The sequence below is a fragment of the Marmota monax genome, unplaced genomic scaffold (assembly GCF_021218885.2).
Source record: "Marmota monax isolate L192 unplaced genomic scaffold, Marmota_monax_Labrador192_F-V1.1 WCK01_AAM20220418_F8-fsc00101, whole genome shotgun sequence".
NCBI classification, from domain to species: domain Eukaryota; kingdom Metazoa; phylum Chordata; class Mammalia; order Rodentia; family Sciuridae; genus Marmota; species Marmota monax.
Window position 1 is genome coordinate 1 of NW_026692786.1, and position 127,259 is coordinate 127,259.

General features: G+C 38.1%; 3 protein-coding genes and 2 pseudogenes across 13 annotated transcripts; 1 reads left to right on the top strand and 4 right to left on the bottom strand.

The window, feature by feature from the left end:
- Positions 1–11,242: 11,242 nt before the first annotated feature.
- Znf566 (zinc finger protein 566) lies at positions 11,243–32,971 on the bottom strand. 3 transcript variants are annotated; one of them, XM_046447933.2, is made up of 5 exons: positions 32,614–32,970; positions 24,003–24,065; positions 19,920–20,046; positions 19,606–19,701; positions 11,243–13,790 (listed from the first exon to the last, which is right to left on the bottom strand). In XM_046447933.2, exons 2-5 carry the CDS (start codon positions 24,009–24,011, stop codon positions 12,766–12,768), a joined length of 1,257 nt encoding a protein of 418 aa, XP_046303889.1. In that variant the 5' UTR covers positions 24,012–24,065; positions 32,614–32,970; the 3' UTR covers positions 11,243–12,765. The 3 variants fall into 3 exon arrangements, with proteins under 3 accessions (XP_046303889.1, XP_046303888.1, XP_046303890.1); XM_046447932.2 differs by having other exon boundaries at positions 19,606–19,704; XM_046447934.2 differs by lacking the exon at positions 19,606–19,701 and having other exon boundaries at positions 32,614–32,971.
- On the top strand, positions 28,532–29,368 carry LOC124094926 (chromobox protein homolog 3-like; annotated as a pseudogene).
- Positions 32,972–49,962: 16,991 nt separating the features above from the next.
- Positions 49,963–65,697, bottom strand: Znf260 (zinc finger protein 260). Its single transcript, XM_058580432.1, has 4 exons — positions 65,256–65,697; positions 64,121–64,185; positions 62,426–62,639; positions 49,963–52,788 (listed from the first exon to the last, which is right to left on the bottom strand). The coding sequence occupies exon 4, from the start codon at positions 52,203–52,205 to the stop codon at positions 50,976–50,978; it is 1,230 nt and encodes a 409-aa protein (XP_058436415.1). The 5' UTR covers positions 52,206–52,788; positions 62,426–62,639; positions 64,121–64,185; positions 65,256–65,697; the 3' UTR covers positions 49,963–50,975.
- Positions 65,698–95,196: 29,499 nt separating this feature from the next.
- On the bottom strand, positions 95,197–115,485 carry Znf529 (zinc finger protein 529). Of its 9 annotated transcripts, none has more exons than XR_009227074.1 (8): positions 114,276–115,485; positions 113,840–113,933; positions 112,531–112,657; positions 104,282–105,220; positions 100,352–101,202; positions 99,363–99,488; positions 96,567–96,699; positions 95,197–95,451 (listed from the first exon to the last, which is right to left on the bottom strand). XR_009227074.1 is itself a non-coding variant. In XM_046448040.2 (6 exons), the coding sequence occupies exons 4-6, from the start codon at positions 113,891–113,893 to the stop codon at positions 103,797–103,799; spliced, it is 1,605 nt and encodes a 534-aa protein (XP_046303996.1). In that variant the 5' UTR covers positions 113,894–113,933; positions 114,276–114,330; positions 114,692–114,783; positions 115,117–115,485; the 3' UTR covers positions 103,325–103,796. The 9 variants fall into 9 exon arrangements, 7 of the variants coding, with proteins under 7 accessions (XP_046303999.1, XP_058436453.1, XP_046303996.1 ...); XR_009227075.1 differs by having other exon boundaries at positions 95,199–95,451; positions 100,352–101,050; XM_046448040.2 differs by lacking the exons at positions 95,197–95,451; positions 96,567–96,699; positions 99,363–99,488; positions 100,352–101,202 and having other exon boundaries at positions 103,325–105,220; positions 114,276–114,330; positions 114,692–114,783; positions 115,117–115,485.
- LOC124094916 (L-lactate dehydrogenase B chain-like) lies at positions 96,563–97,929 on the bottom strand (annotated as a pseudogene).
- Positions 115,486–127,259: the final 11,774 nt, after the last annotated feature.

A 127,259-nucleotide genomic window follows, 5' to 3' on the forward strand; every position in this document is an offset into this window, starting at 1 on the left:
AGCCGCGGCGAGTCCAAGGAGGTGGCTTCTTTCTTGGAGCCTACACTTATAGGAGCTTACACCGAGCACGGAGCGGCCGAGTTCCGGCTCCCGGAACTTCCCTGGACCGGGGCTAGGAGCCCGCGGAAACTGTGTCTCGGTCCGGGTCCTGCTGAGGGCAGGTCAGGACTCACCCATTGCTTGGGTTGCCTGGCAAGGGGAACGAAATGCTGCCATTCGCATAGGATACCAACATGGCAGAGATCTGATGTCAGCAGAAAGCGGTGGAGGAGAGATCTTCATCAATACCAGCGGTGACATAAGCAGTTGGTCTTCTGGTAAGGGGGGTGAGGCTCAGTCACCCGAGTCTCCTCAATTTGTCCTCGAGCCGGAGGGAAGGAGCCGGGCCGCCGCCAGCCCCCGGAGCAGGCCCAGCGGCTCGCCAGCGTGGTGACCGCGTGACCCCAATTGGAGAGGGGGCGGAGCGGAGCCGCCACCCACACCCGCCAGGTGGGCAGACCCACGACCCAGTAGTACATGGGCGTGGTAGGAGGGGCAGGGCAGAGCCGCCCTTCGCGCTTGCAAGGTAAACAGACCTGTGACAGCCTGGCGGGTCAGGCCCAGTGGCCTGCCAGTGTGGTACACACGTCACCCCAACTCGAGTAGGGGCAGAGCAGATCCTTATCCCACGCCCGGATCAGGCCCTGCCGGTGTGGTGGTCACGTGACCCCAATTGGAGTGGGGGTGGAGCGGAACCGCCACCCGTGCCCGCAGGGTGAGCAGACCAGTGATCAACCTGCAGATCAGGCCCAGGGGTCCGCAGGCGTGGTAGGAGGGGCAGGGCAGATCCGCCGCCCGCGCCTTCAAGGTAGGCAGACCTACAACAGACCGGCGGATCAGGCCCAGGAGCCTGCCGGCGGGGTACAAACACCACCCTAATTGGAGTAGTGACAGAGCAGAGTCGCCTCCCTTGCCAGGAACAGACCCAGCATCCTGCAGGCGGGGTAGTCACGACACCCCAATTGGAGTAGGGGCAAAGCAGAGCCTCCACTCGTGCCCGAAAGGTGGGCAGATCTGCGACCGACCAGCAGGACAGGCCCAGTGGCCTGCTGGTACGACAGACACGTCACCCCAATTGGAGTAGGGGCAGAACAGAGCCGCCACCAGCTCCCAGAACAGGCCCAGTGACCTGCCGGCGTGGTAGCCACGACACCCCAATTGGAATAAGGAGAGAGCAGAGCCGCCGCCCGCACCTGCAGGAAAGATACGCAAGCAGTATGAAAAGACAAGGAAAGAAAGGACCACAAGCAATGCAGGTCAACGCAACTTTAGAAGAGGTAACAGCTGCAGCAGATGGAATGTCAGATAAAGAATTCAGGATATACATGCTTCAGATGATCTGGAGTATCAAGGAAGACATTAAACAGCAAAATCAGACAATGAAAGATCACTTCGACAACGAATTACGCAAACAAATCCAGGAAGCAAAGGATCAACTATACAGGGAGATAGAGGTTATAAAAAACAAGCAATCAGAAATCCTAGAAATGCAGGAAGCAATAAACCAACTTAAAAACTCAATGGAGAATACTACCAACAGAGTAGAACACTTAGAAGATAGAACATCAGACAATGAAGACAAAGTATTTCAACTGGAAAAGAACATAGACAGCTCAGCAAGACTGTTAAGAAACCATGAGCAGAACATCCAAGAAATATGGGATAACATTAAGAGACCAAACTTAAGAGTCATTGGGATACAGGAAGGTACAGAGCTCCAAACCAAAGGAATGAGCAGTCTATTCCATGAAATAATACAAGAAAACTTCCCAGACTTGAAGAATGAGACAGAATCCCAAATCCTAGAAGCCTACAGGACGCCGAATGTGCAAAATCATAAGAGATCCACACCTAGACACATTATAATGAAGATGCCCAACATACAGAATAAGGAGAGAATTTTAAAAGCTACAAGAGAAAGGAAGCAGATTACATTTAGGGGCAAGCCAATCAGGATAACAGCTGATCTTTCAACACAGACTCTGAAAGCTAGAAGATCCTGGAATAACATATTTCAAACACTGAAAGATAATGGGTTCCAACCAAGAATGGTGTATCCAGCGAAATTAAGCTTCAGGATGGAGAATGAAATTAAAACCTTCCACGATAAACAAAAGTTTAAAGAATTCGCAGCTAGAAAACCATCTCTTCAAAACATCCTAGCCAAAGTATTACAGGAAGAGGAAACGGAAAATAACAATGAAAACCAACAGTGGGAGGTAGGACAGTAAAGGGGGGGGGAAACAATCAAAGAGGAAAACAAACAATGTTTAGTAACAGAAATAAACAAATATGGCTGGAAGAACAACCCATATCTCAATAATAACCCTAAATGTTAATGGCTTAAACTCACCAATTAAGAGACACAGGCTAGTAGAATGGATCACAAAACAAGACCCAACAATATGCTGCCTACAGGAGACGCATTTGATAGGAAAAGACATACATAGGCTGAAGGTGAAAGGTTGGGAAAAATCATATCACTCATATGGACTTCGGAAACAAGCAGGCGTGTCCATACTCATATCAAATAAAATAGATTTCAAGCCAAAGTTAATCAAAAGAGATAAAGAGGGACACTACATACTGCTTAAGGGAACCATACACCAACAAGACATAACAATCATAAATATTTATGCCCCAAACAATGGTGCAGCTATGTTCGTCAAACAAACTCTTCTCAAGTTCAAGAGTCTAATAGACCACCACACCATAATCATGGGAGACTTCAACACACCTCTCTCGCCACTGGACAGATCTTCCAAACAAAAGTTGAATAAGGAAACTATAGAACTCAATAACACTATTAATAACCTAGACCTAATTGACATATATAGAGTATACCACCCAACATCAAGCAGTTACACTTTTTTCTCAGCAGCACATGGATCCTTCTCAAAAATAGATCATATATTATGTCACAGGGCAACTCTTAGACAATATAAAGGAGTAGAGATATTACCATGCATCTTATCTGATCATAATGGAATGAAACTGAAAATCAACGATAAAAGAAGGAAGGAAAAAGCATACATCAATTGGAGAATGAACAATAGGTTACTGAATGATCAATGGGTTATAGAAGACATCAAGGAGGAAATTAAAAAATTCTTAGAGATAAATGAAAACACAGACACAACATATCGGAATCTATGGGACACATTGAAAGCAGTTCTAAGAGGAAAATTCATTGCTTGGAGTTCATTCCTTAAAAAAAGAAAAAACCAACAAATAAATGATCTCATACTTCATCTCAAAATCCTTGAAAAAGAAGAGCAAAACAACAGCAAAAGAAGTAGAAGGCAAGAAATAATTAAAATCAGAGCTGAAATTAATGAAATCGAAACAAAAGAAACAATTGAAAAAATTGACAAAACTAAAAGTTGGTTCTTTGAAAAAATAAACAAAATCGACAGACCCTTAGCGATGCTAGTGAAGAGAAGAAGAGAGAGAACTCAAATTACTAGCATACGGGATGAAAAAGGCAATATCACAACAGACACTTCAGAAATACAGAAGATAATCAAAAACTATTTTGAATCCTTATACTCCAATAAATTAGAAGATAGTGAAGGCATAGATAAATTTCTTAAGTCATATGATCTGCCCAGATTGAGTCAGGAGGATATAGAAAACCTAAACAGACCAATATCAATTGAGGAGATAGAAGAAACCATCAAAAGACTACCAACTAAGAAAAGCCCAGGTCCCGATGGGTATACAGCAGAATTTTACAAAACCTTTAAAGAAGAACTAATACCAATACTTTTCAAGCTACTTCAGGAAATAGAAAAGGAGGGAGAACTTCCAAATTCATTCTATGAGGCCAACATCACCCTGATACCTAAACCAGACAAAGACACTTCAAAGAAAGAAAACTACAGACCAATATCTCTAATGAACCTAGATGCAAAAATCCTCAATAAAATTCTGGCGAATCGGATACAAAAACATATAAAAAAAATTGTACACCATGATCAAGTAGGATTCATCCCTGGGATGCAAGGCTGGTTCAATATACGGAAATCAATAAATGTTATTCACCACATCAATAGACTTAAAAATAAGAACCATATGATCATCTCGATAGATGCGGAAAAAGCATTTGACAAAGTACAGCATCCCTTTATGTTCAAAACTCTAGAAAAACTAGGGATAACAGGAACATACCTCAATATTGTAAAAGCAATCTATGCTAAGCCTCAGGCTAGCATTATTCTGAATGGAGAAAAACTGAAGGCATTCCCTCTAAAATCTGGAACAAGACAGGGATGCCCTCTCTCTCCACTTCTCTTCAACATAGTTCTCGAAACACTGGCCAGAGCAATTAGACAGACGAAAGAAATTAAAGGCATAAAAATAGGAAAAGAAGAAATTAAATTATCACTATTTGCAGATGATATGATTCTATATCTAGCAGACCCAAAAGCTCTACAAAGAAACTATTAGAGCTAATAAATGAATTCAGCAAAGTGGCAGGATTTAAAATCAACACGCATAAATCAAAGGCATTCCTGTATATCAGCGACAAATCCTCTGAAATGGAAATGAGGACAACCACTCCATTCAAAATATCTTCAAAAAAAATAAAATACTTGGGAATCAACCTAACAAAAGAGGTGAAAGACTTATACAATGAAAACTACAGAACCCTAAAGAGAGAAATAGAAGAAGATCTTAGAAGATGGAAAAATATACCCTGTTCATGGATAGGCAGAACTAACATCATCAAAATGGCGATATTACCAAAAGTTCTCTATAGGTTTAATGCAATGCCAATCAAAATCCCAATGGCATTTCTTGTAGAAATAGAGAAAGCAATCATGAAATTCATATGGAAAAATAAAAGACCCAGAATAGCAAAAACAATGCTAAGCAAGAAGTGTGAATCAGGCGGTATAGCGATACCAGACTTCAAACTATACTACAGAGCAATAGTAACAAAAACAGCATGGTACTGGTACCAAAACAGGCGTGTGGACCAATGGTACAGAATAGAGGACACAGAAACCAATCCACAAAACTACAACTATCTTATATTTGATAAAGGGGCTAAAAGCATGCAATGGAGGAAGGATAGCATCTTCAACAAATGGTGCTGGGAAAACTGGAAATCCTTATGCAACAAAATGAAACTGAATCCCTTTCTCTCGCCATGCACAAAAGTGAATTCAAAATGGATCAAGGAACTTGATATCAAATCAGAGACGCGCCGTCTGATAGAAGAAAAAGTTGGCTACGATCTACAGTCGGTGGGGTCGGGCTCCAAATTCCTCAATAGGACACCCATAGCACAAAAGTTAATAACTAGAATCAACAAATGGGACTTACTCAAACTAAGAAGTTTTTTCTCAGCAAAAGAAACAATAAGAGAGGTAAATAGGGAGCCTACATCCTGGGAACAAATCTTTACTCCTCACACTTCAGATAGAGCCCTAATATCCAGAGTATACAAAGAACTCAAAAAATTAGACAATAAGAGAACAAACAACCCAATCAACAAATGGGCCAAGGACCTGAACAGACACTTCACAGAGGAGGACATACAGTCAATCAACAAGTACATGAAAAAATGCTCAACATCTCTAGCTGTCAGAGAAATGCAAATCAAAACCACCCTAAGATACCATCTCACTCCAGTAAGATTGGCAGCCATTAGGAAGTCAAACAACAACAAGTGCTGGCGAGGATGTGGGGAAAAGGGTACACTTGTACATTGCTGGTGGGACTGCAGATTGGTGCAGCCAATTTGGAAAGCAGTATGGAGATTTCTTGGAAAGCTGGGAATGGAGCCACCATTTGACCCAGCTATTCCCCTTCTTGGTCTATTCCCTAAAGACCTAAAAAGAGCATGCTACAGGGACACTGCTACATCGATGTTCATAGCAGCACAGTTCACAATAGCAAGACTGTGGAACCAACCTAGATGCCCTTCAATAGACGAATGGATAAAAAAAATGTGGCATTTATACACAATGGAGTATTACTCTGCATTAAAAAATGACAAAATCATAGAATTTACAGGGAAATGGATGGCATTAGAGCAGATTATGCTAAGTGAAGCTAGCCAATCCCTAAAAAACAAATGCCAAATGTCTTCTTTGATATAAGGAAAGTAACTAAGAACAGAGTAGGGACGAAGAACAGGAGAAGAAGATTAACATTTAACAGGGATGAGAGGTGGGAGGGAAAGGGAGAGAGAAGGTAAATTGCACGGTAATGGAAGGAGACCCTCAGGGTTATACAGTGGAGGGGGTAGAGAGAGAGGAGGGGAGGGGAGGGGAGAGGTGGGGAGGGGGGAGGGTGGATGATGGGAAAGGCAGCGGAGCACAACAGACACTAATATGGCAATTTGTAAATCAATGGATGTGTAACTGATGTGAATCCGCAATCTGTGTATGGGGTGAAGGTGGGAGTTCATAACCCACTAGAATCAAAGTGTGGAATATGATATGTCAAGAAATTTGTAATGTTTTGAACAACCCACAATAAAAAATTAAAAAAAAAAAAAAAAAAAAAAATATTGATGGAACAAAGAAGATAGAAATAGATATGAGGATAAGAGCTATAATACATGACATAGTATTTTAATGTTCAGTAGGAGAAAAAATAATAAAAATTGGTTCTAAGCACAATTCATCTTATTTCTGGATAGAAAAATACTGACATCCTGTATCATACTGTGAACCAAAATCAATTCCAGATAGATTAAAATGTTAAATCTATATGTTTGTATACACACTCACAGAAAATTGCACTTGGCTCCTTTATTCCATGGCTGTCTGAAATTTTCTATAAGCAAAACTTTTGTAAGAAACAGAAAACACTGGAAATAAGACTGGGAGTATAGTTCAGCAGCAGGTCTTGCCTGGCAAGCACAAGGCTGGGTTCAATCTCCAGAAACACACACAGAGAAAAAGAAAACATTGGAAATAGCTTGAGAAACAAAATAGATAAGAATATGAGAAAGTTTATTGTAGCATTACTCTTTGCTATTTTTTGTTTTATTTTTCTTTTTCCAATGCTAGGGACTAAACTCAAGACCTTGTACATCCTAGGCAAGTACTCTTACTACTGAGCCATATTTCCATCCCAGAAGCATTACTTTTAAAAATATAAAGAACAGAAGACAAGCAGAAATAATAATTGGGGAAATGTTTGAAGAGGCAAAGGCATACATATACTGTGGAACATACTGTAATTATTAAAGACTTGAAGAAAAAAATTAAAAAATGTAATTGAATGTAAAAAGGCAAATTTCAGAGAAATATATAAAGTATTGTCCATTCTTTTTTTTTAATTTATTTTTTAGTTGTAAATGGACACAATACCTTTATTTATTTTTTTTATGTGGTGCAGAGGATCAAACCCAGGGCCTAGCACGCACTAGGCGATCGCTCTTCCGCTGAGCCACAATCCCAGCCCCATCCATTCTTTTAAGTATAATGATTTATTTTGTGTATTATCATTTGAGCATAAAGAAATTCATGAAGGGAAAGCTTTAGGCATTATTCAAAGTGAACAGCTATGGAAAGACAATGAGGAATGGACAGGGACAGAGATTGATTTTCATTTAATGGCACTATTTCATTGACCTAGTATAAAAGCACTATTTCTGTAATTTTAGATGAGGACTTAATCCTCCAAATATGCACATAAAACAAAATAGAAATGCCTTTGGCAATTCTCATTGTTTATCAGTTTTCTTTGTGATAACAATGTGTAATAATTCTCCCATTTGCAGGTATTTTTGTTCACTCTACATTTCGCAAACTCATTATAAAATTTTACTTTTTTTTTGGTTCTGGGAATTGAACCCAGTGGTTAAGGGGTACTTATGCACTGAGCCACATCCAAGCCCCCCTTTTTTTTAAATATATTTTGAGACAGTGTCTCTCTAAGTTGCTTAGGGCCTTGTTAAATTGCTGAGGCTGGGTTTGAACTTGTGATCCTCCTGCCTCAGCCTCCCAAGCCTCTAGGATTACAGGTGTGGCAAAATTTTACGTCTTGAGAGCTTGTCTGGAGGTTCTAGCAGGGGAGCACAGCTACTCATATAACCTTGACCGAAGAACAGTCCTCCTCTATCAGGGAAGGTCATCTTCTTTGACCCAGCACACAGCTTTTGGAGGGATGCACATGGAGCAGTGAAGGAGGAAGGGATACCCGCTTAGCCAGCCAGATCAGCTGAATCAACCCTGGTGATCAATGGGGTGACAGATGTCACAGCCAGATCGCCCTCACATCCAAAAATTTTACCTCTTTAAAATTATAAAAATGAAGTAATTCAGTGTCCAAAACCTCTTACTGCCAAGTACACATGAGGCCTGGGATTTAATAGCAAGTACCACAAAAACAAAAACAAATCAAAAATCCTGTTTACACAGAATTTAAGAAAAATTAGAGTGGTAGGGAATGAAAGGATGGACCTCTGGCAACAATATATGGATTTCCCTTCCCCACAATGGTTACCTGTCCGGTAAACCAGACAGCTATTTGCTAAGCATGAAAACTGGGGCACAAGAAAAGCCCATCTCAAAACATTAACTTAATCCTAAATAAAGCCCAACTGTGGGTTAAAAAAAACCCAACCAAAAAATAAAAATTTAAGGAGTTAGGTGGGATGGCACAAGTCTGTAATCCCAGTAACTCAGGAGGCTGAAGCAGGATCCCAAGTTGGAGGCAAGCCCAGGGAATTTAGGGAGACACTGTCTCAAAATAAAATGAAAAGGGGTGGAGATGTAGCTTAGTGGTAGAGCACCCCTGAGTTCAATCTCTGGTATCACAAACATCTTGATTTCTTTTTTTAAATTTTTTTTAGTTGTTGATAGGCCTCTTTTTATTTACTTATTTTATTTATATGTGGTGCTGAGAATCGAACCCAGGGCCTCATACATGCTAGGCAAGTGCTCTACCACTGTGCCGCACCCCAGCCTGACAACTTGATTTCTTAAAGTATTTTTATTAGGCTTCTGTACTACAGTGGCAGAGTTGAGCAGTATCAACAGAAATATTTTTTATGGCCCACAAAAGCTAAAATACTTACCCCCTTTCTTGCCCTTTATGGAAAATGTCTGCTGACCTTTGGTCTAGAACACAATATATAATTCCATTGATGTATTTGATGCAATTGCAAAATTATGACAATCTGGGTTCTCAATAGGTTAACCCTAAAAAGTTTTATTTTCATGTATGTATTTATCTACAGCATAAGAATGATAACTGACATGATGCTTAGAATAAGTAAAAACTGCATATAGGGGAAAATATTAGTAGAACAAGTCCTTACCTTGAAGAAAGAAAAAACCCCTTCATATTTGGATTCAGCTATTTCATCTCTGGAAAAAAATTTCAGCTGGAAACTGTTCACATCTATGAAACTTTAGGGAAATTACCTTGTACTGTACTATTTCTCCCCTGCCCCCAAACCTTTATAGGGCCAAGGAATTTGCCCCATTAAAAGCTCCTATTGTGGGGCTGGGATTGTGGCTCAGTGGTAGAGTGCTCGCCTAGCACGGGCGGGACCCGGGTTCGATCCTCAGAATCACATAAAAATAAAGGCATTGTGTTGTGTCCATCTACACCTAAAAAATAATTTTTTTTTTAAAAGCTCCTACTGTGCCAGGCCAGTGGTACATGGCTGTAATCTCAGCAACTCAGGTGGTTGAGGCAGGATTTCCAGGCCTTGTGTCAAAATAACAAATAAAAAGGGCTGGGGATATGGGTCAGGGGTCAGTGGTTAAGCACTCCTGATACAAATAAAACAAAACAAAAAACAACACTTGTAGAGATGACATATCTTCTTTGGCTTTTTTTTTTTTGGTATTGGGGAATGAACTCAGGGGCGCTTAACCACTGGAGTACATCCCCAGCCCTTTTCTATATTTTATTTAGAGACAGGGTCTCAACTGAGTTGCTTAGCACCTTGCTGTTACTGAGGCTGGCTTTGAACTGGCAATCCTCTTGTCTCAGCCTGCCCAGCTGCTGTGATTACAAGGTGGGTGCCACCTGGCCTGGCCTTTTTTTTTTTTTAATATGAATGATCAATTATAAATCAGGAGCTATCACTTCAAAGATGTAGATATTTGGTCAGGTGCAATGGCACACATCTGTAATCCACACTACTCCAGAGGCTGAGGCAGGAAGATAACAAGTTCAAAGCCAGTCTGGGCAATTTAGCAAGACCCTGACTCAAAAAAAGGACTGGGAGGGCTGGGACATAGCACAGTTGGTAGAGTGTTTGCCTTGCATGCACAAAGCCCTGGGTTCAATCCCCAGCAACACACACACACACACACACACACACACAAAAGGACTGGGGACACAGCTCTGTGGTAGAATATCTGCTCAGGATGTGTGAGGCCCTGGGTTCTATCCCCAGTACTAAAAACAACAAAAACAACGAAACACTACCACCACCAGTAACAAAAACCCCAATGACAAAGTGAATTTCTGGGTTCTCTCTCTGGGCCTCTATTTCCTTAGAACATCACAGTTGACTTGAGCTGGACACTGGACATCTCATGTCCCAAAGAGTTTTGTTTCTAATTTTCTTTATTAAATAGACACTTACCATTGGATCATTTGTTTAGGGTGCGCATATGCTTTATCTGACAGTGAAAAACAGCAGTCTTTTTCATACCTTCCTAATCAACTGCTGGCATCAAGATTTTTAGAATGGCAAAAGGAGACATCTACTGTTAATATAATGGTTCTTTGAACACTTGATAAAGTTGCTGCTTCATTATAACTAGTTAATTGATATCATGCTAATTTATTCTGTTCCTTATGTTTAAATTCATATTTGTATTTTCCTAAAAATAATTTTTTTGGTTTTCAAATGTTTCTGAAAAAACATTGTATTCAGAATAACAAAGTCTGTATGTTTCTCCCATGAAACAATGCTGTTTGTTTTTTTTTTTCTTCATGAGCATCACCAATGTTCTATCTGTAGTTTTTTATACCAGGTATCATATGATGTAGCAAAAAGGAGATTAGTCTAAGTCCTTCCCACATATTATTAACATTTCCCCCAACAACACCCAGGATTATTTCATGTTCAATAGGAAAGAAGTGATCATGGAAAAATTTCTTAACATATTACTCTTACATGGTCTTTAATACACTGCTTAATGGTAAAGTCTTCAGAAAGTTAATATCTTTCAACAAATAATACTGATGACAACAATGAATATAAAAACAATGATTAACATACAGCAAATATGTATTTATTACATGGCAGGCACAATTTTAAGCACCATGTCTCAACTCATTTAATCCTCGCAAAGTATTATGAGGTAGGTATTATAAATATCTCCATTTTATAATTTCCACTGAGAAATACATCTATAAAAACAGGGCTGGGGGGGGGCTGGGGTTGTGTCTCAGTGGTAGAGCACTTGCCTGGCATGTGTGAAGCACTGGGTTCGATCCTCAGCACCACATAAAAATGAATAAATTAAACAAAGGTATTGTGTCCAATCTACAAAAAACAAATAAACAAAACAACAACAACAACAACAACAAAAACAAGGCTGGCATGGTGGCACACATCTGTAGTCACAGCCACTTGGAAAACTGAAGCAAGAGTCACTTGAGTCCAGAGTTTAAGCCCAGTCTGGGCAACAGTGACATCTTGACTCTCAAACAGAAACAGTATCAAGGGCAAGTAACAAACTGATAATGACTATTTTTTGGAAAGGGGAATGAATAGAAGGATGGCAGTCAGTGGATATGTTTTCCTTATTTGTAATGTTTGTAAAATTTTTAATAAGCAAAAATATTCATGACTTATTTCTACATTAAAATAAAACACATAGTACAAATATGCCTAGACAGAATTTCCGAGGGACATGCATTTTTGCATTTATCATGGCAAAATAGATGGAGGAAAGTACAATGTCCATTAGTAGGGATTTAATAAGAGATCATAGTAGCACAAGGAAACATCAGGAAAGTGTTTAAAAATCCCTACTTATTGAGTGGAATGTCTTTTATGAATATTTTTACTAAAAGAAATCCTTAATTTTATAAGAGCTAAAAGGAACAAGCCACTTAGGCATGGTGGTATACACCTATAAATCTCCAACAACTCAGGAGACTAAGGCAGAAGGGTCTCAAGTTCAAAGTCAGCCTCAGCCATTTAGTGACATCCTGTCTCAAAACAAAAATAAAAAGTGGATGGGGATGTAGTTTAGTGGTAGAGTGCCCTGGGTTTAATCCCCAATACCATTTTTTTAAAAAGTCATCTTCAAAAATAAAAAGGTCACTTCTCTCAGTTATTAGAGATATTTTTAAAAATAAAGGCAGTTTACAAAACATGATGTAAAAACATCTTTATAGTCATAAATTTAAGATAGATTAAAATATCAATAATGTAAGAATTATAGAAATAAAGGAAAAAAGAAAATGAAAATCACAGGATTATATAAGTGCATGAATTCTATGATGTATAAGAATATCAGAAAGGTCAAGTGTTTTTTTTTCAATATTTACTAGACTGAATAATCTGAATTCAAATGAAAAATGAATTTTTATTAAAAAACTTCCAAAATATATTCTATATCTCCAGCATGATTTTTCTTCGACTGAATAAGCTATAGTTAATAAATAAAATGTTTCTACATTCTTATGTATGGAGGCGGTTATCAGAAAGATAAATTCTCTGACAGTCAAAAAGTTTTGAGCCATAATCAAAACCTTCCCACACATTTTGTACATTCTGGTTTATCACCAGTACAGATTTTGATGCTGAATAAGTTGTGAACTATAATTAAAGTTCTTTCCACAGTCCTTGTATTCACAGGTTTTCTCACCAGCATGAATTCTATGATGACTAATAAGTTGTGAACTCTGAGAGTAAGCTTTCCCACAAATCTTACATTCATAGGGTTTCTCACCAGTATGAATTCTCTGATGTCGAGTAAGGTCAGATCCAGAACGAAAAGCTTTTTCACATTCTTTACATTCATAGGGTTTCTCACCTGTGTGGATCCTTTGATGTTTAATAAGTTGTGAACTCTGACTAAAGGCATTGCCACATTCCTTACATTCATAAGGTTTCTCTCCGGTGTGAATTCTCTGATGCTGAGTAAAGTTTGAACTACTGCTAAAGGCTTTCCCACATTCTTTACATTCATAAGGCTTCTCTCCAGTGTGAATTCTGTGATGTCGAGTAAAGTTGGAACCACTACTAAAAGCCTTTCCACATTCCTTACATTCATAGGGTTTCTCACCAGTATGAATCCTGTCATGTCGAGTAAGGTCTGAGCCACAAATAAATGTTTTCCCACATTCTTTACATTCAAAGGGCTTCTTGCCAGTGTGAATTTTCTGATGATGAGCAAGTCTTGAGGGATGTCTAAAGGCCTTGCCACACTCCTTACACTCATGGGGTTTCTCAATGGTATGAATTATTTGATGTGTAGTAAATTCAGAGTCATGTCTAACATTTTTTCTATATTCTTTTGTTGCACAGTATTTTTCTTTATTATTAATAAGTTGCTGTAATGTAAAGGATGGGTGTTGACTAAAAGTGGGCACATCTTCATGGGTGATTATCAGTTCACTGAAGTGCCTGTCCTGAGAGCCATGTTGTTTCTCAAACTGGCCATTACAATCCCAATCATCTGTGAGACTAGAGCACTGAAGGTCATGTCTTGTCAATCTTCCCATTATCTCCCACTGGGCTGATTCTATTTCATAAATTTCTTTCTTCAGAAATAACTTCTTGGTCTCACATGTTGATTCCAGGACTGAAAGAAAACACGAAAGCACTCACTCAACATTTTTATTATTTGGGAAGAATGAAACTTCAATTAAAACGAGTGAATTAAACTGAAGTTTAAAAAAAATGGATGAGAAAAGAAGAAAGGAGGGGGGCTAGGGATGTGACTCAGTGGTAGAGTGCTTGCCTTGCATACTGAGGCACTGGGTTCAATTCTCTGCACTGCATATAAATAAATAAATAAAATAAAGGTCTATCAACAATTTTAAAAAAATGAAAAAGAAGACAGTAGGGAGATCACACAGGAATACTGTCAAATATGTGGCACATAGTAGGTAATTAATATTACTGTGGAATAACATTCTCAATTAAATAAGGAAAAGAGCTTGAAATAACATAAAATCATATGGCAATATATCACACTGAAACTTTTTTTTGATAGAGATATTAAATCTGATCATAATAAAATAGAGGACAGATTAGAAACGAATACTTTTTACCACATTCTCAGTAAGACTAAGAGACATGGCATTGATAAAATAAGCAACTTATTAGAAAAAAATGATGTGAGATACCTACAAGTTAGAGTCATGATAGCTAAAATAAAACCTTAAAACAGACAATAAAAACTATTAGCAGAATAGAAATTGTCGGTGTTTGTCCCTTTGCAGAGACATCAATTTGAACAACTAGACATGTCTGAAAATACCCTCACAATTGCTAGGCAATCAAGATGAAAGATTATAATAGCTGGGTAAAGTTTAGAAATAAGAAAAAAGATACACTGAAGAGGGTAGGAAGACGGTGTTATATTACCCATGTCACCTTTTTGCAAAGCCCAGGCAGTGAAACAGGACAGAGATAACATTTCAGGGAAGGAACAAATTGAGTATCTGACTTTACTGCAGATGGTAACAATAGGTCTGTCCCAGTTAATCCCAGCACCAAATTGGCACAAGGCTTTAAGCCCACATCATTGACAGACTAACTCCTGTGGCCCCAGGTTCTAGCTGACTCACATAGGCCCAGACTCCAGGCCAGTCCAAGTGATAGCCAATCTATGCAGACCAATTAAACAGACCAGCACCCTCGTGGACCCAACTTCCAGGCCCACCCCAGCAATAGACCAGTCCTATGACCCCAGGCTCCAAGCTGGCCCACAAAGACTAATAACTCAGGCCCATCCCCATATAATCAGGTTGCAAGCCTGTCCCCACAAGAACTGCCCACATGTACCCAGGCTCCAAAAACACTCCCATGCTATGGGCTCCCAGGCCTACTCATGTGGAAGCCAGCACCAGGTTAATCCAGGACCCAGGGCCCCCATGTGTCCAAGCTCCAAACTAAACCCAATGGACCCAAATGTCAAAACCACCTCACAGAACCAGGAACCAAACCACACAGACATTATGAAAAAACAAGGGAGGAAGTGCCCCAAACAAATCAAGACACTACAACAATGGAATCCATAGATAGCTCAGTAGGTGAAATGTCAGAGAAGGAGTTCAGAATATAAATAACTGAAATGATTTGAGAATTAAAGAATGACTTAAGTGAGCAGATACAGGCAAAAATCAATCACTCCAATGAAGATACAGGTTGCAAGAGATTACTTCAAGAAAGAGATACAGATACTGAAACAAACAAACAAACAGAAACCCTTGAAATGAAAGAAACAATAAGCCAATTAAAAAACTCAATAGATAACATCAACAAGAGACTAGATCACTGGGAAGACAGGACCTCAGACAATGAAGACAAAATATACAATCTTGAAAATAAATTGACCTCACAGTGAAGATGGTAAGAAATCATGAATAGACTATCCAAGAATTATGGGATACCATCAAAAGATCAAATTTAAGATTTATTGGGAGAGAGGAAGGTTCAGAGATTCAAACCAAAGGAATGCACAATCTTGTCAATGAAATAATATCTGAAAATTCTCCAAGCATGAAGAATGAACTGGAAAATCAAATACAAGAGGCCAATAGGATACCCAAAATACAAAACTACAAAAGATTTACACCAAGACACATTATAATAAAAATGCCTAGCACACAAAATAAGGATAGAATTTTAAAGGCCTAAAGAGAGAAAAAATCAGATTACCTATAAGGGAAGACCAATTCGGATCTCAGCAGATTTTTCAACCCAGACTCTCAAAGTTAGGAGATCCTAGAACAACATATACCAAGCTCTAAAAGACAATGGATGCCAACTAAGAATCTTAAATAAACAAAAATGACTGGTAATACAATTCAAGTCTCTTTCAAGCCTTTTTGATAAATTTTTACACAAAAATATCTAAGTTTTCAGACTTTTGTTTATTTTGTAGTTTTTTGTTTTCCATTTCTCTTCACAAAGTCCACAAATATTTTCTTTAAAAGTTTTAGCATTTTATACATTATATTTTAATATACAATTAATCTAGTATGTATATATACATTGCCTGTGATATGAGTATATTTTACTCTCTTATAATTAAAAAAAACATTACTCAAGATTCAAGGATGAAAAAGATCAATCAGGGTAAAAATTGTTTAATAAGGTATTTAAAAAGGTAAGGGTAAGATTGAGGGAAACCAACAAATTTTGTGAAGCACCTTTCCTTCTGTAGACTTGGAGAGGTAGGAGGTGACATAAGAGAGAGCCATTTTGAAAACCTTGTAGGAGAAGGCCACCTAACTGAAGTTATTCCCACCAAAAGCATGAAGAAACCAACTCACAGTCTAACAGAATCTTATAGGGAAGAATAAAGCACCTCGCTTTACTCTTGTATATTCTAAGTTCATATCTTTGGTGTCCCTTTTGGATGGATCTCAACAAAAAATAACACATAACAAGGGGACTCATCATGCAGTCTACAGCATATCTCTCACCAAAAGGTAAAAGATGGAGAAAGGAGCCATTGGTTACATGAGGCTACTGGGTATTTGAAATGTGTCTAGTCTAAATTGAGGTATGGTATGTGTTAAATAGACATAAGATTCCAAAGAATTACTAAGATAAACAAAATGAACATGAAATATCTTACTAACAATTATTTTCTTAGCAAATTATGTTGGTAATCCATTGGGTTAAAGGAAAATATATTAAAATTAATTTCTCTATTTGTTTAAAAAAAAGGAAGTGAAGGAGAACAAGGTAACATATTCTGTATCTTGACTGTAGTACTGTACATCCATATATGTTGTCATTTTTTCATATTTGTGTTGTCAAAATTCATATAACTACAAAACTAAGTAGGGCAAATTGTACCATATATAAATTATATCTCAACAAACATGACAATAAGGGGTTGGGGATGTGGCTCAAGCGGTAACACGCTCGCCTTGGCATGCACGGGGCGCTGGGTTCTATCCTCAGCACCACATAAAAATAAAATAAAGATGTGTGTCCACCAAAAACTGAAAAATAAATATTAAAAACTCTCTCTCTCTCTCTTCTCTATCAAAAAACCAAAAACAACAACAACAAAAAAAACATGACAATAAAAAGAAATGTAGTTCATGAAGTGTTTTAACAGTATTGGGCACATACTAACCACCTGATAAATAATGGCTATAATTATTATTCATTAAAACAACCAGCATCAGGCTGTTTCATAGTGGGGTAGGGAGGGGGAGCATGGGATGAATACACAAACTCTAGATACGGCAGAGGGGTGGGAGGGGAAGAGAGGGGGCATGGGGTTAGAAATGATGGTGGAATGAGAAAGACATCATTATCCAAAGTACATGTATGAAGATATGAATGGTGTGACTATACCTTGTATATAACCAGAGATATGAAAAAATGGGCTCTATATGTGTAATATGAATTGCAATGCATTCCTCTGTCATATATAATAAATCAGAATAAAAAAATAATAAAAAATAAGAAAAGAAATGCCAAGAGTTTTTTTTCCCAAATAGAAACAAAAGGACATTCACAATGTGAAAATACAAAACTCACTATAAACTTACAAGCAGTCATATTTAGAAGACTCCAATAATATACCAGTAGTATATAAATTGCTTTTTTACTCTAGTTAAAAGACAAAAGTATTAAAAATAACTAAGCCAAGTGTAGTGGCATTTACCTGTAGTCCTAACTACTTGAAAGGAGGATCACTTGAACCCAGCCTAGATAACAAAGTAAGACTCTCAAAAATAAAGAAACAAATGCCAAGCATAATGGCGTACACCTGTAATACCAGCAGCTTGGGAGGCTGAAGAGGATCTCAAGTTCAAAGCCAGTCTCAGCAACTTAGTGAGGCCCTAAGCAACTCAGACCCTGTCTTAAAATAAAAAATAAAAAAGGGCTTGGGAAGGCTGGAGTTGTGGCTCAGTGGTAGAGAACTTGCCTAGCATGTGTGAGGCATTGGGTTCGATCCTCAGCACCACATAAAAATAAATAAATTTATTGTGTCCACCTACAGCTAACAATAAAAAAAAAAAAGGCTGGGGATGTGCTCAGTAATTAAGCATCCCTGGGTTCAATGCTTAGTACCACCCCTCCACAAAAAAAGGGGAGCGAGAGAGCATGCATCCAAGAATTATATGAGAAAAATGCATGTAGAAACTATTAAAATATCTACTCCTTATGGCACACTGTCTCCCATGAGTTTGGCTTCTATCCCCAACTGCTCAACCTACAATTCTTTGCCATACCTTTGTATTCTGTAGACTTCTAGACACTGGGGCACTTAAGGGTGCTGTCATTGCCTTTAATATATACTCATGCCCCTAGGTTATCTCATCCAGTATAATGCGGGGTATTTCTATAGTGAAGGCTCTCCAAATTCTCCAAACCTGATTTGACCTCGACTTATGTATTAAATTGCCTATATGACATTTATACTATATCCAATTAGTATCTTGAGCTTAACACATACAAACCTGCCCCTGCTTTTGCAACACATGTTAGTAAAACAGTAAATACTGGTTAAAAGTATGATTGAATCAGTAAAGATTTGGAGCTTCTAGATCCAAAATGAAAAATTAGTTAAAGAAAATAAATATTTGGTTGTGGGAAGCCACTCTGAATGACCCACGCCTTCATCCTGAAGCAAGAGGCTCTGACTGATTACTACATTTCCTGGTGACTTAGGCATTGTACCAGCCTAGGAAATAGAAGGTGTGTCTTCAGGAGCTAAATTCACCTATTCCTTTGTAATACTAACCCTTTGACCTGTTTGGGAATAGAATGTTCCATGGAAACGCCCTTTGTGTGTCCCCTTCTCTTGCTTTGCCTTTGGGTGTGGCCTTCCTAGATGTCAGTCAACCTGCTGACAGCAGATGTCAGGAAGCTAGACTCAACCCCCTGAAACTTGACCCCTTGCCTCATTTGAATGGCTTCTTCTCAATAAAAGGGTTCAGCATGTGCGCTCTCTCTCGCTCTCTCTCTTTCTGTGGACCCTTAAGGTCAGAGGAGCCGTCACAGGATCCAAAGAAAAAGGTGTTTGTCTGTCTTTGTGTGGTTATTTCACGTAGCCCAGTTCACCTGGAGTGACCCTGAGTATTTTAGTCATGAGGAATGTGACATTTGGCAATGTAGGAAAACATGTATTTCAGGAAACAGTGAGTTTTTACAAGACTAAATACAAGAGGATGAGAAGCTGGGAAGAAACTGGATCCAAAATATGGACAGAAAGGAATATCATTAGACAGGGTGGAAGAGAGTACTGGCTAATGAGCAGAAAAGCAGACAAAATGAGTTATGTAAGGGGAAAAGGTAACCTTCTTTGAAAGCTTATGCATTTGCACAGCTGGACTAAAGATTTTGAAGGGAGCTTCTCAGAGAGCATGTCAAAGAAGCTGTCTCTCCAACTGGATCTTTACCTGCTGTGCCTCACTTACCTGGCCATTGGCCTCTTGTCCGCCCTCTGTCAACCAACCAGGGCTCCTTTCCTTGCTCCAAGTAGGAGATCACATTTGGTTTAGAAATGGAATGTCCTGCTTACAAAAGAAGTAATGAGACAAATGTAGAATGAGAATTGTCTCAGATTTCAAGTCTAGTCCCTTCACTGTAAAGAAAGACATGACATTATAGGAAGGATCAAAGAAAGGATGTAGGACTCCAACTGGTCTATGAAAGGTAGGAGAACATTTCATACTGGAGGAAACAAACCTTCAAGGGCAGAATCTGAATTATTATGGACAGATGTCCTTACCCATTGAAACCAGGTTGCTGTAATTCTCCAACATCACATCTCTGTATAAATGTCTCTGATCATCAGTCAGGCATTCCCACTCCTCCTGAGAGAAGTCTATGGATACATCACTGAACATCACTGACTCCTGGAACAACAACCATGTATATGACTTGATTAATAAAAAGAAGTGTTTTGTGTAGGAGAAAAAGATTAAGGTAGCAGAAGTGAAATACAATGAGCATATGAATATCTGGGATGCATATAGAGGACTGTAAAAAATAAGCACAACAGGATCATTGTGCTTCCATGTCATTCTATTTTCTCCAGACAAAACTCTCTGTTTAGTGGGTATTTTTATCATCTGAACAAGGGTGGGAAGGTACAAAAATCCAGCCAAGATGAGTATTGTAATTAATGGAATTGTGTTCACAATGCCTTGCATGATACCTGACATACAATAAATCATGAATACTGTGTGATCTTCATTTTCTTCCCCTTCTCTCAAATAGGTAAGAGTAAAATTTCAGAATAAGGAATAAAGACAGAACATTAAAAGCATCCAGAGGATAGCAGGTCATATAAAAGGCATTAAGAATCAGGGGGTCAATGGAATTTTCAAGAACACTCTAAAAGCAAGAAATAATAAGAACAATTCTTCAATATCCTGGGGGAGAAAATAAATTCTGACCTAGAATTCTAAAACCAAACTATCTACTCTGTTCTGAGTATTTAAAAATGACATTTCTAGAGATACAAGGACTCAAATACAATTTCCTAGGAAAACTACTGGAGGATATATTCCACCAAAATGAGGGAGTCAACCTGAAAAAGATGACATGGGATTCAGGAAACAGGTAAAGAACACTAGACAGAGTGTATGGGGGGCGGGGGGATCCAGGGAAAGTGATAAAAGGAAAGTCTTAGGAAAGCTGTGTCACAGGTCTAGAGAATAACCAGATCAGATGGGAGTAGGAGACAATGGAATAGGGAAGAAGTTTCTATGTTCAAAGGGAACTGATGTGTTCCTGTGTTATTGACTGTGGCATGTGGCAACAATACTGGGAATTCTTAGCTATAACACAAACAACTAAACAAGTAGTAGAAGAAACAATTAACCCCAGGGAAAATGAAAGAGTATATTAAAATAAAGCCATGAGATGGCTTGATAGAGAATAATTTTTTCTTTTTTGGTACCAGAGATTGAACTTAGGGACACTCTACCACTGAGCCACATCCCCAATCCTTTTTATTTTTTATTCTGAGATAGGGTCTTGCTAAATTCCTTAGGGTCTCACTAAGTTGCTAAGGCTGGCTTTGAACTTGTGATCCTCTTGTCTCAGCCTCCAGAGCCACTGGGATTACAGGCATGTGCCACTATGCCCAGTGAGAATGATATTTAAAGCCATGATAACATTACAGGCTTTTTTCCTGACTCTTAACAGAGTCAAGAAAAATGAAAGGTAAAATATGGGAATATGATGTCCCTTTTTATTTTGAAGTGAATCAAGGGATCATTAATATAACAAATTTATCAAAAGACAGCAATTAAACCATATTCAAGAGTTGAAGTTGGGCACAGTGACACATGTCTGTAATCCCAGTGGCTCAGGAGGCTGAGGTAGGAGGATCTCAAGTTCAAAGCCAGTCTCAGCAACTTAGTGAGGCCCTAAGCAACTTGGCAAGACCCTGTCTCTAAATAATATATTAAAAAGGGCTGGGGATGTGGCTCTGTGGGTAAGCGCCCCTGGATTCAATCTCTCATACCAAAGAAACAAATAAACAAACAAAAAGTTAAATGCAGATGGGACAGGACTGGAAGAGTTTTACTTCACTTGAAAACATATGTAAATGGCTTTAAAAATATTTTTAGAAAATTAAATTTGCATATAATTTAAGACTAATTCATCCTGATGCTACTATCATAAGAACTGTTACAATAAATGCTTTTTATAAGTATATTTATTTCTCACTGAATAATATTCTATTGTAAGTATATAAATATTAACTTTTTTTGCCTTCAATTAAAAATTTAGGCCAGAAGTGATCTTTAAAGACCTCCTTGACAATGGCTCGATATTAACCATCCGCTGTCCAATTTTAATTTCTCACTGAATAATATTCTATTGTAAGGATATAAATATTAACTTTTTTTGCCTTCAATTAAAAATTAACCATCCACTGTCCAATTGTTCCTGAGTTATAGAAAAATGATGGTGGATGATCCAGATTAACATAATGGTATTATCAATTTTTCCCTCCAGTACTGGGGACTGACTCAGAGGCGCTAGACCACTGAGCTACATTCTCAGCCCTTTTTATTTTTTATTTTGAAACAGGGTTTGCTAAGTTGCTGAGGCTGGCCTTGAAATTGTGATCCTCTTGTTTCTACCTCCCAAGTAGCTGGGATAACAACCATATGCTACCACGTCCCACTTGATATCGGTATCTCATGGACGCATACTGGAGTATTAGAGCTTTAATCAATCAGCAGTTATTTTCCCAAACCTAAAAATCTCATAAACCAGGGGATCTTGCCATGTACTAAGACTGAAGTTGAACAAAACCATTACAAAAATTCTTACTGGAAAACCAAGGTTTGTGGAGATAATCAGTGCTTCTCTCTATGTGCCCTAGTTACTCACTTCTTTCCCATTCAAGTGTCCAGGCAAATTAGATTAATTCAATATGAGGAACATATTTCTGTACTATCAGGATTTGTGGAAGAAGTTGGAGATAGGAAATGCTGGAGCACTTAGTAAGGGAGCATATAAACATTGTTTTAAAAAGGGGGAAACTGTGCCCGGGCACAGTAGTGCACACCTGTAATCCCAGCAGATTGGGAGGCTGAGGCAGGAGGATCACGAGTTCAAAGCTAGCCTCAGCAAAAGAGAGGCACTAAGCAACTCAGTGAGACCCTGTCTCTAAATTTAAAAATATAAAATTGGGCTGGGGATGTGGCTCAGTGATCGAGTGCCCCTGAGTTTAATCCTATTACCCGCCCCCCCCACTCCCACCCCAGCAAAAGGAGGCAACTATAAAGGGTACTGGATTGTTTAGGAGGAAATGGAGCTCAGGTCCTGAAAGGGGAAACTGATAACCAATGTAAAAAACATTAAACCTGATCTAGGTCAGACTTTTGTTGTTGTTAAAGAGACAGGATTTCACTGTTTCCCAGACTAATCTTGAACTCCTATTCTAAAGTGATCTTCCTGCCTCAGCCTCCCAAGTAGCTGGAACTACGAGCACTTACTACTGCGCCTGGCTTTGGGTCAGACTCTTTTTTTATTTTTTAATATTTATTTTTTAGTTGTAGATGGACACAATATCTTTATTTTATTTTTTGTGGTGCTGAGGATTGAACCCAGAGCCTCGCGTGTGCTAGGCGAGCGCTCTACAGCTGAGCCACAACCCCAACCCAGTCAGACCGTTTTTACAGTAAATAATTTTTCAACTAAAAGAATGATGAGGAGTTGGGGTTTTGCACTTCCCACACAGTGTGAGGCCCTGGGTTCGATCTTCGGCACCACATAAAAATAAATAAATAAAAAATAAAAAATACTGTGTCTATCTACAGCTCAAACTATAAAAAGAATGATTGATAAACCATTTTCTGATGAAAATTCCATTTTAAAATTCTGTTTAAGGGGCTGGGATTGTGGCTCAGAGGGAGAGCGCTCGCCTGGCATGCATGAGGCACTGGGTTCAATCCTTAGCATCATATAAAGTAAAATAAAGACATTGTGTTCACTTATAACTAAAATATAAATATTAAATTTTTTTTTAAAATTCTGATTAAAAGTTCTTTAGAGAAACATGGATGCCTAACAGTTACCTACAACTTAAGAGTATAAAAATTAAACAAGATTATGTAGCCATTTCTTTTTTCTATAACTATTACCAACAATGGAAAAAATTTTAAACTGGCCTACTAAAGACCCTTTCTTTTACAGAAGAGTAAGAACACTTTGGCACTACTTACAATGAGACTGTCTAAAAGGAGTTTTTAAAAAACAATAAAAAGCACCAAGATAAGAAAGCAAATGTTCCTATGTGCTAGAGGTAAAAACGTTTCTATCTGAGCAACAGGAAATAGCATCTCACCTGAGCCATGGCTTTGATATTTGTTGAAAGACCTCTGGGTTCCTCTTTTGGAAAGCGGTAGAGCTGGGAAAGGCAAAAGGAGAGATATGAGATCCCACTTGCCTCAAAGCTCCCAGAATGATAATCTCCCCTCTATTCACCCCACACAAACATTTGAGAGCTATCAATGAGAAGAATGGGCAAATCTCCTGTCACCCCCAACTCCCAAGAGACAGTTCTATTTGGACTCCAACAGGAGGATTTCAGCAAGATAAAGATGGCCTAAAGAATATATGTTTGTGTACATGCAAACATACACATATACAAGGATATAAAATTCTTTTTCTCTAATTGTAGTATATTATACATACTATTATAGACATTGCTATTTTTACTGGTTGGAATTCATATATCTTAAAATGAATCCCAACCAGTACATATTATGATATGTAATTGTCTTCATAATCACATTGCATTTCATTGAATAAACATATCTCAATTTTTCAACTCATCTGTAGTCAATGATCCTTTGGTTATTTCCAGTCTTTCACTATAATAAACAATGCTATAATATATATCCTGTGTGTGTATCATTTTACTTGTATCCTATGTAAATTCTGAATGGTTAATTACTAAAAGTAAGTCAACAGTTTTCAACTGTCATGTGTAACTAATTAAAACAAATTAAAAAACTAATAAAAAATAAATACACATTAAAAAAAAACAGTTTTCAGTAAGCTTGGTTAGTATGATTGGGTCCCAAGTCCTAACAAGAAAAAATAATCCTACATAGTTTAAGAGGATTTGCAGGATAACAGGTTTTTTTTTTTTTTTTTTTTTTTTTTTTTTTAAAGAGAGAGTGAGAGAGATAGAGGTAGAGAGAGAGAGAGAGAATTTTTTAATATTTATTTTTTAGTATTTGGCGGACACAACATCTTTGTTTGTATGTGGTGCTGAGGATCGAACCCGGGCCGCACGCATGCCAGGCAAGCGCGCTACCGCTTGAGCCACATCCCCAGCCCAGGATAACAGGTCTTGATTTAAGATAATTGAAACCCATAGGGCTGGGGATACAGCTTAGTTGGTAGAGTGCTTGCCTTGCATGCACAAAGCCCTGGGTTTAATCCCTAGCACCACACACACACACACACACACACACACACTCACGATAATTGAAACCCAGAAAAGCAAACAAAATAATATTGCTGACCCAAAAGTCCCATATCTTCTGCCAACATCTGTGAAACTGTGTCATACTAACTTGTTAGCTGACATGCAGGGTCAAATTTCAGATACTCTACTGTTCTTGACAGAAACTTGTGATTTTTAAATTGGAATTGAAGGTATGGGTTTGAATTTGTAGGGGTTTTTTTAAGTTTTTTTTTTTTTTTGAGAGAGAGAGAGAATTTTTAAAATATTTTTAGTTTTCGGTGTACACAACATCTTTGTTTGTATGTGGTGCTGAGGATCAAACCCAGGCCACACGCATGCCAGGCCAGCGCGCTACCACTTGAGCCATATCCCCAGCCCGAATCTGTAGTTTTAAAATATATAAACAGCCGGGTGTGGTGGTACATGCCTATAATCCCAGAAGCTCAGGAGGCTGAGGTAGGAGGATCATGGCCAGCCCCAGTAACTTAACTAGGTCTTAAGCAATTTAGCGAGACCTTGCATCAAAAAGAACAACAAAGCCAGGCATGGAAGCACATGCCTGTAATCCCAGAGGCTCAGGAGGCTGAGGCAGAAGGATTACAAGTTCAAAGCCAGCCTCAGCAAAAGCAAGGTGCTAAGCAATTCAGTGAGACCCTGTCTCTAAATAAAATACAAAAAAAGGGCTGGGGATGTGGCTCAGGTGGTTGAGTGCCTCTGAATTCAATCCCTGGTACAACTTCCCTTCCACCCGCCAAAAAAGAAGAATAAAAAGGGATCAGTGGTAAAGTGCTCTAGGTTTAAATCTCTAGAACAAGAACAACAAATACATATATAATGTACAAACATATATATGTAAACACATATATATGTATACCAGATATAAATGCATGTAGCAAAATTTATATATATATCTTTCTGCTGACTGAAATCCAGCAGTGGCACACCAAGTGCCCAGATCTTGGTTTATAAATTCATTCTCCGATAAAAGAAACTAGGGGTCCGTGAAGAAATTGCTGATTTCAGGGCTGGAAGAGGGAAAATACCAGGTAAGTTTTGAATAGTGAATGGTGCTAGAAAGTAAGATGCTCATTTTTAAAAAATGCATTGAAAGGACACAGGATCAAACTTAAGTAACTCCTAATGGCCAAAATGGGCTAAACTCTGGGCAGCAAAATGAATAATGATAATAATGGAATAAAACTCATAGAATAAAATAAAATATATATCTAAGAGTCCATAAATAATTAAATATACATGAGGAAGAGACAGTCCTTCCTTATAGTAAAATTCAGATTAAATGTAGGATTGATAGAAATCACCATTAGTCAAATATCATGGTGTTCTTATAGATAAAATTAATAGGCAAAAACATGATGAGAAATAAGATTTTTGCACAGTCCTGAAGTGTCTGTCTCCCCACAAGATATTACTTAAGACAATGGGAATAGCAGTGATTTTATCAAGTGATCAAAGAAACACTTTTTAAAAAAATTTTTTAAAACACTAATTTTAAAAATTGTGTTGGGCCCAATACCTTTATTTTATTTGTTTATTTTTATGTGGTGCTTAAGATCGAACCCAGTGCTTTACATGTCCTAGGCAAGCGCTCTACCGCTGAGCCACAACCCCAGCCCCAAGAAACACTATTAATACCAAAATATAATATCACATAACTCTGATACAACACATTGAGAAGAACACCACCATTTCAGTGATCTTTTGCCAAAAATGCATAGTCTTAAGTTTAACCATGAGGAAATATGAAGGATGAGCCTAAATTGAAAAAAGCATCCCATTAGAAGGACGAAAACAATTCAATCTGCTGTTGTCTTGAAGATGAAGGGGACCATATCAAGGAAATGGGAACCTTGGTCCTAGAACCTCTAGGACCTAAATTCTTCTAACAACCTGGATGAACTTGAAAACAAACCTTCCCAAGAGCCTCCGAATGAGAGGACAGTCCAACTGATACCTTGATTTTAGTAGGGAGGCTCTGAGTAGAAGACTCAAGTGATGAATGCTGTGCCCACTGACTTTAGACCCATGGTAATTATTTGTAGTAGCAACAGAAAACAATTCCTGTATTATATTTAAAGTCTTTACTGTTTAGGGTGTTTTCATTTTGATTTTTCTGTTATTTATAACTGAAAGAGAAATTATGTATACTCATGTATAGCCTTCCCCTAAAAATTAGAACTTTCTCTTTTTTTTTTTTTTTTTGGTACCAGGGATTGAACTCAGGGGCACTTAACCAGTGAGCCACTTCCCCTGCCCTTTTTATGTTTTATTTTGAGACAAGGCCTTGCTAAGTTGCTTAGGGCCTTGCTAAATTGCGAAAGCTGGTTTGAGCTTGAGATCCTCCTGCCTCAGTCTCTTGTGCTGCTGGGATTACAGGCACAAGTCACCTCAACCAGGTAGAACTTTCTATTCTTACAATCTATTGAATGTTTTGCCTTTTGGATGGAAGACTGCAATTTTCCTTCTATTAACTGAATGGCTGTCAAGAGCTAGACTCTGGGCTAGTCAGTTTATAGATTTCACTCCAATCCTCAGATCATCTTTTATGTCACAGATAAAAAGCAAATGATCAAATATCGGTAGACAAGCCCAGCAAACATCGCCAGTGATAAGCAGAACAAGAAATATTACTTCAAAAAGGAAACAGGTTTATAAGAAAATAGTTTAGTTTTTAACCTGCCTCTAATATGAAAAATGTCCAGGATTTCAGGAGCCAGCTACTGAACAGAAATGTTTTTATCTCAAAGGGTTTTGACTTTCAGGCCACAAGCTGAAGTATGCAATAATTAAAAACAAAAGAAAGAAAGGAAAAAAGTCTACCAAATAACTGGCCAATATTGTTCAAAATCATCTTCATAAGAGATATAAAGGGCAGGCTGAAGCAGGAGAATTACAAGTTTGAGATCAGTATCTGCAACTTAGCAAGACCCTGTCTCAAGATTTAAAAAGGGCTGAGTATGGTCTGAGGTTGTGGCTCAGTGGTAGAGCACTTGCCTAGCATGTGTGAAGCACTGGGTTTGATTCTCAGCACCACATATAAAATAAAATAAGATTCATCAACAACTAAAAATATTATAAAAAATAAAAAGGGCTGAGTATGTAGGGTATGTAGCTCAGTGGTAAAGTGCTCCTGGGTTCATTCCTTAGTATCAAATAAAAAACAAAAACCTACTGGTGACAGAATTCTGAAGAGTGATTGTAAATGAGAAATGACAGAAGAGGCATCACAAGGGACCCATGTGGGATCTTAGCAAAGTTCTTAACATTGATCTAAGAGATTGTTAAGCACCAATGTAAAAAACATTTATGCGGAGGTGCAGAGGTCCAAGACCTGGAGCATTGGTGGTGAAAGATAGCTCTTTAAGTCTGCAATTTAAAAAATGTTCTCCAATAAAACTACATTGCAAAAAATGGGAAAGAAACAAAATGGAAAGAGTAAAACAAATTGACAGGAAGAGACTGAAGAATTTGTAACAGGAAAAGTACTAGATTGATGTATCATAAATGGAAAGAGGGAATTATTTTCTGAAGTGGAAGGGATTTAGAGATGCTGACAATACTTGGGAACCTGAAGAAAATTTAGATTGTCCAGAATTGATGCATTTCTTAATTCTCAAAAAGCTTGTAAAGAGGGGCTGGGGTTTTGGCTCAGTGGTGGAGTGCCTGCCCAGTGCATGCAGGGTCCTGGGTTCAATCTTCAACACCACATATAAATAAACAAAATAAAGGTATTGTATCAAATTACAACTAAAAAATAAATATTAAAAAAGCTTGTAAAGAAAAAATGGTACCAAAAAAGATCTTTTAAAAAAATATTTATTTTTTTAAGATTTTTAGGTGGACACAATGTCTTTATTTTATTTTTATGTGGTGCTGAGAATCGAACCCAGTGACTCACGCATGCTGGACGAGCGTGCTACCCCAGCACCCCCCCAAAAAAATCTTTACCTGACAATGAATCTGATGATAGCAAGCCAAAAAGAAAAGAGAAGCCACTGACAAACCAAGAGGCTTTACCCGAGGTCTTGATCCTGAGCAAATAACTGGTCCCACAGACAGCAGTGGAGAACTGATGTTTCTCATGAAATGGAAAGATTCAGATGAGATAGCCCTGGTGCTGGCAAAAGAGGCAAATATGAAGTGTCCTCAAATTATAATTGCTTTTTTATTAAGAGAGACTAACCTGACATTCTTGTCCAGAAGATGAAGCTCAATAATTGTTTGTATTGTTTTTCATATGTGTAATACATAAAATATGGGTTTTGGTTTTTGCTTTACTAGTATGAAAAAATAACTACATTCTAATGAAAATCAAATTTGATATATTGGTTTTGAAAGTAGTATTGGGGTAGTTGTTGGGTTTTATTTTATTTTTTTTGTTTTGCATCAATAGCACTAGTTACTTTGAACAAAAAACTTTCTTTAGTTGCATCCTTTATCAGGAAAGAACATTTGATATGATGGTATATTTCCTATGTTTTTCTAAAAGTTGGGGAAATTTTCCATAGTCATTACTCAGAACTTGTTTTTAACTCATATGCTTAAGGACCATTTTGGGGTTTTTGTTTTTGTGTGTGTGTGCGTATACACATGCACATGCGTACATAAAATACTTACACAACGGATGGTTTTTATTTTTTAAAACATTCACCAAAACAAAAACCATGGGTGGTAATCCCATGTTCCTGAGATTCCATCATTCTGTGCAAACTAAGAAATAAGTCACTTCAAGTTAAATTGAAATTTTTCCTGAAACCATAACCCTTCAGGTTAAATAAATGATTCTATAGTTAACTGGATAGTTTAAATTGGATAATTAAAAGTAGCCACAAGGTGGGGCTGTGGGGATGGGAAGGATGGTAGACTGAGACAGACATTACTTTTACCCTAAATATGTATGATTACACTTACTGGTGTGACTCTGCAACATGTACAGCCAGAGGATTGAGAAGTTGTGCTCCATTTGTGTACAATGTGTCAAAATGCATTCTACTGTCATCTGTAACTAATTAGAACAAATTTTAAAAATCCAACTGTTATGTATTATTATAATGTGCCAATAAAAAAAGGAAAATAAATAAGCCAGGTGTGATGGCACAAGCCAGGCATGGTGGCATAAGCCAGGCATGGTGGCACTCGCCCGTAATCCTAGCAGCTCCAGAGGCTGAGTCAGGAGGATCTCAAGTTCAAAGCCAACCTTAACAAAGGTGAGGTGCTTAGTAACTCAGTGAGACCCTGTCTTTAAATAAATACAAAAAAATGGGCTGGGGATGTGGCTCAGTGGTTGAGTGCCCCCAAGTTCAATCCCTGGTACCAAAAAAAGAGGAAGAACTAAATTAAACATTAAAAAAAGAAAAGAAAAAGCCACATTAAATCTACATCTATAGTAACATAAATGCAACAGTTTTATTTGCAAAATTCTTGAAAGGAAAAAATACTATTACTCAACAACTTGGGCACCCAGACAAGTAAACTAGACAAATCCTAGTTTGTCTTAATTACCAAGACTTAAGCAGACATTTTAAGAGTTCTTTTAATTAGCCATTCCTTTTTTAAAGTTGAAATCTGTGTAATAAAAGGTCATAATTCATGGAATGTCTTAGATTTGGCTCATGGAAACCTGATCAGATTACTAGAGATGCTGGCAATTTACAACCTGTTCACATAAATGAGTGACAAAATTTTTAATTTAAATTATTGACTTGCATATTTTTTCTCTATCCCAAATCATTCCTTACATGTAGGTAGGTTCAGTCTTTTCAGTATTTGGATTACTGGTTCAACACAAGCCAAGAAAATAACTTTGTAGTAATCAAAATGTTACCCAAATGTATATTATTTAGTTTATTGTAAGTACTACTGAACAATGGTCAATAAATATTCCTTTAAAAAATATATGCAATTTACTATATATCTACTCATAAAAATTTTAAAAATTATTTTTTAAACACAGCTTTAACCGTGTTTTGATGGGAAAACAGAGCAATAAGATGTTTTAAACATTTCTGTGCAAGTGTAAATGTGTGCATTCATTTTGGTATATATTTTGCACCATTTGGTAAAGTGCAACATATCGTTTGATGAAGCAATTCCTCTGGTGAACAAGCATGTGTGACCCTATGTAAAAGAATGTTAGTGGTAGTGTAACAAGGATTTAAACTCTTTACTTTTGCCTGCAAATGTCCAATGGGTGGCTAAAAGTAGGATTAAAGACTTGGCATCTCTGTTTCCATTTCACATCCATCTCCTTTGCTTGTGGTAACCTTGGATCCAGGAACAGGGTCTAATCAATACATATATTGTGATGAATTGAAGTTAGCTCCCCTCCACGTGAAACAGTAACTTTCATATTTTAGATAAGGTTCTGCCTTGTCCTGGGATAATGATGGACCAGACCATATCTGGTCAAGACCACTTGCTCTGTCAACTGTTGAAAGCCTCCAGTTATCTAACTCTCAAACCTTGCCCTTATTTACCTTTTTATAAAACGTCAAAGTCACTGTCAGCCCCTTAAAGACAGGGCAAAGGACACCGGTCCCCTTGTCTTCTCAGTGTAGCTACACTGATTAAAGTTGCTTTCATGATTTTCTCCATTACCTTTTCCTTTTGTTTTTTGGGGTGTGTGGCTAGACCTGAGTTGTTGGATTCCCAGAGTCAAGCTTCTGGCCTAGAGTATGGTAACAGCAGCATTATTTATAAAATAAAAAACTAGAAATAACTCAAATATCCTCCATTATTAGCAGGAATGAATAAGTGCAGTATACTTCAAAAAGAAAAAAGAAAAAAACTGAATGAACTATTGTATCTAATACGAAATATTCTTAAAAACATTTGAACAAATAAATAAATATAATAAAAGACAAAGGATTTCATGATTACATGCGTATTAAGTCCTAAAACTAGAGTATATTGCTTTAAGGTACCATTCAGTTCCAGGAAACCCACTCTCAAAACCACAGGCAACACACACCCAGAATCTCAAAAGGTCCTACAGGCACAACCGCACATTTACCAAGAAGAAGCTCAAAGTTACAACTGCGGTCACACACACGATTCACCTGTACCCTGGACACAGTCAAAATCCCACACTAACCACATGCACACACACAACTACAACCGCACAGTCTGCATCTGTATTCCCACCTGTAATTTGCTGCACGTGCCCACAACGTCACACAATCATACACCACAGAGGAGACAACTCCGAAACGCCCAGCCAGTCAAGAGCGCCCAGGATCCGCACACAATGCCGCGCGCGGTCCTAATGTCTCTCCCACACGCAGCAGGTTCTCCACTCCGTGTGACCATTAGACGGAAATACTCAACAGTCTGTTAAGACCACACGATCCTTCTTCAGAAACTACCACACACATTATAACAGCCACACAATTTCAACCTCAACTCCTCCGCGGCACAAAGACAAGCCTCGGCTCCAGCCCCGCCCTCCTCTGGAGATCCTCACCTCAGGCCTCCCAAGCTTTCGAGGCAGTAAAACACTCCACAGCACTGGATTAACTGCTGGTGAAGCCCCCAGGATCCCGCCAGCGCGTGACTTTAAGGCTGAATTCCCGCGAGAAGGAGGTCATGCCGAGTAGTGCTCTGGGAAACGTAGTTAGAAAGGTAAACAGAGGTGGACAAGGTGGTTCCGTGTTTCAGGATTCCTATCAGCGATTAGCTGCGGCCACCAGAAAGGATTGCACACTTTATTGAAACACACTGCAAAGGCCTGAGTCCTGGATCAGCCTCCAACCCCGGCTCCCAAAGAAGGCCGCTCCAGTGCGTTTGACATGGTTTTACTTTCCGCCCCTTCCTTACTATTGGTAGGAACCGGAGAGCCTCAAGAAGAGGAGGGCAAGTTTGCCTAGGAAGGTAGTTCTCACCGCTGAGCCTTCTGGGAAATGTAGTTCCGAGCAGAGCAGAGGCTGTGGGCGCACCATTCAAAAGTTACCTCAGGCTGGGCGAGTTATCCCAGCGGCTTGGGAGGCGGAGGCAGGAGGATCAAAATTCAGACCTCGCACCAGCAATTTAGCGAGGCGCTAAGCAACTCAGTGAGACCCTGTCTCTAAATAAAATACAAAATAGGGCTGGGGATGTGGCTTACCAGTCGAGTGGTCCTGAGTTCAATCCCCGGTCCCCCCCCCCCCCAAAAAAAAAAGTCATCTCAAGAGATTAGCCTCTGCTTTGCCACTCCCTGGTGACTGATGCCTGGGAAGGCTAGTGGGCCTAGGAGGTACTCGGACACGGATTTCCTGGGGTGCAGTACTGTAATAGTGATCCCTTTTTTTAGGTGCAGGACAGGCTGAACTATGTTGTTTGCAAGGCAGGCTGAAGGAAAGTTAGCTGCAGGATAACCCACGCACTCAAACCCCGCCCCTCTGTCTGGTCCTTTATCACCTGCTCAGGTCTGAACACTTAACCCCACTCAAGGCTGAACACTGGACCCTCACGCGTCTGGTGCAATGGAAACCCACATCTAGCCCCTGCCCCATCTGCCTAAACGCAGACATTACTGTATGATCCAATCACTGTTGCCAATAAGGCAGCTTGCAGACCAAAACCCCATTAGATTTGGGCTACAAAAAACTCCCTCCTGCCGGGCCCTTCTCTATTGCTCTTCTCCCTTTGTCTCTCTCTCTCTTGCTCTTGCTCTCTCTTTCTTCTCTTGCTTTTGCTCTCCCTCTCACTCTCTCCTCTCCTCCTCCTCCTCCTCCTTCTTCTCTCTCTCTCTCTCCTACCCCCCTCTTTCTTCTTTCCCCGCTCTTTCTTTCTCTCTCTTTTGCACTGTTACAATAAAGATCTCTTGGTCGCTCTGAGTGTTGTGGTCACTTTCCTTTCACCTTCACCTTCTGAATATAGTCCTTCTTGCTCTAAGGCTTATTTTTTAAAAGAACTTTTTTTCTCTTTGTCTCTTCTCCCCTCCCTCTCCCTGTTCCTAACAAGATTAGGGAGACTCTTTTTCTTCCCCTGGTTAAGTGCCCTTGAACACACCCACTACAGGAAGGAAATGTCTGCTGAGAATCTGGGAAGTGAATATCTCCCAAATGAACAAGTGAATCCTAACACCATCAGGACTCCCTGGGATCCCCCCTACCAGAGCACACCTGGAATGTAACCCTTAAAGACTTTCTTTAAACGCCCCCTGTTCCTCCTGATGGAGCCAATCATAGCCTTGGGGACAGGAGTCCCCCGTGTTTTCTCCTTCTCCTCCAATAAACCTTCTTTTTTCTTTTTCTCAAAATTGTGTCCTCATTATTAAATTGGCATTAATTGGCATTGGGGACAAGGACTGAGCTTTCAGTTACAGTATCTGTTCTGGGATAAATTTGGGTGGGCATTCTTCTGTGCAGAGGGATCGGAGGGTCTGAGGCTGGGAGACCCAAAGCTGGTCTGGGAGGTTGAAGGGGTGGAGAGCAGGAGCACTCAGTGACTGGGAAGGCTGAAATCATGGATTTGCTTAAACATGCGACAGATTCGGGGACACTATTGCAAAGGGGTCTCTTGTTATTCTGAGCTACTAACCTCTGATGAGGAGGATGAGGGGTCGGTGAGGTGGAGTTTGCAGCAAGCAAGGAGAGTCCATGGGTGTATGACTTAGGTGTTGGGGGTTTGTAGAGAAAAACTGCATTTAGAAATTGTGTGTGTGTGTGTGTGTGTGTGTGTAATCAATACTTTATAATTGTACCTATGACTGGGATTGTATTTTGGGGGTCATCTTTGAGCCTCATCTGTAAAACAATAATAAAGATAGATCATTCTAGAGCATCAGTTTTTCTTGAAGATTTGAAGGGAGAAAGATTGTAACTGAACTTGTAATGACTTAACACTTATGTAAAATTAGAAACATCTATTATGGAATAGAAGATGAAATCGCTCTTGGTTTCTTAAAAAAAGAAACTGATTTCAAAGAACTTTGTGGGAGAGAGTGTGCACACGCGCCCTCTACAGGTGGGTTCTTGCTCTTTAGAGCACAGGCACAGAGTTCAATCTGGGTTGTTTTAGAGTGCTGTAGGATGTTTGGGACCAGGTGTAGGACTAAGGGATCTGATTTGGGAAGTCCTGGATTAAGAAACAACAACCTTCAAGATTGAAGAGTAGTGTTAACTGTTGCAATTAGCAGAGAGGTGAGTTAGGCCATGAAGAGACAACCATGAAAGAATTGCAAAGGGGTCCCTTGTTATTCTGAGCTACTAACCTCTGTTTGAAGGGTGGGAGACAAGAAGGATGAAGTTACTGTCAGGCCAGGTGTATTTTGTTAGGTATGAAAATAAGTAGCTTCTAACTACAAAGATGTTCTCTTGAAATGTTCTGCTCTGGTTCTTTGACTATAATTTTAAATAGAAGGAGAAAATGAGGTAATTGATAGAAATTCATGTGATTATACGAACAAAACCATTGAGAAGTATAAAATGCTTAAGAATAACCTTATCAATATATAAAAAAATTAAATTAGAAAAAAATTAAAACACTACTAAAGGACATGAAGACTTAAATGAAATCTATATCATATTTTTTTAGTTATAAATGGGCACAATATCTTTATTTTGTTGATTTATTTTTATGTGGTGCTAAGGATCAAATCCAGTGCCTCACATATGTGAAGCAAGTGCTCTTTCACTGGGCCACAACCCCAGCCCTCTATATCATATTCTTTTTTTAAAAATATTTATTCTTAAGTTTTAGGCGGACACATATCTTTATTTTACATTTATGTGGTGCTGAGGATCGAACCCAGTGCCTTGTGCATTCTAGGCGAGCGCTCTACCACTGAGCCACAACCCCAGTCCAATATATCATATTCTTGAGTGGAAAACTTACCATCTTAAACATGTCATTTTAAATTAACTTCTGAGTTTAACACAACCCCATTGAAAATAATGTATTTTTAAAGCAAAATTCAGAAATTCAAGGATGATATGTTGTCTTTCATATGTGAAGCTAGAAAGGAAAAAGGGAAAGAAAGCTGGTGGAGGGGTCTCATGAAAATAGAAGGGAGATCAGAAGAGTGGAGGAAAGGGACAAGGCAAAGGGAAGAGGGGAGGTAAAGGGGAAATACTAGGAAATTATATTGGCCAAATTATATTGTTATATTGTGTGCACATATGAATATGTAACAACAAATCTCACCATTATGTATAACTATAATGCACTAATTAAAAAATTGAAAAAGGAAAATAGTGTATTTTTCTAAATAAGAGCTATTCTAAAATTCCAGTTTAAAAACAAAACCAAGAACAGAGTAAATCAAGGGGATAGAAAGTAATGTGAGACAGTTGGGGTTAGTCTCCCCAAGTAACAAAACATACTCTAACCTTTCAAAAGTTAAAATAATATAGGGGGCTGGGTTTATACTCAGTGGTAGAGTGCTTACCTAGCATGTGTGAGGCACTGGGTTCGATTCTTAGCACCACATATAATTAAAATAAAAGTCCATTGACAGCTAAATATATATATATAAAATACATGTATAATATATATAATATGGCACTGTCAACTAACTGAACAGAATGGGTCATCTCAAATCAGTTGGGAAAAGATGACTTTTCAATGAAGGTTCTGAGGTCAATTTATTAATCTTTCTGGGGGAAAATAATGGGCTTTAAAGGTTCAACTCCAAATAGGTCAAAATTTATAACCAAAAGAAAAAAATTATAAGGGGTGAAAGATGGGAAACTGACTTTATGACCATGTAATGGAGAAAACCTAACTTCAAAATGTGAAACCTGGGCTGGGGCTGTAGCTCAGTGGCAGAGCACTTGCCTAGTATGTGTGAGGTATTGAGATTCTCAGCAACATATATAAATAAATTAATTAAATAAAGGTCCATCAACAACAACAAAAAATTTTAAAAAATATAATACCTGAACATAAGAGATTGATCATCCCTTTCATGTGAAAATTTTTTAAAAATTACAAACTGGCTGTAATCCCAGAGACTCAGGAGGCCACGGCAGGAGGATCTGAGTTCAAATTAGCCTTAGCAATGGCGAGGCCCTAAACAACTCCGTGAGACCCTGTCTCTAAATAAAATAAAAAATAGGGCTTGGGATGTGGCTCAGTGGTCAAATACCCCTGAGTTAATCCCCAGTACCCAAAAAAAGAAAACAAATTACAAGCTGGAAAAATAATTGTATTTTATATTATAAACACTCCCTAATATGTAAGAAGCACCAAAATACTGGATATTTTTAAAAGACTAATAATCCAATTAAAAAAGATAAGGAAAAAAATAATTCACAAAACTGGGTCTCTGAGTTGATAACTATGAGAGATATTGGGACCATAACTCTACAGAGAGATAGTTTTTTAGCTACTTAGAATGGCAATAAATAAATACAATCCAAAAAAATTGAAAACTTGTAATGCTAGAGAGACTGCAGACTGGTACAATCTCTTTGAAAGCCTTTTCTCTTTGTGTGTGTCCATTTTCCCTCTAATTTTTTGGGTGGCTTGCTGAGTCTTCTCTGCATTTAATTACTAATTTTTCCCCACTCTCTCATATTCCATTTTGGAGTCAGCATGGGAACCAGAAAGTGCTCAGGATACAACAGAAGCCTGAGTGAGTGAAAAGAGAGTTACGCTGGCATGGTGATACACATCTGTAATTCCATTACTTGGGAGGTTAAAGCAGGAGGATCCCAAGTTCAAGGCCAACCTGGAGAAATTAGTAAGACCCTATCTCAAAATCAAAAGTGCTCATTGGTGGAGTGCCCCCAGGGCTCCATTCCTAGTACCAAAAATAAATAAATAAATAAACAAACAAATAAATAAATAAATAAATAAAATTGATGAAGGACTTGAGTAGACATTCCTCCAAAGATAAATAGATGTCCAATGAGCCAATGAAAAGATGTTCAACATCATGAATCATCAGGGAAGTGCAAATCAAAACCATAATGACATACCACTTCACTCCCAGTAGGTTGGCTATTGTTCAAACAATGAAATAACAAGTTTTGCTGAACATATGGAGAAATTGGAAGCTTGTGCATTGTTGGTGTTAGTTTGGAGGTTTGTCAATATGTATGATTCAGTAATAATCCTTCTGGTTGTATACTCAAAAGAATTAAGAGAGAAAAAAAAGAATTAAGAGCAGGAACTCAAACAGATATCTGCAGTAGAGCATTATTCACAGTCATGCAATGATAAAAACAAACCAGATGATCATCAAGAGATGAATGGAAAAACAAAATGTGATATATTCATACAATGGAATTATTCAGTCTTTAAAGGTCTAAAATTAAAAATGGTTAAAATGCAAAATTTTATGTTAATATATATCTTTTTTAATATTTATTTTTTTAGTTATAGGTGCACACAATATCTTTATTTTATTTTTATGTGGTACTGAGGATCAAACCCGGTGCCTCATGCATGGTAGGCAAGCGCTCTACCACTGGGCCACAACCCCAGCCCTAATATATATAATAATAAAAAATAAATAAATAAAACTATAACCAAAGACAAAAAAAATTGAGTCAGCTGATTTCAGCATTGAGGACTGAAGCTTCCATAGTTTCATCACCTCCCCAGGTGGATCAAACTGTATATGTATAAGCCTTCTACTCAATGGCTCTCCTTTCCCAGGAGAGTTTAACTCTGAGAGTTAACTCTTCTTGAGCTTAACTCTGCTGAGACATGTTTTTTTCTCTGGGGACACAGGAGGAAAATCTGCCATTGCCTCTACAAAAACTGTCTTTTCAGTGTACGTGCCAGATACACATCAAAATAGGTTTAGGACAGAAATCATCTTTAGGAAGAAAAGTTCAAGAATTTTGGAGAATTTCTTGTAATTAGTCTTCTTTCCCCAAATTTTACCCAGTTTTTAAAATATTATCCCAAGTAATCCTCCACATCCACCTCCTGGCTGAGTGCCACTCAAACTCAAGGAAAAGAGATTGCCAGTTCCCTACAAAAGTGGCATTGGGATGAATTGGAGTCTCTGAAATTCTTTTGTAAATTAAGATTATATACAGATGCCAAACTAAAGTCATGGTGGTGGTACTAGTGTCAATCATTTTCCCATCCTTTAGATGTGCAATCTAGTAAATAAATCTGAGATACAAAGAGGCAGTAAGATAGGCATTGATAACCCATCTTATAAACGTTACACATAACACCATGCACCATTTATCAGTCCTAGGAGAGCAGAACACTGCATAAGTTATCATTCCCAAAGGAGAATTCTAAACACTTCTGCCTATTGCACCTTGGTTGCCAAGGGAAACACAATATTTTTCCATCCAAACAGTGATGAAACAATGCTTTAACCTACATAGAGAAAAAAACAAAAGGGTGAGCTTTGATAATATGCCTCAATCCCCCTTGGCCAGGGGTTCCCATTAACCAACACAGGGCAATGGGCTACAAGCATCCTTCTCCTGCCACAAAAGAATGACCCCATTCTGTCCCCTTTCCTTGGCAAACAGATTACAATAGTGGGTTTGGCTATAGTGGGGATTGAACCCACAGCTTTCCACATGCTTCAGCAAAACAAAGGCTTATGTCCTGGGCCTGCAATAGAGAAAAATAATTCCCACTCAAGGCAGTAAACCCAGCATAAGTTCTTCATCTTTTGATTAGGAAACATTCCAGGTCCAAGATCTATCTTATGCAGACAAGTGGGGGATCAAAAGACTTTGGGGTAAAAAAGATGGTGGAACGAGATGGACATAATTACCCTAAGTACATGTATGAAGACAAGAATGATATGACTCTAGATATGAACAACCAGAGATATGAAAAATTGTGCTCTATATGTGTAATATGATTGAAATGCATTCTGCTGTTATATATAATAAATTAGAATAAAAATTTTTAAAAAAGATAGAGAGTAGGATATGTAGAATGACTAATTGCACATCCCAGTTTTCACCTTTTGTCCTTCTATGCCAACTGTTTTGCATTTCACTTTAATTTTCTTTCATAACAAAGTATTACTTTTAATACTTGCAATAAAAAAATCCTAGATGGTTTGGGTTAATTTCCTTTAAAAAAAAAAAACAAAGACTTGGAGCTGGGGATGTGGCTCAAGTGGTGGCGCGCTCACCTAGCATGTGTGAGGCCCTGGGTTCAATTCTCAACACCACGTAAAAATAAAATAAAGATATTGTGTCCACCTAAAAAACTAAAAAAAATAAATATAAAAAAGACTTTACATCTTTCCCCACAGTGTGTTCATATTCTCATATATCACAAGATTGCCTAACATTTATAGGGCTTAGAAAATAGGATTTGCTATGTTTGGGAATTTCCAGAGTCAGCTTAAGTCCAGGAAATCTAGGAATAACAATGGTATTTGGAAATAAGGGGGGATGATATATGTAACTGAAGCAATTAGTTAAGACTTTCTGGAGCTGGGGATGTGGCTCAAGTGGTGGCGCACTTGCCTGGCATGCGCGGAGCGCTGGGTTTGATCCTCAGCACCACATAAAATAAAAAATGAAGATGTTGTGTCCACCGAAGACTGAAAACTGAATATTGGGAAATTCTCTCTCTCTCTCTCTCTCTCTCTCTCTCTCTCTTAAAAAAAAGACTTTCTGACATGAGGCTTCACTCAGAGGTTCTGGAAATTCAGCTTACAAAATCTAGAAGGTCAGGGTGAGAGTGGAGTTCATATCTCCACTGATTTCTTCATCTGAGAGTACCTGCTAAGGACCAAAGTTTTTCTACTTTGAGAACAATTCAGTCCCTATTTTTTTCTATTCTAAATTATGTTCAGCCTCATTATCCAACACAGGGTTTCTGCAATAAGGAATAATAAAATATCCAATATAAAATATACAAAAGTTGAGGGAAGTGCTTCCTTCTACTCAATTTTTCAGGGAGAAATTAAAGTTACCACACTAAAGTTAAAGTCCAAAGTAGTCAACATCCAAAAGAGTTGAATTTGAAAACTTATCCTCTTTCTTCTTTGAAAAACACATTCCAAAATTCCAAATTTCATAAAATAAATAATGATTAAAAAGTCATTGTCTCCACCTTGTTATTCTCAAACAAAAGGGTTCCTGAGGACTGGCTTGAATTTAGATGCTTTTAACAGTTATGCCTGGGCTGCTTCTCATTGAAATTGTTACAGTTCCTTTTACATAGATGTGCAAATATTGTTTTTTAAAGACTCTAAAGAGCTATTTGAGCACATCATATCATCATAATACCTGCAAACTCTTCCCAAATATAGAAAGTATAGCTGGGCACGGTGGCTCACACCTGTAATCCCTGTGATTTAGGAGCCTGAGACAGGAGGATCACAAGTTCAAAGCCAACCTCAGCAACTTAACAAGGCCCTAAGCAACTTAGTGAGATCATGTCCAAAATAAAAAATAAAAAGGGCTGAGATGTGGCTCAGTGGTTAAGACCCCTAGTTCAATTCCTAGTACTCAGCCATGAGACCAGCACGCTAACTTCATACTAGAGGTTCGAAACATAGAAATTAACTAATGAGTTCAAATTAAAGACACATGACTCTCAATTTACCTTTTGTTTGCCCAGCTCAGAGACGGCTTCTCCCAGCTCTTGCCTCTAGCCACCTGATGCGGTAACGAGGTTTACACAAGAGGCCAGCAAGAGAGAGGGAAAAACACCAGGGAGTGAGCTTTTATTGGGGAACAAAAAATTCAGGGGAAAATTCCATCCAATGAAGGTCGAGGGGGGCAGCATTCCAAGGTCAGGGTCAGTGATTGGTTTTCAGGTCAGTGGTCAGTTACACCCCCACACGGACAAGCCCTCGCACCTGGGGAAGGATGGGGAAGGCTCTGACACAGCTTGTCTAAGCGCCTCACACCCAGCCAGGGAGGTAGCTCAAATCACGTGCAAGAACGGCTTCCCACATAGTACCAAAAAAAAAATTTAGAAAATAACACCCCTTGGGCTGGGGATGTAGATTAGTGATAGAGCACTTGTCTGGCATGGGCAAGGCCCCAGGTTTGGTCTCTGGCATTGCAAAAATAAATTATATTTAAAATTAAAAGCACACACACACCACCCTCCAATTGTGGATACAATTAGCTCAGCTGCTGCAATGTGCACAGGGTCAGTAATTTGAATTGCCAAAGTGCAAGTACTCTGTGTTCCCTGGGAGAGAGTATAGATGAAGAAAATATTCACTTTGGTTTTACCAAAGAGCTGGTCAGTCTGTGTCAGGGGTCCATGGCCTGTGAATCTGAGCACAGTTGGAAATCTCATATGCAAGAGGAAATTATGGCATGTTTACCAACTCTGGGGCAAATTCTTCTATTCAGAATTCCTTTCTTTGAATCTGTATTTGAAAAACACTTTTTTTTTTGCAGTAGTGGGGATTGAACCCAGAACTTTGCCCATGCCAGGCAAGTGTTCTACCACTGAGCTACATTCCCAGCTCTCTTCCTAAAGGTTCATTAATGTAACGATGGCTGATCCAGTCACCAGGGTTTTTTTGTTTTTGTTTGTTTGGTTTTTTTTTTTTTTTTTTTTTTTTGGTACCAGGGATTGAACTCAGGGGCACTCAACCACTGACCCACATCCCAGCCCTATTTTGAATTTTATTTAGAGACAGGGTCTCACTGAGTTGCTAAGCACCTTGCCATTGCTGAGGCTGGCTTTGAACTTGTGATCCTCCTGTCTCAGCCTCCGGAGCTGCTGAGATTACAGGCTTTCACCACACCCGGCTCAGTCAACTCCTTTCCTTCCCATTGTACATGTTCAAAGCATCCTCGTTTCTAATTTTCTTTTGAGTTCTGTTTTGGGATCCCTAGAACCACCTTGATGGTGGGGTGAAAATGAAGTCATGGCCTTTTCCACCTCCTGAAACAGCTATTTTCAGTTCTTTGCCATTATAGATGTTGCTGTGGAATTTATTCATTCTGCAACCTCTTACAGTGAGGCAATGGAGGGACTATGTACTGGGTCGGATACTAGTATTTAATACCAAAGTTAGAGAAAGGTTAATACTAAATTTAAAATTGGATTTAGCCCAAGTTTGGATTTTTTATTGGGTTATTAATAATAGGTTTAGAGTGAAGAGAAGCATCTGGATTCAGGATAAGATCACGAGTTTTAAGAGACATGAAATTTAAGGTTAGGTTTATAGATACAGAGTGAGTGCAGTTAAAGTTAGGGTTAAGACCAGGGCTAGGGCCTGGGTGATAGAGTGCTTGTCCTAGCATGTGTGAGGCCTGTGTTCAATCTCTAGCACAGGAAAAAAAATGATTAGCGTTATATTGGGCCTTTATTGAACGATTGACCAAAGGTCAATATAATTAATAGAACAAGAGTTTAGGTAAAGAGCTTGGTTTAGTAAGGAGTAGTTGGCGGACAACTAGGTGTTCAGAAATGTTTGTAGTTAAACTCATAAACTTTCTGCATGAGAAACCAGGATGAATGTCAATTCAAGATGCTTGTTGGGTTTGAGTTTCTCATGCAGGTCAGACTAATTTCTTTATGGTTTTGATATAATATCTATATTTTCTATGATTCCTTAACATACATTTCAAGGAATTTGGCTCATGGCTAAAAACTTGTGAAATTTGTCATGCCTGACCACAGACAAATACAAAGGCTTTCCCCTGGCAGGTGATGAGGAAATGCTGCCTTCCCCGACCAGGCTTGGTGCACAGCCAATGTACCACAATCTCTGGAAGGAGTCACAGTCAAGGTCTCTGGTCCCTGGTGTGGGCCATGCTCTTACACATATTTGCACTTCTAGCCTAGGCACTTTCCTACAGAATCCTCTGTATCAGAGGTCTTGGGTGGTGGCCTTCCTCAGGCATCTCTGCAAATATCTTCTTATGGCAGCAGGAAAAAACAGGTGGAAATGCCAAAGACAGTCTATCACACTCACCTTCCTTTCTCTCCCCACATCCATTCACCTTGAATCCTCAAAACTGCATGCAGTGACACACTCCTGTAATCCCAGGTGCTGGGAGGCTGAGGCTGGAGGGTCAGGAGTATTTTATTTTGAGACAGGGTCTCACTGAGTTGCTTAGTGCTTTGCTTTTGCTGAGGCTGGCTTTGAACTTGTGATCTTCCTGCTTCAGCCTCCTGAGCAGTTGGGAATGTTTTTTTTTTTTATTGTTTTTAGTTATAGATGGATGGACACAATACCTTTATTTTATTTGTTTATTTTTATGTGATGCCAGGGACAGAACCCAGTGCCTCACACATGCTAGACAACCACTCTACCACTGAGCCACAACCCTGGCCCCCAGCTGGGAATTTTTTCCTTTATGTTTTTCACATGCTATTCTCTGGATTTGCTCTCTTTACAATATGCTTTGCCCATATAGAAATATTCTTAGGTAGAGCATGGTGGTGCATAGCTGTAATCCCAATGACACGGGAGACTGAGGCAGGAGGCCAGTCTTGGAAACTTTATGAGAACCTGTCTCAAAATAAAATTAAAAAGGGGTTGGGGATGTAGCTCAGTGGCAGAGTGTCTGTTGATTAAATCTCCAGCACCACAAAAAAGAAAAACAAAAAACCCAGTAGCATCCTTAGATCTTTCATTCTTTAGTATAATAAAACTTTTTCAATTACCATTCAACTCTTAGCTTTTCTAAGCAAATATTAGTTTTTGTCACTACTCAGATCAATTTTGTAGGTTTAGTATATTTAACTTGCTTTTTAAAAAAGTTGTTTTTTAGTTGTAGATGAACACAATACCTTTTATTTATTTACTTTTATGTGGTGCTGAGGATTGAACCCAGTGCCTCACATGTGCTAGGCAAGTGCTCAACCACTGAGCCCCAGCCCTTAATAATTAGTTTTAAAATATACTAAGCACATAGTTTCTACCAGGAAATTAAACATATATACAAACAAAACAAACGTATATTTTTTGGTACTGGGGATCTAATCCAGGGGTGCTTTATGGTAAGCTGCAGAGCTAAGCCACAGAACCATATCCCTTGCCCTTGTCGGGTTTTTTTTTTTTTTTTTTGGTATTAGGGATACCAATCAGGGGTGCTTAACCACTAAGCTATATCCCCAGTCTTTTTATTTTTCATTTTGAGACAGAGTCTTGCTAAATTACTTAAGGCCTCACTAAATTGCAGATAAGGCCTCAAATTTGCAATTTCTTCTTAGCCTCCTAAATCACTGGTATTAAAGGGTGTGTCATCTTTGCCATTGCAACCTTTTTTTTTTTTTTTTTTGTGGTGCTGGGGATTGAACTAAGGGTCTTGCACATGCTAGGCAACTGCTCTACCACTGAGTTGTTTCCAGCCCATGCTTTAATCATTTTTTTCCCCTCCTTTTTGGTACTTGAACAGACAGGTACTGTACCAGTGAGCTATAGCCTCAACCCTTTTTATTTTTAGACAGGCTCTCACTAAATTACTGCTTCAAACTTGTGATCATCTTGCCTCAGCCTCCAATGGGATTACAGGTTTGTGCCACACCATTTTCAAGTATACAGTTTAGTAGCATTTAGTACATTCATGTATTGTGCAAACATCACCTCTATCCATTTTCAAAACTTTTTCATACTATTAATAAAACTTCCATGCTTAGTAAGTAAAAACTTCCCTTTTTCCCCCCATCCTCTGTAACCTCTATTCTACTTCTTGTCCCTATGAATTTGCCTATTCTAGGTCCTTCATATAAGTGGAATCATTTAGTATTTGCCCTTTTGTATCTGAGCTATTGAACAGCATATTGTTTTCAAGGTTTGTCAATGTTGCATCAGAATTTCATTCCCTTATAAAGTCAGAGTAATATATCATTTTATGTATAATCACATTTTGTTTATTTGATATTTATCTGTTGATGAGCATCAGGGTTGTTTCCACCTTTTGGCTATTGTGACTAGGGCTACTATAAACATATATGTATAAATATCTCTGACTCCCCACTTTCAAGACTTTGGCAGTATATACCAAGAAGTTGAATTACTAGATAACATGGTGTTAGCTTCGTCTGTTTTATGTTGCTATAACAAAACATTGGAGGCTAGCTAACTTATCAAAAAAAAAAAAGCTTATTTGAGAGGCTGGGATTGTGGCTTAGTGGTTGAGTATTTGCCTAGCATGCATGAGGCACTGGGGTCGATCATCACCACCACATAAATGTAAAATAAAGGTATTGTGTCCACCTAAAACTAAAAAATAAATATTAAAAAAAGCTTATTTGCTTCATAATTCTGGTGGTTAGATGGCTCAAACAGCATGGTGTTAGTATAGCTAGCAGGGGCCCCTGGCTGCATTACGACAGAGATGTCAAAAGCAAACTGGTCTTCATGCAGAGAAGGCCAAGGTTTAGGTGGTGTCACTTTAAAACAACCCACTCTCACAAGAACTAGTCCACTCATGAGACTTGATCCACTTTCATGATAGCATTCATTCATTCGTGAGAGTGGCAGCCCTATGACCTGATTATATTCCTCTAGGCCCTACCTCCTGAAGGTTCTTCCATCTTAATACTCTTATGTTAAGGACCAAGCTTTCAGCTCATGAACTCTGGGGAATGGGCTGGGGAGTGGACTACAAACCATATCCAACCACAGAACATGGCAATTCTATTTGTAACAGTTTAAGTGCCATCAACTGGTTTCCCCACACCTACACCATTTTACATTCCTACCAGTGATGCACAAGAGCTCCAGTCTCCACATGGTTGCTAACACTTGCTCTGTACTTTTTGATAACTGCCATCCTAGTGGGTACTAAGTGGTTATTGATTCTATGAACGTTTGTTTAAGGTGGCAAGTAAGTGACAAGTCAATCAACAGGAAGTGACTGAGTATATTCCCAGTACATATTATCACAGAAATACCATGTAGCGATTGCTTCTTATTCTATATGACCATCACAAATGCTCCTTTATGCTGGCCGACCATCTAAAGGTAGCCTTCCTAATTTAGTTTTAATTATTTCCTAGTTCTTCTGATGCTAATGCTGAGCAAGGATATGCAATGAATACTTATTTTGAAAGAATGTTCAAGTAAAGCAATGTAAGGAATGGAAGAAAACAGAGAATAGTTTATTCATGTTGATATACATGTATTGTTTGGGCATATTATTTCAGAACTCAATCCTTACCATTTTCAATCTTATCTCAAGACAAACCTTCAAAGATGTTAAAACCAGTGAAGTACTGTAGTAATATTATCACTTTATTATGTTAAATTTAAAAGAAATTAATATATCTGTAATTAGTCTAAGGCTTAATTGCTGTGTACTTTCATTTTTATCACTCTTCAAAAAGACCATTTACAGTTTTCTGGCAAGCTATCATGAAAAGGGATCAAGTAAACAAAAATCCTCGCAAAAATATTGACTTACAAGCTTCCTTTTCAGTACCACTTTTCCCCAAGGAAATAAACGTGGGGACTGACTGTACTGGTAGAACTAAAAACAAAATTACGTGGCAGGTCAAAATTGAAGGTGAAATCCAAGAGTTAACTCAAAAAAATAAAATAAATTGAGTGACATGGTATCTTAAAAATTTAAAAATGCTTTTAAAAAATATTTTTTAGTTGTAGTTGGACACAATACCTTTATTTTATTCATTTATTTTTATGTGGTGCTGAGGATCGAACCCAGGGCCTCTCACATGCAAGGTGAGAGCTCTACTGCTAAGCCACAACCCCAGCCCCCAAAATTTTAAAATTTAAAAAAATGTCTAATTTCTAATGCTAATGTTGGTAATGTGAGGGTATTAAAATTTTTGATGTTTCAGTAAAAACTAATTCCAATTCAGAATATAAACGGAATGGTAGGATATTTAAATGTATGTGACCTAACCTGTTCCAGAAGTAAAGACAATGTACAGATTAATGTGACTTGAGTTAATTCAAATAATTGCATTTGTTGTCACCACAATATTAAAGTTATCTCATATTTGAACATATTAGCATTGAACTGAGAATAAAATCCATTATATAGTCATCCCTCCTTATCTGTTTCACTTTCTGCAGTTCATTACCCATGCTCAACCACTGTTCAAAATATCAAATGAAAAATTCCAGAATTCAGAAGTTGTAGATTGAGCACTGTTCTCAGTAGCATATTACATGTCCTCTCATTCCATTTGTCCACAGATGTAAATCATTGCTTTATTCAGTGTATCCATGTGGTATCCACCCATTAGTCACTTAGTAGCATCTCCAGTTACCAGAATAACTGTTGGGTATCCCAATGTTTGTGTTTAAGTAAACCTTATTTTACTTAATAATGTAAGAGTAGTGATGATGGGAACCTGGGTATGCCAAAGCAAAGCTGTAGGTGAAAGTTCTCAAGTTAGTAGAAAAAAAAAAAAATTATACACTGAGGTTGCTGTGCTCTACAGTAGATCATTGTAATCTCTTATGGCACTTAAATTTAAAAATTAAACTTTTATGTTAGCTATGTAGAGGAAAATCCTAACACGTATAGATGTTAAGCATCATTCAGAGTTTCAGGCATTGACTGGGGGTTTTAGAATGTATCCCCCAGAAATAAGGGAGAATTCTATCATATGTACTTCATGTACAGCTTCTTTACCCTTCCATTTTTTTTTTTTTTTTGTACCAAGAATTGAACCAGAGGCACTTAACCACTGAGCAACATCCCCAGTCCTTTTTGACTTTTTAATTTTGAGACAGGGTCTTACTAAATTGCTTAGGGCCTAAATTGCTGAGCCTGGCCTCAAAATTGTGATCCTCCTGTCTCAGCTTCCTGAGTTCCTGAGATTACAGGCATGCACTACCACACCTGGTACCACCTTCCTGCTTAAGAAAATAGTAGAAACAATAGAATGAATACATACATTACCACAACTCAGAATTAACTAACATTAGTCAGGGGAGGTGGTACACGCCTGAGCAGCTAGGCTGGCTGAGGCAGAATTTTGAGTTCAAAGCCAGGGTCAGCAACTCAGTGAGAGCCTGTCTTTAAATAAAATAAGGCTGGGGATGTGGCTCAGTGGTTGAGAGCCCTGGAGTTCAATCCCCAGTAGCCACCCCAGCAACAAAAAAAAGAACTAACATTTTGTTCCATTTACTTAGAATCTTTCTTTTTAATGGGAAATAGATTATTTTGATACACAACTAAATTGTTCTTTATTATGCTGGTCGCATTTCCTTTCCATTTTCCTTTCTGCTAGAGGCAACCATTTTTGGGGGCTGTTTATATATCCTTCTGATTCGTTTTTAAAGAATTTTTTTTGTAGTTGTAGATGGACAGTATACTTTATTTGTGAAATATATATATATATATAATATATATATATATATATATATATATATATATATATATATATATATTATATATGGTGCTAGGGATTGAACCCAGTGCCTCACACATGGTAGGAAAGTACTTTGCTACGGAGGTACAGCCCCAGCCCCTTATTTATTTCTGGGGCTGGAGATGTGGCTCAAGCGGTAGCGTGTTCGACTGGCATGCGTGCGGCCCGGGTTCGATCCTCAGCACCACATACAAACAAAGATGTTGTGTCCACCGAAAACTGAAAAATAAATATTAAAAAATTCTCTCTTTAAAAAAAATATTTTATTTATTTCTGTGCTCTTGGGGATCTAACCCAGGCTTTTGTACATAATAGGCAAGTACTCTATCACTGACCTCTCTAGCTCCAATTCACTCTTAATAGTTTGTTTATACAAACCTGGGTATGATGGTGACTCATGCCTATAATCCCAGCAGCGGAGAAAGCTTAGCCAGGAGGATTCAAAGTCAGCCTCAGCACTTTAGTGAGGCCCTAAGCAACTTAGCAAGACCATATCTCAAAATACAGAAAAGGGCTGGGGATATGACTCAGTAGTTAAATGCCCCTTGGATCAATTCCTGGTACAGGAAAAAAAAAGTTTCACAAAAAAGCATTTATCTATAACCAACGCTTAAGGTACAGGGGTTGGTTAGTGTTGATTTTATTTAGATTCACAAGGGTATCTCTACAATATATTCATCACTTCAGTTTTCTTCATTCTGTATGATTTTTCATATCTTTCACTGTTAATATACATACAAATTTAATTTGTACTTGACTGCTAGAGAGTATTCTACTCTATGACTATCACATTTTATATATCTATTTCACAAGCAACAGACATCTGTTTCCGATTTCTGGCTACCATTTTTCATGCTGCAATGAACAGACACATTATATTCCCTGTGTACATGTGTTAGTGTTTTGGGTATATGTATATATATTTAAAAGTAGAATTGTTGATTCTTCTGGAATATAATTTAGAAATTCTTTCCTACCCTAAGGTTTTAAAAACACTCTTGTATAAAATTTATATTATTGTTTTGCTTTTTGCATTCCAGCATTCAATAATTTTGGATTTCATAATAAATAAATATTTTAATGAATAATGACAGAGGTCGCTTCTTTTTCCAAATGAAGAAATCAATTACCCTGAGATCATTTTTAAAATAATCCCTAAATTTGGGATGCCACCATTATGAATGACCAATTACCCACAAATTCAGGCTTAATGGATTCAGTACTCTGCCCCAACCTCAATTTTCTACAACTGCATCAACACCAAATACTTTGATGATTAGTTTTACAAAGTACACATATAGCAAAGCACATAACAAAAAAATAATTGTCTCTCAATTTCAAGTCCTTTTCTCTCATATAGTTGTCTTAATGTATCTCATAGGACTCCCAGAAACGTGCTAGTTGGTCTCCATAACTGGATTCTAACTCAACAAGAATGCTCATAAAAGTACAATAATATTTATTGTGGAAGCTTTTTGCCCTGGCTACTTCTTATTAAACATCTTTGTATTTTGAGTTGCTGCAGGATTTCCCACATTTTGTGTCACTTTAATGTAAAATGAGTTTTTTGATATTATTAAGTATAAATTCTGATGGAGTTTTTTCTATATCCAAGGCCTTCATAGAGCTTTAATGAGTATGAATTCTCTGGTGTCTAATGTGATGTGACTTCTGGCTGAAAGATTTCCCACATTCGCTACATTGATAAGGTTTTTCACCAGTATGGATTCGCATGTGTAGAGCAAGAGTTGAGAACTGAGAAAAGGCTTTCCCACATTCATTGCAACCATAGGGTTTCTCACCTGTGTGGCTTCTCATATGTACAGTAAGAGATGAGCTTTGACAGAAGGCTTTCCCACATATTTTACATTCATATGGTTTATCACCTGTATGGATTCTCACATGTACAATAAGTGATGTGATTCGAGAAAAGGCTTTTCCACATTTATTACATTCATAGGGTTTCTCTCCCGTATGAATATTGTGATGTTTAATGAGGTATTGCTTCTGCCTGAAGATTGTTCCACATTCATTACATTTATAGGGTTTCTCTCCAATATGAATTTTCTCATGCTCAGTGAGATTTGATTTGCCACTGAAGGCTTTTCCACATTCCTTACAACTGTATGGTTTCTCTCCGGTATGACTTCTCTGGTGTCTAATGAGGCTTGACTTCTGAATGAAAGCTTTCCCACACCCTTTACATTCATAAGGTTTCTCTCCAGTATGTATTCTCTGATGGATAATGAGGTTTTCCTTCTGGCTAAAGGCTTTCCCACACTCATTACATTTAAAGGGTTTCTTTCCACTATGGATGTTCTGATGTTTAATGAGGTACTGCTTCTGGCTGAAGGCCCTTCCACATTGATTACATTCAAAAGGTTTTTCTCCAGTATGAATTTTCTCATGCTCACTGAGATATGATTTTCCATTAAAAGCTTTGCCACATTCCTTACATGCATATGGTTTGTTTCCTGAATGATTTCTCTGGTGTTTAATGAGGATTGGCATCTTAATAGAAGTTTTCCCACTTTCATAAGATTTCTCTCCAGTATGATGTTTCTGATGAGAAAGGAAGTTTCTCTTTTGGCCAAAGGCTTTTCCACACTTATTACACTTATAGGATTTCTTTCCTGTATGACTTTTCAAATGTAGAGTAAGTGATGAGACCCGAGAGAACACTTTACCACATTCAGTACATTCATGTGATTTTTCTCCAGTATGCATGTTCCTTTGCTCTATCAAGTTTTCTTTCAGGCTAAAGTTTTTTTTACACTCGTAAGGTTTCTGATCAGTATGAATTTCATCATGCTGAAGTAGATCTGAATCAGGCTGAAGACTTTCCAACATTCCTGTCATGCACAGGACAATTCTCCTAGGTTTCCCTTTTTCCTTGTAGCTACTGAAATGCAGTAAGGATGAAAGCTTTTCCACGTTTCACTAAACTTGTGTGATTTCTTTTCAGTATGCTCAGGTATCTAACAAATTTGAGCTAATGATGGGAGATTTTTCTCACACTGATATATCCTGAGATGAGATGATTATAAAAAGGAATGAGATATAGCAATCTCTTTGTATTAATGGTTCTTTCTTTTTTTTTTTTAGTTTTAGGAGGATACCATATTTTTATTTTATTTTTATGTGTTGCTGAGGATTGAACCCAGTGCCTCATGCATGCTAGGCAAGCACTCTACAACTGAGCCACAACCCTAAGTCAATGGTTCTTTCTTATACTGCTTCTTGCATATTTAAGCATAAATTATGTTTCAAATTCTTAAACTGAGTCCCATACACAGAAGTGTAGTCTTGAAGAATCAATGCTGTGCTCCAAGGAAATACTATTTTGTTTCCTCAGTCTATATTTTCACAGAGAACAATGAGACTTCACTCTCAAGTCTTTCACGTTGTATCTTTATTTGTTTATAAACTTCTCAGGTTTATTCTAAAAAAAAAAAAAAAAAAATCATCATGGAAAAACAGTTAACAAGTGCCTGTGCCTGGCATGTAGTAAGCATCTAATAAATTAGCTTATCATTATCAACAACATCACTAACTAGGTAAATTGCTTTTCAAAGTGAAAGCATAGTGAATTTTCCCACAATCATTAATATAATTTTAGAAAAGTGCTTTTAAAATAGACTATTCCAGAGTAGTCATCAGTATAAAAGTTCAAACACATATAACATTCATAGGTATATACATCTTTACTTTTAAATGTAACCCTACACACACCATGAACAGTAAAATAAGAGAAAATGTAAAAACTAGGCTTATAATGAAGGGCAAATAGAAGATTGGAAGAATGTAGGATAAGAGCAAAACATAAAATGAACAGAGAGAATATAAATAAGGCATTTATTTCTACATCTTAATGAAATTCCACTAAAATTAAAAAAAAAAAAGGTGAAGGTAGGCAAATACAAAAACTAAAAGCTTGAGACCCCGAAGTGAACAAAGTATTGGGGAATTCTAGAAGGAAAGGAAATGGAGAACTACAACTCAAGGGGACGAGTAAATGTTTACATATAGAATAGGCTGGATTCCCACAACGTTGGTGGTTGCCAGGTATCTACAGATGAATGGATTCTTTTCTGAAAAAAGGATAATCCAAGGTTGGGGTTATGGCTCAGCAGTAGAGTGTTTGCCTAGCATGCATGAGGCACTGGGTTCGACCCTCAGCAACACATAAAAAATAAATAAAATAGGGGCTGAAGTTGTGGCTCAGCTGTAGAGTGCTTGCCTAGCATGTGTGAGATGACACTGGGTTCGATTCTCAGTACCATATATAAATAAGTAAATAAAATAAAGGTCTATCAACAACTAAAAAAGGGCTGGGGATGTGGCTCAAGCGGTAGCACGCTCACCTGGCATGCGTGAGGCCTGGGTTCGATCCTCAGCACCACATACAAACAAAGATGTTGTGTCCGCCAAAAACTAAAAAATAAATATTAAAAAATTCTCTCTCTCTCCTCTCTCTCTCTTAAAAAAAAAAAAAAAAAAAAAACTCTCTCCTCTCTGTCTTAAAAAAAAAACCAACTAAAAAAATATTCAAAAATAAGTAAATAAAAAAAAAATAAAGGCATTAAGTCCAACTACAACTAATGAAACCCCAACAAAATAATTTAAAAAGAAGAATCATCCATGAGAATACTTATAGACACTATCTGGAGAAAAAAAAAAAAAAAAATATATATATATATATATAAATAAACCCTAGAGGGATTGGGGGTTTGTGGCTCAGGGGTAGAGCACTTGCCTAGCATGTGTGGGGCCCTGGGTTTGATTCTCAGCATCACATATAAATAAATGAATAAAATAAAGGTCCATCAATGTCTAAAAAATATAAAATTTTTTTTAATAATTTTATTTTTTAATTTATTTTTATGTGATGCTGAGGATCAAACCCAGGGCCCCGCATGTGCTAGGCAAACGTTCTACCACTGAGCCACAATCTCAGCCCCCTGGGGGGAAAAGTTATTTTAAATTAAAAAAACAAAAACAAAAAACAACACCTAGATTCCTAACTGATTGCTGCACAGTGAAGCTCACAATATAATTGGGCTATGTAGCTCAGTGACAGAGCTCTTGCCTAGCATGCATGAGGCCCTGGATTCAGTCCTCAATACTGAAAAAATTAAACATTACAATTCATATCACAAAAAGCCAAGAGAAGCAAAAGAAGATTATTATAGCAATGAAATATTAACAGGGTTCTAAAAAGAAGTGCCTTTGGAAATTAACTTTAAAAGTTTAATGCATTGGAAAAAAAAAAAAAAAAGCTTAGGAAATCTCCTGGAATAAAAAGAGAAAGAATGGAAGAAAAGGCAGAAAGTAATAGGGATAGATAGACATGAGTGATGGGAGCATGATATGAGGTTAAGGGAATAATTCTACAAACTGGGCCCACTGTGCTGACCCCGCCCCCAAATATTTTTGCTTTTTTGGTGATGGGGGGAGTACTGGGAAATGAACCAAGGGACACTTTATCACTAAAGCTTCATCTCCAGGCCCCACCTGTTGCATTTGAGACAGGGTCTTGAGAAATTGCTTAGGTTCTCATTCAGTTGTCAAGGCTGGCTTTGAACTTGACAATCTCTTTGCCTCAGTCTCTCCAGCTGCTGGGATTACAGGTGTGCACCACCCATGCCTGGCTATGCTTTCACTTTGAAAAGCAATTTACCTACAGCCCTGTCTAGCTTAAGTGGGCAGGATATGTTAACTCTGGGGAGCCTTTTTATTGTGAGAGGAGGGAGAAAATACTTGGGATTGAACCCAGGGGCACTTTACAACTGAGCTGTATACACAGCCCCCCCCCCCTTTTTTTTACTTTTTATTTTGAGATAGAGTTTCACTAAATTGCTTAGGGCCTCTTTGCTGAGGCTGGCCTCAAACTAACAATCCTTCTGCCTTAGCCTTCTGAGTTGCTGTGATTACAGGTGTGCACCACCACACCCAGCTCCCTTTCCTATCCCTTCTAAAGAACCCTGCCTGTTACACTGCTTGATATGTCTGAAATCTTTCTGGCATACTTGCAAAAATCAAGGTTTGAAGAGGGGCCATTACACTGCCTCAACTTCATGGAAGGCCCAGCTCTGTAATGAAAGGAATAAAGAGAGTAATGATTGGATGGTCCAACAACTACTAAGAGTAGAAAGGACATTTGAACAAAAATGAATGCAGGGGGCTGGGATTGTGGCTCAGTGGTAGAGCGCTTGCCTAGCATGTATAAGACACTGGGTTCAATTCTCAGCACTACATATAAATAAAATAAAATAAAGGTATTGTGTCCATCTATAATTAAAAAAAAATTTAAATGAATGCAGGAAATTTTCAAAGAATACAAGAAAATCTTTCAGAATTACAGATTGAATCTATGTATTGAACAGGCCCACTAAGTACAAAGAACATTCCATTTAAAAGGAATCTACCTTGGCTGGGCACTGTAATCCCAGTTGACTTTAAAGCTCCTACTCATTATACCTACAGAGTTGGACTTGAAGACCTTGAAATTGAACCCATCTATAACTGTATATCTAGAGACTGTGCTTTTTTTTTTATGTAGTTGCAATTTGAGGCTCACATGTGCTAATCAACATAGTATATATATAATTAATGATCTACCCTCACCAAAGAAATAGACCCAAAAAACTATTTTTGCATTTAAACCTGGTTACTATAGTGTTTTAATTATCAATATTATCATTTCTGTGTAAAAACTGTCATTAGCATCAATTTCTGTTTTCATCTGTTTGCTTTCAGCAGGCCTGATATACGGATACCCAACTCTTCTGTAAAGAGCCTTTTTCTTGCTCTCTCCCAAAACATTTGTTTTTCATTCTTCAACATCATCCCGATCTTTCTGTCAGAATTTTATGCTTATTTTCTCATGAACCATATTAAGAACTGAGTCTGGTAAATGCACTTTCACTCATATTAATGCTTTAACTTTCATAATTTAGAGAAAAAAATGGCCTCAACCCATTCACATATCATAAGTGAAAATTCATTTAAAACAAATCATGGATCTAAAACACTACAACTATTAAAGTAAAAGAAAAAAAATGATAGATTTCATCAAAAGTTCAAAACTAATGCTCCTGAATTACAAGCAACAATAAATGTTGGCGAGGACATGGGGAAAAAGGTACACTCATACATTGGTGGTGGGACTGCAAATTGGTGCAACCACTATGGAAAGCAATATGGAGATTCCTAAGAAAACTTGGAATGGAACCACCATTTGACCCACTCCTAGGTTTATACCCAAAGGACTTAAAATCAGCATACTATAGTGAGGCAGCCACATCAATGTTTATAGCAGCTCAATTCACAATAGCTAAACTATGGAACCAACCTATGGTGCCTTTTAACAGATGAATGGATAAAGAAACTGAAGTATAGGGCTGGGGTTGTGGTTCAGTAGTAGAGTACTCGCCTAACCTGTGTAAGGCCCTGGGTTCAATCCTCAGCACTACATAAAAATAAACAAAATAAAGGCAATGTGTCCAACTACAACTAAAAAATAAATATCACCCCCCCAAAACCTGAGGTATATATACACAATAGAATATTATTCAGCCTTGAAGAATGAAATTATAGCATTTGCTGGTAAACGGATAGAACTGGAGAATATTATACTAAGCGATATAAGCCAATCCCAAGAACCAAAAGCTAAATGTTTTCTCTGATATGCAGATGCTAATTCACAATGGGGGCAGGGAAGAACAGAGGTATTTTGGTCTAATTCAGAGCTAAATGAAGGGAGGGGCAGAGGTATGGGGGTAGGAATGATAGTAGAATGAATTGGACATTATTACCCTAATGCATATACGATTACACGACCTGTACAACTCTACATCGTGTACAACCAGACGAATAAGAAATTACACTCCAGGCTGGGGATGTGGCTCAAGCGGTAGCGTGCTCGCCTGGCATGCGCAGGGCACTAGGTTCGATCCTCAGCGCCACATAAAAAAAAAAAAAAAGTAAAACTAAAGATGTTGTGTCCACCGAAAACTAAAAAGAATAAATAAATATTAAAAAAATTCTCTCTCTCCCTCTCAAAAAAGTTACACTCCATTTATGTACTATGAATCAAAATGCACTCTACTGTCATGTATAACTAATTAGAACAAATAAAAGAAAAAGATGGAAGAACATTACAAAACAACAACAACAAAACTAATGCTCCTCAAAAACAATGAAGAAAATGAAAGGGCAAGCCATAAGTTGGGAAAACTTTAATCTTGAAAAATACACAAACCAACCCTGGCTGGCTGCATGGAGGAAGGGGAGCAAAGCGATAAACAAAATTTAAAAGAATTTACAAAAAGAAAGCCTGCACTGCAGAACATTCTCAGCCAAATATTCCATGAGGAGGAAATGAAAAACAATGAGGAACAAAAACCACAAATGGTAGCAACACCATTACACCCTGTTAAAAAAATAATAATAATGGAGAAAACAATTTCTCTCAATTTATGAAATCAAATGTATAAGAACATATAAAAAATAAGAATATAAAGAAAAATAAGCCAAGTCCAATGGTTCATGCCTATAATCCCAGTGATCTGGGAGGCTGAGTCAAGCAGGAGGATTGCAAGTCTGAGGTCAGCTTGGGCAACTCAGGGAGACCCTGTATTAAAATACAATAAAAAGGGCTTATGGACTAGGTCAATTCTAAAAAAGGACAGGCAAAATACTCTGACTAAAAAAGTAACAGCAATTACAAAACAAAAATTAAAACTTTTTTTTTTTTTAAAGATCTAATGATTTAAGCCAGGGGCAGTCACATGTACCTTAAATCCCAACAATCTGGGAAGCTGAGACAAGAGGACGTTAAATTCAAAACCAGCCTCAGCGACTTAACTAGAACCTCAGCAATGTAGAGGGACCCTATCTCAAATAAAAGTAAGTTTGGGCTGTGGTTGTAGCTCAGTGCTAGAGCACTTGTCTAGCAAGTATGAGGCACTAGGTTCAATTCTTAGCACTATATATAAATTTAAAAGAAAAAGAAAAAAAGAGTTTAACAAACTCTTTGGCTAAAAAGGATATTTTAATAAACTTCAAAATAAAGACAAATATTACTCATGAAAACAAAGTACAGTAGAAACTATGGAACATATTTGAGCAAATGCTTAGAGAAGAACCTTTAGAATAAATCTTTCCAATATTTAAAGAAGAAATAACAACAAAAAGAAAATTAACAAAAAGAAATTTTAAAAAATTCATGAGTTGATTCTTCGGGAAAAATTTAAAAAGGAATAAAAGAATAAAAGAGAAAAAAAAATAAAAGCAAAAACCTAGTAAAAATTACCTCTAAAACTGAAAATGTAAACAAAAAGAAAAAGAAAGAACAGAGACAATTATATTTCATTAACCCTAAGGCAGAGATGACTTAACATGTGAATTTCACTAAAATTTTTTTTTAACTTTTATTTTATTTTTTTTACATAATTTATTTATTTATTTTTTAACCATACGATTTATTTTTATTTTTTTTTAGTCATACATGACAGCAGAATGTATTTTGACATATAATACATACATGGAATGTACATACATCAATCATGTTGTCTATTCTATTCTGCTGCCCTTCCTATCCTCCCGACTCCTCCCCTTCTCTCCCATCCTTTCTCTCTATCCAATCTAATGTGACACACTTTTTTTTTTCTTTTTCTCATTACAACATCATATATGTATTCTGTATAACAATGAGGTTCTCCTTCCATCTTCCATGCAACTCCCCTTCTCCCTCTTTTTCCCTCCCACCTCTCTTCCCTATTTAGTGGTAGTCTTCTTCTCATGCTCTTCCTCCCTATCCCATTTTGAGTCACCCCCCCCCTTATATCAGAGAAGACATTCGGCATTTGTTTTTTAGGGATTGGCTAACTTCACTTAGCATAATCTGCTCTAATGCCATCCATTTGCCTGCAAATGCCATGATCTTGTTATTTTTTAGTGCTGAGTAATATTCCATTGTGTATAAATGCCACATTTTTTAATCCATTCATCTATTGAAGGGCATCTAGGTTGGTTCCACATTCTAGCTATTGTGAATTATGCTGCTATAAACATTGATGTGGCTGTGTCCCTGTAGTATGCTCTTTTTAGGTCTTTTGGGTATAGTCCAAGAAGGGGAATAGCTGGGTCAAATGGTGGTTCCATTCCCAGCTTTCCAAGGAATCTCCATACTGCTTTCCAAATTGGCTGCACCAATTTGCAGTCCCACCAGCAACTTTTATTTTTTAGTTGTGGATGGACACAATACCTTTATTTTATTTTTTCATGGTGCTGAGGATCGAACCCAGTAACTCATGCATGCTAGACAAGCGCTCTACCTATGAGCCACAATCAATTCCTTCACTAAAGTTTTAATAGATAGTAATAATATTACTATTGATTTTAAATTTCCCAAGTTACTTTTTTTTGAGGGGCAGGGCTGTGCTGGGAATTAACCCACAGGTGCTCTATCACTGAGCTACATTACCCCAGCCATTTTTATTTTGAGACAGGATCTCATAGCTGGCTTAGAACTTACAATCATCCTCCTACCTCAGCCTCCCAAATATCTAATTACTTAATGTGGGAAAATATGATATACAACAGATCAGGGCTTAATGTACTATATTCCTAATAAGAAAATAAAAGATTACTTATCCTTTGTAATTAAAGCCCCTCATATTGTTATAGGCATTACAATCAACATCCTTCACACACACATTAGAACTGAATTTTTCACACTGTAAGTAACAAGGCTGAAGTAGCTAACATTATCTGAGTACCAGGTAAAATGGTCCTTTCAACAGTATTTTTCTTCTGGTTTAAAAAATATTTTCAAAATATCAATTAAAATGCTCTAAAGGAAAACAAACTCTTCATTGTATCCTGTGTAAATGATGACCTATTAAAATGGGTTGGGGAAGAAACCACACTACCTATTTTATAAAGAGTTTTACTAGAACATACCCAAATTCATTCATTTTCTTATTGTCTATGACTACTTCAGTGCTACAATGCCTGAGCTGGGTAGTTTTAACAGTAACCCCATGGCTTACAAAGTCTAAAACACTTATTGTCTGGCTCTTTATAGAAAGTTTGCTATCTCCCTGTTCTCAGTGTGTCCTCTCTTTTCCAACTGTCACTGTTGCCAGGCACGGTTGTGCACGCCTGTAATCCCAGCAGCTTGGGAGGATGAGGAAGGAGGACTGTAAATTCAAAGTCAGCCTCAGCAAGTTAGAGAGGCCCTAAGCAACTCTGTGAGACCCTGTCTCTAAAATATAAAAAGGGATGGGGATATAGCTCAGTGGTTAAGTGCCCCTGGGTTCAATCCTCAGTACCAAAAAAACCCCCAAAACAATAATAAACAAAAACAAACAAATGGCATTGTTAAAACAGCTCTAATCACAATTATTCACTAGGCAACCTAGAAGGACCCCTAATCCTTAAAGGACCTCAAAGACCAAAGATACCATACAAATCTGTACAACTTACCACATGACTGTTATATGACAAGAAATCAACTCCTGCATTCCTTAAACTAGTATAGTTAAGGTTCATTGTAGTCACTTAGCTTTACATAATTAGTACACTTATTAGTCCTGTCTCACTGCTTTACCCACCATGTCTCAGAGATGCCTAACAAATGTTAATTAGTGATCTGTACCTCTCTTTAACAACTGATTCACATATTTAACTCCTTCTCAACATCTCTATTTGGATGTCTACTAGGTATTTAGTTTACTTCCCCGAACCAATTGCTCCTGAATTCTTCTATCTTTAAATAGCAACCTAATCTCCCAGTTTCTCAGGCATACTTCTCTTTTTCTCAGATCACACACTCATTATACTATCATTTCTTTTTGACTGTATCTTCAAAATATGTCCCAAATCTGGCCATGTCTCACCTCCTTGTTGGGACCACCAAGGCCTAAGCCACATTATATCTTGTCTAGATTATTTACTAGGTTCCTCATTGGTCTTGCTACTTTTGCTTTTATGTCTTCACAATTCTCAACAGAGCAGTCACAGTAATATTGTCACAATAAATCAGGTCACTCACTGCTCTACCTAGAAGCCTTCTTCTATACTTACAGAGAATCGAGGGGCTATAAATAAGGAGACATACTCTGAACTTCCTATCAAGTGTATGTATTAAATTTTAAGAATTATATTATTTCTTCTTAAAAGTAGCAGAGAAATGATCTAGTAGGATTAGTAATAAGTTCCAAAGTTGTAATATTATTAAAAGTCAAGAAGCAAGGAAATGTTAAACTATAATGACTCCAAGTAGGAAGACAAAAGGAAATGAAACTAATGGGATAAAATTCAATTCTGAGGCATTGAACAGTGAAAGGAGGACAAAAAGACAGCAGTTAAATTGTAAAGAAAAGTATCTACACACTAGTTTTTATTAAAAATATTTTTAGTTGTAGATGGACACAATAACTTTTTATTTTTTTAATATTTATTTTTTAGTTATAGTTGGACACAACATCTCTATTTTATTTATTTTTATGTGGTGCTGAGGATTGAACCCAGAGCCTCGCATGTGCTAGGCGAGTGCTCTACCACTGAGCCACAAACCAGCCCTACACACTAGTTTTTGAAGAACTGAATGCTTAAGGAAATGAGTCTAAGTAACCAAAGAAAAGTGAAAAATGGAGAGTGTCAGTGAAAGGAGAACAAGTATGACAGAGGCTATAAAACTCAAGAAAATTGGCCGCGGGTGGTGGTGCACGCTTGTAATCCCAGTGGCTGGAGAGGCTGAGACAGGAGGATTGTGAGTTCAAAGCCAGACTTGAGGCACTAAGCAACTAAATGAGACCCTGTCTCTAAATAAAAATACAAAATGAGGCTGGGGATGTGGCTCAGTGGTCGAGTGCCCCTGAATTCAATAACAACAACAAAAAAAATCATAAAACTAAGGCTATAATTGAGAGACTAGTCTCTAAATTAGAGGTTAGAGAGGCAACAAATCTTCTAGAATCCGAGCAAAAGGAAGCAAAGAATCTGGAAACCCTCCCTGAATAACTATAATGAGCCTTTATCTGATTCATAACTGCCAGGTTCTCACTCACCTAGAGAACTCTTTATATTTCTTCTCGATCATCCATTGATCTTTTTGTTTTAACTGGTGACTTTAAACTTGTAAAGAGACAAAGTGACACAGAATCTGCGATTATGGTTGGGAGTCAAAGCAGCATGCTAGAATTCAAGCTGAGTTCTTAAAATCCTCAAAGGTTTTCAAAGATAAAGAGAATGCAGCTCCTGGAGATTCATGAAATATCTGGCCTGCAATAGATAACAAGGTTACTATGGTTTGGCTATGAAGTGACCACTCCCCCCAATAAGCCCTTGTGATAGACAATGCAGAAATGTTCAGAGGTAAAATGATTAGATTATGAGAGCTGTAGCCTAATCAGTGAATTAATCCACTCAATGGATTAATAACTTGAAAGGATTACTATACTGGGTAGTTAACTGTAGGCATGTGGGATGTGGCTGGAAGAGATAGGTCACTGGTAGACTGTCCTTAGGGATTATATTTTTCACTCACGGCTCCTCATGCCCTGTTTCCTAGGTGCCAAGGGCAGAGCAGGATTTCCTCTACCATGCCCTTCCCCCATGATGTTCTACCTCACCGTGGGCCCAGATCATTAGAATAAGGCCACCATGAACTGAACCTTTGAAACCATGAACTAAAATAAAACTTCTCCTCCTCTAAGTTATTCTTGTCAAATATTTTAGTCACAGCAATGAAAGCTGACTAACACATTATGATAAGGCTTGGGCACGTATACATATTAAAAGTACTTATAATTTCCATCTCAGGCTAAACCCATTATTCCATTTTAAAAAGTTCCACATATGCTGGGTGTGATGGCACATGCCTGCAATCCAGCTACTTGGGAGGACGAACCTGGAAGATAACAAGTTAAAGGCCAGTATGGGCAATTTAGGGAGTCCCTGTCTCAAAAAATAAAAAGGGCTGGGGGTATGGTAGTGCACATCTATAATCCCAGCGACTTAGGAGGATTCCAAGTCAGGATTCGCAACTCAGCGAGACCTTCAGCAATTTAGACATTATTTCAAAATAAAAAGTAAAAAAGTCTGGATATGTAGCTCAGTGATAAGCACCCCTGGTTCAATCCCTAGTTGTATAATATAAAACAAGGCTCTACATATTTCAGATATGGAAAACAGAAGATAACTTATTTTCAGAAACTATGAGTCTGAGTTATCATAGTCTTCAGAATCACAACCTCAACAGGTTTTTAAAAAAATATACATATTTTTAGTTATAAATGGACACAATACCTTTATTTATTTATTTATTTATTTATTATGTGGTTCTGAGGATCAAACCCAGTGCCCCACATGTGCTACGCAAGCACTCTACCACTGAGCTACAGCCCTCTCAACAAGTTTTATTAAGCAGATATCACCCCAGGCCTTGCTCTTGATTGAAATCAAATTTTTGGGTACCATTAACAACATTTCTCTTATAAATGTGAAGTCATCAACCTTGAGCAATATGGACAAAATATTAAGGAAATTATTCTGATAGTATTCATAGCTCAGAGCTCTTAAAAATTTTAGAGGCCTAAGTTTTATTAGGTTAGTTTACCCTAGGAGAAATTAAATGTAGTAAGTGTCCCATAATTATATGCCCATTCACTGATTCAGCAAATACATTTATCTAGTATATGTTATGAAGAAAACTTGATTTTCAGTTTTTAATGGGTTATGATGGAGAAAAAGGTCAAACTTACTCAGAGGCTTTTCTCCTACTCAGATGGTGAGAGCCTTAAAACCTGGCTTGACAGTGCTATGAGTGCTGAAACAGAGAATACAAAAGGGAGAATGAATGGAGGCAGATTGTAAGAGGCAGATATCAGTAAAATATTTTGGATGTAAAGACTCTGAAATTCCTGTGCATAAAAATGGACCCCTAATACTGGAATTGTTGCTGCTGATTGAGTACTTTGAGGTGAAAAAGATGACCAAGGCCAAAAATGTAGGAACACCAATAACAGATGGACAAGGAGAAATAAGACCTGCCTTCTTTATAGCTTTTACTAGTTTTTTAATATTTCAAAACTATTGTTTCTTTAAGAGTTTTTGTACCCTGGTACTTTTTCATTTAATTGAGACTATAGGTAGAAGAAAATTTGTTTCACTACATTTACATAGGTCATTTGGTATGGGGAAAAACTGGTTAGGACTCAAGACTTCCCTGCCCTTTGTGACAAACTAGGGAGTCTTAAACAGGTTCCTTGACCTTTCTTCACTAAAGGCAGGACAACTAGCTTTCCAATTCTGTGCTGTGCAAACTACCTTTTAAAGCTATTCCTTAATTCAAGACTTCTCAAAGCAGGTCTACCAAAGTTTCTCCAAAGTATTAAGAAATTCTTACTAGGAATCTAAGCACCCAACAGCACATTATTCTGAAATATTTTTTTCTTTTTTAAAAAGGTAATGTTGATTTCATCTTCTACTCCACAATGGGTCTGTTTTTATATGACACTTTTAAAATTACCAACTTAGTTCCTTAGCCCTTTCCCTTTCTTATTTTCCAGAAAAGCGCACCTTTATTGTTTTAGAAACGAGAATAGGGAGGATTAGCGGTTAATTTTCATCCTCACGAACTTGGAACTATTTCCAACTCTGCAACCCCAAACTAACCCTCACACCCTTGGTCACCCACCCTCAAATACATCCCAGATTCCTCCAGCCCCCCCTGCCCCCATCCGCAAAAGCTCTGAACTCAGCAAGTCACAGGAGGCGACATCTGTCACTTCAGCCTCCCCAGACCCTTCGCAGGCGCTGCGAACCCTCCCCTAAAGCCTCCCTGGCCGGGTTCAGGACTTAGAAACCCAGGTCCTACCAGGCCGAAACCAAACTCACCAGCAGACAAAGACGACGATGGCGAGCCAGAAGTTCTGCGCCTGCGCACTCCTGAGGCGGGTTAGCGTTCCCAGAGGGCCCCTGGGCTCCGCCACGCCGGGCTCTGAACCCGCCAGGACCAACCGATTTTGGCGGGTCGTCTGCCTTTTTTTTTTTTTTTTAACCGTGGATTACATTTCCCATTAGTTTCGGTGGTTCGAGTAGCCTTTTCCGCGAACTCTTTCTGCCAGAGCTTGTGGGACTGTCTCCCCGGTGGCGGGGTGTAAGCAGACCGAGTCTCAGGACTCAGCTAATTCTACCTGCGTTTACGTCCGGGAGAGGGCAGTGGTGTCCCAACAATAAGCGCAGCTCGGACAGGGTGGCCCAACATTAAGAAGGGGCTCCTGGGGTCTTCCAGGCGCAGTTCGGTGATGTAGCAACTCCCTGGACGGCTCGAGCCTGGCGCCCTCACGTCTTTCGCGGCGCGGCTCCGAACTACATTTCCCAGAGGGCGCTGGGCCCTTGGCCCCTGCCCCTCCTCGCGCGAGCCTTAGTGTCTGAACCGTTCTCTGCAGTTGCAAGCCGACGCGTTCCTGGGGAGGCCAAAGATGGCGTTTACAGCCCGGGGCGGGGATTTAGAACGAGCCTTAAAGCCTGTTGGGTGAATGCGAGACGAGCTGTTGTGAAGTGGTGTGATACTTATTTATTTATTTATTTTCCCCCAGCGTGGCTGTAACACCCTTTGTGCGGATGTGAGAAGTATTATGTGGGCGTGCTTTAAGTCCCTTTGGTATGCTTGTAAATGTGTGGCCGTATGTAACGCTGTACCTATAGGTGTGCGATAACTGGAAAGCGACTGTGTGCGCCCGCGCGCACGATTGATTGCGCCTCTTTGTGGGAAGGAATAAGGAGGGAGCTTTGTGACGCTGTGGCTGTGACTGTGTCTGTGGGCATAGTGACGGCAGCATTGCGTGGGAGATGCATACGTGGGAGCACATGACCGCTCGGCCCCTCGACAGTAAAGGAGCACTTTTCTGTGACGCCAAGTTTGAGTAGACGCCCTAGTCCACTACTAATAGCCCTCCCACGGTGAGGGGCAGGCTAACTAAGCTCTAAACTTGCCGTGAGCTGAGACTCAGGAAGGTTTGTACCTTGTTTCGTTTCCTATTTCTGTCCTCCAACAGAGGTGCCCAGGGGCTGGGGATGTAGCTCAAGTGGTAGCGCGCTCGCCTAGCATGCGTGAGGCACTGGATTTGATTCTCAGCACCACATAAAAACAAAATAGATATTGTGTCCACCTAAAACTAAAAAATAAATATTAAAAAAAGAGGTATCCAGAGGGGGAGGAAATAATGGTTTTTAACATCTGAAACTTGTGTGTTATGTTGTTTAATGTTTTCCTTTTATTCCTGAGATGCTTCATTTATTCAGGACATTTTCTTTTTCTTTCTTAGAAATGTCTAAGACAGACCTATCAAGTAAGCTGGAATCTACTCTTTGGAAATATCTTCCTTGTACTCCCAAATTTTCTCCTATTAATGTGGCATATGTTTCAGTATATCTATGCTATTTTCTTTTTACGTATATACACAAACATGCACATGTATGTAAATATAGGTACATATATGTATAATGTTTTCATCTGAATCAGTTACTTTTGTCACATATGTGGCCAATCCAATATCCATTCCCTCTTCTTTATTGCTAAAAAAGTCCTGACCTTGTTTTAAGAAAAATAAACAAAAAACTCTGTTCTAACTTCTCCTGTAGTTGTAAGCAAAAGTTATTAGATTGAGTTTCTCAGATAATTCTTTAAAAATGCAGGGTGAGGGCAGGGCCAGACTCAGTAAGCAGGTATTCTTTTGGCCTTTCTCCACTTTCCATCTGGAATGTGGATGTGGTGCCACATGTGAAGCATTGAAGCATTTATCTTAAAACCATGCATTTACCATGAAAGGATGAATAGGAAGTTTGCTATATTAAATTAAAATAGAAGATTTTAAGTTTCTATTTTGTGAAAGCAATTTGGCAAAAAAAAAAAATTCTACCTATATATACATGAAATGTATAGTAGAATTTTAATTTTCTTCATTGTAATTAAACTCAAATCGGTGTTTCCTTGTCTTTTTGTTTAGTTTCTTCCATGTTCAATTTACCACAATAGCTAGCCTGTGGTTTTGCTGTTGGTAAATATTTGATTGATGAAAGAATAATGATCATGTGATAAATGATAGTAGTATTACTTGTTTTTGGTTGCACAGAAGAAACATGCACAGATTGCCTGATGTTTGCATTATTCTGAAATTACTGTCTCTATGTTAATTCTACCTCGGGTGTGGCATAGTAAGTATTCTTCAAACTAGGTATGAATTCTTAATAATCTAGAGGACTTATTTATTTGGTACCAGGAACTGAACCCAGGGGCACTAAACCACTGAGCCACATCCCCAGACCTTTTTTTTTTTTTAATATTTATTCTTAAGTTTTTTTTTTTTTAAGGTGGACACAATATCTTTATTTTACATTTATATGGTGCTGAGGATTGAACCCAGTGCCTCCTGCATGCTAGGCGGGCACTCTACAACTGAGCCACAACCCCAGCTCTTTTTAAGACAGGATCTTACTAAGTTGATAAGGCTGGCCTCAAACTTGCTATCCTCCTGCTTCAGCCTCCCAAGCTGCTGGGATTAGAGGTGTGAGCCATGTACCCAGGCACAGGACTTTTTTACAAGGAATGAAAGAGATTCACTGTTCCTCAGTGTACTTTTGTTTTCTTTTATGCTTCCTTTATTAAATTTCTAAGCTAAATGAATAAAATATTTCTAATTTTTTTCTTAAGCACTCAAACTTGATTACTGGTTTTGGTTAATATGTATACCTTAAAATATTTAAAGTTCTCTTACAAATTTAAGAAGGCTTTTTTTTTTAGTATTTTTTAAGACACATTGATGGACCATGATATTATTCATTTATTTTTATGAGTTGCTGAGAATCGAACCCAGTGCTTCACATATGCTAGGCAAGTGCTCTACCACTGAGCCACAGTCCCCCCAAGGTTAATTCTTTTGGATACTTAAAAAAAATTTATTAGTTGTTGGTGGCCCTTTATTTATTTTTATGTGGTGCTGAGAATAAAACCCAGTGCCTCACACATGCTAGGCAAGCACTCTACCACTGAGCCACAACCCCAGCCCCTTTTGGATACTTTAAACATGGAAATATCAGAAAAGATCAGAAGAAGGTATAAAAAGTAGGGACAGGGCTGGGGTTGTGACTCAGTGGTAGAGCACTTGTCTAGCATGTGTGAGGTACTGCATTCAATCCTCAGCACCACATATACATAAATAAATTAAATAAAGGTATTGTATCCATCTACAACTAAAAATATTTTTTTTAAAGTAGGGACAGACTTTTTAAAAGGTAATTGTGGAAGGGATAATAAGGAAGAGATAATGATGATCTAGAAGAGGAGTTGGTAGTAGAGATGGGAAGAAATAGATGGATTTTAGATACATTGAGAGTAAAATGGGAGAACTTGCTGAAGGACTAGATGTAAGAAAAGGGAGAATGAGGGCTGGGGTTGTGGGTCAATGGTAGAGGGCTCTCCTGGCATACATGACAGACAGGATTTGAACCTCACATAGAAATATAATATTGTGGCTGGGGTTGTGGCTCAGTGGTAGAGTGCCTGCCTTGCACGCATGTAGCCCTGGTTTCAATAAATAAATAAAAATAAAGATATTGTGTCTATTTACAACTAAAAATATTTTTAAAAAGAAATAATATTGTGTCCATCTAAAACTAAAAAATAAATATAAAAAAGAAATGGAGAATGAAAACTGACTCAGGTTTCTGAGTAATTAAGTTGATTAGAAGTGGTACAAAGGAGGAGCCAAAGAAACATGCAAATTGTATCTGCTGGGGTCACTTTACCTAGTAGAGGACTGTTGGCATGCCAGACACCTCTGGTTTCTCTCCTGAAGTAGGTAAAGTAACTCGTAACTATTATGTGGTCTTGAGTTTGAATCTTTCTAATGATTATCACACAAGCTATTCTTTAATGTTAAGACTCTTATTTTTATATAAAAATTTAAAGGATAGAGGAGTAGGTAACAGAACACTGGTCATACTTTCTGGAGGTAAGAACTTGGTGCTGTAACTTAGATTCAAATCATCTAAGTATTTGCAAATTTCTCAGATTGAAAATCAGAACAAGAATTCATTTCCCCAGTGTTATTTAGTCAAGAGCTTTTCCATCTGAATTTCCTTAGACATGGATTATGTCCTCACAGTCCATTATATTCTGAAATCTATGTTGAGAGTCTTTGTCACCTTTCCTCACTATATTGCTCCTCTATATTGGTCCACATTGAAATTCACTCTTTTCCAATAGGGATTCTTCACTTTTCTGACTTAATGAGCGACTGTAGGAACATAGTGACTGAAGCAGAAAGTGCACAAGAGAAGAAATTACAGCTGGGCATGGTAGTTTATGCTTGTCTCTTTAGTTGCCTATGCTGATAAGATGAACTGGGTTCAAAGAAGCTGGCTGCAACATTAGACAAAGAAAATGGCAGAGAAATCATTCACCACACAGACATGAATTTCTCAGACTGAGGGTGGGACTGCTCTGAGTCCCTTCACATATGCTAGGCAAGTGCTCTACCATGCTGGACAGTGCTAGAAAGAGGGAGCGTACATCCAGAATCTATTTTATAGCGGGGGACACACAAAGGAGCTTTGATGGAATGTTCTTCACCAAATAAGGCAGGGGATATGGTTTTAAAAGGTGGAGTTTTGCAGTCAGCAGATGGATATCTTGGCAAGTCACGCATCTTAGGTGCTGTGGGATCACAGCAGAGCAAGAGGAAAAGTGCACTGATGTCACACAGCCCAATCAGGGCACAACGCCAGACCTGCCCCCTTATATAGCTCCAATGCTCATAGTTCACACCCATAGCCGGTGGATAGCTTGCAACATGCCTGTAATCCCAGCAATTTAGGAGGCTAAGGCAGGAGAACTGCAAGATTGAGGCCAGCCTCAGCAACTTCGTGAGATTCTAAGCAACTCAGGAAGACCCTGTCTCAGAATTAAAAACAAAATAAGAAAAAGGCTGGGAATGTGGATCAGTGGTAAATGTACCCCTTGGATTCAATCTTCAGTGCCAAAAAAGAAAAAAATTAGAAATTATTTTTTTATTTTTTAATGGTACTGGAGAGTGAACCTGGGAACTCTTAACCACTGAGCCACATCCTCAGCCCTTAGTTGTTTCTTGAGATAGGGTCTCTTTAAGTTGCTTAAGGCCTCACTAAGTTGCTGAGGCTGGCCTTGAACTTGTGGTACTCCTGCCTCAGCCTCCCAAGCTGCTGGGATTACAGGCATGGTGTACACCACACCTGGTCTGTACCATACTTTCTGATTATTACAGCTTGATAGGGAATATTGAAATTGAATAGTCTTAAGTTCTCCAGCCTTGATCCTATTTTTCAAAATTATTTTGAGGGCTAGAGTTTTAAAGTGCATGCTTAGCAAGCACAAGACCCTGGGGGGTTTCATCCCTAGTATTCTGCCTGCAAATTGTATTTTGGTTATTCTGGGTCCTTTGCATTTCTATATAAAATTTAGAATCTGCACACCAATTTTTTACAGAAAACCCTGCTGAAAATCTCATAGAGACTGTATTAAATTAGCATTATCAATTTAGAGAGTTGTCTTAGCCTTAATAATATTGAATCCTCCAATAATGAAAATGGAATATCTCCCCCATTCAGATCTTTTATTTCTCAGCAATGTTTTTAGAACTTTTATTGTACAAGTCTTGGTTTTGTTAAATGTGTTTCCAATTATTTTATTCTTTTGGATTATATTATAAATAAAATTATTTACTAAATTTCACTTTGGCTGGCTTATAGTAATGTATAGAAATACCAGTATCTGCTAGGCACAATAGTGCATGCCTGTGATCCCAGCAACTCTGGAGACTGAGGCAGGAGAATTCCAGCCTTAGCAAATTAGTAAGACCCTAAGCAATTCAGTGAGACCCTGTCTCAAAATAAATAATAAAAAGGGTTAAAGGGGTGGGGCTTTAGCTCAGTGATAGAGTGCTTGCCTAGCATGTGTGAGGCACTGGGTTTGATTCTCAGCACCACATGAAAATAAATACAATAAAGGTCCATCAACAACTAAAAAAATGTTAAAAAAAAAAAAGGTTAGGGTGTGAGCTCAGTGGTGGAGCACACCTAGGTTCAATCCCTAGTACCAAAAAAAAAAAAAAAAAAAAAAGAATACTGTTATTTTTGCATGTTTATCTTCTTTAATAAAATACCTTCTTATTGTGGATTTTAAACATACACCATAACGTCATCTTCAAATAAAGGTAATTGTATTTCTACCTTTCAAATATGAATGCACCAATTTTTTAAAAAACTTATTGCACTAAAATATTTCAGTAATTTTTTTTTATGAATGTATGTCCATTCTTTTCTCCACTTTTGAACAGTGGAGAAAAGAATGGACATACATTCTGTGATGTGGTGTGATTTGAAGGAAAATTCAGCTTTCACCATTAGTTGCTGGATTTCTTTTATTTTGGTGTTTATGATATCTTTAAAATGTTATGTTGAAAAGCCGCGGGCGCTTTGCTCCGGGCAGAAAAGGTGAATGTGTAATCAGCAGTTGATTGTAAGTACCCTAGGCAAAGAAAGCTCAGTGCGCCCTGCCTTTTTTTTTTTTTTTTTTGAATATTTTTTATACAGGGAGAGTTTGTGGATTGGGATCGTTGGCTGGGCTGCGGTTTCTGTGCCGAAAATCCACTCCGCGGGAGCCGCCATTTGCTTTCTGCCGGCTGTCTTGATGGCTATGGCTACATTGTCCGGCAGCCGCACCTAGAGGTTGGAGCTGGGCTGCGTGCCGAGCCCTGTCCTCCAAAGGCTGGACCGCAGCCTTGAGCGCCTGGGTCGCCTGTTCGCTGCTGCACCCTTGGGCAGAGCCTGCTCTGGGGTCGTTCTGCATGCCCCTGCGAGGGGACCCGTGCTTCAGAGGAGGGAGCTGGAGAGCCGCGGCGGCAGCCTCTTGGGCCCTGGGGGCTGGGCACTGGTTCTTTGGCGCAGCTACGGTCTTGGACAAGCACGGCGCCCCTGAGCATGGCCCCGGGGAAGAGGCGACAGCGGCAGGGTTTAATTTCTAGAAATCTGGACTGGAAACAGAAGAAGCAGTTTGTATAATCCCAAGAACTTGCTTATGCCAGGAAGCTGTAAGGGCAACATGAATATCATTGGGGAGAGATCAAGTCTCTGACCTCTTCAACTGCGCGGGCATAGGGAGCTGTAAACTGTATAAATGCTGTTTGCCCAGGATCACTAGGCAATGCTGAGCTGACGTGGATCTGGGGTGTACAGTCTGGGCCCCTCAGAACACACACACCGAGCCCGGATCGGCTGCATCCAAGTTCCGGTTCGCCTGCTTCTCGTGACTCAGCACTAACAATCCCGCTGAAATAACTGGTTGGCCCTTAGGAACTTTCAGAGGTAAAAACCAACCGAGCCTTCATAGGCAGTGGCCACAGGATTGAAACGGGGATTGGGAGAGACAGTCAGGACCCACCCGTTGCACTGGTCACCCGGCAAAGGGAACGAACGGTCACCATTTACATGTGATACCACCTTGGCAGAGAACTGACGTCACAGGCGGAGGAGATAACTGCATTGAAACCAGCGCAACAGGGCTCCCAGGAGCAGCACACATGGCGTGTAGCCAGTATTGTGGTGAGCGTCACAGGTGAGCACGGCCTGGCTTGAGGAAACACAAGAGAAGGCCCTAAGCACTCAGGATTGGAGACCCGCCCAGTCTGTGAGGAAGAGCTGCTACACAGTGATTGGTTCCCACTTAGTGAGAGGAGAAGCTTGACCCAGTGGGCACAGCTCCACCTACTGGAAGAGAAATTAATCGAACTCTATGACTGCATTTATTATTATTATTATTATCATTTTTTTTTCTTTTTCTTTTTTTCTTTCATTTTCAATTTTTTATTGTTGTTGTTCTTTAACTTTTTTAAATGTTTCTAATTTTTTAAATTTTTTTATTATTATTATAATTTTTTTAATTTTAATTTTCATTATTTTTATTATCATTATTATTTTTGTAAAAAAAATTTTTTTCTTTTCTTTATTTTATAACTTTTTTGTGTGTGTTTTGTTTTTGTTTCTTTTGTCTTTTCATTTCTTTTCAATTTTCTTATTCCCCCTTCCTTGAATTCTACCTGCCTACTCTCATTCTCTTTAGTGACTTCTTCCCTTCCCTTCTAATATCTTTCCTCCCAAGCATCAAATAAATTTATAAGAGTAAACAGTAACTCAGCAGTCAAGCAGAACAAGAAGTAACATGAGCAGCATAAAAAAGCAAGGAAGAAAAGGGGTACAAACAATGAAGGACAGCCTAAATATTCAGGAGGACCTAGAGTCAGCAGAAAAATGGTCATGTAAAGAACTCAAGGAACACCTTAGACAGATGGAATGGAACCTTAAAGAGGATACGAGACAGCAAATCCAAACAGTGAAAGAACACTTTGAAAATCAATTACATAAACAGATAAAAGAAGAAGTTAAGCATCTTTATCAGGAGATAGAGATTATAAAAAAATCAAACAATAATTCTAGAAATGAAGGAAACGATAAACCAAATTAAAAACTCAATTGAGAGTATCACTAACAGAGTGGAGCAAGTAGAAGCCAGAACGTCAGATAATGAAGACAAAATATATCATCTTGAAAAGAGCCTAGCCAACTCAGAAAGGCTGGTTAAAAATCACGAGAGAAACATCCAAGAGATATGGGATAACATAAAAAAACCAAACATACGAGTCATTGGGATAGAAGAAGGTACAGAGATTCAAACCAAGGGAATGAGTAGCCTGCTGAATGAAATAATTACAGAAAACTTTCCAGAAATAAAAAAGGGAATGGATATACAAATTTTAGATGCATACAGGACACCGAGCACACAAAATCACAGTAGACCAACGCCAAGACATATTGTTATGAAGATATCCAATATACAGAACAAAGAGAAAATATTAAAAGCTACAAGAGAAAGGAGGCAGATTACATTCAGGGGTAAACCAATAAGGTTAACAACAGATTTTTCATCACAGACGCTGAAAGCGAGAAGATCCTGGAACAACGTATTTCAAACACTGAAAGACAATGGATGCCAACCAAGAATTCTGTATCCAGCAAAATTAAGCTTCAGGTACGACAACGAAATAAAAATCTTTCATGATAAACAAAAGCTAAAAGAATTTGCAGCCAGAAAACCAGCATTGCAAAGCATCTTGAGCAAAACACTACACGCAGAAGAAATGAAAAACAATAACCAAACCATCAGTGGGAAGTGCCTCTATAAAAACAGAGGGCAGGGGGAAAGCTAACCATGAAGAAACAAACTAAATTAAATAAAAAAAAAAAGATAAATAATCAAACATGGCTGGAAGTACAAACCATATATCAATAGTAACTCTAAACATTAATGGCTTCAACTCTCCAATAAAGCGACATAGGCTGGTGTTGAGAGCCACAGCCAAAGGGGCCCCAGCAAACTTCCAGCTGCCAGCAAACTTCCAGCTGCTGGCTGATGATTGGCTCACAGCGGCCCCAGCAACATCTAGCTGATTGGCTCCTCGGCCCCAGCAACATCTAGCTGATTGGCTCCTCTGCGGTGATGCTCATTGGGCTGTTTCCCTGCCCTTTCAGACCACGGAGCTGCTCATTGGGGGACTTTTTTGGCTCCGCCCACGTGACCCAGCCAATCGGCCTCAAGAGCAGGAGGATTGGGGGAGGTGGAGAGAAGCTTGTGTGGGAGAGAGAGGCTTGTGGAAAGCCAGTGGTGGCAGTTGAGGCTCTGAGGGTTTTTCCTGAGAGGCTGTTTTGTTTGGCGTGTGTGGTTCTAAAAATAAAGTTAGTTTCTTTTGACAAGTGGCTCCTGATTGTGCCCAGCCAGACTGCGGCATTTGGTGGCTCGCACGGGGAGCGACTGAGGGTAAGTGAAACTGCTCGCCCCTAAGGGCAGGGCGAGAGGATGGGTAGCCATTTTAAGATTCCTCTTTTATTTTGCTTCACTTTTGTTTTAAGTTGCCTGTCCCTGGAGATGAGTGAGACGGAAGAAAAACCGCTCACATCTGAGGAAAAACTATTTACGTCTGAGGAACAGATAGGGAGAAAGGACGGATGCACATGTCAGGAGGATAGAAAGGCTATAATGACTTTTTGTTGTTCCCTTTTTATTTCATTCTGTCTCGGTTTTGTTTGGCGTCATCTTGTTGGGTTGTATTATAGTAGAAATACGGGATCAGAAATTAGTAAAAAACAAACTGAAAGAGTGTTAAGTAAATTGTTAGAGGAAGGAGGCATCTCAGTAAAATCAAGAACAATCAGGGCATACGTTGATACAATACAAAAATGTAGCCCATGGCTTTTTAAGGAGGAGTTGTTAAATATATCACAATGGAACCATCATGGTGAAGATTTAAAAAGAATAGAAAAGAAAAGCCCAGGGACTCTGCCAGATGGCACATTGCCATTGTGGACGTTCATATCTTGTTTGCTTAGTCCAAAGCCTTCAGTTCAGACAATGGTAGAGGAAGGAGAAGACGTAATGATTCAAGTAAAAGAGAAGGTCTCTCAAGTTAGTCAGACAGAGGAAAAGATTCAAGTAAAAGAGAAGGCCTCTCAAGCTAGTCAGACAGAGAAAGAAAGTGTAAAACAGAAAAAGCCATCAGGGGGAAAGTTACAACAGGAGACTGCTACTAACACCTTTGTATCACCAGAGGGTGTAAGTGTCCAACCAACAGCACCACCTCTACAGGAGACTGCTACTAACACCTTTCTATCACCAGAGGGCGTAAGTCCAACCAACAGCGCCAGCTCCATATGCTGGGAGGCCCCCAACCCCCGCAGTTGATAGTTGGGATCCTGAGACAAGATCTCAAATATTAACATGCCCTGTATTTGAGGCAGGAGGGCAGCGATTTTACCAAGTTTTAAATTTCAAAACAGTGAAGCAGCTAAAAGAGGCTGTAACAACCTATGGTCCTCAAGCACCCTTCACTGTAAGCATGGTCGAATCCATTAACAACTTGAACATGACGCCAGCAGATTGGGCTAATATGTGTAAAGCTGTGCTAAATGGAGGACAATACCTGTTATGGAAGGTTGCCAATGAGGAATTTTGCAAGGAGACGGCTAGGCGAAATGCAGCAGCTGGTTATCCTCAGAGAAATCTAGATATGTTGTTAGGAAAGGGACCTTATGAGGATCAGCAGCAACAAATTGCATATGATCCTGGCGTATACGCACAAATTGCTGCAGATGCAATTAAGGCATGGAAGACTTTACAAGGACATGGAGGTTTACAAGGTCAATTATCTAAGGTAATACAAGGAGCTAATGAACCTTATGCTGAATTTGTAGATAGGCTTATTCAAACAGCTACCAGAGTTTTTAGGAATACAGAACAAGCAATGCCATTACTAAAACACCTGGCTTATGAGCAAGCGAATCGTTGGTGCAGAGATATCATTAGACCATGGAAACATGAAGATTTCAACACATATATTAAATTATGTAGAGACATTAATGAACAAGAGCAAGTCGTGGCAGCTGCAGTAAAACAGGCTTTAGATGCCAGAGACATTAATGAACAAGGGCAAATTGTGGCAGCTGCAATAAAACAGGCTTTAGATGCCAGGCCAAGAACATGCTACAATTGTGAACAAACAGGACATTTTAAAGGAATTGCCCCATTGGAGGAGGGTTTAACAAAACTAGGTATCAAAGGAGTAGAATACCAGGTATTTGCCCACGATGCCGTAGAGGGAGACATTGGGCTAATGAATGCCGTTCTCAAACCACCATAGAGGGTACTCCATTATCAAAAAACGAACAAGGACCAGGTGTTTATCCACGATATCGTGGAGAAAGGCATCGGGCTCCATTGCCAAAAAATGGACAGGGGGGCCCAATGCTCCGGGGCCCAAAACCACAAATATACGGAGCACTGGAGGAACCCAGCAACCCCATCAGGGTAGTGCCCAGGACACATTGTCCATCAGATCCCTCATCAGACAAACCAGAGGGAGCGGAGGGTTGGACATCTGCGCCTCTGCCAGAGCAGTACTAACTCCAGAGATGGGAGTTCAAATCATTCCCACAGGGGTGAAAGGACCTCTTCCCAAAGGAACAGTAGGCTTATTATTGGGACGCAGCTCTTCTACTCTAAAAGGACTTATGATAAGTCCTGGGGTAATTGATCCCGATTATGAAGGTGAAATAAAAATTATAGCCAGTTCTCCAAAGGGTATATCAGTAATTTCACCAGGAGATAGAATAGCACAGTTACTAATAATACCCAGCCTACATGATAAATTTTCCAGTCGTACTGTAGAAAGAGGTTCCAAGGGATTAGGCTCCACAGGTGTAGATTGGGCTATGCTTTCTTTAAATTTAGATTCTCGCCCCATGCTAAAACTAAATATTCAAGGGCATGAATTTAATGGGCTACTGGATACAGGTGCAGACCTTAGCATCATCTCTCGTCAAGAATGGCCAAAACATTGGCCATTACAACAAGCCACTCAAACGCTTCGAGGCCTAGGAGTGGCGACTAATCCCCATAGAAGTGCAATGGTATTAGATTGGAAGGATCCTGAAGGATGTGAAGGAACTATACAGCCATATGTATTGGATCATCTTCCTATAAATTTATGGGGACGAGATGTCCTAGATCAATTAGGTTTGACATTAACAAATAACATCAACCAAAATGCACCCACTATTATGACTAGACAAGGTTTTAGGAAAGGAAAAAGATTAGAAAAACAAGAACAAGGTATAGCAGCACCAATACAAATAGATCAAGGAACAGACAGACATGGGTTGGATTTTCAGAAAGGGCCACTGAGACAATAAAAATTACTTGGAAATCAGAAAGACCAGTATGGGTTCCTCAGTGGCCCCTGACTAAAGAAAAGATACAAGCAGCCCATGACCTGGTCAAACAACAATTAGCAGAAGGACATATACAACCTTCTGTATCTCCCCATAATACTCCCATTTTTGTCATCAAAAAGAAATCTGGTAAATGGAGATTATTGCAAGATTTAAGAGCCATTAATAATGAGATGGTTATTATGGGACCTGCTCAATCAGGGATTCCTCAGTTGTCTGCTTTGCCAAAAACCTGGTATGTTTTAGTTATAGATATTAAAGATTGTTTTTTTTCAATTCCAATTCATCCTGAGGATAGTCCACGTTTTGCATTTACTATCCCTGCACTGAATCATGAAGGTCCTGATCAGAGATATGAATGGAAAGTACTCCCTCAAGGGATGGCTAACAGCCCAACTATGTGTCAAATTTATGTTAACAAAGTAATCCAGCCACTTAGAAATCAAAATCCTGAACTACAAATATTTCACTATATGGATGATGTATTATTAGCACACAAAGATAAAAACACATTGCTAGAATGTTATGCCACACTTACAAACTTATTAAAAAATTATAATCTAGAGATAGCAATAGATAAAGTACAATTAAATTTAAAGTACAATTAAATTTTCCAATTAATTATTTAGGAGTTCTATTATTCTCAACCATGGTCCGTCCACCAAAAATTCAAATACGAGTAGATCAACTCAAATCACTTAATGACTTTCAAAAGTTATTAGGAGACATAAATTGGATAAGGCCTTATCTAGGCATACCAACAGGAGAGTTGGGACCTTTATTTGATATCCTAAAAGGTCCATCAGATCCAAATTCACCCCGAATGTTAACGCCTGAAGCAAGAAAGGCATTAAAAATCATTGAAACATATATGGAAAATATGCATTTGGATAGAATTGATATAAGTTTGCCTTTATTATTTATTGTACTACCAACAAAAAATATTCCTACAGGAGTATTTTGGCAAGAAGGTCCATTATTATGGATACATTTATCTTATTCTCCTAACACTATTCTTACTAGGTATCCTGAGGCTGTAGGACAATTAATACTCAAAGGAATAAAAGCAGCAAAGGGAGTGTTTGGAATTTCTCCCAATAAAATTATTACTCCATATACTATGAATCAAATTGATGAGTTAGCTAATGAGTTAAATACTTGGGCAATAATCATGTGCAAATCTAATGTTTCATTTGATAACCACTTACCATCTAATCCTTTATTGTCTTTTTGGTCATTGCATCCTGTAATTTTTCCAAAAATGACAAGAAAAACACCTATCATGAATGCTCCAAATATATTCACTGATGGGTCAAATAATGGTACAGCAGCAGTAGTTACCCCTGATCAAACTTTTACATTTTTAGTACCCAAACAATCAGCTCAAAAGGTAGAGCTTAATGCAGTTTTACAAGCTTTTGTGATGTTTAAAGATTCTGTATTTAATTTATTTTCTGATAGTCAGTATGTAGTTAATGCTATAGTATCTCTTGAAGATGCTGGTAGGATTTCCCCTTCTTCTACTGTTTTCTCTTTGCTTTCCACTATACAAAGTCTAATCTGGGACAGAAAAGATCCGGTCTTTATAGGACATATCAGGGCACATACGGGATTGCCTGGAGCCCTTAGTTTGGGCAATGATTTAGCAGATAAAACTACACATGACATACATATTTTCTCTACACTAGAAGAAGCTATAAATTTTCATAAAAAGTTCCATGTCAATGCTAATACTTTACAAAAGCGTTTTAAAATAACTAAGGAACAAGCTAGACAAATAATAAAACAATGTCAAAATTGTGTGACCTTTTTACCACAAGTTAATCTTGGAGTCAATCCTAGAGGATTGATACCTAACCATATTTGGCAGATGGACGTCACACACTTGCCAGAATTTGGAAAATTAAAATATTTGCATGTTACAGTTGATACTTCTTCTGGATTTTTGATGGGCTCCCTTCATGCCGGAGAAAAAACTAAAGATGTTATAGCTCATTGCTTACAAAATTTTGCCACTGTGGGTGTTCCAAAACAGTTAAAAACAGATAATGCCCCTGGTTATACTTCTACCTCTTTTAAACAATTTTGCTCAACATTTGGCATTACTCATATAACAGGAATCCCATACAATCCACAGGGACAAGGCATAGTTGAAAGAGCTCATCAAACTATTAAAATGTACTTATTAAAGCAAAAAGAAGGAATTGGGAAGGGGTATATATTCCCCAAAGATAAACTTAAAATAACCCTTTTTACTCTAAACTTTTAAAATTTGGATTCATCAGGACTTAGTGCTGCGGAAAGGCATATGTGTCCAAAAAATGTGCATAAGCCCAAGGTACTTTGGAAGGATATTCTAACAGGACAATGGAAAGGTCCTGACCCAGTAATTGTCTGGAGTCGGGGGTCTGTTTGTGTGTTTCCACAGGGAGAACAGCAGCCGGTTTGGATTCCAGAGAGATTAACCAAGGTCCTAACCCAGTGATTGTCTGGAGTCGGGGGTCTGTTTATGTGTTTCCACAGGGAGAAGAGCAGACGATTTGGGTTCCAGAAAGATTAACTAAAGCGATTTCTACAGACCAAAAAGAAGATGATTTGGCTCAAATCCATAACAACTGATATCCAAAACTCCAGTTTGGCTATTCTTACATCTGCAACAGAACCAGGATGCTTTTTTCAATATCTATTTTATTATTGCCCTTTGCCATATCATGAAGTTCTATTTTGTTTTTTGAGCTCATACAGACCTAGGTTAATGTTTTGCTGATCAGTTCTATTTTTTGACTATAGAGTTTTTAAACATTGCAATGGAGATTTCACCTGTAAAAAGTTATAAGGCCTTTACTATAATGTTATGTGTTGTATGTATTATATTATGTGTGCACACTTGTGTTTTGTGTTATATGTTTGAATGTACGTATGTCCATATATCATACATGATGAGCGCTCATGATAAAATGGATCCAAATATTTTTTTTTCACGTGATTTATATGGTTTAATTTAAATTGGGTAAACAACTGTTGAGGATTGTTTTAATATGTAAACAAAAAAGAAGGTTAACAGATCTGTTTGTTTACTTTCACCTTTCCTTTTCATTATATTTAATAATTCTCTTAAAGATAATGTAAATTGTTAAGAAAATTGTTTTCTTTTAGTGCCTTCTGTAATGTTACATAATTTTTTCTTTAGCCATTATTGCCAGAATTCCTATCTTCATCCCAGTGCCGGTGAAGACAATGTAAATTGTTAAGAAAATTGTTTTCTTTTAGTGCCTTCTGGAATGTTACATAATTTTTTCTTTAGCCATTATTGCCAGAATTCCTATCTTCATCCCAGTGCTGGTGAAGTCAAAGATAAAACCAATCTACAGCTTCTACAATAGCCATCACTGAACTGCTTGCAGAACTTGCCTGGACATATTGTGAGCTCACCTGTATGCATTGTGAACTATCTGTTGGTACAGCGACTTGTGGTAGTGTTGGGGTATTTTTGCTGATGATGTCACCGGTGGTACAATTTTTCAAAGGAGCCCTCAATTGGCTTAATGTCATGGCATTTTGCATCCTCCTCTACTAGTGATGGTCTAAAATTTGGGGGCCAACAGAGGTGAGGCAAAGAACCTCACCCCCCCACAGGTGCAAAGGCCTATCCACAAGTATGGCTGTATGCTGGACCGGTAGTCAGTGACGGGTATGATCCAATTGCAGTGGTACCAACCTAAGACAGGAGGCTGACGCCTAGAGGTCAGTTCATCCGATGACGGGTAAGGACCATATGTTGAATTGGACTGCCTAACAGGCACGGTCCCTAAGCCACATGCTTGTTGTTTAAACAGAGAGGGGGAGATGTTGAGAGCCACAGCCAAAGGGGCCCCAGCAAACTTCCAGCTGCCAGCAAACTTCCAGCTGCTGGCTGATGATTGGCTCACAGCGGCCCCAGCAACATCTAGCTGATTGGCTCCTCGGCCCCAGCAACATCTAGCTGATTGGCTCCTCTGCGGTGATGCTCATTGGGCTGTTTCCCTGCCCTTTCAGACCACGGAGCTGCTCATTGGGGGACTTTTTTGGCTCCGCCCACGTGACCCAGCCAATCGGCCTCAAGAGCAGGAGGATTGGGGGAGGTGGAGAGAAGCTTGTGTGGGAGAGAGAGGCTTGTGGAAAGCCGGTGGTGGCAGTTGAGGCTCTGAGGGTTTTTCCTGAGAGGCTGTTTTGTTTGGCGTGTGTGGTTCTAAAAATAAAGTTAGTTTCTTTTGACAAGTGGCTCCTGATTGTGCCCAGCCAGACTGCGACACACTTCCAAATTCATTTTATGAGAATCAGTGTATGCTGGTACTAAAGGCAGATTAAAAAATATCAAAGAGGGGCTGAGATTGTGGCTCAGCAATAGAGCACTCATCTAGCATGTGTGAGGCCCTGGGTTTGATCCTCAGCACCACATAAAAATAAATACATAAAATAAAAGGTATTGTTTCCAACTACTTCCAAAAAATAAATAATGTTTTAAAAAATATCAAAGAAATATACAGACTCTGATGAATAGACCCCAAAAGAGCACTTGACAAACTCCAAAACATATTGATTGGTATAAGCTCTCAACATATTAAAAAGTTTAAAAAAGATTATCTCAGTGGACACAAAAAGGTATTTGACATGGTCTAATATATTTCTCAACTTAAAACTTCCAAAACATTAGGAATACAAGTAGGAAAAAAAAGAATTCTTTAGGCCAGGTATAGTGGCACAGCCTCCAAAGCTGCTGGGATTACGAAATAGGGCTGGGGATGTGGCTCAGTGGTCGAGTGCCCCTGAGTTTAACCCCTGGTACCCTCCCAAACATTTCTTCATCATGGTAAAGGGTATTATGGCAGTCAAACCAGAGAAGCAGAGCCAATAGGAGATAAACACGTATCTACATATTAAAGGATCTGTTAGACATAATCGACTTGTCCAATCATGGGAGTTGATTAAGCAGTCTCTATAAGCACCTGTTTTTAAAAAAATGGAAGGTATCTTAATCCCAAGACTTTGTTCACAGAATTAACCATATCCCAAATGTCAGGAAAGCTGAAGGAGAGTCAAGAAAAGGTAGAACAGTTGCAGCCATAAATGCTGCTTGACAGTGTCATCAAACTACTACACTGTGTTGCCTAGCTTATACAAGGCCCTGAGTTCAGTTCTCAGCCCTGGGCAAAACAAAAAACAAAATATACAAGGAAGGCAGCCCTTTGAAATTTATTTTAGCCTACCTAAATGAAGGCAACATAACATTTTATTTTTTTTTTATTGGTTGTTCAAAACATTACAAAGCTCTTGACATATCATATTTCATACATTTGATTCAGGTGGGTTTTGAACTCCCAATTTTACCCCAAATACAGATTGCAGAATCACGTCGGTTACACATCTACATTTTTACATAATGCCCTATTAGTAACTGTTGTATTCTGCTACCTTTCCTATCCTCTACTATCTCCCCTCCCCTCCCCTCCCATCTTCTCTCTCTACCCCATCTACTGTAATTCATTTCTCTCCTTGTTTATTTTCCCTTTCCCCTCACAACCTCTTATATGTAATTTTGTATAACAATGAGGATCTCCCTCCATTACCATGCAATTTCCCTTTTCTCTCCCTTTCCCTCCCACCTCATGTCTCTGTTTAATGTTAATCTTTTCTTCCTGCTCTTCCTCCCTGCTCTGTTCTTAGTTGCTCTCATTATATCAAAGAAGACATTTGGTATTTGTTTTTTAGGGATTGGCTAGCTTCACTAAGCATAATCTGCACTAGTGCCATCCATTTCCCTGAAAATTCCATGATTTTGTCATTTTTTAGTGCTATATAATACTCCATTGTGTATAAATGCCACATTTTTTTATCCATTCATCTATTGAAGGGCATCTGGGTTGGTTCCACAGTCTAGCGATTGTGAATTGTGCTGCTATGAACATCGATGTAGCAGTATCCCTGTAGTACGCTCTTTTAAGGTCTTCAGGGAATAGTCCGAGAAGGGCAATAGCTGGGTCAAATGGTGGTTCCATTCCCAGCTTTCCCAGGAATCTCCATACTGCTTTCCAAATTGGCCGCACCAGTTTGCAGTCCCACCAGCAATGTACAAGAGTACCCTTTTCCCCACATCCTCTCCAGCACTTGTTGTTGTTTGACTTCATAATGGCTGGCAATCTTACTGGAGTGAAATGGTATCTTAGGGTGGTTTTGATTTGCATTTCTCTGACTTCTAGTGATGGTGAGCATTTTTTCATGTACTTGTTGATTGATTGTATGTCCTCCTCTGAGAAGTGTCTGTTCAGGTCCTTGGCCCATTTGTTGATTGGGTTATTTGTTTTCTTATTGTTTAATTTTTTGAGTTCTTTGTATACTCTGGATATTAGGGCTGTATCTGAAGTGTGAGGAGTAAAAATTTGTTCCCATGATGTAGGCTCCCTATTTACCTCTCTTATTGTTTCTCTTGCTGCGAAAAAACTTTTCAGTTTAAGTAGGTCCCATTTGTTGATTCTTGTTATTAACTTTTGTGCTATGGGTGTCCTATTAAGGAATTTGGAGCCCGACCCCACAATATGTAGATCGGAGCCAACTTTTTCTTCTATCAGATGGTGTGTCTCTGATTTGATATCTAGCTCCTTGATCCACTTTGAGTTAACTTTTGTGCATGGCGAGAGAAAGGGATTCAGTTTCATTTTGTTGCATATGGATTTCCAGTTTTCCCAACACCATTTGTTGAAGATGCTATCCTTCCTCCATTGCATGCTTTTAGCTCCTTTATCAAATATAAGATAGCTGTAGCTTTGTGGATTAGTCTCTGTGTCCTCTATTCTGTACCATTGGTCCACCCGCCTGTTTTGGTACCAGTACCATGCTGTTTTTGTTACTATTGCTCTGTAATATAGTTTCGGTATCGCTATACCACCTGATTCACACTTCCTGCTTAGAATTGCTTTTGCTATTCTTGGTCTTTTATTTTTCCATATGAATTTCATGATTGCTTTATCTATTTCTACAAGAAATGCCATTGGGATTTTGATTGGCATTGCATTAAACCTATAGAGAACTTTTGGTATTATCGCCATTTTGATGATGTTAGTTCTGCCTATCCATGAACAGGGTATATTTTTCCATCTTCAAATATCTTTTTCTACTTCTCTTTTTAGGGTTTTGTAGTTTTCATTGTATAAGTCCTTCACCTCTTTTGTTAGGTTGATTCCCAAGTATTTTATTTATTTTTTTTTTTTTTGAGGATATTGTAAATGGAGTGTTTTTCCTCATTTCCATTTCAGAAGTTTTGTCGCTGATATACAGAAATGCCTTTGATTTATGCGTGTTGATTTTATATCCTGCCACTTTGCTGAATTCATTTATTAGTTCTAGTAGTTTTTTTGTAGACCCTTTTGGGTCTTCTAGGTATAGAATCATGTCATCTGCAAATAGTGATAATTTAAGTTCTTCCTTTCCTATTTTTATGCCTTTAATTTCTTTCATCTGTCTAATTGCTCTGGCCAGTGTTTCGAGAACTATATTGAATAGAAGTGGTGATAGAGGGCATCCCTGTCTTGTTCCAGATTTTAGGGGGAATGCCTTCAATTTTTCTCCATTGAGAATGATGCTAGCCTGAGGCTTAGCATAGATAGCTTTTACTATGTCGAGGTAAGTTCCTGTTATTCCTAGTTTTTCTAATGTTTTGAACATAAAGGGATGCTGTACTTTGTCGAATGCTTTTTCTGCGTCTATTGAGATGATCATATGGTTCTTATCTTTAAGTCTATTGATGTGGTGAATAACATTTATTGATTTCCGTATATTGAACCATCCTTGCATCCCAGGGATGAATCCTACTTGATCATGGTGCACAATTTTTTTGATGTGTCTTTGTATCCGATTCGCCAGAATTTTATTGAGGATTTTTGCATCTAGGTTCATCAGAGATATTGGTCTGTAGTTTTCTTTCTTTGAGGTGTCTTTGTCTGGTTTCGGAATCAGGGTGATGTTGCCCTCATAGAATGAATTTGGCAGAGCTCCCTCTTTTTCTATTTCCTGAAATAGCTTGAAAAGTATTGGTATTAATTCTTCCTTAAAGGTTTTGTAAAACTCCGCTGTATACCCATCCGGTCCTGGGCTTTTCTTGGTTGGAAGTCTTTTGATTGCTTCTTCTATTTCATCTATTGATATTGGTCTGTTTAAGTTGTGAGTATCCTCCTGACTCAGTCTGGGCAAATCATATGACTTAAGGAATTTATCAATGTCTTCACTATCTTCTATTTTATTGGAATATAGGTTTTCAAAATAATTTCTAATTGTCTTCTGTATTTCTGTAGCGTCTGTTGTGATATTGCCTTTTTCATCCCGTATGTTAGTAATTTGAGTTCTCTCTCTTCTTCTCTTCGGTAGCATGGCTAAGGGTCTGTCAATCTTATTTATTTTTTCAAAAAACCAACTTTTAGTTTTGTTAATTTTTTCAATAGTTTCTTTTGTTTCAATTTCGTTGATTTCCGCTCTGATTTTAATTATTTCTTGCCTTCTGCTACATTTGCTGTTGTTTTGCTCTTCCTTTTCTAGGGCTTTGAGATGAAATGTGAGCTCATTTATTTGTTGGTTTTTCCTTTTTTTTGAGGAATGACCTCCAGGCGATGAATTTCCCTCTTAAAACTGCTTTCATTGTGTCCCATAGATTCCGATATGTTGTGTCTGTATTTTCATTTATCTCTAAGAATTTTTTGATTTCCTCCTTTATGTCTTCTGTAACCCATTGATCATTCAGTAACATATTGTTCATTTTCCATGTGATGTAGGATTTTTCCTTCCTTCTTTTATCATTGATTTCCAGTTTCATTCCATTATGGTCAGATAAAATGCATGGGATTATCTCCACCCCTGTATATTTACTGAGGGTTGCCCTATGGCATAATATATGGTCTATTTTTGAGAAGGATCCATGTGCTGCTGAGAAAAAAGTATATCCACTTGATGATGGTTGATATATTCTATATATGTCAGTTAAGTCTAGGATGTTGATTGTGATATTGAGTTCTATAGTTTCTTTATTCAACTTTTGTTTGGAGGATCTGTCAAATTTTGAGAGAGGTGTGTTGAAGTCACCCATAATTATTGTGTTGTGGTCTATTTGATTCTTGAACTTGAGGAGAATTTGTTTTATGAACATCGCAGCACCATTATTTGGTGCATAAATATTGATAATTGTTATGTCTTGTTGGTGAATGGTTCCTTTTAACAGTATATAATGTCCTTCCTTATCCCTTTGGATTAACTTAGTCTTAAAGTCGATTTTATTCGATATGAGGATGGCCACCCCTGCTTGCTTACGAGGACCGTGTGCGTGGTATATTTTTTCCCAACCTTTCACCTTCAGCCTGTGTATGTCTTTTGCAATCAGATGTGTCTCCTGGAGGCAGCATATTGTTGGATTTGTTTTTTTAATCCATGTTACCAGCCTGCCGCAGTCTGGCTGGGCACAATCAGGAGCCACTTGTCAAAAGAAACTAACTTTATTTTTAGAACCACACACGCCAAACAAAACAGCCTCTCAGGAAAAACCCTCAGAGCCTCAACTGCCACCACCGGCTTTCCACAAGCCTCTCTCTCCCACACAAGCTTCTCTCCACCTCCCCCAATCCTCCTGCTCTTGAGGCCGATTGGCTGGGTCACGTGGGCGGAGCCAAAAAAGTCCCCCAATGAGCAGCTCCGTGGTCTGAAAGGGCAGGGAAACAGCCCAATGAGCATCACCGCAGAGGAGCCAATCAGCTAGATGTTGCTGGGGCCGAGGAGCCAATCAGCTAGATGTTGCTGGGGCCGCTGTGAGCCAATCATCAGCCAGCAGCTGGAAGTTTGCTGGCAGCTGGAAGTTTGCTGGGGCCCCTTTGGCTGTGGCTCTCAACATCTCCCCCTCTCTGTTTAAACAACAAGCATGTGGCTTAGGGACCGTGCCTGTTAGGCAGTCCAATTCAACATATGGTCCTTACCCGTCATCGGATGAACTGACCTCTAGGCGTCAGCCTCCTGTCTTAGGTTGGTACCACTGCAATTGGATCATACCCGTCACTGACTACCGGTCCAGCATACAGCCATACTTGTGGATAGGCCTTTGCACCTGTGGGGGGGTGAGGTTCTTTGCCTCACCTCTGTTGGCCCCCAAATTTTAGACCATCACTAGTAGAGGAGGATGCAAAATGCCATGACATTAAGCCAATTGAGGGCTCCTTTGAAAAATTGTACCACCGGTGACATCATCAGCAAAAATACCCCAACACTACCACAAGTCGCTGTACCAACAGATAGTTCACAATGCATACAGGTGAGCTCACAATATGTCCAGGCAAGTTCTGCAAGCAGTTCAGTGATGGCTATTGTAGAAGCTGTAGATTGGTTTTATCTTTGACTTCACCAGCACTGGGATGAAGATAGGAATTCTGGCAATAATGGCTAAAGAAAAAATTATGTAACATTCCAGAAGGCACTAAAAGAAAACAATTTTCTTAACAATTTACATTGTCTTCACCGGCACTGGGATGAAGATAGGAATTCTGGCAATAATGGCTAAAGAAAAAATTATGTAACATTACAGAAGGCACTAAAAGAAAACAATTTTCTTAACAATTTACATTATCTTTAAGAGAATTATTAAATATAATGAAAAGGAAAGGTGAAAGTAAACAAACAGATCTGTTAACCTTCTTTTTTGTTTACATATTAAAACAATCCTCAACAGTTGTTTACCCAATTTAAATTAAACCATATAAATCACGTGAAAAAAAAATATTTGGATCCATTTTATCATGAGCGCTCATCATGTATGATATATGGACATACGTACATTCAAACATATAACACAAAACACAAGTGTGCACACATAATATAATACATACAACACATAACATTATAGTAAAGGCCTTATAACTTTTTACAGGTGAAATCTCCATTGCAATGTTTAAAAACTCTATAGTCAAAAAATAGAACTGATCAGCAAAACATTAACCTAGGTCTGTATGAGCTCAAAAAACAAAATAGAACTTCATGATATGGCAAAGGGCAATAATAAAATAGATATTGAAAAAAGCATCCTGGTTCTGTTGCAGATGTAAGAATAGCCAAACTGGAGTTTTGGATATCAGTTGTTATGGATTTGAGCCAAATCATCTTCTTTTTGGTCTGTAGAAATCGCTTTAGTTAATCTTTCTGGAATCCAAATCGGCTGCTCTTCTCCCTGTGGAAACACATAAACAGACCCCCGACTCCAGACAATCACTGGGTTAGGACCTTGGTTAATCTCTCTGGAATCCAAACCGGCTGCTGTTCTCCCTGTGGAAACACACAAACAGACCCCCGACTCCAGACAATTACTGGGTCAGGACCTTTCCATTGTCCTGTTAGAATATCCTTCCAAAGTACCTTGGGCTTATGCACATTTTTTGGACACATATGCCTTTCCGCAGCACTAAGTCCTGATGAATCCAAATTTTAAAAGTTTAGAGTAAAAAGGGTTATTTTAAGTTTATCTTTGGGGAATATATACCCCTTCCCAATTCCTTCTTTTTGCTTTAATAAGTACATTTTAATAGTTTGATGAGCTCTTTCAACTATGCCTTGTCCCTGTGGATTGTATGGGATTCCTGTTATATGAGTAATGCCAAATGTTGAGCAAAATTGTTTAAAAGAGGTAGAAGTATAACCAGGGGCATTATCTGTTTTTAACTGTTTTGGAACACCCACAGTGGCAAAATTTTGTAAGCAATGAGCTATAACATCTTTAGTTTTTTCTCCGGCATGAAGGGAGCCCATCAAAAATCCAGAAGAAGTATCAACTGTAACATGCAAATATTTTAATTTTCCAAATTCTGGCAAGTGTGTGACGTCCATCTGCCAAATATGGTTAGGTATCAATCCTCTAGGATTGACTCCAAGATTAACTTGTGGTAAAAAGGTCACACAATTTTGACATTGTTTTATTATTTGTCTAGCTTGTTCCTTAGTTATTTTAAAACGCTTTTGTAAAGTATTAGCATTGACATGGAACTTTTTATGAAAATTTATAGCTTCTTCTAGTGTAGAGAAAATATGTATGTCATGTGTAGTTTTATCTGCTAAATCATTGCCCAAACTAAGGGCTCCAGGCAATCCTGTATGTGCCCTGATATGTCCTATAAAGAACGGATCTTTTCTGTCCCAGATTAGACTTTGTATAGTGGAAAGCAAAGAGAAAACAGTAGAAGAAGGGGAAATCCTACCAGCATCTTCAAGAGATACTATAGCATTAACTACATACTGACTATCAGAAAATAAATTAAATACAGAATCTTTAAACATCACAAAAGCTTGTAAAACTGCATTAAGCTCTACCTTTTGAGCTGATTGTTTGGGTACTAAAAATGTAAAAGTTTGATCAGGGGTAACTACTGCTGCTGTACCATTATTTGACCCATCAGTGAATATATTTGGAGCATTCATGATAGGTGTTTTTCTTGTCATTTTTGGAAAAATTACAGGATGCAATGACCAAAAAGACAATAAAGGATTAGATGGTAAGTGGTTATCAAATGAAACATTAGATTTGCACATGATTATTGCCCAAGTATTTAACTCATTAGCTAACTCATCAATTTGATTCATAGTATATGGAGTAATAATTTTATTGGGAGAAATTCCAAACACTCCCTTTGCTGCTTTTATTCCTTTGAGTATTAATTGTCCTACAGCCTCAGGATACCTAGTAAGAATAGTGTTAGGAGAATAAGATAAATGTATCCATAATAATGGACCTTCTTGCCAAAATACTCCTGTAGGAATATTTTTTGTTGGTAGTACAATAAATAATAAAGGCAAACTTATATCAATTCTATCCAAATGCATATTTTCCATATATGTTTCAATGATTTTTAATGCCTTTCTTGCTTCAGGCGTTAACATGCGGGGTGAATTTGGATCTGATGGACCTTTTAGGATATCAAATAAAGGTCCCAACTCTCCTGTTGGTATGCCTAGATAAGGCCTTATCCAATTTATGTCTCCTAATAACTTTTGAAAGTCGTTAAGTGATTTGAGTTGATCTACTCGTATTTGAATTTTTGGTGGACGGACCATGGTTGAGAATAATAGAACTCCTAAATAATTAATTGGAAAATTTAATTGTACTTTAAATTTAATTGTACTTTATCTATTGCTGTTTCTCGATTATTATTTTTTAATAAGTTTGTAAGTGTGGCATAATATACTGGCAATGTGTTTTTAGCTTTGTGTGCTAATAATACATCATCCATATAGTGAAATATTTGTAGTTCAGGATTTTGATTTCTAAGTGGCTGGATTACTTTGTTAACAAAAATTTGACACATAGTTGGGTTGTTAGCCATGTCTTGAGGGAGTACTTTCCATTCATATCTCTGATCAGGACCTTCATGATTCAGTGCAGGGATAGTAAATGCAAAACGTGGACTATCCTCAGGATGAATTGGAATTGAAAAAAAACAATCTTTAATATCTATAACTAAAACATACCAGGTTTTTGGCAAAGCAGACAACTGAGGAATCCCTGATTGAGCAGGTCCCATAATAACCATCTCATTGTTAATGGCTCTTAAATCTTGCAATAATCTCCATTTACCAGATACCTTTTTGATGACAAAAATGGGAGTATTATGGGGAGATACAGAAGGTTGTATATGTCCTTCTGATAATTGTTGTTTGACCAGGTCATGGGCTGCTTGTATCTTTAATTTAGTCAGGGGCCACTGAGGAACCCATACTGGTTTTTCTGATTTCCAAGTAATTTTTATTGTCTCAGTGGCCCTTTCTGAAAATCCAACCCATATCTGTCTGTTCCTTGATCTATTTGTATTGGTGCTGCTATACCTTGTTCTTATTTTTCTAATCTTTTTCCTTTCCTAAAACCTTGTCTAGTCATAATAGTGGGTGCATTTTGGTTGATGTTATTTGTTAATGTCAAACCTAATTGATCTAGGACATCTCGTCCCCATAAATTTATGGGAAGATGATCCAATACATATGGCTGTATAGTTCCTTCACATCCTTCAGGATCCTTCCAATCTAATACCATTGCACTTCTATGGGGATTAGTCGCCACTCCTAGGCCTCGAAGCGTTTGAGTGGCTTGTTGTAATGGCCAATGTTTTGGCCATTCTTGACGAGAGATGATGCTAAGGTCTGCACCTGTATCCAGTAGCCCATTAAATTCATGCCCTTGAATATTTAGTTTTAGCATGGGGCGAGAATCTAAATTTAAAGAAAGCATAGCCCAATCTACACCTGTGGAGCCTAATCCCTTGGAACATCTTTCTACAGTACGACTGGAAAATTTATCATGTAGGCTGTGTATTATTAGTAACTGTGCTATTCTATCTCCTGGTGAAATTACTGATATACCCTTTGGAGAACTGGCTATAATTTTTATTTCACCTTCATAATCGGGATCAATTACCCCAGGACTTATCATAAGTCCTTTTAGAGTAGAAGAGCTGCGTCCCAATAATAAGCCTACTGTTCCTTTGGGAAGAGGTCCTTTCACCCCTGTGGGAATGATTTGAACTCCCATCTCTGGAGTTAGTACTGCTCTGGCAGAGGTGCAGATGTCCAACCCTCCGCTCCCTCTGGTTTGTCTGATGAGGGATCTGATGGACAATGTGTCCTGGGCACTACCCTGATGGGGTTGCTGGGTTCCTCCAGTGCTCCGTATATTTGTGGTTTTGGGCCCCGGAGCATTGGGCCCCCCTGTCCATTTTTTGGCAATGGAGCCCGATGCCTTTCTCCACGATATCGTGGATAAACACCTGGTCCTTGTTCGTTTTTTGATAATGGAGTACCCTCTATGGTGGTTTGAGAACGGCATTCATTAGCCCAATGTCTCCCTCTACGGCATCGTGGGCAAATACCTGGTATTCTACTCCTTTGATACCTAGTTTTGTTAAACCCTCCTCCAATGGGGCAATTCCTTTAAAATGTCCTGTTTGTTCACAATTGTAGCATGTTCTTGGCCTGGCATCTAAAGCCTGTTTTATTGCAGCTGCCACAATTTGCCCTTGTTCATTAATGTCTCTGGCATCTAAAGCCTGTTTTACTGCAGCTGCCACGACTTGCTCTTGTTCATTAATGTCTCTACATAATTTAATATATGTGTTGAAATCTTCATGTTTCCATGGTCTAATGATATCTCTGCACCAACGATTCGCTTGCTCATAAGCCAGGTGTTTTAGTAATGGCATTGCTTGTTCTGTATTCCTAAAAACTCTGGTAGCTGTTTGAATAAGCCTATCTACAAATTCAGCATAAGGTTCATTAGCTCCTTGTATTACCTTAGATAATTGACCTTGTAAACCTCCATGTCCTTGTAAAGTCTTCCATGCCTTAATTGCATCTGCAGCAATTTGTGCGTATACGCCAGGATCATATGCAATTTGTTGCTGCTGATCCTCATAAGGTCCCTTTCCTAACAACATATCTAGATTTCTCTGAGGATAACCAGCTGCTGCATTTCGCCTAGCCGTCTCCTTGCAAAATTCCTCATTGGCAACCTTCCATAACAGGTATTGTCCTCCATTTAGCACAGCTTTACACATATTAGCCCAATCTGCTGGCGTCATGTTCAAGTTGTTAATGGATTCGACCATGCTTACAGTGAAGGGTGCTTGAGGACCATAGGTTGTTACAGCCTCTTTTAGCTGCTTCACTGTTTTGAAATTTAAAACTTGGTAAAATCGCTGCCCTCCTGCCTCAAATACAGGGCATGTTAATATTTGAGATCTTGTCTCAGGATCCCAACTATCAACTGCGGGGGTTGGGGGCCTCCCAGCATATGGAGCTGGCGCTGTTGGTTGGACTTACGCCCTCTGGTGATAGAAAGGTGTTAGTAGCAGTCTCCTGTAGAGGTGGTGCTGTTGGTTGGACACTTACACCCTCTGGTGATACAAAGGTGTTAGTAGCAGTCTCCTGTTGTAACTTTCCCCCTGATGGCTTTTTCTGTTTTACACTTTCTTTCTCTGTCTGACTAGCTTGAGAGGCCTTCTCTTTTACTTGAATCTTTTCCTCTGTCTGACTAACTTGAGAGACCTTCTCTTTTACTTGAATCATTACGTCTTCTCCTTCCTCTACCATTGTCTGAACTGAAGGCTTTGGACTAAGCAAACAAGATATGAACGTCCACAATGGCAATGTGCCATCTGGCAGAGTCCCTGGGCTTTTCTTTTCTATTCTTTTTAAATCTTCACCATGATGGTTCCATTGTGATATATTTAACAACTCCTCCTTAAAAAGCCATGGGCTACATTTTTGTATTGTATCAACGTATGCCCTGATTGTTCTTGATTTTACTGAGATGCCTCCTTCCTCTAACAATTTACTTAACACTCTTTCAGTTTGTTTTTTACTAATTTCTGATCCCGTATTTCTACTATAATACAACCCAACAAGATGACGCCAAACAAAACCGAGACAGAATGAAATAAAAAGGGAACAACAAAAAGTCATTATAGCCTTTCTATCCTCCTGACATGTGCATCCGTCCTTTCTCCCTATCTGTTCCTCAGACGTAAATAGTTTTTCCTCAGATGTGAGCGGTTTTTCTTCCGTCTCACTCATCTCCAGGGACAGGCAACTTAAAACAAAAGTGAAGCAAAATAAAAGAGGAATCTTAAAATGGCTACCCATCCTCTCGCCCTGCCCTTAGGGGCGAGCAGTTTCACTTACCCTCAGTCGCTCCCCGTGCGAGCCACCAAATGCCGCAGTCTGGCTGGGCACAATCAGGAGCCACTTGTCAAAAGAAACTAACTTTATTTTTAGAACCACACACGCCAAACAAAACAGCCTCTCAGGAAAAACCCTCAGAGCCTCAACTGCCACCACCGGCTTTCCACAAGCCTCTCTCTCCCACACAAGCTTCTCTCCACCTCCCCCAATCCTCCTGCTCTTGAGGCCGATTGGCTGCGTCACGTGGGCGGAGCCAAAAAAGTCCCCCAATGAGCAGCTCCGTGGTCTGAAAGGGCAGGGAAACAGCCCAATGAGCATCACCGCAGAGGAGCCAATCAGCTAGATGTTGCTGGGGCCGAGGAGCCAATCAGCTAGATGTTGCTGGGGCCGCTGTGAGCCAATCATCAGCCAGCAGCTGGAAGTTTGCTGGCAGCTGGAAGTTTGCTGGGGCCCCTTTGGCTGTGGCTCTCAACAGAAGTGTTTCCCCCTCTTCCTTTGGTTTCTGAAATAAATTATTAAGTATTGGTATTATTGTTTCTTTAAATAGTTCTTACATTTTATCTGGTTTTGAGTATCTGGTTGTGAGTATTCTTCTTGGAAAATTTTAAGTAAATAATTATTAAATCCTTTACTTATTATAATTCTACTTTTAATTTTTTTAAGAAGCACCGAAGATCCCAAAAAACCAAACACCAAATGTTTTCTCTAATATGCAGATGCTAACTCACAATAAGCAGGGGGGGGGGGCACTAGAGCTGAATAGTGTTACCTTAGATTAGGTAGAGGGAAGGGAAGGGAGGGGAGAGAATGTGGGGATAGGAAAGGTGATAGAATGAAACAGACATTATTATTATTATTATTATTATTATTATTAATACTTTATGTATATGTGTGACTGCATGACCAATATGATTCTACAACATGTACACTCAGAAAAATGATAAATTATATCAAAGTGCATAAACACATTCTACTATTGTGTGTAACCAATTAATGCAAAAAAAATTGAAAAAAAAAGAAGTACCCAAGAGATAATTTTGTGTAAAGACTAATTGCAGGAATTTTCCACATCACATATTAAGGAAGAGGGAAACTATGACCCATGTACATGGATAAAAACTAAAGGCTTTGGGCTGGGGATGTGGCTCAAGCGGTAGCGCGCTCGCCTGGCATGCGTGCGGCCTGGGTTCAATCCTCAGCACCACATACAAAGAAAGATGTTGTCTGCCGAAAACTAAAAAATAAATATTAAAATATTCTCTCTCTCAAAAAGAAATTAAAAGCTCAGGGTTAATCATAAGTCATGGGTCTTTTAGGTCCTTCTGGATGTCCTACAAGGTATCTGTACTTTTTTTGAGCTGAGCATTCTCATTATTCTTCTGCTCTGATTGATAATGCTGGCTAATCTCCCAGGATTGAGAATACATGGAAAACTCAAGATTTCACTCTCAATGCCATACAGCTCCTTTGTCACTGCTAACTTTGGATGAATCCTGGATAGGTTTTTGAATAGGGATTCAATGAGAACTACATTTATTAATCCTATAGTCCAGTTGATCAATCCTTTTAGCTTGATGAATTCACAGGCACTGCCAACCAACCATCTTATGTACTTACTTCCAGTTTTTACTATCATTATCCATTGCTACATTCAGATCCTGGAGAGGAACACTTGCCATATTTACTCCACTCCAGCCACACTCGCAGCACACTCGATTTGCCATGTTCTCCCAAAATCCATCCATGGCAGCTGTTGGAATTAATGCCAAATCTTTCAGTCAAAAGATAGTGAAATCTAACAAAATTCAGTTTGCACCCACATTCAATCAAGAGTGTTTGGGTAACAGTTTCCAGGTAACACATGTAAGTATGCTTACTGGGTTAGAAACAATTATGATGTAATGTCAGGACTGTATTTGACAATCTGAGGAGTAATGAATTTGAAAATATTAACATTTCTCTGCACAAGATTGAGACAATTCTCCTCTTCTTGCCAGTGGATTACTGCAATACCAGAAATTTAGAATCTGCAGTCATGAATTCATCTTTACCAACCAATTTTTTTTTCTTTTCTTTTTTTATGGTGGTGGGGATTGAACCCAGGGATGCTTTACCACTGAGCTACCTAGTCCTTTTTATTTTGAGAAACAGTCTTGTGAAGTTGCTAAGGCTGGCCTTGAATTTGCAATCCTCCTGCCTCAGCCTCCCCTATCTGCCAAATTTTTATGTCTGAAGAAACATGCTCCCATGCTTATTTTCACCATTTTCCTATTGAGCTTACCTTCCAAAACATCCTCAAGGGCAAATTCAATGGTAGAATTTTCCAGAATGTTGACAGCACACACAATAGTAGATTGTCTAATACTCACTAATCTGATCTTACTGTTTTAGATCTTTGCCTCTTCTGCAAAGGGATATGATGAATTTTTCTGTAAAGGCTGCCATTTAAACATTTAATGTAATTGACATGATTGATTCATATTTGTCATTTTGCTGTTTTTTGCATATTTCTTTTGTTCCTTTGTTCAAACTTTTGTACTTCCCCTACTCTCTGGGTACTGGGGATTGACCCCAGTACCCAGAGGGTAGGCAAGTGCTCTACTACTGAGCTTCATCTCCAGTCTTTACTGCAGTATTACAAGATTTTGATTATACTACCTCTATACTAATCATGAAGTGTACATCCTCCTTTTTTTTTTCAGTGTTGGAGACTGAATCCAGGGTCCCACACACAGTAGGCAAATGCTCCTACTGCCAAGCTACATCCCCAGCCTACTTAGTTAGCTATTCAAGATCTCTTAATATTCTACATGATATGTAGGATGGGCTTTTATGTTTCTACAAAGAATAAACAGAAACAGCCATTGCTGTTTTAATAGAGATGGAATTAAGTCTATAGATTGCCTTGGACAGTGAAATTTCATTTCACTTACTTTTGAACAATGAAGTTTTCCAATTCATGAATAGGATATGTTTCCATTTATTTATGTCTTAAATTTCTTTCAGCAATATTTTGTTGTTTTCCTTGTACAAATCTCATTTCTTCAGCGTATTTATTTATTTTTCGTACTGGGGATTGATCCCAGGGGTACTTTACTATCGAGCTACATCCCCACCCCCATCTCCTTTTTTAAATTTTTGGTCAGGGTCTTATGAAGTTGCTTATGGCCTTGAACTTCTGATTCCCCCTGCCTCAGCTTTCCAAGCTGCTGGGATTAGTCTTCCCAGCTCTTTGGCTATTTTAATCCCTCAATATTTTATTTTTCAATTATTATTGTAATCAGAATTGCTTTTGTAATTTTCCTTTTCAGATTTCTGTCTTTGATTTGAAAGTATAAGCCTTTTGTAAATATTTACATTACTAAAAAGGAAGGACTTCTCTCTCTTTGCTGTTTTCTATATTATAATGTCTTTTGTGGGGCTGGGGTTGTAGCTCAGTGATAGAGCACTTGCCCAGCACATGTGAGGCACTGGGTTTGATCCCCAGCACCACATAAAACTAAATTAACAAAATAAAGGTATTGTGTCCACCTACAACTAAAAAGTGAATAAATGCCTTTTTTGGTCCTTCATTCCCTGTATTACTGTCTTCTTTTACATAATTTTTTGGTAGTGAAATATTTGAATTTCTTTTCTACTTCCTTTTGTGCATAACTGTTTTCTCTATGATTATGATGGAGATTACATTAAACATCATAACAAGGTAATACTCTAATTTGAATTCATACCAGCTTAATTTTCATACAAAAAAATTGCTCCTTACAAGACCATCCCCACCTCACTCCTTTCCCTTGTCACAAAATTACAGCTTTATATACTGTGTGCCCAAAACCTACACTAATATTTGCTTGAAGGCATTAGTATATTAAACAATGTATAAAACAAAACATGAAGTTACAAACTGTGAATAATAATAATAATAATAATAATAATAATAATAATAGCTATCAGACTAACAACTGTGATTTTCAAATATATTAGAGTTCTGGAAATAACCCAGTGTACCAGAACCGGCCACCCAAAACAAAAGGTGCTATTACTGAAGAACCAGGTGGGCAAATCCAGGATCATACAAAATGCAACTTATTCGGGACTCAGGCAGAAACAAGATACCCCAGGACAGGAGGAAGGGGCTTATATGCTAACCTAGCCAACCAGAATACACCTGGGCTTTCTCAGAAACTATTAACACAGCAATTGTCAGAGACAGTCCAGGAATTAATTCCTGGTACAATATATGGTCTTTATCCTACAGGTTTTGGGAATGTATGCCAGGAGCACCTGATAGGCAAGACAGTGGTTATCACCAAGATGGCTGTAGTCATGTCAAATTGGATCCTGACAATTAGCATCATTTGATGCTATTTCCATGATTACAATAATACTAGCTTTTATAATTACCCAGGTATTTACCTTTATTGAAATCTTTATCTCTTCCTATGGTTTCAAGTTACTGTGTTGTAATATTTCATTTCTCTTTGCTGGGCTCCATTGAACATTTCTTGCAAGCCAGGTATAATAGTAATGACTTTTATCTTCCTAGATAAAGAAAAAAATTTAACCCTCAATTTTGAAAAACAGTTTTGCCTGCATATAAAGATACATTATGGCAGCGAGCATGTGGCAGAGGAACTCTGTTCTCTTCATGGCAGCTGGGAAGGAAAGAGTGAAAGGGGTTAGGGTCCCAATATCTCCTCTAAGGGCATACCCCTAGTGACATAACTTCCTTCCACTAGGCCCCACTTCATAAAAGTTGCATCATCTCCCCAAAGTGCTACAGGACAGTGACCAAACTTTCAACACATGTCCTTTGAGAGACAATTAAGATCTAAAATGTAGCACTGGATCATTGACTATTGGCCACCATTGATTTATCTTGAGAAATTTGATAATCTTGTGGAGAATGGATCCCTTATATGTAACAAGTCACCTCTCTTGCTGCTAACAGGATTCTATTTTTTACTTTGAAAATTTGATTATAATGCATTGTAATGTGGGTCTCTGAGTTCATCTTACTTGAATTTCACTGAGCTTTTTGAATGTTTATATTCACATATTCCATCACATTTGGGATGTAGCTTAGTGATAAAATGTTCCTTGGTTCAATGCCCAGTTTAAAAAAAAAAAAAGAAAAGCAGTTTTAAGAAAACTCCACACACTAAGAAAGCACAGAGAAACAACTTAGAAATATATCAGAAAAATTTAACAGACTGAAATAACTAAAAAAAAAAAAACAAACACCCAGAACTACTGAAGTTGAAAAACACAATAGCAAAAATGAATTACATATTAGCACCAACATCAAAACGATGAAGCACAAGAAAGTCAAAGAACTTGAAGATGGGCTACTTGAAAACACAAGAGAATAAAAAAGAGAATGAGAATGAGTGAAGAATACTTACAGGATCTGTGGGACATGATCAAAAAATAAATCTATATATATGTCATTGGTATCAAAGAGAGGCTTGAGAATGACAAAGTGGTAGAATGTTTATTTTAAAGATTAACAGAAAACTTTCCAAACCTGTAGAAAGATACAAATATCAAATATCTAGTATAGGAAGGCCAAAGTTCACCAATCAGATTCAACCCAATAAGACTATCCCAAAATAAAAAAATTTTGATACATTAAAAACAAAAAGTCGGGAATAAAAACTTACTGATAGAGAAAACCACTTAACCATAAAGGAGGACAAATAAAGGAACAAAAAGATCTACAAAATAACTAGTAAACAGGGAGTAATATAATAGTATCAAATATTATCTATCAATAATTATTTTGAATGAAAATCAATCTACCATTAGTCTTAGAACTTTTCCAGCCTCTCTGCCCATTACCTATTTCCAAAGCCTAGCTTCTGCATTTTTAGGCACTTGTAACAGCAATACCCTAGTTCTGATTACCAAAACCTTTGTTAGTCTGTCTGAGATGCCATAGCAAAGTCTTATACACTATACGACTTAAATAACAGATAAGTATTTTCTTACAGTTTTGGAGGTTGTGAAGTCCACAATCAAGGTGCTAGTAGATTCAGTTCCTGGTGAGGGCTTTCTTCTTGGCTTGTAGATTCCCATCTTCTTTTGTTCTCATGTGGCCTTTCCTTGGTGTGTGAGCATGCAAAGTGAGATGTCCCTTAGAAGGTCACTATCTTCATGCAGAAGATCACCATCCATTTTCGATCAAAATCAATTCTTTATGTCTTTATTCAACCTTGGTTACATTCTAAAAGGCCTATCTCCAAATACAGCCACACTGCAGGTTAGGGCAGGAATGTGGGGAAGCAATCAACCACAGACTCTCCATGCATCCCTTACATACATACTAGTTTAATGCTATTCACCAGTAAACAGAAGTGGGATTACTTTCTTAGGAATAGATAAGTTCAGGACAGCAATAAATTGGAAAGTATCATCTTGAATTTGAAAAAACACAAAGTTTAAATGTAGAATAAGGAAAATTCAGAAAGGATAAAGGGACAAATGAAAATGGAAACAAATGGTGAAGTTTCATATTTTTGAGCACCAAACTATAGTAAAAACAAAGACAATAATGAACACAAACAGCATCAGTTTTATTGGCTTTTAGGGTTCATATAAAATTCAAAGAAAAATGTTAATATATGATAAAAAATGTGGCTATAATTAAAAAATAAGGGAAACACAACAAGGATACATTTCACTCATTAATTTGTCATTTATTCAAGAGGGACTTCAAAAATTAAATGCCAAGAAATTTAATGGCTATTTTGTTTCTACCATCAATTTTATGTCTATATACAGTTTATATAGCTCATTGCTTTCATTTCCTTAAATTGGAAAGGAAAAACACATACACAAAGGAATACATGACAAGTAGTCCTAGAGTACTATGCCCAAGAAAATTAAGCAGCCTGGATATTAACTCAGAATGACCACGAAGAATAAAATCCAAGAGTAAATCAGTAGTGGTGGTCACACAGTAATTCAATAAATAGTGTTCACTCTTTTCAAAGATACAAAGTAGAAAATTACCCTAATACCAAAGTTAACATCACAGACTCATTTTTTTACTGTGTAGGACATAAACTAGCCACCAACTACATGTACAAAAACATGTATAAAACACTCATAAAGAAATAGTTACAGAAAACATAGCTTAACATATCCAATGAGAAAGTTATTACTACTGGTGATCATGTGAAACTTTGAAAAGCACCCAAGTTCTGGGAAACATGTCAATTTAAAATCTAATGAATAATGGTGACATAAACTTATCTAAACATAATGGTTAAATTTTCTTCTAAAAAAATCTAAAAACCAGTGACTCATGATCTCATATGATTGCATAACTTTGTCAATTGTCAAACAGACAATTTGGGTCATTTAAGATTACTAAAATAGGGCTGGAATTATACTTATAGCTCAGTGGTAGTGTACTTGCCCAGCATGTGTGAGGCACTGGGTTCGAACCTCAGTACTAAATAAAAAGTAAGTAAATAAAATAAAGGTATTGTGTCCCTTTACAACTAAAAATATTTTTTAAGAAAGACCTTAAAAAAAGAAAGGTATACTATTTAACTCATTTGTTTATTTGTTGGTGCTGGAATTTGAATCCAGGGCCTCATGCATGCTAAGTATGAGCTCTACCTCTGATCTACTCCCCTAGCCCCAAAGAGAGTCTACTGATTATTGAACTCTGGTAATTCTGAGAGGAAATAAAAAGAAAGGATCTACACAAAAACAATTGAAACCATGGTAATATATACTTGTAAACCTTAATTTAAGTTCAGTGATCAGATTATAGACACTCCAATAGTTAAGGGTGCTAAACAAGTTTAAAAGACTAGTTTAGAGCTAGGCATGGTGGCACACACCTGTAATCTCAGCGACTCAAGAGACTGAGGCAGGAGGATGGAGAGTTCAAAGCCAGCCTCCACAAAAGCAAGGTGCTAAGCAACTCAGTTGAGACCATGTCTCTAAATAAAATACAAAACAGGGCTGGGGATATGGTCAAATGCCTAAGTTCAATTCCCAGTACTCACCCCCCAAAAAAAGAAAAAAACCGCTGGTTTAGTAATTTTCATCAAATATATCAAGATGTTCCTTTCACTTTAATCATGGCTGGTACCACCTAGAGATAAAAGGCTCCTTAACAGAATTGTTTTATGATAGATATTTAAAGGAATCTGTTGTGTCAAAACAAAATAGAAATTTAAAAATAAATCAAACAACTGATGAAAATGGAGAGGTGGTTATACATCTATAAATAAAAAGCAATAGAAACCAAAAGAAAATTTAACAAGGCAGGGTCATAAGACTTTAAAACTATGTTTTATTTAACTGGGAGCTCTAACTGTGTAGATGAAGAAAAATATATCAGATAGAGAAGCAAAGAATTATAATACAAAAAGGATATTTTATTAATATTACAAATGATAAAATTGACAAAACAATGAAAACATAAACACCAAAAGCTATTAAGAGAACATATATAGACAAGAAACTCACAAAATTAACTGAAACCACTAATTATTAGATGAACATGTATTCCACAAATTTCAGAAATGGATGAAGAGACCATCATGAGTCAATAGAGAATGAGAATGTTAATATAAAAACAGAAATTTTTGGCAGTATTTACAAAATTATAAAGGTATACATGTCACCAATGATTGAAAAATTCCTTTTTGGAACACAGAATGACCATGAAGTCTGGGAACAGACTGTAAAAGGAGAGGGATATGAATCATCCTTGATTATATTTTATATCCTCAAATTTTTTTCCAGTGAAAATCACAAGGAAAAGGCCCTCACATACTCATTTCATTCAAATAAATACTCATTTCATTAAAAAATAGTAGAAATTTTTCAAGTAATATTCTCACCCACACTAAAGGCATTCCTGCATTCCTTACATTCATAGGGTTTCTCAGCACTATGAACTCTCTGATGTTTTGTAAAAGATGAACCATGTCTAAAGGCCTTCCCACATGCCTTGCATTCATAAGGTTTCTCTCCAGTATGAATTCTCTGATGTTCAGTAAGGGCTGAACTATGTCTAAAGGCCTTCCCACAGATCTTACATTCATAGGGTTTCTCACCACTGTGAATTCTCTGATGTTGAATAAGGGCTGAAGTAAGTCTGAAGAACTTACCACACTCCTTACATTCATAAGGTTTCTGACCACTGTGAATTCGCTCATGTCGGGTAAGTTCACTGCCTACTCCAAAAGCTTTCTCACATTCTTTACATTTATAGGGTTTCTCACCAGTATGGATTCTCTGATGCCTAGTCAAGGATGAACTATTTCTGAAGACCTTTCCACATGACTTACATTCATAGGGTTTCTTACCTGTATGAATTCTCTGATGTCGAGCAAGTTCTCTACAGACTCCAAAAGCCTTCCCACATTCCTTGCATGCATAAGGTTTCTCACCAGTGTGAATTCTCTGATGTTCAAGGAGTTGTGAACTAATTCTAAAAACCTTCTCACAGTGGATACATTTGTATGGTTTCTCCCCAGTATGAATTCTCTGATGTTCAGTAAGCTGTGAATGAAATCTAAAGTCCTTGCCACATTCCATACATTTGTAAGGTTTCTCATCAGTATGAATTTTCTGATGTCGAGTAAGTTGTGCAAGCACCCTAAAGGATTTCCCACAGAATGTACATTCATAGGGCTTCTCACCATCATGAATTCTTTGAATGGGAGTAATTTCTCCAACACTTCTAAAGATCCTCCCATATTCCTTACACTTATAGAACGTCCCAATGCTATAAATTTTTTGGTAAAGACTAAGATCTTCATAGAAACTAAGTTTATTCCCATGTTCCATATATTTACAAGGCTTCACTCCAGTATGAATATTCAATTGTAGTATATGTGAATTATCCATCCCAGAGTTTTTCCAGCATCCATTACATTCATAGGTTTTCTCATCAGTATGTATTATTCTCTGATAGTGATCAAAGTTTGAGTCACAACTGAACACTTTCCCACATTCCTTATATTCATAGGGCTTCGCACCACCATGCATTCTCTGAGGTAATGTAAGATATTTATAATTCTTATAATTGGGCTGTTTGTCAGAGATGATTTTCATCTTACTGAAACATCTCCATCCAGGTCCTTTTACTTCAATCTTGTTTTTGCTTTGCCAGTCATTTCTGAAAATGGAGCTTTTGAAGTCAATGAGATTGCTATTTTCCATTACTTCCAACTGAGAACCACTGTTTTCAAAAACATCCTTTCTTACAGATAAAATCTCTGTCTCACACCTAGACTCCAAATCTGAAAAAAAAGGGAAAAAACAATTTTTCCCCCTGTCACAATAATAGAACTCATAGAAAACTTAAGAAACAAACAATATAATTCACAGTACAAATGAATATTTAGCTGGGCTTGGTGGTAGATGCCTGTAATCCTAGTGATTAAGGAGCTGAAGCAGAAGGATCACAGTTCAAAGCCAGCCTTAGCAACTTCGCAAGGTCCTAAGCAACTTAATAAGATCCTGTCTCAAAATAAAAAATGAAAGAGGCTGAGGATGTATCTCAGTGGTAAAGCACACTTGGATTCAATTCTTGGTACCAAAAAAACTAACAAAATAAATAAGTAAATAGTTAAAGCACTGTTATAAAATCTGCAGAAAGAGAATTCAGACAGTGCTAACAGTGTAATATAACATTGTGAGATTTTTGATAAGGAAACATATTAAGTCAGTGGATCTGAAATGTAGATGTTGATCATCTTTGTAACCTTGTTGTAAGTACTGATGTTGAGGAACCAATCTAGATAAAGTGAATCAAAATATATATATGTAGAATCCATAATTACCATCTTATAGAGCTACTGTTTATGCACATAAAAATTTGACAATATACACATATCAACAATTTTATCATTAACAATTTACCATGGATAAAAAGGTGCTGCTCATAAGACCTCATTTTACTCAACTTCCTTCCTTTCTTTTAATCTCTTTTCACCTCCTAGATAAAAACACATTTCTTACCATTTACACCAACTCAAAGGACATTTTATCTCTCACAAATAATCTCTTTGTATTCCAGTTCCTTTTCATCACCTTAGGTCTAAAAGTTAACTACCTTAAGATAGCTGAACCTAAAGTAAGTTCATTTTTATATCTTCATTCAAATATCTGGTTCATTGCCTTCATATTTTTCTTTTTCTATTTAAAAAATTTTTTTTAAAAATATTTAAGTTATAGTTGGACACAATACCTTTATTTTTTTATGTGGTGCTGAGGATCGAACCCAGGCCCTCACACGTGCTAGGCGAGCCCTCAACCGCTCAGCCACAACCCCAGCCCCCTTTAATTTTTTTTAAATATTTATTTTTTAGTTTTCGGCGGATACAACATCTTTATTGTATTTTTATGTGGTGCTGAGGATTGAGCCCTGCGTCCCGTGCATGCCAGGAGAGCGTGCTACCGCTGGAGCCACATCCCTAGCCCCTTTTATTTTTTTTTTAGTTTTAGGGGGACACAGTATCTTTATTTTATTTTTACGTGGTGCTGAGAATTGAACCCAGTGCCTCACACATGCTAGGCGAGTGCACTACCACTTGAGCCACATCCCCAGCCCCGCCCTCATATTTTTCAATTGTGTGTTCAATAGTTGTTTACTTTTATTATGCCATTAATTTCTCCATTCCTTAAACTGCACAAGGACAAATGTCTTAATTTTGTAATGTGCCAATGAATAATAGGCCCCAAGGATATAGTATATGATAATTAATTACAGGAAAAGTAAATCACTGGATGAAAGCAATTTAAATAAAAAGAAAGTATACATACAAATGTATGTCAAATGGAAAATGGCACATTATCAAATTAATTACATAGATTTGTAGGCTTCTCCACCTACACGTCTTTACCAGTATTACTCATCCTCCTACACAGAGCCTTGATTGCTTTTTTTCATCTCACATGTCAACCAATACTTCTCATTGGTAACATTTTCACTATTACTCATCTATCCTTGCGAAATCTTTTTTTCCTTCATGATCTTTCCCAAATACTCATTTCCATTTTCCGATACCCAAAGTCAGCCGCTTCTGTACTACCCCCAAAAGTATCACAATATTTCAGATATACAAATAAGAATATACCATATTGTTAAATTTATGGAATTCTGAGTAAAGTCTTGTGATTGAAAAGGAGAATATGGTGCGGGGCTGTGGCACAGTGGTGTAGTACTTGCCTAGCATGTGTGAGGCACTGGGTTCAAACTTTAGCACCACAAAAGTAAACAAAATAAAGATGTTGCGTCCATCTACAAATAAAAAATATATTTAAAAAAAAATAAAAGGAGAATATGATGAAAGAGTCACATGGAGAAGGTGGATTAGGTGGGCAAGATTTTAAGACATTTTGTTACAAAATATTTTTTCAGACACTCAAGTTTGGCAATGAGATAAAGCTTAAGGAAAACTGAAAGATCAAGAATAATTTCCTATAAGTGAATTATGTTATGTGTAACAATAAAAAATAATGATAGTATCATAATTTAATGAAAGCAGTAAACCAGTACCAGTATCAATAAACCAAAAACATTTAGAAATAAAATTCTCTATTAACTATGAGTCAATGTGGAAGTGTAACTGAAATAAAAAAAATTTCCTGAGAACCATGATGTTGAAATCTTTATAAACTATAATTTATGAAAATTATATTGGTCACATAAAAAGTAAAGATTTAAATGGTATTATAAAGAAATGAATGAAAATGACCAATGTATACATGCCACTCATAAAAATAAAAAAAAGATTTACCTGAGGAAAATATGAAAGAGGAAATTAATAAACAGAATAAGAATGTGATAAAAACATAAAAACAGAATTAACAAATATACAAAATAAAATGTAAAAGGAACCACCATAGATTGCATTTTATGAAAGCCTTATAATACCCCATCCCATACCAATAAAGTTGAAAAATGTAGAATAATGAATTAATTTCTAGGTAATTAGATATTTAAAACTAACCCCAAAAGCTACAAAAGTTGAAAACCATTAATTTGCTAGAAAGAGAAAAAATTTTTCAGAACCTTAACTCCCATGAACAAAAAATCATAACCATGCCTACTGTCCTGGATGTAACAATAAATAAGGTAATGAAGCAGGGATCCTACAATAAAGATCTGAATTATGATCTGGAGTAAGGTCAGTATAAGATATGCCTTGAATTGTTGTATCAGAAAATAGAAAAGTTTAATACTTAAGGATGATGTCAACAGGACACAGAAATCACCTGAGGGAGTTAAAGTAGACTACGATTTTAAAAGTACAAGAGTCAAAAGAGGGAGAAAAAAGCTTGTGTACTAAAACACGTTAAACACAACAAAAGGCTAGAAAACACACTTGTAACTAATTTAGGTGGATGGTCTGAGACTGGGAGAGTACTGGGATAGCCAGATAGCCTGTGTCAAAAAGCAAGAAATTTAAAAATTAAAGAAGCAAGGGATGGGATTGTGGTTCAGTAGCAGATGCTAGCCTTGCCATGTATAAGGCATGGCTTCAATCCTCAGCACCGTATAAAAATTTATAAATAGGGCTGCGGTTGTGGCTTAGCGGTAGAGCACTTGCCTCACATGTGCAAAGCCCTGGGTTCAATCCTCAGCACCACATAAAAATAAATAAATAAATAAAAAGGTATTGTATCCAACCACAACTAAAAAATAAACATTTTTTTAAATTAATAAATAAAATAAAGGTATGTGTACATCTACAACTTAAAAAATTATTTTATAAAAGAATAAAGTTAAAGTTCACAGAAATCACCATGAGGAATTATCCAAACTTCAAATAACTGCATATAAAAATTAAAAACTGGCTGGGTGCAGTGCAGTGGTGCATTCCAGACTCAGGAAGCTGAGACAAGAAGGATCACAAGTTTCAGACTAGCCTCAGCAACTTAGGAAGACCCTAAGCAATTGACTGAGACCCTGTCTTAAAATAAAAAAGAAAAATGGTGGGAATGTAGCTCGGTGGTAAAGCACCCCTGGGTTAAATCCCCAGTGCCAAAAAACAAAAACAAGGGGCTAAGGTTATAGCTCAGTGGTAGAGTGCTTGCTTAACATGTGAAGCACTGAGTTCTAGTTTCAGCAACACATAAAAATAAATAAAGTAAACGTATTGTTTCCATCTTAAAAAATAAAAAAATACTAAGAAATAAAATACTAAATAAAAAAATAAAACAAAAAACTGGAGTCTAAAGTATACTGAACCAATGAAAATCATTAAATTCATAATGAAAAGTCAGAACATTTAAAGTGCACCATTTGAGATCATTAATTAGATAAAAATAATATAAAAAATATGGTGTTTCTGCCTCCTGCCTTTCCTATTAGAATTACATTTCAAGTTTATCAACAAAGCATGAGGGCTACTGATAGGATTGCAAATTGGTGTAACCACTCTGGAAAGCAGTATGGAAATTCCTCAGAAAACCTGGAATGGAACTACCATTACCCAGTTGTCCCACTCCTTGGTATATACCCAAAGGACTTAAAATCAATATACTACAATGATACACGCACATGGATGTTTATAGCAGATCAAAACAGCTAAGCTATGGAACCAACAGATGCCCTTCAAGAGATGAATGGATAAAGAAAATGGAGTATAAATACACAATGGAATATTACTCAGCCATAAAAAAGAATGACTATGTAACTTTTGGCAGTAAACGGATGGATCTAGAGATATCATGTTAAGTGATAGAAGCCATTCCCCCAAAACTAAAGGTTGGATGTTCTCTGATAGGCAGATGCTAACACAAAACAATCGGGCAGGGAATAGAAGTTCACTGGATTAGACAAAGGGGAATGCAGAGAAGGGAGTGAGAATGGAAATAGAAAAGACAGAAGAATGAATCAGACATAACTTTCCTATGTTCATATATGAATATACCACCAGTGAAACTCCACATCATGTACAACCATAAGAATGAGATCCTAATTAGAATTAGGTTATACTCCATGTATGTAAAATATGTTAGAATATGCTCTACTATCATGTATATCTAAAAAGAGCAAATAAAAAATTTAGGCAAAATAATGACATTTTTATAGATAGACTGAATAAAAAAAATGTATTTCCAGCCTACCTGCACTACAAAAACTAATACTTAAGGAAGTTTTTCAAGCTGGCGGGACATTATCCTAGATAGAAGACTGGATATTTATGATAGATTAAAAAAACAAAGAAAAGAGTAATAAATTAAAAACAACAAAAAACATGAGGGCAACCAATATATGAAAAGAAATGATAAATTTAGAAACTTGCTGACTTAAAATATTAGGTAAATCACTGACAAGAAACTGTATGTCCACAGATTAAAACCAAAGAGAACCTGTTTGATTTACAATATCTGGATTAGCTATTCCCCAGCATCCTCTAACCCTTTATTCTTACACTTATCGCTATATACATTCTCTACTTGTTTGTTTTCTTATACGTCTTAACTAGTAGTATGTCATTTTGGTTTGGGTCACCATTATAAAAAGGGATAGCTTAATAGCTGTCTTCAGTGTAGACATCAAAAAAGTATGTGAATATCTATATTTTGTGTCAATATAGACATATATAAATCTATAACAGTATACAGAATAGCTAGCTGTGTCCAGCAGAATCTTAATTGGCTTCCCCCAAGTGTCAGACCTTTGTATATAGGGTTTTTAAAAAGAGTTTGCCAGTATCACAGGGCCTTACTTCCTCTGCTTCATAGGCTATCACTCACCTGGCCCTATCTTCCTGTCACATCCTTGCAAATCCTTTAGAGAACATCCTTTCTCCAATAAGTTAGAACATAATTGGCTTATAAATGCAAAACTCGGCTTACAATGAGGCAATGTAACAATGTATGTTTAAAACAAATTGTAATTAGTTCACACACACACACACACACACACATATAAATTATAGAGGGAGGTACTGGGGATTAGGCAAGCACTCTACCACTGAGCTATAGTCTTAATCCCCAAAATGATGATAAACATGGGGATGGGGTTGTGGCTCAGCAGTAGAGTGCTCGCCTAGCATGAGAGAGGCCCTGGGTTCAATTCTCAGCACCACATAAAAATAAATAAAATAAAGATAATGTGTCCAACCACAATTAAAAATTTTTTTTAAAAAAAATGATGATAAACACTTCATAGAAGAGAAATGTGAAGGAATCAGAAGAATATTTCACTTTGGGAATAACCACAGAATTACAAAACACAGAGAAACCAGACAGTTAATACAGGTCTTACATTATTTGGACCCATACTGGTTCTTTGTCTTGAGAACCAGTTTAATGTGACAGTTAAGAATACTGTGTGTTTGGGCTGGGGCTGTAGCTCAGTGGTAGAGCACTTGCCTGCCATGTGTGAGGCACTGGGTTTAATCCTCAGCACCACATTAAAATAAATAAATAATAAATAAATAAATAAAAATCCAGCTAAAAGAAAAAAAGAATACATTGTCGCCAGCCTGCCTGAGCAGAAAAGCTGCCTCTTTTTTTTTTTTTTTTTTAAGATGGACACAATGGGGCTGGGGATGTGGCTCAAGCGGTAGCGCGTTCGCCTGGCATGTGTGCGGCCCGGGTTCGATCCTCAGCACCACATACAAACAAAGATGTTGTGTCCGCCGAGAACTAAAAATTAAATATATAAAAAAAAAGATGGACACAATATCTTTGTTTTTATGTGGTGCTGAGGATTGAACCCAGTGCAAGTGCTCTATCACTGAGCTATAACCCCAGCCCCAAAAGCTGCCTCTTGATACTAAGAGGTGGTATAACCCTAAACATATACCTCATATTTTTTGTCATAAGCAATCTCTTCTATAAAACAGTATGTAACAGTGTTACCTTAAGAATTAAATGGGTCAACCCACCTATATGATATACTAAAGTGCAGAAATGCAGTCTACTATCATATATAACTAACTAAAATAAAAAAAATTAAATGAGTCAATTATTTAAAGCTTAAGGTGAGGCAAAAACTTTGTAAGCTAAGAGGAAAATAAGTAGCTTTCTGAGACATATTGACTTGGTGTCTATGTTGAAGACATAGTGCTCTGTACAATGGTGACTAAGACCAAAACAAACCCTGTATTAAATGCAAAGTTCTTTAACCAAAAAGCAGCTATATTTGTGGCAGTAAATGAATATGAAGAATTCTGTTTATCAACCCAACAATATGTAAATTGTAGAGATTCTTCTAATAGTCATAAAAATTGGGACTTGTCATAGTGTTTGTCCAACAGAGTGGAAAAGAAAACAACATAATAAATCTACAGCAATTCTGAGATCAAATACAATATAATATCCCTATGATATGCTATATATGTCCTATAAGTCAATTCCAGCTCCCTTAGAATCAAGGAAGATAGAAATTATATAAACTGCCTGGTATGAATATGAGGAAGATATTTAGTGGAGGATTACTCTGGAATATAACAACAATGAAACAATATTTTTGGAACAGGGAGAAGAAATTCAGTAGTTTTTTTTTTAAAGATAGTCTTGAGTTCACTGAATATTAGTTTATATTCTAGAGAACATATTCTAAATTATTTGATGCAGATAAATTTACCCAGTGAGACCAAGTTGCTATAGTTCTCCATCATCACATCCCAATATAAATCCCTCTGAGCAGAATCCAGGTATTCCCACTCTTCCTGAGAGAAGTTGATGACAACATCTCTGAATGTCACCAATTCCTGAAACAATAAACCCAAATATTACAGTAAAATTTAAGGAAATCTTTTCAAGAAAAAGAAATAAAAAACTGCATTATAGAAAGGGAACTAGATGTTAATCAAGTATACTGTGGATATAAGCCTATGACTTAAGAAATAAGGGAATTAGTGTTTCCAAATCAGGCTATATATGTCTTTAAAGAATCCATTTAATGCAGAGAAATCTGAAACAATGTGGGATTTTGTAAGTAGCCAAACATTTCTGGGAATTAATAAAATAATCAGTTCACATATTAAATGAGATAGTGTCTACATGCCATTGCATGTTGCTATGGGTTCACTTCATGAATCATCAATAAAGATTAAGTTTCTGTATCTTCATTCCTCTGCATAAGAAAAATATCTAACTTAGAAAATAAGTTAAAAATCCCTCACAGGAACTAAAGGTATAATAGCTTAATAGTAGAGCACTTGCCTACCATGTATAAGACCCTGGGTTCTATCTCCAGTGCTTCAAAAGATAAAACTTACATACTTCTTGAAGCCCCCAGTTCAATGCTATATGTTATGTATCATTTCATATTTTACAATTATTACTTCTGATGACAAATTATTTAATACATGCTTTTTAGTGACTACAAAATAGACTACCTATTCAAAAGCGACTTACTTACACTTAAGCATTTAGATGAGATATTTTGTAATTATTATTTTTTTAATATTTATTTTAGTTTTTTTAGGTGGACACAACATCTTTATTTTTATATGGTGTTGAGGATCAAACCCAGAGTCCCGCGCATGCCAGGTAAGCCCGCTACTGCTTGAGCCACATCCCCAGCCAATATTTTCTAATTTTAATCTTATCATTTTGTATAACTTGGGGCCAAATCAAATCCATCTGGAAACTCAGGTCTGTGGAGAATTTTAGAGTTTGCCTATGTCATCAAATATTTGTCTGCTTTTTTTCCCATATTCAATAATATGACAAGGAAAATCCAGGGATTCCATTCTTACTCTATAGTAGACTGAAGACATAGGGAGTGTTGAACATCATTTGGAGAACAGATGGGCACACAGAAGGGACACTGATTGATTCTAGCCCTCACTAGAAAATGAAAGAGATGAGGATGTGGTATTCGTTCTCTATTATAGCTGTTGTGTATTCAGAAAAAGGAAATATTCATGAAGAGAGAAATTACTCACATGGTCCATGGTTAGAACTGTGAAGAACCGGTCAGGAAATTCCACTTCTGGCATAAGAGTGGGTAAAGCTCGATGGGCATGTTCCCCAGTGAAACTGGTAAAATATTATCGCAACAACACAAAAAAATTAAGGCCTCTGGAAATGGCCCTAGGAACACACAGTAACTGAAGAAATAAATGGCACTGGAGGAAAAGGGGATCCATCTCTATGTTATTACTTAGGAAGGGAAAATCTAGGAATTAGATAAAAGGATAGGTCACAATAAGGCAAGGCAATTCAGGAGAAGGAAAGCAAATAGTTTTTTTCATAAAACAAAAATATATTTGACATATCATGCACAAGGGCCTGAGTACTTTTTTCAAGTACTCAGCACTTGAAAAAAACAAAAAAAAATGAAAAATGCATTTGACAGAACAAAAATAAATACAAACTGACCTTGAGATGGCCGTTAAAAAGCAGTGCTCCTTTCCACTTCAGGAGCCTTCTTTCTCTTGAGGAATAACATGACCAAGAAGAAAGGACTTGTGAGATCAGTCTGACTTGTGAGATCTTGGACTGGCTAAATAATACTGTCCACCACCAGACAAGCACCCATCATACACAACCCATAAACCCAGATGGAAGAGGGGAAACTAGAAAACTACAGACTCTTCTCCGTGTCAGAATCATCAATGCCTAGAGCCTGTCCTCGGGGTTCACATCGGCTTCTAGGGGACACAGCTCAGGAAATACTGTGGTTAGGAAATGTGTAAATGCCTCCACAGGGTATTCAAGGGGCCATCTCCCAGGAAAAACTCCCTCCCCTCAGTATCTTCCCTGGAGCATATCTGGGAGGCCAATGCAATTCACACCTCATGACTTAGAATGTTCTTTTCTGCTTGGAACTTCCACTCTGGGCAGAAATACACGACTTCTCTTGTGATGACTATTTCTCTACAGCTAGCTGTGAGGACAGAAAAAGACAATTCCGGAAACATGTTCCAAAAAAACCACGGAACCCACAACTAGAACCTGGGGTGGGTGGTCACTCACGCCACAATGCCCTTCTATGTTATGCACCAACCTGGGTACCGAGAATATCACAAAAAAGAAGAAGGGACACTACGGACTCGTTGAAAACAAAAACTTCATCTGGTACGCTCGGCAAGTACGTCACAGAGTGAAACACCTACATCACCAAACACCAAGTGAAACGGTCACACGAGTCCAATCAGAAACCAATCAGGGCGCACACCAGGGCGTCGTCACAAACACATTCAGCCCTTCCCTCTCGTACATCCACACCCTGCAGGGTCGCCGTCACAAACGTTCGCGGCTTGCGCAGGTTTGTAGCTTCGGGCTCCACAGTATCCATCCCGCCTCGGGAGAGCCGGGGCCTGACCTCAGCCGCCTCAACTCCCCAGGAAGTGCGCCACACCACCACACCGGAAGGGGAACCAACGCTCCAGGTTCATCCGTGGCTCTGAGCCTGTGGGAAACGGAGTCCAACGCCGGCATGTCCAAACGTTCAGGCGGAACCCACCGGCCACACAGACCCCACGAGGCTCGGGAATCTCCCGGGAGTTCCCAGGAACTCGGAGGAGGGTTGAGGATCGCCAGTCGTCTGGAAGCCGGCGGAGAAAATAATGAAAACCCAGGCCGCCGAGCAAAGGAACCCGGAAGTGCTTGCTAGGGTTGGCGCCGGAAGTACACCGGAATCCCGAGTTGCCCCCACCCGCTGGAAAACTGGAACCCCGAACCCTAAAAGGGGTATCTTGAGTTCGGCCGAGTAGAGCCGAGGTCAGAACTGGGACCCTGGGTAGGAGGGAGGTTCGCTCTACTCGGGCCTGAAAGTGCAGAGCCCCAGGGCGTGGGACGTGCTCAGGACCGAGGGTTGCTGGAGGGTTTTGTTAGTTATTCCCCAAAAGAACGCCCCAGCGCCCAGGGCGGCGTCGGACGTGTTTGTAGACGCTCAGTTTGTGGCCAGGAACTTACCAGGTGTCCTTTTCCAATCAGTTTCACTACAGAGTTCGAATTTCTGTCACCATAATTTAGTTTTCAATTGAGAATTCCCTGTCTCCTTTAGCTGATCATAGTATCTCATACTACTACTTTAAAAAAAAAATTGTTTTTAAATTGTAGTTGGATACAATGTTATGGGCAGCCACTCCAGAAACCACTCTTAAGTCCGAATTTCAAATCAAAAAGGAGCTTTATTTACTGGGTCAGTGACTGTCACCCACAGCATAGACTCAAGCTCTATGGGAGGATAGCAGCTTCCTGGTCCATCCAAGGAGACTATAAGCACAAAAATCCCAACTCAGTGACCCACATAAGCGAGCCAATCACAGAAATTAAAACATTAATAAGTGGGACTTGTGGGCTCTAGGCAGGACTGGAATTTTCTGGTCAACAATCAAGCGATAAATAGAAGCTAAAAAAGAGCATTACCTTTGCAGTTCAGTTGACCATCTTCCTGGGTTCAAGCAGGTGCTAGACAGTGGTATCCTGAATTTGGGGGATAGGGGTCGGTGGGGGCGAGAAACCAATTCAAAGTCATGTAGACCCACAAGGGCACTCACACCAAGGTACAATTTGTGGAGTACAAAGTACAGAAAAATAATTTTTATAAGAAAACAGCTTTTATTTCATTTTCTCATAAACAACTCTTGTAACTTTTTTTTTTTTACAGGAGGCAGCAAAATGGAGTCAGGCCTGTCTGTGACTGTTCTTGCTTTATAATTGTCTTATCTCACTTATCAAAATCTTATATCCATAATCTGTATTCTTTTTTACTAATCTATAACCTTTATTATACTCTTATTGATTAGTATTTATCAGTTCACAACACAACAATATTTTATTTATTTTTATGTGATGCTGAATATTGAACCCAGGGCCTTGCACTTACTTGCTAGGCAAGTGCTCTACTGCTGAGCCACAACCCCAGCCCTCATACTTCTTAATGTAGTTTATATTTTATTTATATACTTCTTAATGTAGTTTATATTAATGTAGTTTAAATTTCAGATGAACATTCCATTGTGCTAATGTGCCACAATTTGTTTATTCATTTTTTTCTCTTAATATCATTTGGTTTATTTACAGGTCTTAAACATTGTAAAGTTAACAATACTTTCATTTCTTCTGGGTAAAATCTAGAAGAAAAATTGCTGGGTAATTGATAAGTTTAACTTTCTAAGAAACTGATAAAATTTTAGGATAATTAATTGTAAAGGAGTTGTGTTTGAGGCAACTGCTTTCTGAGTTTGGTTTGATGTCTATATAGGGTTATGTGATGGATTCCCTGGATTTGTAAACGGAATGTCATGGTGGGTCTGTGGGATTGTGGGTTAGTGACATGAGATCACAGGAAAATCAATGAGTCTATACCAACTATTTATTATGGTTTTGTTTGTACATTTCATGATGACTAAAAGTGGATCACTTTGTGTAATACTAATGAGTTATTGAGAAATTCATGTTTCATATATGTTATTTTGCTTGCAAAATTGTTTCTAGTGAGCAAGTAAAACTTGAAAGAGGTAAAATTATAATTTCTAGATCACAGGATTGTATAACTAGAAAAACCATACAAATTAAAGCCAATATGTTGCAGTTGCATATTATCTATAGAACAGAAGAAAAATACTTTTGCTCCTACCACTTAAGTTGGTTGAAATTATTTTTTTCTTGTTACTACTGAAGGAAATTGTGGGTGATTAACATCTTTAGACATTCTAAGTCAACGGAAATAGTTCTGATCACAAGATACAACTCATAGTATCTAAAAAATCATTTCCTAAATAAAATATATTCTGTAAAAATCAGTATTTCAAACTATTTAAAGTACTTAAAGGAAAGTTCAACATCTCTAGCAGAGAAATGTAAATTAAAACTACACTGAGATTCCGTCTCCCTCCAGTCAGAATGGCATTCATCAAGACTACAAGTAATAAAAATGTTGGCAAGGATGTGGGGAAAAAAGTACCCTCATACATTGCTGGTGGGACTGAAAATTGGTGCAACCATTCTGGAAAGCAGTATGGAGATTTCTCAGAAAACTTGGAATGGAACCACCATTTGACCCAGATACCTACTCCTCAATTTATATGCAAAGGACTTAAAAACAGTATAGTACAGTGATGCAGCCACATCAATGTTTATAGCAGCCCAATTCAAATACCTAAATTGTGGAACCAACCTAAATGCCCTTCAATAGATGAATGGATAAAGAAACTGTGGTTTATATACACAATGGAATATTACTCAGCATGAAAAGAGAATAAAATCACGGCATTTGTAGGTAAGTGGATGGAGTTGGAGAACATCATGCTAAGTGAAGTAAACCAATCACCAAAAAACAAAGGCTGAATGTCTTCTTTGATAAATGGATGCTGATCCATAATGTGGGTTGGTGGTGGAGAGCATGGGAGAATGGAGGAATTTGGATAGGGCAAAGTTCCAGGAGGGGAAGGGAGGGGGCATGGGAATAGAATTAGATGGACATCATTACCTTAGATACATGTGTGAAGACATGAAGATCTACTTTGTGTACAACCAGAGAAAATGTGTGCACTATTTGTGTACTATAAAAAAATACAAGTAAAAATGTTGGCAAGGATGGGGGGACTGCATCGCTGGTGGGACTACAAATTGGTGCAACATTGCTGGTGGGACTGCAAATGGGTGCAAACACTCTGGAAAGCAGTATGACAGTTTCTCAGAAAACTTGGAATGGAACCACCATTTGACCCAGTTATCCCACTCTTTAATATATACCCAAAGGACTTAAAATCAACACTCCACAGTGATGCAGCACATCAATGTTTATAGCAACTTAATTCACAATAGCTAAGCTATGGAACCAACTTAGGTGCCCTTCAACAGATGAATGAATAAAGAAAATGTGGTATATATACACAATGTAATATTACTCAGCCACGAAGAAAAATGAAATTATGGCATTTGTTGGTAATGGATGGAATCAGAGTATCAGACTAAGTGAAATAAGCCAATCCCCAAAAGCCAAAGGCCAGATGTTCTCTGATATGCGGATGCTAACACACAATAACAAGGGGGAGGGAAGAATAGAAGTACTTTGAATTAGACAAAGGGAAATGAAGGGAAGGGACATGGATGGGAATAGGAAAGACAGTAGAAGAATCAGACATAACTTTCCCATGTTCATATATGAATATATGACCAGTGTAACTCCACATTATTTTAAACCACAAGAATGGGATCCTAATTAGAATAAGTTATACTCCATGTATGCACAATATGTTAGTACATTCTACTGTCATGTAGATCTAAAAAGAACAAATTTTTTAAAAAGGATAAATCTCCCCCCAAAAAAAGAAATAAGGTTCTAGGACTAATATATTCCCTCACTAGAACACAGGTATAAACTGGAAAACAATTTGGCATTATCTAATAAAGTTCCCTATGACTGAGCCATCCACTCTACTTGTGTTGCAAAATATACTGTGGAATATGTAGTCTTCTTCCTGTTTCCTTGCAAATGAGGCCTAAAATCTTTAGAATCTTCAGTGTCCGTGTGCGTGCTAATGAGTTAGCTGATGGCTTCCGTAGCTTCAGGGTGGAGGATACTCACCTGAAAGACATTAGAGGGTTAGGACTTTCAGCCTTGGTGGTGGGGCTATGTGTGCAAGTTAAGTCCATCACCAGTGGTCCCTGATAGAAAATCCTGCCTGTGTATGAAAGTTTCCATAAAAGCTCACAAGTGACAAGTCTTGGAGTGCTTCCAGATTGCTAAATACATGGAGGTTCCTGAAGGGCACTGTTTCTGTAGAGGACATGGAAGACCTGAGTCCCTTCCCCCATTCCTATCCATATGCATCTCTTCATCTATGTAATATCCTTTATAATAAAATAATAAACGATAAACTTTTCTGAGCTTCGAGTCACTCCAGAAAATTAATCAAACCTTAGAGGGAATTGTGGTAACCCTGATTTATAGCCATCAAAAGTATGGGGGCAGAGTTGTGCCTCAGTTGTAGAGCGCTTGCCTAGCATGCATGAGGCACTGGGTTCAATTCCTGACACCACATAAAAATAAAATACAGGCTTAAAAAAAAGGAGTCGGGGGTAGTTTTGGTACTTAGCCCTCGATTTGTGGGATGTATGCAGTCTAGGTAGGACTGTATTAAAGGACACTTGCTGTTACAAAAAACTATTGCTTTTTTGGTGTGTGGGGAAACCCCATATATCTGGTATTATGGAAATATAGTACAAAAACAGTTTTGAGTTGTTTTTCCTCTATGTTCTCATATGTTAAGAATGGCAATGAGATCAGAACACACAGATAATTGAGCCTGCTTCATTTGTATACATTGTATGCAAAAGATAGTTTTACTTAGTGAAAATCAATACTCAAACCACCATGACAACATAACAAATCAGATATACAAGAAGAGATTGATGGAGATTTACACAAAGGAACTGATGGGTAATACTGTATTAAGGCAGTTTGTTATACTACAATAGTGTTGAGAGCCACAGCCAAAGGGGCCCCAGCAAACTTCCAGCTGCCAGCAAACTTCCAGCTGCTGGCTGATGATTGGCTCACAGCGGCCCCAGCAACATCTAGCTGATTGGCTCCTCTGCGGTGATGCTCATTGGACTGTTTCCCTGCCCTTTCAGACCACGGAGCTGCTCATTGGGGGACTTTTTTGGCTCCGCCCACATGACCCAGCCAATCGGCCTCAAGAGCAGGAGGATTGTGGGAGGTGAAGAGAAGCTTGTGTGGGAGAGAGAGGCTTGGGGAAAGCCGGTGGTGGCAGTTGAGGCTCTGAGGGTTTTTCCTGAGAGACTATTTTGTTTGTCGTGTGTGGTTCTAAAAATAAAGTTAGTTTCTTTTGACAAGTGGCTCCTGATTGTGCCCAGCCAGACTGCGGCATTTGGTGGCTCGCACGGGGAGCGACTGAGGGTAAGTGAAACTGCTCGCCCCTGAGGGCAGGGCGAGAGGATGGGTAGCCATTTTAAGATTCCTCTTTTATTTTGCTTCACTTTTGTTTTAAGTTGCCTGTCCCTGGAGATGAGTGAGACGGAAGAAAAACCGCTCACATCTGAGGAAAAACTATTTACGTCTGAGGAACAGATAGGGAGAAAGGACGGATGCACATGTCAGGAGGATAGAAAGGCTATAATGACTTTTTGTTGTTCCCTTTTTATTTCATTCTGTCTCGGTTTTGTTTGGCGTCATCTTGTTGGGTTGTATTATAGTAGAAATACGGGATCAGAAATTAGTAAAAAACAAACTGAAAGAGTGTTAAGTAAATTGTTAGAGGAAGGAGGCATCCCAGTAAAATCAAGAGCAGTCAGGGCATACGTTGATACAATACAAAAATGTAGCCCATGGCTTTTTAAGGAGGAGTTGTTGAATATATCACAATGGAACCATCATGGTGAAGATTTAAAAAGAATAGAAAAGAAAAGCCCAGGGACTCTGCCAGTTGGCACATTGCCATTGTGGACATTCGTATCTTGTTTGCTTAGTCCAAAGCCTTCAGTTCAGACAATGGTAGAGGAAGGAGAAGACATAATGATTCAAGTAAAAGAGAAGGTCTCTCAAGTTAGTCAGACAGAGGAAAAGATTCAAGTAAAAGAGAAGGCCTCTCAAGCTAGTCAGACAGAGAAAGAAAGTGTAAAACAGAAAAAGCCATCAGGGGGAAAGTTACAACAGGAGACTGCTACTAACACCTTTGTATCACCAGAGGGTGTAAGTGTCCAACCAACAGCACCACCTCTACAGGAGACTGCTACTAACACCTTTCTATCACCAGAGGGCATAAGTGTCCAACCAACAGCGCCACCTCCATATGCTGGGAGGCCCCCAACCCCCGCAGTTGATAGTTGGGATCCTGAGACAAGGTCTCAAATATTAACATGCCCTGTATTTGAGGCAGGAGGGCAGCGATTTTACCAAGTTTTAAATTTCAAAACAGTGAAGCAGCTAAAAGAGGCTGTAACAACCTATGGTCCTCAAGCACCCTTCACTGTAAGCTTGGTCGAATCCATTAACAACTTGAACATGACGCCAGCAGATTGGGCTAATATGTGTAAAGCTGTGCTAAATGGAGGACAATACCTGTTATGGAAGGTTGCCAATGAGGAATTTTGCAAGGAGACGGCTAGGCGAAATGCAGCAGCTGGTTATCCTCAGAGAAATCTAGATATGTTGTTAGGAAAGGGACCTTATGAGGATCAGCAGCAACAAATTGCATATGATCCTGGCGTATACGCACAAATTGCTGCAGATGCAATTAAGGCATGGAAGACTTTACAAGGACATGGAGGTTTACAAGGTCAATTATCTAAGGTAATACAAGGAGCTAATGAACCTTATGCTGAATTTGTAGATAGGCTTATTCAAACAGCTACCAGAGTTTTTGGGAATACAGAACAAGCAATGCCATTACTAAAACACCTGGCTTATGAGCAAGCGAATCGTTGGTGCAGAGATATCATTAGACCATGGAAACATGAAGATTTAAACACATATATTAAATTATGTAGAGACATTAATGAACAAGAGCAAGTCGTGGCAGCTGCAGTAAAACAGGCTTTAGATGCCAGAGACATTAATGAACAAGGGCAAATTGTGGCAGCTGCAGTAAAACAGGCTTTAGATGCCAGGCCAAGAACATGCTACAATTGTGAACAAACAGGACATTTTAAAAGGAATTGCCCCATTGGAGGAGGGTTTAACAAAACTAGGTATCAAAGGAGTAGAATACCAGGTATTTGCCCACGATGCCGTAGAGGGAGACATTGGGCTAATGAATGCCGTTCTCAAACCACCATAGAGGGTACTCCATTATCAAAAAACGAACAAGGACCAGGTGTTTATCCACAATATCGTGGAGAAAGGCATCGGGCTCCATTGCCAAAAAATGGACAGGGGGGCCCAATGCTCCGGGGCCCCAAACCACAAATATACGGAGCACTGGAGGAACCCAGCAACCCCATCAGGGTAGTGCCCAGGACACATTGTCCATCAGATCCCTCATCAGACAAACCAGAGGGAGCGCAGGGTTGGACATCTGCGCCTCCGCCAGAGCAGTACTAACTCCAGAGATGGGAGTTCAAATCATTCCCACAGGGGTGAAAGGACCTCTTCCCAAAGGAACAGTAGGCTTATTATTGGGACGCAGCTCTTCTACTCTAAAAGGACTTATGATAAGTCCTGGGGTAATTGATCCCGATTATGAAGGTGAAATAAAAATTATAGCCAGTTCTCCAAAGGGTATATCAGTAATTTCACCAGGAGATAGAATAGCACAGTTACTAATAATACCCAGCCTACATGATAAATTTTCCAGTCGTACTGTAGAAAGAGGTTCCAAGGGATTAGGCTCCACAGGTGTAGATTGGGCTATGCTTTCTTTAAATTTAGATTCTCGCCCCATGCTAAAACTAAATATTCAAGGGCATGAATTTGATGGGCTACTGGATACAGGTGCAGACCTTAGCATCATCTCTCGTCAAGAATGGCCAAAACATTGGCCATTACAACAAGCCACTCAAACGCTTCGAGGCCTAGGAGTGGCGACTAATCCCCATAGAAGTGCAATGGTATTAGATTGGAAGGATCCTGAAGGATGTGAAGGAACTATACAGCCATATGTATTGGATCATCTTCCCATAAATTTATGGGGACGAGATGTCCTAGATCAATTAGGTTTGACATTAACAAATAACATCAACCAAAATGCACCCACTATTATGACTAGACAAGGTTTTAGGAAAGGAAAAAGATTAGAAAAACAAGAACAAGGTATAGCAGCACCAATACAAATAGATCAAGGAACAGACAGACATGGGTTGGATTTTCAGAAAGGGCCACTGAGACAATAAAAATTACTTGGAAATCAGAAAGACCAGTATGGGTTCCTCAGTGGCCCCTGACTAAAGAAAAGATACAAGCAGCCCATGACCTGGTCAAACAACAATTAGCAGAAGGACATATACAACCTTCTGTATCTCCCCATAATACTCCCATTTTTGTCATCAAAAAGAAATCTGGTAAATGGAGATTATTGCAAGATTTAAGAGCCATTAATAATGAGATGGTTATTATGGGACCTGCTCAATCAGGGATTCCTCAGTTGTCTGCTTTGCCAAAAACCTGGTATGTTTTAGTTATAGATATTAAAGATTGTTTTTTTTCAATTCCAATTCATCCTGAGGATAGTCCACGTTTTGCATTTACTATCCCTGCACTGAATCATGAAGGTCCTGATCAGAGATATGAATGGAAAGTACTCCCTCAAGGGATGGCTAACAGCCCAACTATGTGTCAAATTTATGTTAACAAAGTAATCCAGCCACTTAGAAATCAAAATCCTGAACTACAAATATTTCACTATATGGATGATGTATTATTAGCACACAAAGATAAAAACACATTGCTAGAATGTTATGCCACACTTACAAACTTATTAAAAAATTATAATCTAGAGATAGCAATAGATAAAGTACAATTAAATTTTCCAATTAATTATTTAGGAGTTCTATTATCCTCAACCATGGTCCGTCCACCAAAAATTCAAATACGAGTAGATCAACTCAAATCACTTAATGACTTTCAAAAGTTATTAGGAGACATAAATTGGATAAGGCCTTATTTAGGTATACCAACAGGAGAGTTGGGACCTTTATTTGATATCCTAAAAGGTCCATCAGATCCAAATTCACCCCGAATGTTAACGCCTGAAGCAAGAAAGGCATTAAAAATCATTGAAACATATATGGAAAATATGCATTTGGATAGAATTGATATAAGTTTGCCTTTATTATTTATTGTACTACCAACAAAAAATATTCCTACAGGAGTATTTTGGCAAGAAGGTCCATTATTATGGATACATTTATCTTATTCTCCTAACACTATTCTTACTAGGTATCCTGAGGCTGTAGGACAATTAATACTCGAAGGAATAAAAGCAGCAAAGGGAGTGTTTGGAATTTCTCCCAATAAAATTATTACTCCATATACTATGAATCAAATTGATGAGTTAGCTAATGAGTTAAATACTTGGGCAATAATCATGTGCAAATCTAATGTTTCATTTGATAACCACTTACCATCTAATCCTTTATTGTCTTTTTGGTCATTGCATCCTGTAATTTTTCCAAAAATGACAAGAAAAACACCTATCATGAATGCTCCAAATATATTCACTGATGGGTCAAATAATGGTACAGCAGCAGTAGTTACCCCTGATCAAACTTTTACATTTTTAGTACCCAAACAATCAGCTCAAAAGGTAGAGCTTAATGCAGTTTTACAAGCTTTTGTGATGTTTAAAGATTCTGTATTTAATTTATTTTCTGATAGTCAGTATGTAGTTAATGCTATAGTATCTCTTGAAGATGCTGGTAGGATTTCCCCTTCTTCTACTGTTTTCTCTTTGCTTTCCACTATACAAAGTCTAATCTGGGACAGAAAAGATCCATTCTTTATAGGACATATCAGGGCACATACAGGATTGCCTGGAGCCCTTAGTTTGGGCAATGATTTAGCAGATAAAACTACACATGACATACATATTTTCTCTACACTAGAAGAAGCTATAAATTTTCATAAAAAGTTCCATGTCAATGCTAATACTTTACAAAAGCACTTTAAAATAACTAAGGAACAAGCTAGACAAATAATAAAACAATGTCAAAATTGTGTGACCTTTTTACCACAAGTTAATCTTGGAGTCAATCCTAGAGGATTGATACCTAACCATATTTGGCAGATGGACGTCACACACTTGCCAGAATTTGGAAAATTAAAATATTTGCATGTTACAGTTGATACTTCTTCTGGATTTTTGATGGGCTCCCTTCATGCCGGAGAAAAAACTAAAGATGTTATAGGTCATTGCTTACAAAATTTTGCCACTGTGGGTGTTCCAAAACAGTTAAAAACAGATAATGCCCCTGGTTATACTTCTACCTCTTTTAAACAATTTTGCTCAACATTTGGCATTACTCATATAACAGGAATCCCATACAATCCACAGGGACAAGGCATAGTTGAAAGAGCTCATCAAACTATTAAAATGTACTTATTAAAGCAAAAAGAAGGAATTGGGAAGGGGTATATATTCCCCAAAGATAAACTTAAAATAACCCTTTTTACTCTAAACTTTTTAAATTTGGATTCATCAGGACTTAGTGCTGCGGAAAGGCATATGTGTCCAAAAAATGTACATAAGCCCAAGGTACTTTGGAAGGATATTCTAACAGGACAATGGAAAGGTCCTGACCCAGTAATTGTCTGGAGTCGGGGGTCTGTTTATGTGTTTCCACAGGGAGAACAGCAGCCGATTTGGATTCCAGAAAGATTAACTAAAGCGATTTCTACAGACCAAAAAGAAGATGATTTGGCTCAAATCCATAACAACTGATATCCAAAACTCCAGTTTGGCTATTCTTACATCTGCAACAGAACCAGGATGCTTTTTTCAATATCTATTTTATTATTGCCCTTTGCCATATCATGAAGTTATATTTTGTTTTTTGAGCTCATACAGACCTAGGTTAATGTTTTGCTGATCAGTTCTATTTTTTGACTATAGAGTTTTTAAACATTGCAATGGAGATTTCACCTGTAAAAAGTTATAAGGCCTTTACTATAATGTTATGTGTTGTATGTATTATATTATGTGTGCACACTTGTGTTTTGTGTTATATGTTTGAATGTACGTATGTCCATATATCATATATGATGAGCGCTCATGATAAAATGGATCCAAATATATTTTTTTCACGTGATTTATATGGTTTAATTTAAATTGGATAAACAACTGTTGAGGATTGTTTTAATATGTAAACAAAAAAGAAGGTTAACAGATCTGTTTGTTTACTTTTACCTTTCCTTTTCATTATATTTAATAATTCTCTTAAAGATAATGTAAATTGTTAAGAAAATTGTTTTCTTTTAGTGCCTTCTGTAGTGTTACATAATTTTTTCTTTAGCCATTATTGCCAGAATTCCTATCTTCATCCCAGTGCTGGTGAAGTCAAAGATAAAACCAATCTACAGCTTCTACAATAGCCATCACTGAACTGCTTGCAGAACTTGCCTGGACACATTGTGAGCTCACCTGTATGCATTGTGAACTATCTGTTGGTACAGCGAATTGTGGTAGTGCTGGAGTATTTTTGCTGATGGTGTCACCAGTGGTACAATTTAGGAGCCCTCAATTGGCTTAATGTCATGGCATTTTGCATCCTCCTCTACTAGTGATGGTCTAAAATTTGGGGGCCAACAGAGGTGAGGCAAAGAACCTCACCCCCCCACAGGTGCAAAGGCCTATCCACAAGTATGGCTGTATGCTGGACCGGTAGTCAGTGACGGGTATGATCCAATTGCAGTGGTACCAACCTAAGACAGGAGGCTGACGCCTAGAGGTCAGT

What these genes read in the sequence shown, in the direction of transcription:
- Znf529 (XM_046448039.2), bottom strand. Translation starts at nt 113,893, where the DNA reads ATGCCAGAAGTGGAATTTCCTGACCGGTTCTTCACAGTTCTAACCATG. An exon ending in CAGTTCTAACCATGGACCAT is followed by an intron (nt 112,658 to 113,839) that starts GTGAGTAATTTC and finishes TTATTGTTTCAG; the next exon opens with GAATTGGTGACATTCAGAGA. An exon ending in TAGCAACTTGGTCTCACTGG is followed by an intron (nt 105,221 to 112,530) that starts GTAAATTTATCT and finishes CTTTTTTTTCAG; the next exon opens with ATTTGGAGTCTAGGTGTGAG.
- Znf260 (XM_058580432.1), bottom strand. Translation starts at nt 52,205, where the DNA reads ATGACAGGAATGTTGGAAAGTCTTCAGCCTGATTCAGATCTACTTCAG.
- Znf566 (XM_046447932.2), bottom strand. An exon ending in CAGCAACCTGGTTTCAATGG is followed by an intron (nt 19,705 to 19,919) that starts GTAAGGACATCT and finishes TTCTTTTGTAAG; the next exon opens with CAGGACATTCCATTTCTAAA. An exon ending in GACAAGAGGCCAATGGCCAG is followed by an intron (nt 13,791 to 19,605) that starts GTAAGTGAGGCA and finishes GTTTTCTTTCAG; the next exon opens with TCCTGGAATCAACATGTGAG.